The following is a 127,614-nucleotide window of genomic DNA, read 5'->3' as shown; positions in this document are numbered from 1 at the left end:
TTTTTAATTCTAATGTAAGAGCACAGTAAAGTCCAGCCACCTGCAGATCCTCCTTTAGTATTTTTCATGTAATTAATGTGTAATTACAATATAACTAATGTCCAACAGGGAAGATTGTCCTAAAACAGAAAAACAACGGGAAAAAACGATTTAGGCTCAACGCAGTAATTACTACATGTCTTATTTTCAGCTGATAAATTAAATAAAATACTTTCATTCACTGCTGTGTGAAGTTCATCCCCTTTGGGCTAAACACACAAATATTTTTCTGGGTCATGTGGTCAAAACTGATTTAGCGATTTAGGTCTCTTTTGATGTAGCAGAGCAGCAATGTTACCAAAGAAGGAAGAGGGAGTTTCAGGGGTCACATTCCTCACACCGGAAAAAAAAATGGACAGACTGCTTTACTCCTAATGCAACAGAACCAGAACGAAGGACACTGAAAATTGAGAGCAAAAGTATTTTGATGAACGAGATAGTCAATATTTGCTGACAATTCTGTCTGCAGTTCTCCCTTTTTAGGCAAACTAAAAGTAAGCACTGTTTTTTCATACACAAAACACTTTGCCCTTTTGCTACTGTTTGCATCCCCTTGTTGGTCTCTGAATGAACTTAGACATTTTGTTTGGTCGCCTAGTTTTCAAATCCCACTGCAAACTGTGCGTTGTCGTGATTGTGACTGCACACTTGTCTACCAGCACCATCATGTGTTTGGCCTGTATTAGTCTCCTCCTGTTGGCTTCTAATAAATATCCCCACCCCCCCGGTTTGATAGGATTAATCGAGCCATTACTTAATTACAGGCTTGAGAAGAAGCTGAAAATCTATGAGGAGGATTTACAGCTCTTCCCATAAATCAAGGACAGATTTTTTTCATAACTGCTTTCCACTAACAGGATCATTAGCAAGGAAATGAAGGAAAGAGCTGGTGTTGCTGCTGATTCTGCTATCCAGGTAGCATTTCCAATGCTGGTCAGGAGCATTACAGTAATTACTCACTGTTAGAATGTGAAAATGGTTTAATAAATTTATGATTAAAATGTTCAATCAGGATTAGTAGCTCTAAATTGCAAAAAAAAAAAAAAGCAGTGCAATTGTTCCATCATACTGTAGGCTTAGACTGTAGACTTTTGGCATAATGGTTCACTGCTACACTCTCATTGCTTGCTGAATTTGTAAATAATTACCTTACATTGAACTCAGAGACCAAGGATGGGGTCTCATTACAACTGCAAAAAAGCTTTGAAAAGAAATATTCAGTATTTGCTAAGTTAACACAACATCTCTACTACTGACTATTGATGGTGTAAACACTGCTTTAGAGTTGAGATCATGTCTAAGTATTTCTATACTCTGTTAGCAACCTCTTTTATTTTACCATGTAAAATAGCAGAGAGTTTGGTCCATGTTGGCCCAATAGCATCATGCTATTGCCGCACATTTGTCTGCCACACATCCACGATTGTACTGAGATCTGGTGACTGTACATTTGAGTACAGCGAGCTCACTTGCATGATCAACAGTTGATGTTTTGAGATTATACTTCTACAGAATATTATACAACGCATTTTAAAGATAAATGATCCAGTTAGCAAGCTCCTCAGAGGTCAGAGGAGAGTGGCTTGAGTTTTTCAAGCTAATGAAGGCAACAGTAGCTTGAATAAACACAAGTTACAAACAAGGTATGCAGAAGAGCATCTACAGCAGCAGAAGACCACACAGGAAACCGAGGTCATAATTTACACAGGTTCATGAAAATTGAAAAATAGAATATGGGAAAAATGGTGCCTGGGCTGATGATGATCAATTTCTGCATACACAACATAAAGACACGGATCAATCCTGCCTTGTATCAACAATTCAGGCAACTAATTGTAGTGTAATGAAGTAGGAGATATCTTCTTGGCACACTTTGGGCTCCAACTTGTTCATGAACACACCTTAAAGGAAGCAGAGGGGCGGGGGCCAAATAATCACAAGCATAATAAATGCGAGTTGTTTAAATCCCGCAGCCTACTTAAGTATTGTTGCTGACCATGTCTATCGCTTTGTGACCACAATGCACCCATTCCCTGCTGGCTGCATCGTCATGTCACTGTCATATCATCTCAAACTGGTTTGTTGATCATGCAAGTCACCAGATCTCAGTACAATTGTGGATGTGCGGCAGACAAATGTGCAGCGACAGCGTGATGCTATCGTGTCAATATGGACCAAACTCTGCTATTTTACATGGTAAAATAAAAGAGGTTGCTAAAAGAGTTTGCAAACACTTCAAATGTTTACGCCGTCAGTAGTTAGTAGTAGAGATGTTGTGTTAACTTATCAAATATTGAATATTTCTTAAATTGAACTGTAATAAGACCCCATCCTTGGCCTTTTGATTACAATGTAAGCTAATCATTTACAAAATCAACCAAAGACTCTCCAAACACTCAGGCTCTGAGCTGAGAAGGGGTGTCTATCCTCACTAAACACTTAGATGTGCGAGGAATGGCTAACTATGAGCCAGCTGGCATCCCCACTTGCCTAGCACCTCTAACTATCAGTCACTTTTCATACTTTCTACTTCTCCATACTCTCTCAGTGCACTTGCTAATAGTCCATTATCTTCTTTTTTGTCAGGGTCCCCCACCCAGCTGCACATCTATCAAGTTTGCTTTTGTATTTGTTGGTTCTCATTTCTGCATCGGCTCTGCCAACTGGCATATACACAAAGCTTGCATCAGCAACCGGCCACATTTCGCAGCACCACTTATCAATCCACTCAGCAGTCACACAGGAGAGGCCTGGCTTACCCACAGTGAAGAGTAGAGAGGTGTATTAGAAATGTGTTCCAGAGAGTCTGTCAGCAATTACGCTTAGAAGACGCACGTGGGAAACATGAAGAGGTAGCTATGTTGCGTAAGGAGCACAAGATAGTCTGCCGTCCTTTCATGCCCTGATAAGGAAAAGGAGAGAGGTGGATGCGGTTCCAAAGGTTTCAAATGTAAGATTGTGTGTTTCAGTATCAGGGTTAGATCAGATTTAATGGTGTTGCAGTCTTCATAACACTGACAAGACAACAATTACACATGCATGTGATTACTAAGTATTAAGTGTGTGTATTAATCTGACACTGATGGAATGCCATTCATTTTTGCAGGCCTATCATAAATGAAGGCACTGGACAAAACACACATAATGATTCACTTTATTGCTACCCTTTCAGGAGTGTCACCAGTGTCATTTCAGTTCATCCTCTGGACACCATGGAAAGGTCTTCCAAACCTAATGGCTCATCTGTTCAATATTTAGTCAGATATTTCAGTCTGGACCACAGCGGACCTGCTAAATAACAGACTAACACTGATTCACTCAATAGAACTGTGCTAAAGAGCCTATTCATGTATTATCATGGCTAAAAAAAGAGATAGGCCTATGAGGACTTAATGATTTCCATAATGATGGGTTAAAGGGTGAGGATAATTTGGTTATTCAAATTGGGTGAAAGCTGAACTTTAATTTGCCTTAAACGTTTATTACAATATGAGAAACTTACCAGCATTCAGAGTGAAAGAGACATAAGATCTTTAATATCTTGATGACATTGCCTAACATGTCCAATATTTGGCTATTTCCTTCTAGAAAGCATGCTATTCCCCATTTTAAAAGGTTATCTCTGTATGTCAGCTGTAAGTTTGATCCCCCTATGTAGCATCACACAAATTAGAAGAGGGAATGATATAGACAGAAGTTAGTAGTTATCTTAAACGCATCCTTGTGCCCTGCTGCGGTAATTACAGTGTTAATTATATAGCTACACCCTCTGTTGGCCTCTGATTGCTCAATAGCTGCTAAATCATAGTTTAAGGAAACACAGCTAGTACCTAACTTTGTCTCTGTGAATTGTAGTGCCGGGAAGGTAGCGTATCCAAAAAATGGCAAGTGAAAAAATAGTCCAGGATGTCAGGTGTTGTATAGAGTTTGATGGCCATAATGAACGACTTCCTGTGGCATTCTGTTTTGCATTGTGGTGGAAGGAGTCTTTTCCTGCAAATGCTGCTGTGACTGTTCAACATGCCACGGAAAGGGTGTAAAGCATCCAAAACTGTGCTTAACTTGGACAGCATCCTCCTTTCTGACACTGACATCAGAGAGTCAAGCTCTACAGCCACGATCCTACTGGGCCAGCAGCAGTTTGTTGATGCCCCCTACCCTCAGTCTGCTGCCCGTGGACACCACAGACTCAAAGCATGCTGAGCATCATCCAACAAATATTAAAAGACCTCAGCTTCTTCAGAAATAGAGATTGCTTTGGCTTCTGTGTTTTAAGTTAAGTCCAGTATTGTTTTATTCTATTCATTTATTTGAATGAAAACAGTTCCCTGTAAGATGAGTTTATGAGAGTGGAACCTGGGGACAGTACCATCAAAACAATTAGTGAAATTAGCCTAAAAAGCTCAATAGTACTGCAGAGTCAGGTCTAACAATCTGTAGCTTTGGCAATTTACACAATACACATAGTCATTTTATCCGTTGTTGTTATAGGACATATTGATTAGTGGACTTTTTGAAGACTTCACAAGCACCGCAAGCAGACCAAAGACACTGCCGGGAGCATTTCCAAACAGCTACAGATAGATTATTAAAGCCACTGAGTCAGCAAATTCATTTGTGAGCGCTATTACAATACTGAAAACACGTGCATGGGAAATCTTGCAGAAAATTAATTTAGTCCTGCCTCTTTTCTCTCTGCCTCCAGTCTGACTGTGCCAAACATCTTCAGCACTATTGGATTACTGGTAATTGCAAAATATCAAAAACCGAGTCGGCAGCGGTTTTGTAGCAGTATGCTACAAAAAGTGAGCCATGATTGATTTTATCATCCAAATGGCAATAAGAGTCTGAGAATCTGCCTCCGAGTGAGCCTAGGTGAGAATTTATGGCCGAGGAAAAAGGCTGAAATGCGTAATCTGTTTAATTAATTCAAAATATAATAAACATGACAGTGTGCATGGGTTATGCTCAGCATTTCACGTCTGCAAAATAATTTAATTCAATTACATTTCTGCATGCAGCAACATGCTATCAAGTATAATTTTGTTATTATGGCATCAACCTCTGGTTCCCCTCTCGTCCTCTGAGCTCTTCACAGTCCTTTATATTGCTATTATATTTCAATTCTCTGGTATTCCTGAACTTCTCTCATGCACCATTTTTTTTCTGCTTCATCAGCGTTTCCTTAACATCTGTCAAAGCACTGGAAGAGCAATACTTTATTCAAACTGAAGAGTCATGAGTGACACTGGCTTTCACACTGGGCAATGTTCACTCTTTCTGACTGATTACAGCACAGGAGCAGGGCAGAAGCCAAAGTGCTGGGTTCACGGTAAATTATACCATCCACTGGATGATTGATGGGAGGCGGAGAGATTTTTTTTCCCCTTTTTATTTTATCTGTTTAAGGTGGAAGCTAAAACACAGCTAGCTTGATTAAGATAGATATCTGACTAACTGCAGTCATGCTGGGTAAAATAAATGAGGGCAAATGGAAGTTAGGGGGTCAAAGATTTACTTTAATACTTGAGCTGTCTTTAATGACTCTGCTAAACAGAGAGAGGACGTAGACTTCACCATCATCGCCCTCTTACAGATCTGCTTTGGCATTTCACCTGCTCAGCTCTTAGACATCAAAGTAAGTCAGGAATAGAAGTGAAAGTAGCATGATGTCATTCCCAGACAATGTCCTCCTGTACTCATACGCCATGCACTCATTCTGTACCACTTCTTTAACACTGGCCAGACGAGTGGACCTCAGTATCAGCTGTTCCAAATGTGGATCTCTTTGGATAGCAATGGCTGAAAGATGTGACAGAGTGCCACTGTTCAGATAAAAGAGTCATTTTCTCACAAGATCAGTGTGCCACCCTGCTGTCCTTTGTCCCGTGGGCTATTCTGAGAGAGACTGCGAGAGTGCTTTTAGTATACACTGTATGTTAGGGCTATATATTTATTTATATACATTTATTTATATAAAAACATCAGTAGATTATGAGGGTGTCATTTGGGAACTTTTATGTATTTTATTTAGAATGAGTTCTACAGTATGATGTAGCTGTAATCATGAGAAAATGAAACAGTTGCAGTTGTTTAAAGGTTAGGTACAGGGATACTCTGTGTGACGTGCAGTTTGTTGTCTCCTGGCTGTGGCCAGCTTCAGTGTGTCTTGTATTTAATGTCAGTATTTGGAATGCATTTAAGACTTTACTAAATGAACGATGCACTATGAGAGCCACCTGCACTGAGGATGATTCTTGAACGTCAGTGGAGACTGGTAAGGATTCTTGCAATTATATTCATTAACCACTTTGTTTGAGTACATCTGTTCATCTCCAAATATCAAAAAAGCCAATCATATTGCAGTAATTCAGTCCATTTAAGCATGTCAACATGTTCTGTTGAAGCTCAAAGCTTTAAAGAAAGGTGATTTAAGTGACTTTAAATGTGGCGAGGTTGGTTAAGCCACTGGCTTACGTCGGAAACTGCTGATCTGCTGGGATTTTCTCACACAACCATCTCTATGGTTTATAGATAGTGGTCTGAGAAAGAGCAAAAAGAAATCCACCGAGCTGGAAAAAAAATGCTTTTGTTGATCCCAGAGGTTCAGATGAGAATGGCTACACTGTGTCAAAATAACAACTTGTTACTGCCAAGGTATGCAGAACAGCATCTCAGGGCACACAGCCCATTGAACCTAAAAGCACCAACACATGTCAGCTAAGAACAGGAAACTGAGGCTACAATTTACACAGACTCGCTGAAACTCGCTGAAACCTACCACCAGGTGGGCATTCTAGCCTAGTTATTTCATTTCTATTACTTGAATCTTTAAAGTCCATAGCCTCTTCCCTCGGTGTGTCTATACCTGTACCTCCTGTGGATCTCTGCATACCAGACACAATGTATCATCATCGTCTTCCCTGGCCCTGTAAGAATGCATGCCTGATAGTATGCCAACGGATAACATATCACCTATAAAAAGGAACCCTCTTGACCACAGTAACAGACAGTAAGGGCTGCTTTTACAGCACATGAGTGCTGGTGATAAAAGACCGAGCAGATGCCTGCATACACGCGCGCTCACAGAAACACATATGCACACATACACACTAACAGATGTGGTCTTGCTGACACCTCACAAAGGTCAGCCATCAATAATGCTCTAAATTCGTACAGCTTTCAAGCTGACAGAAGAAAGGGCTCTTTATGGATGTGCTAACGGCAACATAACACCTCAGCTTTAACGCTGCTGATGAAATGCTGTTAATGTGACTGAAGTTATAAGATGACACAAATAATAATCACTCTTACTGAAGCCTTAAACAGTGAAAATGTATCAGAAATGTGCAGTATAGTAAAGAAACTCACTTGAAAATCAAATTCAGACATAGTTTAAACATAAATTTGGCATCTAAAGATGAAAACCCTGCATATAATGTTTTCAATAATTTCCATATTACTAGAAAATTACAACAACTCAAATTTTTGGCTTTGTGTGTGATTCTGTATCAACTCGCTAGACCATGTCTAATGGCCCTCAAAAGGTTTTTAAGAATTTATGAGCAAAAGCTGCTTACTTTCACTTTAGAGTTACACCACATCTGCAGTCTATGTCTCTGTTACACTGAGACCTAAATAGATAAATAGACCAGCCACAACAAAGAGGTATTAAGATAGATAGATAGATAGATAGATAGATATAATGAAAAAAAAATTAAGTCCATTTTGTAAAGTCTGGTGTCAGAGAGGAGGATTATATTATGTGACTGACAAGTCATTAGCCAGTGAGCGTATAAAACAATTAAAACTGACCTGTTTTAATTGTTTTATGGCCTAAAGTCATGCATGAAGAGTGTAGCCACTTTGAGCATCTGTAGCTGCTGGCTTTCTGCTAGATCTCACCTTAGATAATTTATCTAAATTTCAAATGCAGGACCACACCTCGTACACTCCCCTTCTGCTTCTCTGTCTATATATGACGCCCCTGCACTACAAGCTACGAGTTTGTTCTCATTTTTGTTCCTCACCCTCCCTCTCTTTTTCAATTTATTCACTTCTCATAAGTGCATGTGTATCTGCCCATCCCAAGAGCCGACGCTAGTCCCCTCCAAGGCCTTTTCCAAACCGCAAAATAAGTAGCTAGCATTAGCTGATGACACAGAGCTCAAAACTAATATCCAAATATGATCATCAAAAAACCTAGATGGTGCATGCCAAAATGTCAAACTTATGACCAGATGATGTCATAGTGGACATGTGCATCTTTTATATACAGTTTATGGTCAGCACTCAAATAAACCCACACTATCACAGCAGAGTATTTCCTGATAATTAAAAGATTTCGCTGCCAAATAATAATAATAAAAAGTAGAAACAAATGTATCTAGAAGGAAAATACCTACAGCTCACGGTAGGGACATGGTAGCTAAAAGAACTCATTTAAACCTACAAGCATGGTGATGGACAAAATGCTACCAGGACAGCATAGATATAAATCTTAACACAGCTTCAAAGTTATTCCTAACAAACATCTATGAATCATTTCCTATTTAGGCTTCGAGCCTTAGCCTGTGTTATTGTCATGGTCTAACCATTAAAACAAACCGTCAGCACCCCGCCTCATATCTGAGGTCAGTCTATTGTGTGTTTCTGCTGCAGATAGAAGGCAAAGTGACACTTTCCTGTTGGTGAGCCGTACACAGGCCTCCCGTGTGCTGTGTGCTGTGTGTGTCCTCTGCAAACACTGATTGAACCGCGGGCGTTGCCATGGCTACACGCAGACCCAATGAGAAGCTCGCGGTAGACTGTTGCTGAATGAAAATAACAGAGGCCATTTTGCGAACGAAGCCAAGACATCATTCACTAATAACGAAAAACGGAAACGGAGGCAGAGCCGGTCCATTTCTGGACTGACGCCGCTTCTCTTCTCCAGAGTCGCTAGGGTCGGGACTGCGGCGCGGCTCGCGCATGTAGTCGAGAAAGAAAGGCAGGCGGTAACTTAATTGTGCCGCCTTCTCCTTGGAGTGTCTTAAGGAGAGGGGACAGGTTATTTTCACCGCATTGCTGTCCGAGGCCCAGTGACCCCCCGGGAGAGAGGGAGTAGCCTTCAGTCAAGGTTGGCACAACATCCATGCGCGTTGAAAACAGGTGTACAGTTTCATCACACAGTAGCTCCCGAAGCCGCCGTAGCTTCACGGTGTGTGTCACTTCTGCGCCTGTCCGAGGACTTCACTCGTTTTATATGGAAAAGACATGTTATTAGACATGTTTCGGGAATTTGTCCGGTGAGGTGGCAGCTGTGTTAAGGTAAGTACACACTACCAGTTTGTTGTTTAAAAAACACAGGGGGGCTATATATTTATCTCTCCCTCCGCGTCGCTTTTAGCAGCTGCACCAGCAGCAGCAGCAGCACTAGATCTGACCCTCGGCTTAATTTCGTGGTGTTGGAGCTGGTAAACAAGGCTATTTGGGTTGTTTTAACTGCCTTACAAGCAGTTATGACCCTGCAGTTGTAATTGACGAAACTCGAGAAAATGAATTAGCTTATCCGGGATGCGGTCGGGTCGACTCGGTTTCCATTTAAAGTGCATTCCGGTGGACTGGTGTCTCCAGTGCATTAGAGGAAGATGCGGTTGGGACTGGGAGGATGATAAATGACGAAACCACAAGCTTTTAAGCTTTACAAAGAATATTTCTAAAACCGTAAGGACCGACATTATGAGAGCAGTGTGGGAAGAACATGCAGCCTCCTGATAGTTGTAAACATGAACTGAAATATCCACGTTTAACCTAGATCTTAAACGCTTAGGATAATCTCTATTGTTAGCTTGCACTTGTGCATTGGTCAATACAGTTTCCCGTATGTGTAAGAAAAAAGGATATAAGCGTATAGCAGATATTTATTTTCTAACTGGACGAAGAACATATAACTTATTGAGTTTGGTTTTATGATGATAATAGTAACACTGTTACCCTGCAATTCTTTCATTTCATCTTGTGTGTAATATGTAGAGCAATGCTTCTGCGCAGGGCCACCCTACAGTCATCACTGAGTTGCAGTTTTTCCTTATTCCTGCTTCCTGAGTTCACATTCACCTGCCATTAAAGCTTTATCAGTCAGTCTCTATGCAGATAGGAAAACTCATCTGCTGCCTTGCTGTCTGACTTCCTCAAAGCCATTGCTGTCCCAGTTCAAAACAAGCAAACAAAAATAAAACTGATAACACAGCTTTTTCTGTCCAGTCTTCTAACTTGGTTAAACGGATGATGTAATGAGGGGCAACGGATAGTATCCGTAAGATGCATATGAATGCTGGATGAGCAGGGAAAATGGGGATGTGTCCAGGATGCACAGACTGTAACACTATCACTCCGGGAACCGCATACCACTCCCAGTGAGGCCTACCTTTCTACCTGCCTTGTGAGTGTCTTTTGCTGTGTGTGTGTGTGTGTGTGTGTGTGTGTGTGTGTGTGTGTGTGTGTGTGTGTGTGCCTGCCTTAGGCCATACTGGCCGGTGTTTCTGATGTTGTCTTTCTTGTATTTCTGTGACTACACACTTCTGTCTCTGATGAGGAAGCAGCGGGCAGGATGCAGTGTGACGAGCAACAGTTGGCTACTGACTGTTTCGCAGAGGACCAATAACAGGGACTTAAATATACACTCATAATGAGCAATCATAGCATTTTTGATTTGATTAATGGCCAGAGAGCCCAAAACTAAGTGTCTCTGTTGCTAACTCAGTTGCACCTGCTAGTTTAGAGTTACTGGGAGAGAAGCTGTGTGGTGCATGTGTGTCCGAGAGGGAGAGAGAAAGAAAGAGGATCAAGGCAGGTCGTCAGGGAATAGGCGAATGTGATACATTTTCTTCTGAAAGTACAGAATGTAGCAGAGGGGGTTACTATCACAGTGGCCTTTATTTCACTCTATCATTCTCTCACACTCATTTTTAATTTTCCCATGTCTATTCTTTGTTTTGGTGCCCTCTCTTTTTTCATTGTATCCTCTGCTCTGCTTCCTCCTTTATCTCCCCCTCACTGTGCCCTTCTCCAGAGTCTGATGTCATGGCTCAAGTGGTGTTTGAGAAGTGGTGTGCGCCTGCTCCCAGAGCCCATTAACAATGTCCTGTAGCGTGCATCATAAAGTGTCATGCTGGTGACTTTTTTTTTTTTTTTAAATCTCATCTGCTGAGCCACTTTTATCTAAAGAAATCCTCTTTTTTGCACAGTAATCAGTAATTCTTTGTTACTGAACCAGAGATACTTTATTCTGACAAATAAGCAACACATTGTAGCACAAAAAAAGACTTGATACGGTCCTGCATTGGAATCATTTTTGCTTAGTTATCTGGCTGTGCAACAGAGACGGCCCCAAAAAGCTGCTGTCGAGGCCAAATGCTGATTGTGGTGTGCAATGTAGTTGAGTTACCACAAAGACAAAGAAAAGCAAAAAACAACAGAGATGAAAGAAGCATGGATAGGAAACACAAACAATGGCTGTGATGGACAGTTCTGATTCTTTATTAGTCCTACTCCATTGTAGAGACGTTCTAGTAGATCATGACTTGACAGTGGCCAAACCAAAATGACTAACATGAGTGCAAACAAGAGCCCACATTACCGGTTGTTCCACATATTTTTTACACTGCCCCCTGGAGACAGTACACAGCGACAGCACACAGACGCAGGTCAGCCAGCCTCTGTTGCACCTGCGGATGACCATACAGGGACCTTAATCCCACCCAATATAGTTTGCTTAGTGGCAAACTTGTGCATATGTATGTGATGTGTAATAATCAAATGTGTAAAAATGGCAATATCTGATCTTATAAAATGGACTTGAACACATTTTTCTGGCTTTGTGAAAAACCTCTGCATCTATACACTGCTAGGGATGTTCAAATTATACTGTATCTGTAAAATTAAAAGTCTAAAAACTTACACTGCAAGTTGACAAGTATATCTTCACCTGTATTTCCAGCCAAGATCCTTCCCTAATTTAATCCTTGCACGTCAATCCTATTTCAGTCATGAGGCCTTTTAATCTATTTCAGTGGTTGTAAGAACAACCACAGGTTTCTAAATATAAAGGCTAAACACAGAAAGTAATACACAGCCAGCTTTGTTAAACAGCAGAAACACTAAGCCTCTGAGTACACTGAGTGGGCCTGCTATACCTCTGTTACACTTCATGTTATTCAAGTCCTGCCAGGTGCTTTCAAATTATGGTAAATCTAGAAAAGTGGACCAAAAGCCCGTGCAACACCACAGTTACTTGCTGCGGTCACATCCAGCTTGTCATACATCAGATTAAGCCCCTTGTATCCCTATATCATTAGGGGCTGAGGCCTAACCCCACTGACAAAGGGCAAAATGCAGGGCACACCCTCAGCAAGTCACTATACCGTCATAGACAGGGCTACCACATGAGGCAAACATGCACGCTCATACATATGACAATTTTAGAATTATCTACCAACCTAGTATTTGTGTCTTTGAATTGTGAGAGGAAGCTGGAGCAACCTGAACAAAACCCCAAACGGGGACAGGGAGAATGTGCAAACTCATCACGCAAATGCCCCCATCAGACCCCAGCTGGTTCAAATCTAGAATCGTCTTTGAGAGGGCCAACCAGTACAGTACTTGGCCACTCAAAAATGGGCAGATCTGAATGTATGCGTTATACTGAAGGAGCTCACGACACCAGTTATGTAATACATGTAAAAAAAAAAAGTTTGTAGAAAAACAAATATTATTAAACTATTATATCTCTATTAAAGAGCACGCTGCTTTGTGAATATGCTTTTCCTTTTTTGATCTTCAGATTTAAGTGTTTTCCAGTAAGTGACACTTACTACATGCGCAGCTCTTCTGCTTTTTATATCCTACCACTTACTTAACTGGGAATGGCAGGGCCTTGGAGAAGCTGATAATGAATTAGGTGTTGAAACTGTACGGGTGAGAGCATGTCGACACGGCTACTGTAGTCCAGAGTGGCTCATAGGTCAAAGTGTCGGTGCGTTTGAGTGTGAGTTTGTGTCAGTCACTATAAAAATAGTTTGCTTTGGTACTTTAATAAGATCATTACTAAGCTGCTGCTCTGTCCGTTTACTTTAAATTGTCTTTATAAATCATTCTTCCACATGCAGCACTCAGTAGGACACACCTAGAAGAGCCAAAATATGATCTCAAGTAAGGAATGTGGTCAAAAATCTGTTTGCTTTGATGTGTGATGCAGATCCTGCTGCTTGTGTTTGTCATGCCAGGTTACAAGATTAAGTCTATAGTTGATAGCACTTATGATAGAACTTTATTGGTCCCCTGGTGCTGCCCTGATTTTGGCCTCAAGGTTGCATCATTAGCACCTGTCAGTTGTCAGATTTTCACCATACCTCAGTGATCCTTCCCACATGATGAGATGTTTCTGGGGGGGCAACTGCTGTTTGATTATGTATGTTGACACACTGATCGCTGCTGTGGGGCTTTCAGGAACCCTAAAGTCTGAAGCCTAGGTGTTTGGGAGACATAGTTGGAGGAGCGCTACTCGTCACTGGATCCATTCGTGCCCATGTAGACAGGATTTTTACATTATCACTTCATCATCTGCATGATGACAGCAGGCACAGAGAGTGTTGATCAAGACTTAGCTCTGTCCATGTTTGATTTAAAAGATGGCAACAGGTTTGGCAGAGCCTATGAAGCTTTTTTTTTCTCTAATTTATGGCCTTATACTAAAATAGTTGCTGCTCAGCTACTGTAGAGTAAGATAAATACATTTAAAATGACAGCAAACTAAAGAGATCCCCCCACTGTTTGGTGGAAGGTTTGTAGTATGAATCTCATCTGTTTTTGTCATATCTCAGGATTTGGTTTATGGAAGCTAATTAATTTCTTTTGTAGTGGCACCTTGGCTCTGCCCGAGCCTTTACCGCACTTTAATTTGTAAGTTGCGGATTCTTGCGCCTCTTCTGTTTATTGTTGGAAACTTGTTTTAAGTGGATGCGTTGGATGTTGTCCAAATAGCATGTTACACAGTAGCTGCCTGGCTGGTTTTAGGTATCCAGGCTCTAAATATGACATGCTAATAGCAGTAGTTACATCATCATTCTAGGAATAGCAGGGAGTCTGGGGTCTAGAGGTGCTTCTGGCTGACCTCTCTCCTGTGTATATTCGGCCTCTGTGTGCATGTGTGTGGTCATTTTCCAAATATACAGTCCCATATGGATTACAGCGCGGGAAAGATTATTAATGGTACAGGTGAGTGGTCATATAATTTGTATATTTAGAGCCTGGTATGACGTTGACAGTACAAGATGTATTTACATGGATTTAAAAAGGGAAAAGAAAAAGTGCAATTGCATGTCATGTCTATGTGGCTGGATTTTCACATCTCCGAGGGAGCATTCTTGACACAAAGTCAAGCTGACCATAACAAAAAAGGAAAGAAAGAAAATCTCATGTGTGAAGGATTTAAGACTCCTGTCAGTTTCTGTGTGGATGCCGCCACTTTACATAGCCACAAACTGACAACTCTGGCCACTGTGACATAAAACCTGTTAGGAGGAGATGAGTACATTGAGGTTCTCTTACACCCTTCTCACACCTCAGGCGAGCCTAACATCTGAAAGGTGTATCTACCCGATGTAGCATACAGTAGAATCACTCTGCGACTCCTTTGGAATGTATGAATTGTGTGAACGTGTGCTTAGAAGTAGTTTGTCTTCATGGGCATGCGTGCGCTTATACTGCGTGGCATGCATGCAAACATGTGTGTGGCAAAATAGAGATACTCAGGCCTGTCACTTATCCCCCACCCATCCACACCGGGGGGTTACTTTCCAGTCTCAAAGACAAGCATGCCAGAGTCTGAAAATAACCGTATCTGATCACTGCTTCACCCAAACGGGCAACTCTCTTTCCCTGTCACTCCCACTCTTCGACTCAGTCTCTTAACTTTCTCCTCGGTCTGTTGTCTCTGTGCTTCCCAGGCATTGAACGGGGATCTTGGGACTAAAGCTTGAGCGGGAGGAGATACTTGTCCTGAGCAGAGGAGAGAAAGTGGAAGGCACGGGGGGACTTTAAGTCACAACGCCATACGTGACTCTTCTTAGCACTTCTCCAGTCTTTTGGGTTTATGACGGTAAGAGTTACATTTACTTTGCTTGATGGACCATTGCACCTGCACTCTGTTGTCTGCAGTAGGGCAGGATTGCATTTCGCTGGCGTTCACAGGAAAACCATTTTAATTAAAACAAATTTAAATCTGAGTGTGGATATTTTGGATTTAACCTGTCCTAATCCGTGCTATTCAGTATATCTTATACTGTTTTCTTCAAAGACCCTCTTCAAGGCACGCAGATATTGCAGCGCTGTCTACTCGGTTGTCATATGTCTATATTTACTTGTTATGAACACAGATGCTTTAAAAAGATTTAAATTAAAAGAGATCCGAATAGCTTTTACAGCCCAAACACCCAAAGGGAATAGTATTTATCTGTGCTGCCAAAACCAAAAATTATAGCCCAAGAGTAGAATTTTTGTCTTTTGTGACAGTGGACAGAGGAAATGGTGTCAAATAAAAACAGCGGTTTTGACCGCGGTCACCTAAGAAATAGGATCACAAAAAAAGCTTAAAAAAAAGCGTTAACTTCCTGAGCACGACTTTATCAGATTTTTGTGTATTTGTTTGTTTGTAAATATATTTATAAGAACTCCGTAACCTCTTAACTTTTGCTCCAGAATCCTTTCCCTCTTCGGGCCCTTTTACATACTTCAGTCTCTTGTTACAGCCTTTTTTCATGGTTTCTTATTTCCTATTCAACAAAAGCCATGCACCAATTCCTCCATTAGGCCAATCTCAGAGGTGTTGTGGAATGTCACCTTGACCCCTTGGGTACACAGTAAGGGGTGGTTCCCAGCCTCGGTTTGTATCACGGGCGGCTGGATTTGTTTTCTTCCGGATCTCACATACACAGTCACTTTGTGCGTTCCCTGCAAACGTCACAGGGCAACCTCTTTTTTTTTTTTTTTTTTTTTTTCCTCATTCATATGCGTCATTCCAGCCTCATTAAAACTGATTGCAGAGGTCAGCGATACTTTTGTAAAGGTTTTTTGGTTAGATAAATCTTTTTGTTGCTTTTATAAAGTCCACGCTACATTGTAATGAATAGTTTTCTTCTTCAGCTGATGGCATTTGCTTGGTTAGATGTGTGTCATGTGGAGTGACAGTTCTATGAAGCTGGTGTTATTAGAAAAATTAAATGAATCTGGCATGAAATCAGGGATTTTTTTTTTCCTGCAGTATCTGTGTTTAAAATTAAGGATAGAATATTTTGTGGTAGTTATGATTATGAGCTTACCCGGGCTGTTGTTTCAGCCCTTCTTTTCCGCATTCCTGATTACTGGTTGTTTGTTCTAAAGCTGAAATTTTTTTATTTTACTGAATCAAAGCGAATGCAAGGCTCTTATTTGAGGCTCTCATGCAAATATCTAGAATCCTGGAAATAGGAAAAACATCTTTTTCATTCTGTTTGACATTTAAAACTCTGATGTCTGTGTAGAAATACTTAATACATAAACATATAAATGGATACTTGCTGTGTGCTGTCCCTTCTTACAGTTGGCACCAGTAAGCCTCAAAGTAAGCAGTGTCCTTCATGAAGAAGGAAAATGTTTATTTACACATTGTTGAAGCCCTGAAATAATCAGGAACTTTGAGTTTGTGAATATTTTCATGGATAAACTGTCAGTTTTAAGTAGGAATGCCGAATGTTGCATTGATAATAATTTTAAAGCTGCACAAGTTTTTTCTAATGTTCTTGACCAGCTTCGAGGTTAAAAGGTCACGGCTAATGGCATTAAATATAGCGCCTCTTCTAATCAAGTTCCTCTTATCTTCATGCTCGACACTTAACACTGGTACCTGGGGAATCCAGACTATGCATGGGGAATTTAATCTTGGGCACAACAGATAGCCCTGCCGCTTCAGCGTACCTCCTGTCTCAAATCAAAAAATATATTTTTGAACTGTTTGTCTTAACAAAGTCTTAGACGTAAACACTTTGTTTTACATATTGTAATTTGGAATTTCTTTTTGTTGTCATCTCTCTGACGTGTTTGCATATTTTCAGGATACATTTCTTTACCTCGTCACACTTTGTCGCCCTCGAGATGGCCGTGTTTACTCGTAGCATGTGGAAAAACTAACTTCTGCATCCTCTGCAAACACAAAGGAAAATATTGCTTTTATGAAGTCCACACCAAGTTGTAATGAATAGTTTTCATCGGCTGATGGTATTTGTAGTTCAAACATCATATTTTAAACTCAAAACGTTTCAGATTCCAAGCTGAACAACAGTTGTTCTTCCTTCACTCAGAAAGCTGGAGCTTGACTATTACATTACGTCAAAATGACAAGTCAGGAAACGCTCAAGCTTCATCTTTGAAATTGCTTTGACATTTAGCCTAATGTCACACTGTCCTCTCATTTGCTCACTCTATTATCTTCTCGTAGCTCTGCCTATATTAGCTTGTTGTGTGGGCTGCAGTCTGAATAATAGTTTTCAAGCTTTTGTTAGATATCTTTGTGTGTGTTGTGCTTATTCTTAAGGAGCCGGCATGAAACTGTGGCAGCTCTAAATGTATTGTTGAGCGGGGCTGCTCAGATGTGTCCTCGGGCAGCTTTTGGCACAGAGCTTACATAATGCAACTAATATAATTTTCCATTTTCAGTAGGATGCCATTTATTTTGCACTTCCTTCACTAAACACAACACAATAGGAAGGTTTTCTCTTCATCTCTTGATTTTATTAGATTTCTATGCACTTTTTTTTTTTTTTTTTTTAATTGCTCTCTCCTTACACACAGAGCACATCATAAATTCTGTATAGGAAGACTGAGATAACAAACCCACCAAGTGTCACATCCAATTCATTCTTTTTCTCCCATATCCCCGACTCAAAGTACCAGGGATTGTGTTACATAATTGCATTAGTGCTCTCGGGCCAATGGCTGTGCTCGTTAGCGTCGTTGTGATGCAATCTGGAGAACACACTCTCTGTTGTTTGCCGTATGGGCAGTGAGTGGGCACGCAGGGTCAGTGTGTTGACCTCCCCTGTCCATTCTTACAGCCAGAGGGGAGGGGGGTCCGCTAATGAGTGGCAAGGTTGAGCAAACAAGGCTGATAACAGAGACTTTGTTGCAAGTGGTTGTTGTTCAACTACTGGCAGTAATGTGCTGGTAGAACAGTAACATGGCACCGACAAAACATTCCTGCATCTAACAACAAATACTTTAGTGCTTTTGTGAGAGGCTTAAACTGTGTTCTGCTTGAGGATTGAAGCTGTTCGTTTTGTACTTTAGAAAGGTTTCGTTTTTTTTAAAGGAATCATTAAAGACCATTTATTCAGATTTAGTGGTATGGACGGGTATTTAACATACTTCTAACAGGCTGGAGTGCGGGGCCTAAACTGTTTCATGGTTCGAGTAATCCGCTTTTCTAAAGTGAATTGCAGGTCAGAAGTTTCTTAAGGTATGTAGGAAAGGCAGCATGCTGAAACAATAGCACCTCAATCATATGAATGGGACATGACCGGCATATTACCAGGAATCATTGTGATGTGGCCATTAAAGGATTTTTAACACCGCTGCTCAGCAGAGATTTTGACACATGCCTCTGTGTTAAAGTGCTTAAAATCACCGTGACATGGATTACTCATCGCTTTCTGAATGTAATATTTAAATCTGACTTTGTTGCCACCATTATGGGAGGTTATATTTTTCATTACTTTGTTAGGACATTTGTGTGGCTGAATGATGCCAAGATACTTGGAGTTTTAAATTACGCATAGACAAAAACTTGTTTTTTTATGTTCTTCATTATTTGAAAAAGGAAAAGGTTACAAGCTCTTAACGCTTCCTCTGCAGCTTTATTAAAAGGCTTATAAACTATTTCAATGTTTACTTTTATTAACATTTGTTGGGCTAACGTGGCTACAGTGTCCATTTAAAGCACAGTGGGCAATTCTTTTTACTGTTTTGATTCTTTCGTTTCTTTTACCACAATCCCACACTCCCCACATTTTTACCGCAAAAATGCAACACTGAAGAAAAAAAAAAAAATTGGCTCAGTTTCAGTAATTAAGGAATGAAGCAATGCTAAATCCTGCCTTTTTTGGAGGGGTTGTTGTCCCCGTCGGTTTGGTTTCAGTCTCGTCATGTCTTGACTGAGATTTATGTTGAATCTCCCGGGACCTTCTGTTTCCCTGTTTAAAAAAGGAGTTTGTTTTCTCTGATTCCTCCTAGATAGGTTTTCCAGATTTCTCTGTTTGCTGTTGTTATATCAGCGTAAAATGCACTGGCCTGGCTGTTACTGATGCTGACTGTGTAGCATCCCTACAGGTAATACGCAGAGCACACATTCCAACTCGTGTCCATTAATATTTCTGCTGCAGTATTTTGTTTGTTTTTTGCTTCTTCTTTTTCTCACTGAAGCTTGTAACAAGCATTTTGAACATTGATAAAGCTGTTTTAACATTTTGCAATATGCTGAGTATTGCAATAACATAAACTGTGATTCATCACCTTTTTTCAACTGCGAAGTATGTTCAGAAAGTTGTACTTTATCTTATTGGATAAGAAAGATATTGACAAACTTGTCTCACATCTATTATTTTTTTGCATTAAAATCAGATCAGAGTGGTTGTGAGTGTACAACGCCCTCAAGTTCTGGGTAGTCACCACGGGTTATGTGGCAGAACGTGGGGAAAATTCAATACAATCACCAGGCTGCCTCTGACTTTTGGTGACGTACGGAGGCCGCTGTCATATTTTACTTGTGTGACTGCGCCGTTAACTTGTTCTAAATTAAAAGGGTAACTTTGTTAAGCTAAGTGTGTCCAGTGTTTGTTTTTGTTTTTTTGTTTGTTTTGTATGTTTGTTGTTGTTGCAAAATATTTCAATGCTCTGTTGTATCAAACATTTTCCCCACCCTTAGAGTGCAGTCGGGCACATCAGCTGGTCTCCCCAGAAAATAAAGAGTAACAATAAAATTGGTTTGTTTGATTTACGCAACTTATGTGCACAAATCTCAACTGTAAACAGACAAGAAGTCAAAGAAGACATTGCTGCAGTTATATTTTGTCAAAACAGAGGCCCAAAATATCAAAGTCACTTTATATGGAGAGGCATGCCCAGCCTCACCTTCAAGTAAGCAGCAACAGCCAAACCAAGCTGGACATAAAGTTGACATATAGCTGTTCTGTTTTTCTGACATCATACGGATGATGAATCCGGGCAGCTCTGAGTCTGTTGTTCTCAGTTCTGTGTAAAATACAGAGATTTAATATACTGCATATGCTACCTATTAAATGTATTGATTACTCATAGTCCAATAAAGCTATCATATACAGTGGTCTTAGTGCATTGATTTACATATTTTTTTTCCTCAAGACCAATTGATCATTTAAAGAGTAGGTACAGTTTCAGTCAGCCAGAGTTTACATTGGTTTAACTATGGCCTTTATGTTGATGTAAATGTAATTAAAGCTGCCATTGAAGCAGGCTGGCTTCGTGTTTTGCAGGACTGTGTGCACACAGAGTTTCTGGTTGTATATGAAACACAAAGGTGTGGTCAGTGCAACTGTTTGTTTTGGTCTCAGATGTTCCTCCAGTGGGACATTCAGGGTCATATGCAACACTTTTAACAGATTTGCTACAAATTTTAATCTGTGAGTGCATCTTAGTGAGTGACCACTTCAGTACCAGGACCTTTGAGGCTGATGTCCCCTCATCACTAATGACCATTCACTCTCACCTGGTGATTTTCCCCCATACACACTCTTCTGCATAATCTTGAACAGCAAAGTATTGTTTTTATAATTATTTTTTTTCAATGCAGTTATAGCTTATAAGAAAACACCATCAGTTGTAATAAGGTCCGTTTAGCAGGCACATGATATTGAAAATTGCTTCTCTCAGCTCTTTAAGTACTCCCCCTAAAAGATGGTGGCATGTTTATTCTTAAGACTCTTGTTTTGTTTATGTCAAAGCAGTCAGTGACTAATGGTATCCTGACGAACGCTTTTTGAGGGCATATCTTTATTTTTCACAGCATCCTAGCTAAGTGACTGTTGTTGTTTTGTTTTGTTTTGTTTTTGTTAATACTGGCAAAGACACTTGTTCCTTCCGGTCTTTGGTGGTCCAGCTTTGTTGTGCTGTCTCCGCTCAGATTTTATGAGATAATTAAAACAGCGCTCAGATTACACATGGAATTTCCCATACATGTACTCAAACTTATCAGTTGTTTTCAGAAGGACATTTGTGTCAACACGTGATTGATCAAGTCAACAATATTAAAAGTCTTCCTGTTTAAGCTTACCATGTGATGAAGGGAAGGAAAATTAAGAAAACGGCTCATGGTGAGAAGCTCAGATTAGCAAAAATGTTTTTCTAGTACTGACACAAAACAACGCAAACTTCCTCTTACAGTAACAGTCTCTTGTCTGTAAATAAAGTTTATAAAGTTTAAGCCCTATTAGTCCAATAATGTAAACCAGGTAGGTCTCAGAGGGCCACATGGCAGACTAACGAGACTTGATGGCCCCGATACTGGACATCACAGCTTTCTGCAGCTTCTACCTCTGAGTTGTATATTTGCTGTCCCACAGCTATTACACTCAGTAATTATATACACACTGGTCTCCAGAGTGGCCAACCGATGTCTAAATTACAGTCGGTGGAAAAACCACGGCAAAGTAAAAAAAAAAAAATGTCTCGAAAGAAACTTGACATACCAACATGCTTCGGCCTTTAAAAAGTAGTACAAGAATCCAAAACATCTTGCTGGAAAACAAAGTCCTCTTCTTTATTATTGAGTATTTATTTAAGGTTTTAAGGTTTTGAGAGCTGACAGAGTATCAGATGTTTGGTCTGTCTGCATTTATTTCCAGGCTTCCTTTTCAAGCAACACAGTAAGCATTTTAGGGGAGTATTTGCAGGATTATTTTGGAAACTTTCTTTCAAATAGAGTGAGGCACATGCTAAAAAGCTACTAATGGTCTATCCCAGGCTTTAGACGGGGTTGCTAGATTGTATTTAAAAGCTTTAAAAAGCTCTATATTGACAAGCAGGCAGAGTTGAACCGAGGTGTTGAGCCCAGAGCGTTTTACTTCCAGTGTGTAGCCTTAATATTACACCACGGCCACAGCTGCTGTGTCGCCGCTGATCTGTCCCCAAGAAACATGATGCTGTTTATAATCTGACCATCATTTGGACGCCGACAGCCTGCGACGCCAGACCCATGATTTACCCCTGGGTGCTTGTGTGTGTGTGTGTGTGTGCGTGCGTGCGTGTGTGTGTGTGTGTGTGTGTATGTGTGCGTGTTTGTTTCTGAGAGCAAGATTTATGAGGACACAGGGTATGAGGGTGAGGATTAGGTCTTGAGGGACAGAAAGTATCCCATGTTGTCTTCATGCACTCCCACAAATATTAGGATTTTATTTGCCAACCAAAATTAGCTGTGTTTGGAAGAATGAAGCAGTGAATATGGATAAACTAATCAAAGACATGGTGCTTGAAGGTTATGTCAAGAAGAATACAGATTAAAAAAGAATTTGTCAGTAAACGTTACTTCATGATGAAAAACATTCTGATCCCATCTCTTATTGGGTGATAAGCAGGATACCTCTTGTAATTTAATTTATCTATTTAATGTACTCTTGTTTCGTTCCATCTCAGGGTGAGTTTGCTTATATAACTGCTTTACTGTGGGTCTACCCTGCTCTGAAGCAGATGGACACAGGGCTGAGCAGAGGAAAGTGTAGTAAAAATAATATTGTGTAACTGTAAGTGATAAAAGATTCAGCACTCAAAATCTCAAAGCCAGGGCAAAATATCTATAAGTTATGATAATAAAGATCTGTGGCCAAAATAAAAACCCTTACCTGATTTATATTTGGCCCACCTCAACTTGTTACACACCTCTCGAGCATTTTGAGCTCACTGTGTACCTGCTACATTTTATCCCTTTGCACTTGTGCCTCTGCAGTGCATGCTGAATCTCCCCCATTGTCAAAGTGACTACCCTTCAGCTGGATTTTGAATTTTGGAAAGTGGTTGAAGTTGCAGGCAGCAAAGATTGGCAACTAGTCCAGGTGGTGAGTGAAGGTTGTGTTTGTGTGGCTAGAAAACACAGTTATAGTACAGCTGACGGTCTCAGCCTTGGGGTCGAGGAGATGATGCAGCTGAAAACTGCTTCTGCATCGCTGTTCTCATCAATGATGATGCTCCTTACAGTCAAGTGAGGAGCATTATCAGGCCAAAAGGGTGATCTAAAAGGACAACCTTATTGGGTGACTGGCCAAATCAGGTAAGGCCTCAGTCACACTGGCTTGGGCCATTTGGCAACCCCCTGGCAACCTCTGGTTGCTGTAGTCTATTCCCCCAGTGTTGGCTGGAGGCATCTGGCTGATGCCTGATAAAAATCAGTTGAAAAGAGGTTGTTGCACAGATGCCACTCATCTACAAACACTCGCCGTCTACTCTCCAAGCTGAGAAACTTTTCAAGGTCCAACACAATCTGGAAACAAAGAATGTTTGCCTTCATAGTAAAAGTTGTTCATAACTGCTGCAACCAACACGTTTCAAAACATTTACTATGAAGGAAAGTAGTCTCCATCCCCCGTTTGCATCACACTTCTTAGTTTTACTATTGCTTAGCAAGTAGTTTGTTACTATTTGTAGAAGATTCTGTGTCTTCAATTGGGAACCAAAGCAATCACAAGAAGGTTTGTCGTGCAGCACTGTATACCCCTGCAACCAAATCGACTGTCAACAGGCTCCCACGACACACTTTTCCCTAGTGACTAGTGGTTACCAGGGGTCTCCAGTCTCTACGCCTGCGTCAATTGATTTCACAGCAGATGCTAGCAACTGTCTGCTAACTGATCAGGGATTATACATTTTTCCCTCAGGCGGGTAGTTTCCTGATGGTCTTTAGCCCCGAATGAGTTTAAGCTCTGTGTGACTGGGGCCCAAGACAGTTTCATCACACCTTGTGCATTTCTTAAAACCATTACAAGCAATCAAATAGAATCTGCTGACAGGAAAATAAAGTCCCTGTGATGGTAGATGTGTTTCACTATGTTTTGTATTACAAGTTAATGGTTGTAGCTGCATGTTTTTTGTCTTTTGTTTGTTATGTGTACATAACCTACTTAGTTGTAAATGAAATGGTTCTGAGAGGCTGGTGCTGTAGTTACTTGTATAGTTAGCAGCAATAAATGTTTCTTAGTTACTTCAAACTTAGTCTGTCATTAAAACTATTTTGTATTTATCTCCTTGTTAAGACTGGAGTTGTGAGTATGGTCTAATACAGTATGTACTAAAATGCTGGGTCATCCATCTCGTGCCACTCTTTACTGGGGACAACTGCTAAGGCAGTTTACACATTTATGTCTGAATACAATTGCATACCGTCCCCCAAATAAGCACCAGTAAATGACAGCTGTAATTATCAGGACTTCACATGCGTGCAAAGAGGCCCTAAGCTGTCACAGTGTTGAAACAAATGTCTGGTGATACATGTGTCTTGTCGGTGAATATAATCTGTTTCATCCTTTTTAACAAACTGGCAACATACAGCTATGGGGCATATAGCCCAAACATCTGTGCATTTCTCTCCTCAGCTCTAAAAATAGAAAGATAAAAAAAACAGAGTTAAACAGAATTAGGCAGTGTTAGCGATGTGAGTCTTGTTTCTTTGTAAAACCGGTGTGCTGTTTGCTTGTCAGTTGTAATGATTCTTTGCCTTTGATTTGTGTCCTTTTCCTGTCACTCATATATCCAATAGTTTATTTTTTTTTTAAAATGGCTACGGTTATGTAGCTGTGTAAATATGATATATTTTTTATATAGTTTCTATAGTTTTTTAGAAATCATTTATTGCTGTTTCTCAGTGAAAAATGATCTATTCCATGTTTACAAAATACTATCATGCACCCAGCCTGCCATAATTAGTGAGCACACTAAAAACTAATCACAGTCATATGCTTGGTTGCAGTAAAGCAGGTACCTCGCTACAGTTTTGTGTTTTAACACCAGAATCTCCAAAATCTGCTTTTGAGGTTTTACCCTCAAGAAGATCTATTTGAGGTCTTGGATTTGAAACTCTATTCAAACAGTTTAAATCTCTTTCTAAAATACTTTGTATTTTGTTTTGTTTTTTAGGAAAGTGTGTGCCCCTGCTGTCGATCAGTAAGAAGTGCTCTTCAATATGAATACAGGTACAGTATATATCCAAAAACAAGTACAGAGTGCAGCGTTTACAGGATCGTTGGGAAGTCCCCCATCCACCTGTCCAATCCATGTCTTGCTTTTGTTTGGAAAAGTTAAAATAATTTTGTCATGTGGGTTTATCAGCCATGACGGTGTACTCGCTTTTACTACAAAACAGTGTCTTATATAAGACTTCAGGTTATAAGTGTAAAATTGATTCATCTATGAGAAAAATGGGAGAAATATAACAAGAAAGAGCATGTTTTACATTTCTGCCTGTCGTCATGTCATGATCATAAAATCATTAGTTTGGGATTTTTTTAAATTTATTTTTTGGTAATAACCCAATTCAGAATCACGTTGATTTAAAAACAACTAATGTCTCACTGTATCTCTTGTAAATATTTAGGTTAGTGGAAGCTAATGCAGTAAATCATATTGACTTTGATTTGTTCACTTTTGCAGTTCTCGTGTTTGCACAGCTTTTTCCTAATTTTCTATTGAGTGCCAGTAAAAATCAGCTACTTGAAATGCATGTGCTTTGCCTCCAAATCTGCCTTTGTTTGCAATATTGTTACTGTAATTATTATCTTTCCGGCTGAATGCATTTGTTTATGGCAGTATGCGCACAAGCATGTGCATGTATGCTTCAGCTTTTGCTTCTATGATCATCTGCCTGGCTGTGATTTCTCAGATAGCGGAGGATATGCTCGCAAATGTGTGGCCTTGTCACTCATGCTCTCTCCCATGAAGAGGGTCCAGAGCTCACCAAATCTAGCCACAGGTACTAACACTCACAAACATACAAATGAACATAACTATTTCCCAAAATAACCCAAATAAAAGGCCGCTGCAAGTGTTGGCTGAGCCAAACTGTCGGTCAAGGACATGAGGTACATCTAAGTGGCTTGTTGTTGTTGAAAATCCTGTTATGGCTTGAACATATTTGAAATACTTTGAAATAGGCTGTGGCTGCCTCGGTATGCTTAAGCAATGTTTGGATTGTGGATGCTATTTTTTCCTAATCGGTTCATTGTGTAATTCTTTCATTTCCTTTTGTTCATTTCCTTCTTTTGCTTCCTTCACTCATTCGTCATATTTGTATCTAAGTGCTGTTATTCTTTTGCTTCTTCTTTGTAGAAGTGATATTATGTTCTCACATCCCACAATGTCTTCTCCCTGTCTATGTGTATATTACCTTAATGTTTTTAAAGGGTTTTTTTAATATATGTTTCTTTTTTTGGTTAGGCATTACACGGTTTCCTTGACCTAAGCTAAATTATCCTCAGATCCTGTGTGTACAGAAAATGGCATCGTTAATGAAATTAATGTTACACTAGATTCACCACAGAGTACTATTGTTTGTGAGTTCAGTGTTAAATTAGATTACAGTTATTTGATTGTCTTTTTAGTCACAGGAAGCAAGTTCAGTCACTGAAGCAAATGCTGATATTTTTTTATGCCAGGAGTTTGAAATGCAGAAAAAAATCATTTTGGCATAGATTTTGATATTACAGTTTGATAACTGTCCCTATAGAGTCTCGATTTCTTTGATTTCCTTTTAGATAATTTTAAGTTCACTCAAAGACATTTTTAGGTTATCTCACATATTTTCCTAAAGCTCCAACTTGCCTTTCTTGAAGTGGCTCATAGTGGATTTTAACGTTTGCTTTAGATGATGCTCCTGTTACAGCGTGAAGCGTGAAAATTGCTTCAGGAATTAGTTTTCTGTCTCTATCCTTTAAGCTGACGGGAAAGCAACCTCAAGAGGAAACCCACAGACACGTTGTAGCATGCAGGGGGGGGGAAATCATTAGCTGTTAAAAATGCAGTAGAGTAATTAGTAATTGGTAATTAGGTGTGAATTGTATCTTGATGTTTAAGAGCTTTTTAAAAATGTTTGCACAGTAGGTGTATATTGGAGTTTGTTACAGAGATGAATGTAAGGAACACTCAGCCATGTTGCTTATTATTGCTGTGTCCTTTTTTCCCCAGGGAGTGATTCTCACTCATCGGACTTGGGTAAGTGCCTGATGCTTTTGGTGATTTCTGGTGGACAATCCTAACACTGCTGTAAAACATCCCACATGATCCCAGCAAACTTGGTCAGAAAACATTAGTAATGGTAAAATTACTAAATTTATCTTCAGATTCTTGGCGGTCACACAGCGCAACAGACGGCCTTAAAAACGGAGATGCTAGCAGCTCATCGCTTGCTGCCAAAGGCTTTCGCAGCGTCAGACCCAATCTGCAGGACAAAAAGTCCCCCTCACAGGTGAAACATCATTCACAGTACACTGACAGACACTCACGCATTTATTTCTCTGTTGTTGCTATTTAAAATTTAATTACAAGTGTAATTTCATGATGTGATGTGCTTCTGTTGGCTTTTGAGTGTCTGAGTGGGGAAAAAAGTTATTTTTAACGTCATTAGGAATTTGGATAATATACATATATTGTTGCTGTATTCTGAAACAAGTATTTTAAACTTTCTGATCTCATGCTTTGTGCTGATGATTTTTTTTTCTGCTTTGTTTTTCTTTTTTGCTGTTTGAACTTACATTGGTTGCCACTTTCTAATTGGCTAACAAGGATATCAGTCCATTGCCATTGCCACCCCCCAGAAAAGAGAGTTTTCACTTCTCGCCTGCAGGCACTAATCCTCAAAATTACAGTTCCCTTATTGGCCTGGCTAATGATTTGAGTCCTGGAATGCTAACAATCACTAAAAATGAGCAAGCAGTCTTGAAAGAGTCCTACACTGTAAGAAGCACATCATCCTACTCATACTCAGAAACCAGTGCAAACACAGTCCAGCAGCTGAATGAGTCCGTTGTCTCGAATGACACAAGCAATGCTAATACAAAAGAACGTAAGGTGTCTTCCCTTACACTAACCCCTGTCACCATCCCTGACCCTCCTGCACACCTCAATTCTTGTGTTGATCCCCAACATAAGACCCAAACCACAGGGTCCCCTCCACCCACTTCCTCACCTCCACAAAGAAGTCCCATCCTATCTCAACCCGTGACACAGACAGCTTCAATTTCTGTCCGCTTGGACAAAGAGAATAAAAAAAATCCTGCTTCATCTAAGACAAACTCCAAAGTGGAACTCAAGGTCTCAGATCAAATGGCAGCTCCATCCCAGGTGGAGATGACGAAGCCTCCTCCTGCAATTCCACCAAGGCCCTCTCCTGCAAAACTGTTGGTACATAACTGACTACAGACCGGTACAGCAGAGCAAAATACACAGTTGTGTTCATTTAAAGGTCACTTTAATCCAGACACTGGGTTTAGGTCTTGGTGACATCAAGACTGATTAAAGGGTAACACACCAACTGCATCATGTCACTTGGTTGCAGTAGGTCCCCAGAAATAACAGAAGTAGTCAAGCTACTATTACAGTGATGGCCCAAATTCTAAACTAGCTTCTTTTCTTGTATGTTGAGTCTGACTGTGGCATTCTGTTAAAGCAGATATACCGTAGGGGTTTTAATGCATGTCTTCTACTTGTGTGTGTTGCCCTTTAGTTCATTCTTGTTCTTGATAATACCTTCCACTGAACCAAACAGTGATTCTACATTTGTGTGAACTTGTACTGCATTTTAACCAAGTGTATAATATGTTGTACACCACAGTTAATTACCATGTAATCTGGTGCTTTTTCTGTAAAGTGTGAATTAACAAAACATCTTCAGTTTCCAGCATTAATGCGTTCAGAAGAGGGTGCTGCAGCTTTATGACACAGTGTGGTTTCACAACAGTAATTCACCTGTTGTCACATGTTATTTTTACACATCCCTTTTGACACCATGTCTAATAAATTATATCACTAAGCACTCTCCTCCTTTCCTCCTTTTCCAATGAATTACCTTTTATTCCAACCTCAGGGGCCTCCCTCGCCTGACCCCACAGCACGGCACTCCCCCTATCGCTACCACAGCTCAGAGTCACTTGACTACCTGTCAGGTCTAATGCCCAAGGCACTATCACCCACTCCATATGTCCCAAGTGGAGCTGGTGGCACAGCTGGTGCGGCCAGCGGGCCAAGCCACGGCGCAGTCAGCAGTGTGAGCTGTGCCTCGCCCTCGGCTTCCCCCGTTACCGTGTCAGCTCTCAGCCACTACTCGACATCCACGGTCGGTCTGCTGGACGAGCTGCAGATCTGTAGCCTGGACTCGCCTGTCGCCTCACCCACGCCATCGCCCACTCTGAGCCATGTCTCTACCTACACGCCCACTGCTGGCCGTGATGATGTGCTAACAACCTCTGTGGCCTCCTCTGCTGCAGCAGCCACTTTCACTAATGTAATTATCCAAGTCACCTCTATAACATACATCATTACCAAGAACAGTGGGTTCCCACGCTCCCTCCACTCATTTTGATGGCTGAATCAGAACTCTACAAAGTGTGTGATCACTACCAATTTTTAACTTTCACTAACTGTTATCTACACCCTACCTGTCAGATACTGAAATTAAATCCAGCCCTCTTCGTTCCCTTATTATGTTACTGTCTGTACTCATTCAAACATGTCTATGCGTGTCTATATTTCTCCTTCTTTTGTCGTTTTTGCCATCGTGTGCTATTACACTGTTTCTTAAGGCCAGTTCATATCAAAAATTCATGATGCAATGAAGTGATTTTTCTAAGGTGAAGGTGCAGTACTCTGCTGGAAGCCATTAGCTATGGGTTATTAGCGTCTAAAAAGACTGAACTCCTGCTGTTTTTCTTTTTTTTTTTTTAGCACTGCAGCATGTGTTTGGACTGTAATTATGTGCTCATTATATTACACTGCAAATAGACATATTCTACTTTATTGTTTCTCTATGTTATGCTAGGAGAACATACATGTGTATGCTGTGTTTGCAGTTATGCAAGTATGATATTGAAAGCAGTAGATTTCATTTTGGTAAACTTGTTTCTTAGTATTTTAATCCAATTTTTGCCTTTGGGGAGAGCATGCAGTGCTTTGCAAATGTATGTAACTACACTGCTAATCGCTATGTGGATAACAAGTGTTTGCAAAAGTATTCTAAATACAGAATTCTTCTAACCTTTTTTTCAATGAGATATACAGTGTTACCATGAGAAGTTAATTAGTCATTTTTGTTGTTTCTTCCTGTTAAAAGGGAGTTTTTCCTTCCCACTGTTACAAAGTTTTTGGTCATAGGGGGGTTGTCTGATATTGGGGTTTTCTCTATTATTGTAGGGTCCCTACCTTACAGTATGAAACACATTGAGGCACATTGGCGCTTTATAAATAACACTTTATCTTTCTGCTATAAGACCACTATGACTAAAATATCATATTGGCCTTTCTTTATTCAGTATATTAAAAAAATCATATTCTAATAAGTAGCTTTAATTAGTATTCTCTGTGTAAGTGGCTTAGGTTCAAGTGAGATTGCCTGCCTGTAGTACCCTATGTATAAAAATAATAATAAGTGTGTTTGTGTGTGTTTTTGTTTTTTACATAATTTTATACTATTCATATGACAACATAATAGCATTATAAGCCAAGCACGCTTAAAAAAAGCAATTCATTTTTTTAGTCAGTCTTTCTTTGGGTTAGCTGAGTCGAAGATGATGGTGCTCTGGCTCTGTAGTACCTCCCTCTTGTTTCACCATGAATCTTTGGTGTGAACAGGCAAACTTTAAAACTGAAATGCAGTGCTGTGAAAAAGTATTCGCCCTTCATGAGTTCATAGATCTTCGCTTAGTTCTCACACGTTTCATAAAATATAACTATGCCACCCACAGCAGCAAGTATAACTGTCAATGATCTGTGTCAAATCGCTATGAAGGAATGTTGTCCCACTCTTTGAAGAATTGTTTCAGTTTAGCAGCTTTGCGGGGTTTCCAGCATGAACAACCTGTATAAGGTCATGCCAGAAAGTCTCAATGAGATTAAAGTCCAGACTTTGCCTTTTGGTTTGGTTTGGTTTGGTTTGTTGGTTTTCTTTTGTATCCAAGTCTTGGGGATCATCAAGATGTTTTCTGGTAAATGTGAGACAGTCGCTCTGTTCTTTTCGGTCAGCAGTGGTTTGCTCGTTGGAACTCTCCCATGGATGCCATTTTTTTTTCTCTTAGTAAATTAAATCATCATTTAAAAACTGCATTGCTTTTACATGGGTTATCTTTTCTAATGTCAAAATTTGTTTTATGATCTGAATCGTTTAAGAGGGAGAAATTTGGGGAAAAAACAAAACTATGAAATCAGGAAGGGGGTAAATGGTTTTCACAGCACTGTACAGACTTTTTATCCTTTTTCAGTTAATGTAACTTCTTCCTGTGGCATATTGAATGGGAAGAAGCATCCCATTGTAAAGATATCATGTCCACTATCTTGTTTATGTCAGATGTTTGTTAACTAATTAATGAGATGTGTGTGAATGTGAATGGGCTTACTGTCTCTGTTTTAGTCTTTTGTTTTTTTCTTTTTTCATGTATTTTATGTACACTGTGACGTGTTTCAGTGAGTGACCCTTCCCCCCACTAACTGTCTTTATGTTTTAGTAATTTCAGATTCACAACTTACTGTGAATCCACGTTCACTGTATGTTCACATGTCCATCCACTCTTAATCAGAACTGGTTCTTTTACCCGCTCTGATTGGAACAATGTGATGACTAATGTTGGATGGTAAGACTTTGTAATAGCCATTGCTAATAAACCACAAATTGATTGTTAATTAATCTTTACTAAGCGGTTAATTTACTATAAACAAACAATGATTTGTTTTAGTGTTAATGAAGTTATAAGTTAGATTTAGTAGCTGTTACATTATGATGTCACCAACACAAGCACCATTTTATAAACTTCTGTTATGTGTTTATTGCAAAACCGCATTAGCATTTCGGTAATGATTAACCTGCCTGTTTTCACTCCCGGGGGATTAAATGCTGCTGTTTATTCAACTGTGCAGGTGTCTCACATGTATGCACAAGGTGTCCTTTAGCCTTGGTCTTATATTGGTTCCTTGAATATTTACCCAAACCACAATCTTTTCATAAACATATGCAGTATTTTGAGGGCCTGCACCAAACCAAACAACAAATGTAAACAGCAAGTGACAATAAAACTACACACCGACACAGACTTCACTGTCCAGGTTCCCAACTCTTATGATTTTTAGTCCACTAGTATCCATCCTTAGCAATGGTTATTATAAAGTGTTATCTGGCGGCTAATCCTTTTGTTTCCACATTTATAAAAAATATATATATATATATTATGTTAAGCCAATGTTATAGAGCTTTACAACCGTAAGTAGTGTAGGTTTTGTCTGCTGTTGGTGATTTTCTTACACTCCCTGTTTCTGGGTTTTGGGTCGCTCCTAGGGCCAGGTTCTTTCTCACGCAATGAATGGAAGTACTAGCCATCCACATAGGCCGCTGTCTCCCCCGTCATATCCTCCACCTCCTGTCTCACTCCACACGGGGCTTCAGAGACAGAGCAGGAGTTCAGGTGAGTCACTGATCTGTGGTGATATATGACATGCCTAAAAAGATTGAAAGACATTAGACTTAAGACTACACAAGCACATGCAGAAAATAGAACCTAAGTTCAGTCAGATAATTGAACTGAAACCTCTCACAGAGGAGCAAACGTTACATCATTGCTTACATCATTGTAAATGTAAAAGGATCTTTACAGTGTAACTGTAAACGTTAAGATGCTAAGTAAGGTGTACAGTGGGGCAAAAAAGTATTTAGTCAGCCACCGATTGTGCAAGTTCCCCCACCTAAAATGATGACAGAGGTCAGTAATTTGCAGCAGAGGTACACTTCAACTGTGAGAGACAGAATGTGAAAAAAAAATCCATGAATCCACACGGTAGGATTTGTGAAGAATTTATTCGTAAATCAGGGTGGAAAATAAGTATTTGGTCAATAACAAAAATACAACTCAATACTTTGTAACATAACCTTTGTTGGCAATAACAGAGGTCAAACGTTTACTATAGGTCTTTACCAGGTTTGCACACACAGTAGCTGGTATTTTGGCCCATTCCTCCATGCAGATCTTCTCGAGAGCAGTGATGTTTTGGGGCTGTCGCCGAGCAACACGGACTTTCAACTCCCGCCACAGATTTTCTATGGGGTTGAGGTCTGGAGACTGGCTAGGCCACTCCAGGACTTTCAAATGCTTCTTACGGAGCCACTCCTTTGTTGCCCGGGCGGTGTGTTTTGGATCATTGTCATGTTGGAAGACCCAGCCTCGTTTCATCTTCAAAGTTCTCACTGATGGAAGGAGGTTTTGGCTCAAAATCTCACGATACATGGCCCCATTCATTCTGTCCTTAACACGGATCAGTCGTCCTGTCCCCTTGGCAGAAAAACAGCCCCATAGCATGATGTTTCCACCCCCATGCTTCACAGTAGGTATGGTGTTCTTGGGATGCAACTCAGTATTCTTCTTCCTCCAAACACGACGAGTTGAGTTTATACCAAAAAGTTCTACTTTGGTTTCATCTGACCACATGACATTCTCCCAATCCTCTGCTGTATCATCCATGTGCTCTCTGGCAAACTTCAGACGGGCCTGGACATGCACTGGCTTCAGCAGCGGAACACGTCTGGCACTGCGGGATTTGATTCCCTGCCGTTGTAGTGTGTTACTGATGGTGACCTTTGTTACTTTGGTCCCAGCTCTCTGCAGGTCATTCACCAGGTCCCCCCGTGTGGTTCTGGGATCTTTGCTCACCGTTCTCATGATCATTTTGACCCCACGGGATGAGATCTTGCGTGGAGCCCCAGATCGAGGGAGATTATCAGTGGTCTTGTATGTCTTCCATTTTCTGATGATTGCTCCCACAGTTGATTTTTTCACACCAAGCTGCTTGGCTATTGTAGATTCACTCTTCCCAGTCTGGTGCAGGTCTACAATACTTTTCCTGGTGTCCTTCGAAAGCTCTTTGGTCTTGGCCATGGCGGAGTTTGGAGTCTGACTGTTTGAGGCTGTGGACAGGTGTCTTTTATACAGATGATGAGTCCAAACAGGTGCCATTCATACAGGTAACGAGTGGGGGACAGAAAAGCTTCTTACAGAAGACGTTACAGGTCTGTGAGAACCAGAGATTTTCCTTGTTTGAGGTGACCAAATACTTATTTTCCACCCTGATTTACGAATAAATTCTTTACAAATCCTACCATGTGGATTCATGGATTTTTTTTTCACATTCTGTCTCTCACAGTTGAAGTGTACCTCTGGTGCAAATTACTGACCTCTGTCATCATTTTAAGTGGGGGAACTTGCACAATCGGTGGCTGACTAAATACTTTTTTGCCCCACTGTATGTATCTATGTCTCAGGATTCATATATAATCTATATCTGTAGCAGTCTATCCATTACAAACATTTAACTGGAGCTTGTGGAGGACCTGTATTACTAACACATCTGTCTCCTCTTTCTCTGCTTCCTTCTCGGATCCAGAGGGCAGTGAAACAGTCACCAGAGAGTCTATGGTGTCAGGGCACACCAGCATCAGCAGCACTGTGCCCATTGCCCGTTTCTCAGAAGAAGAAAAGAAGGTGTCGGTCATTAAAGCCCCCCACTACGAAGGCATCGGCCCAGTTGATGAGTCAGGCATTCCTATCGCCATCCGCACGGTGAGAGAACTTGTACAGGGAGCTCAACACATTGCTTTCCAGTAGACCTCCTCTCGTAGATGCTGTAGTAATGCAGAGGAGTTTCTTTGAAGCCATTTTCTCCTGCCTTCTTGTGTGAACAGGTTTTTTTAAGCAAGGAATTACTTGAAGCTGTCAGCAGCTTTTGACCCCATGTTCAAAGACTCTCTCCCGCTCTCACTATCTCAGTTTCGCTTCCTTCTGTGTGCTAGTCATGAAGATGAGCTCAAACAAGGTCTTTACTTTGGTACTACAAGGTCCTTGCTGATTACTTGTCAAGGAGCGTGTCCCTGTGTGTTATCTCTGTTAAGGCTTTCCGTGTATTAACACTTCACTCAGTTATCGGTTGGTTGAAGAGCAGCATTTAAAGGAATGCACGCTGAGCTACAAAATGAGAGAAAGAGAAATGGGGAGAATAAGAGACGAGCAATAAACGAAAAGAGTTGAAAAGAGACGAAAGCAGGAGAGAAGAAAAACAGATGCTCCTTGTTTTAAGCGGGCAAACATTTTTGTGGCCACTCTGTTTGGTAACCGTGGAGAGTGAAGTGGTAATTGGCGTGTCTCTTGGCTGTGCTAGTGCTGCGTGCACAGTCACACACTCTTTCTCTGTGGAGCCAAATTGCCTCCTCTCTGACTGGAATCCAGGCACATTGTTTAGTGCTACTGAATAAAGAGAGGATTAAGTCTCTCTGCCATTTGATGGGTCTTTTTTTAAGTGTCTGTTAGATCTATACTGTTTACACAAAGGCACACATACCAGGGTCTCTCCTTGATTCTCCAGCCACAGCAAGCAGAGCCCCCACTTTGTACCAACAAGGATTCGACACCTTTGTGGCTCAAAACTGAACCTGCTGAGGCAGCTTGACTTGAACATACACACTGATAGTCATACCAAAACAAACTGACATAGTAGGCATTCAGGTAAGTGATAGTGTGTCATTTGTGGCTATTTAAACTATGCATTTAAATATTCTGACCTTACATAAACATCATGTTTTTTGTTTTCTCAATTGCTCATTTTAAGATCTCAAAGTCATAGTTATAAAGAAGGACCCCACAGCCCTACTAAGGGCTGCAGCAAGTGTCTGATTTTAGAATATTACAAAAGTAGTTGCCCATGCTACAGTATCGTTTGTCCTGTTGACACTTAATCACACTGAGAAAAGCACAAAAAAGGAGCGGTAGATACAGGCCATATGCTAATAACGGATCATTTTAGCCCATTGCTAAGTAATGATGTCATGTAATAATAATGTATCATGCATAATTTGAGTTTTGGGTATATCTGTTGAATGTTATTCTCACGAAATTAAACCTATAAGATGATTTTATAAGGTGTTATAGGCACAAAATGCTAAAAATGAGTAATTTTAGCCATTTTGTTTTCTTGCAAAAATGACGATATAATAGTTGATATAACCAAAAACTGTCCTAAAGGTCTCTGAAGAATATGCAGACACAAACAGAGGTTCCACATATTATCCACATATTTAAACACTATCATCGCCAAATATTCTAAAAATCTGTTTTTTCACAGCTCTTGTGTTTCTTTTCATATGAATATTCAGTGTAAGTTCTTGGTGAGACTTGTATGGTTACTGAATATTATCAAAATTTCTGTCTAAAAGCTGTCTAAACAAAAGACTATCGTAACCTTTTAACAAATGTCAAGTGAAAAACAGTTATACAAGTTACAAACACACTATATGTGAAAAGCAGCCATACAGAGCAGGAGTTGTGTGAATAAAGCAACTTTAGCCAGTGGTCAGGCACTAGCCTGATATTTGATGTAGAGATGCACCAACTAAACGTTGGCCAGGGTTTCATAATTAGTGCTTACTTAATTTAACGGGTTTGTTTGTTTAATCAACAGAAAACAACAACACACAAGTGGCCATGACAGAATAACCTTATTGGCAAATATAAATATTTCTCTTGGATAAGACGCAATCTTGGTTTTATTCTTTATATTAGTTATAGTTATATTAGTATTAGTCTGTTTATATTAGTTAAATTATTTATATATATTATCCCTGTGTGAAGTATAAATGCTTCAAAAGGCTTACTGTTATTTTTCAGCTCTAGAATGTCCAATAACATGTTGTGAGTCCGTTTAGTTTCTAAATTCAGCCTTCACATTTGTGTTACATTTAACGGCACATAACTCTGGTTATTTCTTTGTCTGCAGACGGTGGATAGGCCCAAAGACTGGTACAAAACTATGTTCAAACAGATTCACAAAGTTCACAAAGCAGGTAAGGCCTCTGCTGTAGCGTGCTGAAATGATGTGCAACGACTAGATTATTAGACATTTCATGCAGAATTGGTCATGTATGCATGCTGTTTGTATGCGTGTGCATATTTTGTGTGTGTTTGCATGCCAGTTCTCATTAAACCAAAAGACCCAGATGATCCCAGAGCCAGAGCTCGTTAGATTGCGAGCAACAGCCTGGAGAGGAGGAGGAATGGAGAGAAACCTCTAATAGACACAGAGCCATCCTGGGAAATCTGCTCTAATTTTGTGGGCTTGACAGAATCACAGAATCAGTACAAGGCTTGTTTGTTCTAAACTGCTCAGCCTTCTGCTACAAGAGCACACTCAAAAAACTCATGCACTCTCAGATACACAGACTATTTCATGGGTGTGTGCGCTGAGAACTCATCCAAAGGCTCATTATGGTCTTGATGCATTTTATTTTTTTGATATTACTGGAAGCACAGGCAGTAGTATGCTTTCCCCATCCTGCAACCTTGATTCGTTTTAGTCAGAATTTCAGTCATCTTTCATCTTTAAAGTTCAGAAAGAGTTCTGGGAAAGTGGATCATGTTGCTTTGCTTTTAATATACTTGGAGCTGAAAAGAAAATTACTTGTGTAACTGTTCATTTCCAGGCTGGTTAAAAGTGCTATCTTTGAGGACAAACCTGTACCCTGTGTACAACAAAGTGTGCTTACACGTGTTCCCAATCAACTGTTTTGTACATTTCCTCTACAGATGACGACTATTCCGACACATACAATGCTTCATATGCTCTCGTAAACAATGGTGAGACCTGCTCCTGTGTAACACAAGTTGTACAGGGAGTGCAGAATTATTAGGCAAATGAGTATTTTGTCCACATCATCCTCTTCATGCATGTTGTCTTACTCCAAGCTGTATAGGCTCAAAAGCCTACTACCAATTAAGCATATTAGGTGATGTGCAACTCTGTAATGAGAAGGGGTGTGGTCTAATGACATCAACACCCTATATCAGGTGTGCATAATTATTAGGCAACGTCCTTTCCTTTGGCAAAATGGGTCAAAAGAAGGACTGACAGGCTCAGAAAAGTCAAAAATAGTGAGATATCTTGCAGAGGGATGCAGCAGTCTCAAAACTGCAAAGCTTCTGAAGCGTGATCATCGAACAATCAAGCGTTTCATTCAAAATAGTCAACAGGGTCGCAAGAAGCGTGTGGAAAAACCAAGGCGCAAAATAACTGCCCATGAACTGAGAAAAGTCAAGCGTGCAGCTGCCAAGATGCCACTTGCCACCAGTTTGGCCATATTTCAGAGCTGCAACATCACTGGAGTGCCCAAAAGCACAAGGTGTGCAATACTCAGAGACATGGCCAAGGTAAGAAAGGCTGAAAGACGACCACCACTGAACAAGACACACAAGCTGAAACGTCAAGACTGGGCCAAGAAATATCTCAAGACTGGTTTTTCTAAGGTTTTATGGACTGATGAAATGAGAGTGAGTCTTGATGGGCCAGATGGATGGGCCCGTGGCTGGATTGGTAAAGGGCAGAGAGCTCCAGTCCGACTCAGACGCCAGCAAGGTGGAGGTGGAGTACTGGTTTGGGCTGGTATCATCAAAGATGACCTTGTGGGGCCTTTTCGGGTTGAGGATGGAGTCAAGCTCAACTCCCAGTCCTACTGCCAGTTTCTGGAAGACACCTTCTTCAAGCAGTGGTACAGGAAGAAGTCTGCATCCTTCAAGAAAAACATGATTTTCATGCAGGACAATGCTCCATCACACGCGTCCAAGTACTCCACAGCGTGGCTGGCAAGAAAGGGTATAAAAGAAGAAAAACTAATGACATGGCCTCCTTGTTCACCTGATCTGAACCCCATTGAGAACCTGTGGTCCATCATCAAATGTGAGATTTACAAGGAGGGAAAACAGTACACCTCTCTGAACAGTGTCTGGGAGGCTGTGGTTGCTGCTGCACGCAATGTTGATGGTGAACAGATCAAAACACTGACAGAATCCATGGATGGCAGGCTTTTGAGTGTCCTTGCAAAGAAAGGTGGCTATATTGGTCGCTGATTTGTTTTTGTTTTGTTCTTGAATGTCAGAAATGTATATTTGTGAATGTGGAGATGTTATATTGGTTTCACTGGTAAAAATAAATAATTGAAATGGGTATATATTTGTTTTTTGTTAAGTTGCCTAATAATTATGCACAGTAATAGTCACCTGCACACACAGATATCCCCCTAAAATAGCTAAAACTAAAAACAAACTAAAAACTACTTCCAAAAACATTCAGCTTTGATATTAATGAGTTTTTTGGGTTCATTGAGAACATGGTTGTTGTTCAATAATAAAATTATTCCTCAAAAATACAACTTGCCTAATAATTCTGCACTCCCTGTATTTCCTAAAAATCAATAACTTTTTCCCAACCTTCCTTTCTGGCTTACTGGCCTCATTGCTTCTGCCTCCACTCTCTCCTCCATCCTGTCCTTGCCAGATAACTACAGCCTGTCATCCAGCACCACCATGGCCCACCCTGCCCCTCGGACACATACGTACAGGCCTCTGTCCAAGAGCCCCTCGGATAACAATGAAGGGCATCTTGGACCTCGGGACCTTTCACCATCCCCCGTACCCCCACCACCTCCACCCATGCCATCCCTTCTCCAACTGAGGGCGAGAGACAGTGATCGCGAGAGGGACTTGACAGACGCGTAAGTGCGAACTTTCTCAATATTAACTAATATTGATGATATATTGATATGCTATAATATTTTTAATAATCTTTATTTTAATGTCAGTTATCTCAAGCGTTTTTTTCTGAAAAAGCATGTGTTTGTTTCTCTCACACCAGCAATGAATGGGGTCCTCCAGACCGAAAAGTGGACACGCGAAAGTACCGCGCAGAACCCAAGAGTATTTTTGAGTACGAGCCTGGGAAGTCCTCTATCTTGGAGCATGAAAGACCAGTGAGTAATTTTTTTTTTTTTTTTTAAATACTGAAATTCCCACCCCTCTTAAAATATGCAGAGAAATGCCTCCCTGTTTATCTTCACCCTGGCATCGTGTGAGAACATCAAGTGATTTCCTCACAGTGTTTCTTGGTATCGTTTGGTAGAAGATTAAATAATTCAGTCACTGCTCAGGCTGTTTTTAGAGTGAAAAAATAGTCACAAGCAAGAGCGCCTTTTTTTTTTTTATTTTTTTTTTTTAAACTTGCTAGTCTGGTAGACAGACATTAGTATGTCATTATATTGTTGGCTTTCACATGGCTCTTCTTCTGTCAGAGACAATGTGGGCGTTAAAAGCTTCCAGTGCTTACATCCGCTAGCGACAGTACTCAGTGTTAATGTTTGTGTGGGGTGAAGGACAAAGCAGATAGCAGGAAAAAAATGCAAAAACTGACTGTGTTGACAGGCGGGACTGAAAAAAATAGTATTTGAGATTAGGACGGAATAATGAATAATGTGTTATAAATGAGTTGTGTTTGCAAAAAAAAAATGGCTGTTTCGCAGGTGTTTTATGTGATGACTGCTGAGAGTGCTCCCAGGGCAATAATGCATGAGTCACTTCCTGATAGACAGAGGTAATAAAGGAGAAAGCTGTAGAAGGACCCACGCTGTCTAATGTGCTGCTCGGTATAATTTTTTTTCTCCATTAACCAAAGTAAAAAAGTGTCACCCCTAAAACAACCTGTATGTTGATGACGCACCCGTTTGGGTAATTATGGCCTTTAAGAGGCAAAAAATGTTTTTCTGTTACTCTTGTTCTTTAGATGTGTGTGTGCAAGTGTCCCTAATGCATTTGTGTGATTGGCAGTCTCTGCTCCAGGCTTCTGTTTTTTTTTTTTTCCAGGGTGACTCATCCATCTGAAAGCTGAATTTCCTTTTAAGCCAGAGATGTAGCACTACAACACCTACAAAACATCTCCTGGCAGTTTTTCATTTGGCATGAAAACTCAATTTTATGTGGGATTGGGGTTAGAAAGAGCAGACAGCGTGGTAAAACACACAATGCCATCTCTACAGTTCAAGTAACAGTAAATGGAAACAAATCAAACAAGCTGACCTTTTATTAAAATGTGTCTTAAAAAAGCATCAAGACATACAAGAAAACTAAGGCAACTAAAACATTAATATGGACATCATTTTAAAACATGAAAAACATCTAAATGTTGTCTTTTTTCATTCACAAACATTCACTTCTGAGTGGTTCATGGTGCTGTTTGTGCTTGATGTTTATAGACTGTATAAATGCATACAGCAGCACAAAAGCATAGTCAGTTACAGTTATTATTTACATGTTTAGCCTGAGCCCTTTTTGGATTGTGGCAGTTTGTTGCTCTAGACTGACTGACCACTGTACTGTAGGAGTGAAACTTGAGCTGTAAATGGGCTCTGCTGCAACACTTTTGTTTCCATGGGCAAGCCTTCATCCTGGTTCATCCTGTGCCCATCTCCCTTTGCCACCTGTGCCCATTCCTAACCACGAGGACCATGTCTCTCTTTGTGTGTGACTTCTTTCCACACTTCCTTTCTCCTGTCTTTCTTCTACTTCCTCTCTCTGTCACTGTCATGCTTTCCCAGACCTATGATGACATAGATTTAGAGAACGAGCCTTGGTATAAGTTCTTTTCCGAGCTGGAGTTTGGGCGGCCGGTAAGTCAGGGCCTAGCTACTCCTTTAAACACAACTCTGTCATAGGCATACACCCACTATCTCCACTCCACCCGGGACTTTTTTTTAATGTCTGTGCTATTAGACTGGGTGGGGCTAGTTGTTTGGGCATGTGATACTTGTTTGGTGCTTGTTTGGTGCCCCCTTCCTTACCCCCAAAACACCTTTGTGACAAACTGCGGTTTATCTCTCTGCTGCTGGGGTTTTTGGTTCTTTGACTAGCAGGCACTAAAATGCTCACACGTGAACCTGGACACTTTTATTTCAGTTGGTTCATTTCTGCATCTTGTTCAAAAATAAGCAGGAAATGGTTTAAAGGCAGGGGCCTCCAAACGTTTGAGATAACTTGAGGTCATGAACAGTCAAAACATTAATAAAAAAGATGCAGTAGCAGAGATTCTACTGATATTTACTTTTTGCTCTAAACTCTTTCTTAAATAATTTGTGCAATTTTGTTCAGTATCTATCATACAGTACTTTGCGAAAGTCTTTAGCCACTTCTCAATTCTTCATATTTAGCATCTAAGAAGCCAGACTTTCTTGTAATTTCTTTAGTTCTCTGGGCTTTCTGAAGTTTTTCTTTGGACATTGGCTGCTTTTTCAATCTGCTTTTTCATTCCAGTCATTCTGCCTCACCATTTTCAGAAGAATGTGTTTTTGTTAGCTAAGCCTCACAACGCTGACCTATGAATCATTCAAGCATGAAACAGGCTCCTAAGTCAAGGAATGAATCGGTGTTGTCTCTACACATATGACAACTTGGAAAAGAACCAGTTTTAAATATTACATTTAGGCACTTTGTTACTAGCAGCCTGTCACGAAAAACACATAATTTGTTCCCATTTCTTTAGCTAAATCCATGAAAATAGTTGACAGGCATAACATAACATACTATTGTTGTAAAACTTGGTGTGCAGTGTGAGTTTTAAAAATTTCTAGGAAACTGGACAAGTTGGGAACAAAACAAATGACCTAAGAAGGCATAAAAAATGGCTACAGCTAAAAGTCATGTCCTTGAGAAGTAGGAAAAAATCAGTAAAGACCTGACAAGACCTGAGAGATGCAGCTAATCCTTCAGCTGATTGGCAGCAGGCTTTATAATCATGAATCTGAATTTGAAACTTTTTGTTCACAAATTGTAATCAGTATGTACAGAGGAGGTCTAGAGAGAGGTACAACAGTGTCTGCAGCCATCTATAAAACGCAGTGGAGGCACTGTCATGGTTTGGGGCATTTCAGCCAGTGGTATTGGGAGAAAGCATCTGGTGGCTTCATTTTTCAGCATGATAATGACCTCAAAAACAATGCCAATGCTGTAAAAGCATACCTAGGAAGTAAAACACTATCAGTTATGTATTGGCCTTCCCAGAGCCGGGACATTAATATTAATGAAGCCTTGTGGTATCATCTTGACAGAGAACAAAACAAAAGGCAGAAACACTGAAAAAAGAGCTGGAGCCTGGAGAACTATTGCTGAAGTCTACTTAAAGAAATGACAAGAAAGCTGCCTGAGAGAGTTCAGACTGTGGTGAAGAACATAAAGAATAAGAATGGCTCAAGACTTCTGCGTAGTACTGTACATGGCAGTATTTATTTGTCAATCTGCCTTTACATACCCTGTTTATTCATTTGATCCTTGCAGTACTATGAGGGAACTCTCTGCATACTTTGAAGCTAAATGCTTTAGTGCCCTCTGATGGATGTAAGTGGTAATAATGTCATAGTGACTTGAGGCAGAGATCGCCTCTAGTCATAAATGTGGGATCAAATTACCCACAACCTGTCTGATTTACAAAGTGTCACATGGACATGCCTCTGTCCATGCCAGCGCATGACATCAGGTGTTGACTTGCTGGGCTTATTCGAAATGTTCAGGTGAAAATTTCACATTCAGATCTGGCATGACTTTCTGTCTTCTCACAGTCATGTTTAGCTGTTTTGTGAGATTTCTACCTGCAATGTTTTCACTGTTTCACATCACTCAATAAGCCCTTAGAGTGTAGACATTTTATCTGACTGATACGGCCACGGTCAGAACCACACACTGTGTTCAGTTTTCGATTGAGGCGATACGTCACAGCATTTGATTGTGCAAGTCCTTGCACTCTCAAATAAACACCGTGTCGCAGCTTGTGCTTCACTTTGCTTTTTGCTTACAGCTTGTTCTTACACTCTGCATGTGTGTGTGGTAAATAGGCACAGTTGCGTGTGTTGGTGTGGTTTATAGGCTGGTGTAGTAGGCCTGCGTTGTTTTAGCCTCGACAATCTGCAGTTTAAGGGAAAAAACTAATAAATAGAATACATTAGAAAGTGTATATCAAAGAACGTGTGTGATGAATAGATATATGTAGGTGTGTGTCAGTGTGTTGGAGTAAGTGCACACGTGTCTGATACAAGCAAATCACATGTGCTGTGGTTGTCTGTGGTTACTCAGGTTCTCTAACAGGTGTCACTCTCTCCACATGTTTTTTTTTTTTTTGTTTCCCCCCCATGATGTCACCACCGCTTCTCCTCCTTCACCTCCTCCATCTTCACCTTCTTATTCCTCCTCCTCTTCTCCTCCCCTTCCTGCTCACTGCTGCTGCTTGGGGCTCAAGCCTCCTAAAAAACGGCTGGATTATAATCCAGACATCTCCGCTCGCCAGCGCATTGAGGTAATCTCACATTCACAAGTGTTCCAGTAGTGTTAATTGTACTATTTCTAACACAGCAATCAGGATCTCGATTGCTAAGACATATTTAAGATACGACTGCTAAAAATGAATGTACTGTGAGTTTAAATTAAAATGCTAGCCATTTACTAAAATTTGAGTGGGTTGTTTTGTGAAGGCTGTTGAACATTTGAAGCTTTGAAGTGCTGGTTCATGTCATTCTTTTTTATCAGCCTTTGGTAACATTACAGTATGAGCTCAAAACTTGAGAAAACCAATAGATGCTTCAGACATAAGTGTCCATCCATCATTTTTCTCAATCCAATTCAGTCTAGTTCATGATCATGGGGGTTGAGGACTTGCACCTACCCAAGTCATCATAGGGTAATCACACATTTATCCCAGTATAAATGTGATTGCAATCGATGCTGTTGATTTCCCTACTTTTGTCATCAGCGTTGAACACTCTATACCACTAAGACCCATTCCAGCTGATCCATGCCAGTTTTTGCAGGGTAACATTTGCCCCCCTGAGCTGAACCTCCATAACACCCTTCAGTGCATCACCTTTTCCATCATCCTTCAGAGCAGCACGACAGAGACCAGAAATTTGTCTTCGGTATGTGTGCACCAGCAGGGCCTCTTCTTGGTCAGGTGTGCCATGTGGAACCAGCATCCATTGCGCCTTACGCTGGGGGAGTGTTTTGAGTGTGGCACAGCAACAACCGCATGCAGGCTGTGTATTGTAAGCTGCTCTGCCTCAAGTCTTTGTTCCTGCGGGGCTCACTTTTCTCTTTTGTTGTCTGCCCTATTCCAGACATCCCTCCACATCACTCCTGCTGACAAGGCTCCAGAGAGACCTGCAAGGTAACTGCTGCTTCTTTTATTTTCCTCTGCATCACCCTCATCCCCTCTTCCCCCTCCCCCATCCTTTCACCAGCAGCTGTCCTTGTTGTGATTCAGCTCAGTAGAAAAACTAAGGTCTTTCTCACATTGTCGCTCGCACAAACATCCCGTGCGTGTGCAGTAAATGACGACTTGTGAAGTCTTAATTTTGCTTTTGTCACTGATGGTAGGGCGCTTTGCCTCGTTTTTTTTTTGTTTTTTTTTTTCACGAGCTGAGCCAGAATAAATGAACCCAGCAAACCTATTGATGCTGCTCTTCACCTCCTGTCCTTCCCTCAACCCCCGTTCCTCCCCTCATCCCACTCCCTTTCATCAATGGCCTGCTTATTCAGATGCATTATACTCTGTGAAGAGAGAGGGCAGAGCGGGGATGTGATGAATAGGCCGGGTCATTTATTTAACTGTCCTGAATAGAAAGCCCCCTTGGATTTTTAACATTTAAAACTCAAGTTACTTTATTCCCTTTGTTTTGTTTTTGGATTTAAGTATAATCTGGTACTTTGTACGATGATCTTAGATATACTGGAAATGTATTCAAGGTTTTCATATTGATCATAGTGATTTTAACATTCTCTCAATATATAAAACCTATAAAGTATTCTATGTAAATTCAACATCTCCTTTTGTCAGTAGCATCATTTCTTACAAAAGAGGTTATTTCTTAAAACTACTGGGTTACTTTTAATTCATTTATTTTTTGCCTGTTGTCAATTCAACTACTCATGACTTTGGTAAATAAACAGTGCTCCCACAGGAGATTTATAGTGTCTGTATTCACCTTCTGCAAACTGGATTCACTGACTGTTTGGCCCGTTCTTTATTGTAGTGCTGCCAGTGACTACAGGAAGAGAAGGAAGTCTGAGCCGTCAAGCTCCCAAGTGAATGCTCCATCTCAGAGCCGAGCTGCAACTTCCCCTAAACCAGTGGATGCCTACAGACCCAGCAGCAGCTTAAAGAAACCCGTCATTCGTTCCTCACCATCCTCACCCTCCAGAGCCAAAGGTAGCCACGCTTTCACAGATGCAGCTTCTTTCACTTTTTCATGAAAAGAGATATTTTTTTGTATTTTGCTGTTTGGCAAAGCCAGAAGAAAGTTACCATTACTGTTTAGCCACCAAAGGCTCACCCTAGGTCAGGTTGTGTTTGTTTTCCCTTCTTTTCCCAACACGTGCATGTGAACTGTGCTTATATGATTTTGTTGGGTTTTTTGCAATATGATGCCTTTCTGGTATAAACCTTAAAGTTCACTGATTGGTGGAAGAACATCAAGTCATCTGTTTTTTCCATCCATTCGTCTCTCCTGTTTATTCTCCCTCTCCCCAGCTCTTCTACTGTTTTGCTGGGTATTATTTCTTAACTTGCTTTCCTCCTTCTTCTCTCTCACCACGCTGCTCTCTATTGGACATCTAAAAGGTGGGGACGCATGCAGCATGTATTCAAACAGTTTGACCTCTCCAGGTCCTTATCAGCAGCCCTTTGTTCCCCCAGTCCCATCTGACCCTCTCAATTCAAATGAGGATGGCAGCCAAGATGGCAGCTCTTCCTCCAAACAGTCTGTCTGTTGTAAGAACAGCTGGCAGACAAAACGCCAGAATGCTGAGACGTGGAGCAGTGCAGAGGAAGCGCCAGCTTCTCCTGCCAAGCTAAAGTCACGCAGTTGTGATGACCTACTCAACGATGGGCGTTCTAGCTCGGGTGGACGAAATGCTACCCGCTCAGAGAGTGCTGGGTCACTGGTATGCGATGGAAATCTCTCCACAGTATCATCATCTACTCGTTCATTACCCCGTCTCCATCGACGACGAGCACACGACTCGCCGGGCTTTCTCCAGCTCTATCGAAAGATGCACCAGATCGACAGAGCTCAGCTAATTCCATCTGAAGTCATCCGGTCGGTCCGTGCTCGCATACTGGATCTAGAGCGTCAGCCTCATCTGCTTCGGCATCGCCTCTCTCCTTGGACACCCTCCTGGGGTGTGGAAGTGCCACGTGATATGGTGCCAAACCGCATTTCTGAATATGAGCGTCTTATTCAGAAATCCAAATCCATGCCTAACTTGGGTGATGGCGAGGTGCCTTCAGGCACCACCACACCAGGTGGCTCATCATCTCGAGCTAGCAGTGGTGGTGGTGTCACACCCAGTTATCCAAAACGCCGTTTTTCAATAGAGTCTTTACTGGAAGAAGACAACAATGGAAACAGTGGAACAGTACCTCAAACCATGGATCACTTACACCGACCTCGTAGCCCCCCTGAGGGACAGCCTCGTGTTGGACCAGACCCCGGGCGTGGACGGTCCTTCCCCGCTCCTCCTGTTCTCCAAGGCCCCCAAGCCAACCCAGACTATTCTGACAGTGAACAAGACGCTGTTGCCTCTGACCTCAGTGACTTCATTCAGGTTGAAGGCTCGTCATTTTGCAGTGAGAGTGACTTTGACCATTGCTCACTAACCTCCTCTGAGAGCCTATACGGCTCTTCCACCCTCCACCACCATCACCACCACCTCCGTCACCACCACCACCATCACCACCATCATCCTGGTCACCAGAGTCTTGGCCAGAGCCAAGGCTACCAACACCGCCATCTCATCAGCACCTGCAAAGGCCGCTGCCCGGCTTCATATACCCGTTTCACAACCATGATACGTCATGAGCGGGAACGCGCGCGACAGGAGCACCAGAGACCTTCACAGCAGACCGGCAGCAGCCATTCCCAAAACCAGAGCTCACAATCCCAGCAATCGATGTCCAAGCTGGCCTTCCTGGTCAGTCCAGTGCCTTTCCGCAGGAAAAAGGGCTCACCACCTACCTCTAGAAGATGCAGTGGGGGCGGAGGTCGAGGTAGCAGACCCAAGTCTAAACAGGCAATTTACGAAGCGCTAGATGCAGCCTTGAGAGACATATATGAGCACATTCAAGCAGAGAGAGGCCACAGAAACCCTCGGGCACCTGATGATAGCATCCTGAGAAGAATCTTGGCAGAACTGCTGCCAAATGTGCCAGAACGCAGCTCCTCGTTGCGGGGAAGGAGGGGGTGTTGGCACGGCGGTCACTCCTCTGCATCGTTGTACCCAGACAGTAGCCCCACTGGGTATGCCTCATATAGAGGAGAGCCCTCAACACCACGGTTACAGTCACCACGGATACAGTCACCAATCAGTGCCTGTTATGGACGACAGTTGGAGACCTCAAACAACAATGATTATGGAGAGGAGCAGGGCAATGGAAATGGTCTCTGTTACTCAGGTGGAAATAACACACATGTAACACCTCAGATACACACTACACTTAGCAGTCACTTAACATGAGTGTGTTTCACAACAAATACATGCATGCATACAAGCATAAATACACGAAGGCACATATACATCCACTTACATTTATCTCAGTGTCTCTTTCAGTTTTGTCTGCACTCGTTGCCCAGTTCTCCTCATTGATCTGCCGACACTTCCATTACCATGCTTTTCTGTTTAATTGTATGGCATTGATTAAGACCCATTTACTGTAAATTCTCAAGACAAATCTGGCTATTTGTTTATTTTGTTAAGTTAATGTGAGTGAAGCTTCCTGCTATTCTTTTTAGTAAAATAAGAGGACAGTGCTTCTGCTTTAATTTGCTTTAATGCTTTAACACTGCACAGAATGTGGAGTTTTATTGGCAGATCCTCAATGAACAGATGAAGAAAACAGTGGAGAAGCTGAACTATTACAGTGAAATAGTACAAAAGTACAGTGAGGGATACAAATAACATGGTCCAAGTATAATAAGTCTGTTTTAGCACTGATGAAAAGGGTTTGAAACAGGAGAGGGATTGTTTCAAATGCTGGCTTTGTTTTCTGCAATTTTGGAAGACAGATATTTGAGAATTTACAGTATATTGCTCTGTAATCCTGTCTCAAAGATGTAATATTTCTTTACACCTTACTTTTAGGCTCCTAATGAACGAGTCATTAACTGGATTTTGGAGTTTGGCTATACAAATAATTGAATTCTCTCACCAGAAGCCGAGGTTTACGTATAGACTTGAATTTATAGTTGGGTTTAGGCAGTGATAAAGCTTGTTTTGTGTCTCAAATCACAAAACAGAACAGGATGTGTAGTTACTTCAGGTGGATATTGATCAAACACTTTTGTTTTAAATGTGTTGTCAGTGAATGTGTTCAAAAAATCTACTTTCATGTTCAGAGTAAGAAATAATAATCTGGTTACAGTTTCCTTCAAACTGTATTTGTTATTTCAGTTTATTTGTAAAGAAATATATCTTCTAAGAGACAAGGTTGATGTTTGGGGTAAATTGTTGTGAATGTTCCTTTTTTTTTAATGCATTTTGTTTTTCTTGTATCATTTGTCTGTTTTAAACATTTATTTATAGTTATCGCATTATTACCAGGTCATTTTCTTTCCCGTAATCCTTTTGATCCTACGTTTTTGTTGTTTGTCATATTTTTTTTTGCTCTGTATTCCCCGTGTTTCATTTTGTTTTCCGGGTATTTTGTAGCATCGCATGTGTCTATTTGTGCTGTTGTCCAATCACCTTGTTTTCTCCAATGAAAAACAAATAAAACACACCTGTTTATGACCCAAGCTTCCATTCCCTCATTTACCTGTTTGAGTGGCATCATCACTGTTTCCCAGATCACACTTTGTATTGTAGGTGATGTGGCATGTTCGCTTAGTAACTCCTGTGAACCTTTTCATGTGTCTCTGCTAATCACAGACCAGGACATCTCCAGGAGTTCCACACTGGATGGACGCCACACACCCCAGAACAGAAGACCCACTCCTGACAGAGAGGTACAACATTGGAACTGGTGGTGCACTTAACACATTTATACACGGTGCATTTCTCTCAAATAACATGTAATCAATGTGCTCAAAAGGGTAACGTCTTTGTCTTTAATTTCCCAGTTCTGTAGCACATTGATATTTATATTCATTCTTAAAAATTCAAAATAATTATGTTACATACGTGTTTCATATACCTGGTAATGCTTGTGGGCTTTCTTTCTCTCACTCCACTCTTTTAGGTCTCCCATAAACAGATGACACAACTTATTCTGTTCTCTCTCCTCCATCAGAAACAACCTGCAAGAGCCATTTATGATTTTAAGGCACAAACGAGCAAGTGAGTACAACAAGCTTAGAGTGCACGCGTGAGAGAGCCGAGTCTAAGAACGCAGACATCTAACTGCACGTCCGCAAACTCAATGTCCTTTATTTACATTTTGTAGTTGTAATATTGCTTTCATGTATACCAGTATAACGCCTTACCACCATAATCTGATGGAGGTTTTTTCTTTTAGATGTATGCATGAATAAAGCTGCTTTCTGCATTGCTGTCTCTTATTATTTTGCTCTTATTACTTATATTATTTTGCTTTCCTGGCTGACATTCTGTCACCGATGCTCGTGCTGCAGAAGTTGCCGTGTCTTGTTCAGCTGCTATGTTATGTCCATGCAGTAGATGAAAGATGCATGCAGAGGCCCTTCACTCATAAAACTGTGTTACAGGGAGCTGACATTTAAAAAGGGTGATGCAGTGAACATCATCAGGCAGATAGATAACAACTGGTATGAAGGAGAGCACCGTGGGCGAGTGGGAATATTCCCTATAGCATATGTAGAGGTAAGTCGGCTGCTGATTTCTGGTCTGAATATGGCTTGGTTGTATTTGAATATGCATCTCCTCCAACATGACACGCATACAGGTTTACACCATTTTTCACACATTTACAGAAGATGCCGTCTTCAGAGAAGCAGCAGCCAATCCGTCCTCCTCCTCCAGCACATGTCAGAGAGATTGGAGAGGCAGTGGCCCGCTACAACTTTAACGCTGATACTAACGTGGAGCTGTCACTGAGAAAGGTATTTCAACTTAAAGCATGTTTATAATGTTTTTGTCATTGATTTAAATATTTGAAGTGCTGGCTTTTGCAGTTATATCTAAAGGTAAAGATGTTACTAAATTGTAGTAAAAGAAAAAAATGCAGTCCTCTGAAGAACTAAATTCCCGGTATTCTCTGTTCCATAGGAAGGAACTTCTAATCTAATGCAGTTTGATAAAGCAGACATATTGTATAAATTCCTCTATTCATATCAGATTTGAGGCCTAAAGCTAGGCCAAAACTGAGCCATGCAACAGGACAATGATCTCAAGCACAGCAGCAAATTTATAACATAAAGGCTGAAAAAGAAAAGAATCGATGTGTTACAATGATTGAGTCAAAAGCAAGAAAGTGCATAATGATATGTGCATAAATTGATGACAAAGAACTGAAGCAACGCCGTTAAGAAGAGTGGGACAAAATGATGTAAAATGACATGGGGAAAAAAGCCACATTGTGGTTTAAGTAAGTGTGAGAGGACCTGCTGTGGGGTCCTGTTCATTCCACCGTTCCCGATTTGCAGCTAAGTGCCTTGTTTGTGTGTTGTTGGTGTGTCTGATGTGTGCAGGGTGAGAGAGTGATTGTGATAAGGCAGGTGGATCAGAATTGGTATGAGGGGAAGATCCCAGACACAACCAAACAGGGGATCTTTCCTGTGTCCTACGTTGACCTTGTCAAGCGATCTCCATCCAAAAGCTCCGCCCATCACATAGATCCACATGGTTACCCCAGCAACAGGACACCAAGCTCCACACCCGTCAAGGTAAGAGAGTCTAGAGCCTGCTTACTCGTCAAGCCTCGTCAAGAGCAACTTCAGATCAGATTTGTGCCTTGAAGATAGTGATTAAGTTATACTTGAACTTGGCTTTTATTATTTATTTTATCAAAGTTATAAGTAATCAGAGCCTAATTATTGTTAAATTACATTGTTACTGTTTAAAATCACGTGTTTGTGTGAAGCTGGTCTCTTTATTTCCTGTTTTATGCAGTTTTCCTCACAGTTGTATGGGATGTATGTACAGTCAAAGTTTATTACAGAGGACACTGTTTATTTTCAAATGCGCTCTATAAATAAACTTTACTTGACTGTACGGCAGTGCAATAATGTAAATAATGCATCTCTTTCAGGGGCTTCATAAATTCATTAAGATGTGATTTTGGGGGGTATTTCTTCATCTTAAAAAAAGCTGTTGGTTATCAACTTGCACCCCAAATAAAAAGAAAATAAAGATCCAAAACCTCCCTCTGGTGTAACGGTAGTCTAGTAATTAGTGAATACTTTAACTACAGTAAGTCTTCTGTTCTACCTTGAAGAGTCAAAACGTACATAAAAACACACAGCACGTCTCTGTTCTAGTTTCATAAATCACCCACTGTTCCTTCTTTTTTTGCTTTATTTTCATGGAGCCTTTCTATCATCCACCTCCACCACCCACCACCCACAAACCCCCTTCCCCTCACCCCTCTTTGAGAAGCCTTGACCTGCAAGCCATCACCACCGAGTGGCTGTCCCTCACAGTGGAGCCGTCAGCATCCACTCAAGCTCGCTCCCTCACGAACACCCCTCTGCCGCCCACACCGCCTCCTCTCCCCTCTGACCTTGCATCTCTCCTAAAGGCTCAAGAGCCCAAAGCACTCTCATCTGCACAGCCACAAAAAAGTTTCACCTTGTCATCCCTAGCAACCACAGCCTGCAAAGAATTTTCCAGAACGCCCACTTTTAAAGAGGCAAACCTCAGTTTAGGTCACACCACAGCTGTCTCACCCATCTCCCCCCCTACTCCTCCTCCTTCAGACCCCCATTTCTCATTAACCTCTCCACTGCCTGACTCTTCATTTCAATATAACTGTGGCAGAGGACTACATATCACTGAGGAAGACTCAAACTTAGGAATTACTACGCCTGAGGTTTTGTCAGAGCCGATAAAATCAGCCACACCTCCTGCACAAGAGCACAAATCCACAGTACGAGTAAACAAAAGCAGGGAAACCCCGGACACTAAACTGCAAGTCAAAGACCCTTATGATGAGCTGTTGTGCATGTTTTTGGATGGTTCCAGCAGCACAGATGATGGTGATGTTTTGAGATCATCTCCAGTAGATTCTTCAGCAGCTAAGCTGACCAAAAAGTCCCAAAGCAGGCCCTTCCCATTAAAAGCGGAAGAATCCCATCAGTCGGACGTAAAGCCCCCAGCGGTCGCTCCTGCAAGCAACTCGACAGGCAGCTTTCAGTTAGCGGTGCAGCTTCACAAGCCTGTAACAATGGAGCCCCTATGTGTTTCGTGGGGAGAGCAGTCAAAAAATGTGAATGGGCAACGTTTTGACTCACATAGACCACCGTCAGTACAAGCAAAGGAATACACTGAGTTGTTCATTGAAGAAGACGATGAAGCTAGAAGTGAGAAAGAGCAGGATGTTAGAGTTTTAAATCAGATGCACAGCCCACAGGTACAGCATGGTGTGCACTACATCTGTTGAGTTTGGAAATGCTATAGGGCCTTAGAAGGGACATTGAGGAATTAAGTTAATATACTGTATGATATCATTCCCCGCCAAAATTAGCAAGTGTGTCCCATCGTCGTTTTGTTTTGTTTTCTCCCATCTCCTGCTGCGCGACTGCAAAATGCTGAGGCGCATAGTGCGTATAAGTCGCTAGCACTATGCTGACTCATTAACTGCAGAGCTCCAAAACTCTTCTGGCATTAACATCAGCATAGAAACTGTTCACCAGGAGCTTCTTGGCATTGGTCTCCATGGCCGAGCAGCTCCTGTAGGTGCAGTACACCCAGGGTTTTTTTTTGTTTTTTTTGTTTGTTATTTTTTTGGGGGGGGGTATTTAGTGTTCAAGAGGCACTTGAGTTCTCTTTCCAGTTTTTTTTTTTTAAATTGTGTTATTTTTGGCATCTGATTTAAAAAATAATACATTATTTTTATTATTATTATCTAGTCTAGTCTAGTCTAGGGCGCATTATAGACTTGTTCTTATTTCCATTCAACACTGATCACAAGATTTTTTGGAAACATCTCATACTCAGTGGAAACTAGTGGATATATTTTTGTTAATTAGGATACTTATCACAGGATTGTTTTTGTTGTTTTTTTTAATATATTTTACTTTCCTCCATGTCCCGTCTGGGGTTTAGTAAATCACAAACAGAACAGCTCATCCCGTGATTACACTTGAGTATTCAAATGTGTGTCTTTACCCCGTAGGCTGAAGTGTCTCCATCTACTCAGTTTCCCCACACTGGTCCCTCCTCCCCCTCCATACCACCCCCTGTGACCTCCCTGCTTCCCACTTCTTTTTCCTCTGCTTGCCCTTCATCCTCTTTCTCCCACACACAACAGCAGCACAATCGTAGTATCGTCCCTTCCTGTGACCATGCCTCCCCTCGTCCTCCGTCCCTTCCTCAGCTCACAACGTCACTGCTGCCTCCAGTTTCTCCATCTGTCTCACCACCTCCCCTCCACTTCCCTCCAGACGATCCCTCTCAGCGGTCTGTCTCTCACCCCTCAAGCTCTCCTTTTCTTTCTAGTCCGGTCACGACATGTCCCATCTCAGAGCCAAATTTTCCCCTTCCTCCCGCTAACATTGCCCCTCCACCCTCCACTCAGCGCTGTCCCCCCACTGCCCCAACTGTACCACATCAAGGACGTAGGTCGCCTAAGGTGAAGGTAAAGCTGGCATGTAACGAGTATGCCGTTGATTTGTGGTGATGAGGATGATAAGAACTCTCATAATAGTGTATTTCTCTAACTACTAAGACGTGAACTGAATTGAGAAGTAACTGATTGGTTATATATATCAAAGATTAATTACAATTTATAATCAGATTTATAGATGCAATGCAAGCAGTACTGTTAGTTTCAGGCACTAATTCTCATTATATTAACATGTAAGTACCCAGCTGATGATTTTAGGGGCAGCAGAATACATGCTTGAATAACTGTTAATAGAGTTGTGAGCTGTAACTGTACTGTGTTGTGATTAGGAGGCTTTTTATTGGCATCAGCATGTTGATGATGTTTTACAGCATGTCTTTAGACTCTCTGTCTGTGTGCAGAGCTCAGAGTCGAGGTTGCTGTTGGTTACTGTTAAAGATTATAGGTGTGTTGCTTCTGGTCTTTCTGCCTGTTAAGCAGGATCCAATTGTTGGTGGTAAACCCCCTCGTAGCCCCATCTTGTCCCGGAGGTCCTATCTGTCACCCGTTAGAGGTCGAAGGGTAGGGGGGCATGTCTTCATTCAACCATGCTCATAGTGCACTCCTGTCTCTGTGCAGGAGGGAGATGTTGGGAATAACCATATCATTCATGACTGATAACGTGCTACAGTATGCTTTTTTTGGTTCATTTCTTTTTGTTCTTTTGTCATATGATGATTTATAATTTCACTTTGTGAGAAGATAAAAATCAAAAGTATCTTAGAGCAAAAAAACTTGCTAAAATCTTTTCCCCTCAAACACTAAACAAAAGCTCCACAAATGGCAAAACACAAATTTGTGTTAATCATTTGTGTTTCTCCCTTTGTCTCTAAAACTCAGCGGTCAGTACAGGATGCACTCCACGGTGGAGGAGACCCGTAAGTAGTATGATTTTTTTTTGAATTGCTTTTTCTCTGTGCTTTAAAAGGTGCGTGCGTGCGTGTGTGTGTGTGTGTGTGTGTGCGTGGTGGTGTGTGTGGCATTAACTGTAATCAAAACAACTGCACCCATCCAGTTTAAATTAGCTGTACTTAACAGTGAAGAAATACTTGCCAAAGAATAAAAATCAAATCTTTTCCAACCCAGGTACCAGGCGCTGTACAACTACATGCCTCGCAATGAGGATGAGCTGGAGCTGCGGGAGGGAGACGTCGTTGATGTGATGGAGAAGTGCGATGATGGCTGGTTTGTTGGTAAGATGAACAGACATCAGCCAACAAAAGTAATAGAGATAGAAATACAAAACGCATTGAGCCAAACACATGATGAACTAAAAGTGAGTTTATCACTATATAAGTGTATAAAGTGGTAGAATTATATTGTTACACTTGCCTGCCTCTTCTATAAATGTATAAAATCTAATCATCCAGTCACATGGCAGCATCTCAATGAATTTAGGCATGTAGTAATGATCAGGAGGACCTGATGAAAATTTACAGGATTTTCCCAAATAACCATCTCTGCAGAACAGCCTGAAAAATAGAAAATGGCCAGACTGTTTCCAACTAATAGGAGGGCAGCAGTAACTAAAATAACCACTCATTATAATCAAGTTATGCAGAAGAGCATCTCTGAATACAAAGAGCAGCAGGAGACCATACAGGGACCCACTCCTGTGAACTAAAAACAGGAAACCGATGCTACCATTTACATGGGCTCAGAAAAATTGGACATCAGAAGATTGAAAAAATGATTTCTGCTGTAGCATGCAGGTTGTTGATGTCATTGTGCCAATGTGGATTGAAATCTCTGAGGAATGTTTCCACAGCACTTTGTTCAATCTGTGGCACAAAGAATTAAGGAAGTACCAGCAAGACGTAGATAATTGTCATAATAAATGAAGCAGAAATGAGCGCACTGGCTGAATAAGCAGGAAGAATGCAGAAAATAAATACAGTCAATGTTTAACTTGATAATGACTCCAATAAAGTGCTGAACTACTTTCAGTTAAATTAGGAATTTGATAACTCTGTCCACCACTGTATATATCAAAAAAATCGATATAATTTTATAGATACTCACAAAAATCACAGAATTTACCTCAAGGAACTTTTACACTTTATACAGTGCATTTTGTGCTTTTGTTTGTTATTTTTTCCTGTTGTGTTTGTGCTGGTTTCTAGCTTTTTAACCATTACTAATGTATGAGTTAAAGGTTTAGTCAGTTACAATGGACCGAATGGTGAAATTGTAGAGAAAATCTCATTTAGTCTCACTCTGTGCTGTTGTGTCACACCATGAAATTAATGTGATTTGGGAACACCAACTTTTACCCCCTCCTTAATTTAATGTCTAAAGTCAGGGTGTAAAGACAAACACGACCTAAAACCTTCTAAAAAAATAGAGGAAAACTAAAGCGTAAAAATGTAGAAAAACTAGACACACCACTAGATGTCAGTGTGGCTTCAGCACTGACTGTGGGAGAAGACAAAACAACCATATCCCTCACAGCTGAGCACAGATTAATGGTCATTTCTTTGTTTTTCAAAAATGAAACCTGCTTAAATGTTGGTGTAGTTCTGAATCTCCACAGTTGGCAGATTTCTAGAATACAGCTGACATTTGTGCCATAGTCATGTTTCAGCCCTGACAGTTTCCTTTCATTGTTCTGTGTTTGTGAAGGGACCTCTCGAAGGAGCAAGTTGTTTGGAACCTTCCCAGGAAACTACGTGAAGCAGCTATAATGATTCCAAACTCCCGCCGACCCCGCCCCTTTCTATGACCCGTTCATCGCCCTCCTCAGCACAGCACCCGCAGGACATCAACAAAGACCTGCAGCACACGTTTGTGTTTGCGTGTATGTGTGTGGCTTGTCAGCTTCACACAGACAAAATACTTAGCTCTAACTAGCCATCTTTAATGGAAGACTTCTATAAAGTAATAACGCATTTTTTAAACTTATCTTTTTACCCTTATTTTTCTATTATGGAGAACCGAAGATTTGTGCTGCACCCAGTGACCTTTGACTTTTGACAATAACGGAAGTATATCTGCAGTGATGCTTTCCTTTCTGTTTCAGTTGTTTAAGGACATTACGATCACCGAGAATACCTTTTTTTCTCCAGTAACTCAAAATTTAAATCACTTATAGTTAACTTCAGTGTTTATTTACAGATGTCTCCACAAAGATTTAGTGCAGAGAGTGTTAAAGGAAAGCAGTATTGTGTCAGGAGGCCAGATGTGTTTTGGCAAATTAGGAGCCAACGTGTTGCATCATCATGCCAGGTAAAAGGATGGTTCAGCAAATGTTTTTTTGTTTTACTTTGGGGGATGTTATTTAATAAAATGAACAATAAGTTTAAATACTGCAGACGTGAAGAAAAACACTATCACAGACTTAGCTCCAGATTAGTAAACACGTTGTTGCTGTTCAGTTATTTTCACGTTAGAATTGAAGCACTTTTACTGAACTTGATCACAAACAATCTCTTTGGTTTCTTTTTTTAACCTCACTTCAGATTTTACACAGCAGAGGTCATTTTGACTGCGCCTGGCTTCGGGGGAGAGGAGTGTGTTGAAAGTGTATGCAGAAAGGTTACTGACCTTTTTTAGGTATTATATTTATTAGAAGACGAAGGCTGGTCTCACTGTGTTATACGATGATTTTTAGAAAGAACGGAGCACCACATTGTTTTTTTGGGATTTTTTTAAGCATATTTTAACAGTACCTAACTTACATTTGAATGATTGTTATTTTATGGTCATCATTATTCAAAGTCCAGGTTCTGAGTGATTACAGAAAAGCAAAAACACAATGGTTAATGGGCTAAAAAGAACTTACTGTTGTTTTATGATGAATTTATTTAAGTCAGATACAGGACGGGAATTTTGAAAACCTTTGGAAATCACAGAACTGCTGTTGGATCTTTTATAGCTGTTGTCAGAGTGAGTGGGTAGTGTGTCATTACTCATGTGTGTACTGTTGTGAAATGATTGGCAATTTCCATCTTAGCGTGTCGTTCTCAGTAACTGATCTCTGTTTTGTTTTCTTCACAAAGAATGGACACTGACAACAAAACGATGTAAAAGCACCTTAAAATATTTTATCATTCACTGTCCTTGACGTCACTCTCTGTCATTCACCATTTCAGCCGGCGTGAGTTCACTGTGTGCGAGTGTGAGCGTGTCGTGTTTTTGTAAGCCTTTTTTGTTTTTGTATGTGAGCTGTAAAATGGCCAACATCCACTTGCTTTATAAAGTCGGCTTTTTCTCATCCACCATCACGTTTGGTTTCCTCTTTCTTTCCATTTCGCATCATCAGTGGTGCTAACCCGCATTCTTCTGAGAACGTCTCGTGTAGCCGGGCTCGTAGGATTTTCTTTGCTCCAGTTCGTCGTTTTTACGTTGGTGGGGTATTTAAAGTGAATTTACTGTAGGTAGACCGAGTAGAGTTGGTGATCGCTGCCTTAAATCCAGCTCACTAATTTAATAGCCATGTATATGTAAACCTGTGATGCAAAAACAAAAAGAATAATTTATGCATATGTAGTTTAGAAAGTGTATGAAAGTGTGCAGAGAACATACAAAGTGTTCAGTGTTTAAACGTTAGGCCCTCTGTCTGCCTTTGATACGAGCGTAAGAACAAATTCGAAGCAAGGAGATGAATTTGCTGATATGTTTATACGTGTATGAAAGTGTAAATCTTATGTTATTCATGTTATTATTGAACTCAATGCACACTCTTGGACCTGAGTATTTCTTGTAGGACTTGTTGGATGATTTTAAGGGGCTGTATTGCTAATAAAATCCAGCTGGTAGATCAAATATTCCAACATTTTTTTTTCTTTCAGCTCAACAGAAAAAGATTATGTCATCCACCTGAAATGAAAATCTCAGGTGCCATAGGCAGGAATCTAGAAATCCCCGGCATAAATCCTCTCCTACCAGAAGGTCACAGGACACACGCGAGTCTAAAACAATGAATTAATGTTCACTTTTGACGTCAAGCAGAATTTAAAAACTGCAAAGCGGTTTGCATCGGTATTTGACTGAACAGAGCGAAAAGTTCTGGGTATACAACCTACACAGATGTTCTTAGGTGCTCACATTAAGCATAGGTTGAAAGCTGATTGATAGAAATGTGGGCTGGAATACGAAAACGAGTGACGTCAGAATTCAGCATGAAGGGTTTTTCCCCCTTCATTAAAACATAAAACATCAAAAGAGCAGCACGAAAAGCAAAGGAAGCACCTGCAGAGAACAACCGTTTAAACCGTTTTTAACACTTGGTTTCACTTCACTACTAAGAAGGTCTTTGTCTATGATTACTTCAGCCCTATTCTCAGTAGACACTAAGCTAGAGGACCAACAGACCGATTGTTATGGACACTGCCCCCTGGTGACAGTAAACTGCTACAACGTATACACGACTACTGGAAACTACCAATGTATTACTGGTGAAAAGCCCTGCGGTTGGAGAAATCTTGTGTCGGATGCTTTTTCTTTTGTTTTTTAAACCAGAAAACAGAGCCCAGAGTAGCTGGAGGCGGGTCGCTCCCTCTCAGACTTGAATTATTTTATTGTTGCCTGCCCTAGCTTTAAAGGTAGGACATATAATTTAGATGGACACGAGTACCTACTAATTAGTGCTAGCTGACTAAAAACACAAATTTTGTAGACTGGAACTCAAAGCAGGGCACGTAATTCCATTCCCTGCAACCAGGCAAGTGGTGTTAGTGCCACAAAAAGAATTCAAACATCCATTTCAGTCCAGTTGACTTCAGGTGACGTAAAATCACTGAACTGAATCCCCAACCCCAGAGGCAATCTTTTAATACAGGAGTTGACAGAGATTGACTCTCTTTTGGAGCCAGTAGAGGAAACCAATCTGCAGTAAAAGGCGGTCGTGTGCCAATAAGAAGGCAGCTGCATGTTCAAGTAAACCATCTCAGTATTTTGGCTCTCAGCTACAAGGACATTTCTTTCTTCTTACAAACAAAACTTTTGCAAAAGGTCACAAATTCTTTGCGAAGAAGCAAAGAAACAGCAGTTGGTGTCTGCGAGTGTGGAAGGTCCGCTTCAGTCCAAGTGATGTAAATTTCACCATCAGGAGGGGAACGTGTGCCCTGCAGTTTGTCACACAACTCTGGCTACAATCCACCATATGCACGGATCCTCTAGGCAGACTTGAAAACAAGAATAAATAAAGGATAAATAAGGAGAGCTGTTTCAGTGGGTCTGCAAACAAGCAGAGTCCTGGTTTCAGTCACGTTCAACAGCGCTATTGGTGGATTTTGAAGCTTCAGCACACATTGAACCAGTAGAGCATTCCAGATCTATGTTGCATTAAACTTGCATGACATATATAACTGTTCCATTCCTCAGGTAAAGCAAGGTAAACATGAAGTTCATATAATGCCTATATGCTTATGTACTTGAACGCTACACGTCTGCTAACTATGGTTTTGGTGTTACAGAGAATGGATGCCTAGATCTGTACTCTTACTGTTACGGCCTGTTAATTCTGTCCAGAGAGAAAGAAATGTGGAAACACAAGTGATTCCATGTCATGGCAACCACAGAAACAAACCATGAATCTGATCCACGCTGAAATACTGCAAGTGGGAAAGGGTTTTCAAGGCCGAAGGCGGAGTTTGTGGTGTGGATTCATAATGGCACATTTACATGATGAAGCCGCTCCCTGCTCAGGCTAAATGGCTATCACTGTTGACACAGATTAGCATGCCTTACTCACAGGCATGGACCATTTGATGTTTTTATTTTTTTTTATTTTAACTTATTAATAGTACTACACAGATATGAAAGGGGGGCAAAGAAAATTCTGTATTGGCTGAAAAATAAATTCCTGAGATCACAAAGAGCAAATTCAGATTTTGGCCTAGAAGAAGTCTTTAAAGACATGAAAAATGGCTCGGTTTAATAGAGTAGACAAAGCCCGGTTTCTGCTGTAAACACAATAAAAAAAAAAACTTCAAGTCAGAGCTGGATTGTTATCAAGCTCGGCTAGGAGTGAGAGTCCTGGGTCCCTTCCAAATCAATAGTGACTGGAATGTGCCTGTGAGACCTCCAAGGCCTCAGAGAGAAGCTTTGCCTTCAGACCAAATAAGGACAGGAGCAGCAAGACCCATCAACCAGAGCAAGACGAGGCCAGCCAGACCTCGAGCTGCCCGGGGATGAGAAGCATTAGTGGGGGCTGGCTTCTGACAGAAGCTGGTTTACATCTTCAGTCTGTGTGTGGACACGAGTTCATTTAGGTAAGCAGTGACTGAGCCAGAAGTGGTTATGAGTAAAACAAGCAATGCTTTGGTTTTACCTCATCATCATGACAAACACTGGCTTCTATTCGGAGAGGAGGAATGGTACTGTAAAAGAAGCAACGAGACACGCTCAAACAGAATTAGTACAGACAGACTTGAGAGTCAGTTCCCAAAATCTGACCAATTACCTCACTCACGGGGCGGGAGCTATCCATCCTCCTCCCCCTGACCCCCTCACTTGGTTCAAAATCTCCATCACTTTGATATTCCACTGCTCTTTAACTGTGATCCCCACAGTGTGCAGTTTACTGTCTGTGCTGCTGTCAAAACAGCAGGGAGACTTTAAAGGGTCATGCCACTTAACGTGGTGCTGGATGGGCCGGCCCCCTGGGGCTTTCGTCTGACAGGAGGAAAGGACTTCAACCAGCCCCTGACCATCTCCAGGGTGAGTGAGTGAGTGGCATAATGTCTGCATTATAAGAACAGAAGCAAAGTGATATCAGGTTGCCAGTTTTTTTTAAGTAGTTCTTTAAATCATTTTTTTTTCTTTTCCCAGTGCATTTTTCAAATAGCTTGAGGGTAAACATTGTGCTTCCAGACGATTCATTCTAGAAACATTCTGGTGTGGTATGAAGCTTGCACCTGTGCCGCAGTAAATGCAAGAGGCTTAGATACAAATAGCAGCTTGCATTGTTATCCAACATATGTGCACACACACACACACGAATACACACACAAACACGGATGTCTCATTGAGTAAATTTTGAAGCATGGAAAATATTTCCAAAATCATACTCTAATCCCGCTGCCTGTGTGAATAATCACCAACTTAAAGCCGATGATCTAAACAAATGTTTGGACAAACCTGTGTGAACCTCCTCACGTTACAGGACGAACAGACAGTGCCGACGCTGGAGTGATGAGCGCAGCATTATGAAATGTCTGTTAGAACAGTGCAGCTGTTGAGAAGAAAGTACACCAACTTTGGATCAGCTTACAGCATCAGGCAGCTCGTCATCCTCAACAGCACAGAGAGAGATAAAAGATGAGAGAAGAAACAAAAATAACTCGCAAATACAAAAAAAAAAATTCCAACTAGATTAAGTCATTTGGACATGTGAATGATTGACTGTAGGTGGACTTGGAGGATAAGAAAATGGAAAAACTCTTATCTGTATGGGGTCATCTGTGATGAAAACGATAATTTCCTGGAAGAAATTAGGTATTTCCTGTTGACACGAAGTACTAACAAAGGAATCCTCACAGATACCAATAATGATGTTGTAAATTTAGCACAAATTAAATGGGACAGTTCACATTCTCTATTTCTGAAAATATGTTAATAAATATGTTCATGTATTTTGTAGGCCAAAGCTGGATAAGAAGATAAATACTGTAAATAAGTGACTGGGTGTTGTTGTTAGTTTAGTACAAATATGATAACAGATAGTCTTTCATATCTCAAACCTCACTGACTCTTTATGTTGCTGTCCTTAAGTCACCAGGCTCTAGTCTAATTGTATAAATTTTATATTATTGTTTTTGTGGTTTGCGTGTGTGAGAGTGCAAATAGCATTCTAATAAGTAAGTTTTGGAAGTGCAGGTAAACTTAGAGAGTCCAACTATCTGTTTCTCTTCAGAACGCTAAGCTAGGCTATGCTAACCAGTGGCTCCTATTGTCTCATTTTTAAAGGAAAATTCAGGTAATTTTCAAACCTATTTATATCTTCTAATTTGGGGGACCTAAATGTTTTTTGACCTAAATAATTTTTGACAAAAATGTTTGTACTTTCTAATATAGAGCAAGAAACCAACAACCGTCAAGCACGCTAATCCCACTTAGCAATGATCTGTGTGAATGTAAAAGCTTGTTTTTGCCACCAGCAAGCTTAGACTGTTATTCTGAAGCGCCAGTCAAAGCTATCATAAAATGTTTTTTCATTCATTTATGGAATCCTGTCTACAACTTCAGAAAAGTGGTGTAGCACCTAGCTTACTAATGCTTGGGCAGGAAACCTCGCTGCCACTCTTTCACACACTAGCAAAATTTTTAACAGTACCGAGTAGTTCAATAAACTTCAATAAAACCCTCCAACATCTAAAACAGAAGCCATTAGATGTAGATGGTAGAAGTTGCTTTCCAGTATGTAATTTATATTTTAAAAAGGATTATATTAACTATTTTGTTTTTTTTTTTAGAGCTAGCTAACTTTTGCTGCCAAAACCTAACCTAATCATACAGTCAAAAGCAAAGTCTCAAAACAGATGTCCTAAACGGGATGTGAACTTATTCCTTATGGGTGAAAAATCTGTCATTTTTGCTGTAGTCTCTTTAAAATGGTGACTTCCTGTCAACTTTTAGTGTAACTTCAGATGTTTTCAGTTCCATTCTCACAGGCGTATAAAATAAAGTGTCCAGCCATGCTCAGCTCAGTGAATTTGATCATAATACAGTGACTACTTTAATGTCTTCAACTTTAAGCATTATTCCAAAGGGGAAGCATTTAGGAAACACAGCAATGCCAGCCACGTAAGTTGCTGAGCGGGGCTGAACATGGTGCTTAGGAGATGCTCTGCTAACTGCACAACTGCAGACGTTCATGTGGGTGTAACGTGTAGGTGATCCAATATATTTTGAGCATATAGCCTGTGAGTAAGAAAACCAGTCTCTGTTACTTTGATGAGGATTATTTCTAAATGAGATTACATCGTCCCTTGTAGTTGGAAGTTTTAGCGTTTTTGTTCCATATTGGTCAAAATCAAAACTTTTTTTTTTAGCTTTTTAATAATTCAGACTCCACAAGCCTAATAAACAAAACACATAAGAATTTCAAAGGATGCACACAGTTAACAGGCATTTATATTGGCTACTGCTCCAAATAACTGTTTTGATCACTGCAAAATACAAAAGTTAGGATTTTGACGATGAGCACTGCTTTCTCCATCTGTGTTACAACTTGCCTGTGGGCCAAATCCCCAGAGTCAGCCAGAGATGGAGATCAGTAATCCTGTTATGTATGATGGGGTTATGTGAATCTATATTTAGAGAGGGACCTCAGGAAATACTGACCAAAAGCAATTTTAGCTCACAAACCACCAGCTCTTTCCAGTAAACTCACACCTGTTGTGTTAGTGGACACTCAGAGGCCTGTATGAGCACAGTGATGAAAGAAGGCTGAGACTGAAGAGAGAAGGGAAGCGGAAACGATATGAGATCAGTAATATGAGAAGCTGTATCCTCAAATGCATTTGTAACAGAGACAACTGTTAAAAAAACCAAACCCCAAAACAAACTATGATAAAAAAAAATGGCTACAGGGCAGATTAAAAAGCTGCTACTTCAGTGAACCCACAAGATTTATTTGAGAGCACAAGTGATTCGACTCGCTCCGTTCAATGCCATTTTTGGTTAGGAACATCCTCCCCTTCATGAGCCGTTGGTGTTCCCAGCTGGTGAAAGTAAACACAAGTGATAATCATCTTTTTCTTCAGCGCACAGGGGCCGTAAAGTGGGCGCCGCTCTAGATTTACCCATGAAGATCTGCATCTCTGTGCGATGTCTCCATGAGGGGTGTAAAGCACATGGATTCAATTGCCTAACATGCATTACGTGTCTCTGCAGGATCTCTGTGAGAGAACTACTCCCATGATGTCATTACTTTGGCTTAATTTTTAAGACTACAACTGTATATGCTCATCAGAGTCCAGCGGTCCAAACAGGCTGAAAAAAAAAAAAGAAGATTGCAGCTGACAAGGAGGCTGAGGTACTCCTTCACAACGAGCTTCAACCTGCCACATTCCCAGTCTTGCTACTTGCATCCCCTATTTTATCTCGGACTCTTAAGAAAATAGTTTTAGAGCAAGCAAGGGAGGTAAAAAGAGAAGAGAGAGGCAGGACGGGAGAAAAGCAGAAAGAAAAGGCAGGCAGGTGGTTGTAATTTAAACAAAGACAAACGTTTGACATGACAGCTGAACTCCGAGGAAGCAAAAGAATGTAATTAAAGAAAAAAAATAAAAGCATGGCTGTGTACCTACTCGATCCAGACATGAGAGCAGCGAGACAAAGTCTGACAGCGCTCTCAAACAAATGCTCCACTGTAAATTACCACTCCCTCTTTTGGAAGCATGAGACATCCCCTCACCACTTTTATCCGCTGTTATTTATAGGCAGATGACCTAATTTAAGTTTCACCATAACATCTCAGTGTAGCTCAGTCTGCAATGTCCAGTAATGCAATATGACTGAGCACAGGTCGTGCCCTGTGTGGCGCAAGTGGACATTTTGGGTACTGTTTGATGTTGCCTCGGGAGAGGCTCTCTGTGACCCTGGTGGCTTTCTGGCAGTTCTTGCTCTCTTTTTTCAGTCACTTCCTGACCATCAGAAAACATATTACCATCTGGACGCTGTCACTCTGTGTTTACTTTGGCTCCATGACAGGAGAGTTTACACACATGCATACCAACCAGAGCAACGTCTCTCTGTTAGCAGCTACTGTGGAGAGTGCACGAGCTGCTGAATTTATAGATTTAGCTCATCAATGGTCTGAATTGTGTTTTGAATTTGTGTGTGTGTGTCTGGGGGGGAGGTTATAAAGCTTTGATCCAAGCAGGGGAACAGAAACAAGGGGCCCAGCCCCTGAGTACTGTATTAAAAGATGACGTGCCAGTGATGGAGAACAGACTTTTCACAGCACTGCAACATCTGGACGTACTGGACTGTATAAAGGCAATGTACAGAGGGAGTCCAAGTCAAGGGCAGAGTTTCTGTTTAATAAAGCTAAAGCTTCAATCATGTAAGAATCTTGACCATACCGTGGAAATCACCAGAATATGTTGGGGTTTTGTTTTGTTTTTTTTACTCAAGTCTTTGTGTGTAAGCATGTATAAGTTTAAGCATATTATATGTATTTGCTCGTTCATGAAAGGTGTTGTTGAAAAGAACTACATTTGGACTCTATTGAAGCTGGATTTAAATGCTCAAACACGCCAAGTTTTCTATGTTTTTGAGAAAAGAAAACTTTGTTATGATTGTTAGCAAACTATGATACAACAAACAGGAAATAGTTTTAATACAGACGTAAATATCGTGCTCATTTTCCACTCCCTCTATTGATAATGATACTAATTCAGGCTGTTTCAACCTTTTCTGCTGCATAACTTGGTCTTCTGGTCCCAAACTTTTCCCATGACCCCACCAGCTACAGCCGTAAATCCCTGAATTCGTCGAGGGCATGTTTTTGTTTGTCACTGAAACTGAGAGGAATAAACTGATATGAAAATTTAGTTAAATCGTAGGACGAAAAGCAAATGAAGACAGCTGCTGCTGAAGTTAAAAGTTGGACGTTGGACAGACTAATTAGGAATTAGCTAATGAATGCTGTGTCTCAGTAAAGTGTGCAACTCCCATAATTTTCAGAAATAGTTGCTTGGTGAAAAACTTGTTGTGTTTCTTAAAGATTTTCCCCCATTTAGTGTTCCCAGGGAACACTGTCTAGGAACTGAAACAGGACATAGAATATGCTTGTTAAAGTATCCTTTGTCCTACATGGAGCTATTTGCATTATTACTGACCGCCACAGTAAAATGAAAGCACACCCAGTGTAAATTCTGTGGTTTTATATATCGGGAAATTGAGAAAATTTATCTGGACTTACAATTGGATAAATACACCCTCAGATGAACTGTGTCTGTGAAGTACACCTGTATTGCTTAAGAGGATAAGTAGCAGCCATGAGCTACTGATCAAATTCACCAGATTAACTGATCATCAGCAAATTTTGGGAGTTTGCTTGCCTGGAGCATTCAGGTGCCAATCAATCCGGAGAGGGTTATAAGGCAATTTCTAAAGTCCATCATTCTACAGGGAAACGTTATTTACAAGTCAAAAACATTTAAGGCAGCTGCTAATCCTCACAGGAGTAATCTTACCCCAAGGTTGGGCCATGCATCTTCAGAGAAACACTAAAATTACCAACAACTACATCCTAGACTCTACAGGCCTCAGTTGGGAGAGCAAATATTGAAGTTCATGGCAGTACATATAGAAAAGTCCTGTATGGCTTATTTGGAAGAGTTACTAGGAGAAAGCCTCTTATCTCTACAAAGGCTAAGTGCTACTTTCAGTAAAAACCAAACAGCATAGCAGCACAAACACTTTGTACCAACAGTCAAGCACGGTGGTGGAAGGGTGAGGATTTGGGCTAACCTTCAGTAAACTGAATGGGTTCTCTCCATGTACTCTGACTTCTCGCCACAGTCCAGAGACATGCAGTCAGTGGGGTTAGGTTAATTGGTGATCTGTCACTGTGTGAACCCTGTGGCAAATTGCCGACCTGTCCATGGAGTACCCTGCCTCTCACCCTATGCCAGCTGGAATAGGCTCCAGCAACCCCACGACCCTGATAAGGACAAGCTGAAGAGAATGGATGGATATTTGTTTTTCCTTTTTTTTTGTTATCCACTTGTCTATGATGCTCGCCTTGTTTGTTGACTCCCATCCAGATCACTCCTGGCAGTAAGGCATCTGCTGCCAACCTGTGCCCTGGTGATGTCATCCTGGCTATTGAGGGAGTCCCAGCAACAAACATGCTGCATTGTGAAGCTCAGAACAAGATAAAGGAATCCACTCATCAGCTCTGTCTCACCATTGAAAGGTTAGCGGGAGTATACACATGCTCACAAACCCTTTTTTGGATCATTCAGCTTTTGATTCAAGTTAAATTTGAAGTTGGATTTTTTAGTGTTAGGTATTTCACAGGTGTTCGCTTTACTATAAAGCTATAAATCCATGACTAATGTATCCACATTCTGTAATACAGATTGTTACTGCAATTATTTTGTGTGTGGACCCCTTAATTATAATAATAATAATAATATCCACTGCTACTACAAAAAAAGCTGTGGGAAAAAATGTGGAAGAAATATGTAGCCTGTGGTACTTAAGGAAAGACATAAATCTAAGGTCAGTTTAGATGTTTTATGTGCCAGGATTAGACTCACATGTGCGCACAAGCTTCAAAAACAGGCATTTAACAGTCAGTTCATCGTGGTGAACTTCTGACCAGGATCTGCCTTTAAATTCCAGAAACGAATCAAGACTGTGGACTCCACGTGCCATGGAGGACGGGAGAGCTCACCCATTTAAAATAAACCTGGAAGCAGAGCAGCAGGTCTGTGAGACTGTATGTTTAGTAGCTATGATGCCTTAAATCTTTGTATCTTGTTACTGCTTCAGTAGTGTCCTTGCTTCCTTCTTCTCCTACCAGGAATATAAACCAATTGGCACAGCTCACAATAGAAGAGCTCAGCCATTTGTGGCAGCAGCGAACATTGATGACAAGCGCCAGGTAGTCAGCACATCCTACAACACACCTATAGGCCTCTACTCCAGTGGCAACATCCAGGATGCTATGGAGGGCCAGATCCGAGGCTTGGTCCAGCACAAGCCTGAGAGGTGATCAGTGCAAATAATCATTAGTTTGTCTAAAAGCACCACATTACACAAACTAAGTGCTAAAAACCTGTTGCTTAGAAATACTTTTCTATCAGTCATTGTGTTGGTATGTTTAGAAATATAAAGGTGTGTAAGTGTAAAGCCTAATGGTTCACACACACAGAAAAATGTTAGCACGACAGCATGCCACACTGTGCCACCAACATTACACCAACAGGAAACTTGTGCAATGAAGCTCCCAGTGCACAGTTTCAGTACTTGATGTTAATGTACAAGGAGGTTTGGAGGTCTGCAGCTATTGAGTGAACCGAGCACTGGTGACTTTTATGCATTACCTCAGCAACCCTGCTCTGTAACTTTGGGGTCTGCCACTTTGCAGTTAGGGTTACTAAATGCTCCCACTTTGCAATGATATCACTTACAGTTAATTTTGGAAGAAATACCCTGTACTAATTTGTCGCAAGTGCATAGCTGGCATCTTATTACACTATTATGCTTGAATTCAGCGAGCTCTTTAGTACAACTGATTCTTTCACAAATGTTTGTAAAGGCAGGCGGCATGGCTAGGTGCTTTATTTTATACACCTGTGGTTGAAAGCACCTGAATCCAAAGCCTAACAGGTGTTTCACAATACTTTTGTACACATTATGTACTCCACTTAACCAACTAATGTAAAGCTGTTCTGCTTCACTTGCCCTGTGTGTCTACTTTGCCACAGCAAACATAAGTGGAAATTCTTACATGAGCTTAAATGAAATGAGTACACATGCTGATTCTCTGGAGTAGTTTTTGCCTTAGTCTCACTTTACTAAGGCCTTCTTCCTCTGCGAAGGACATCATTGCATCGCTGTAATTATACACAGCTAATAGCTGTTTACTCTTCTATTAAGTATGTGGGAAGCTTTTAAGATTGTGCACGGCGTTTATGGTTGAAAATAACTGAGCTGACCTAAGAATATTTAACCAAATAACTGATTAACTAATTACTTTCCTCTGGAGCCTCTCTTATGGCAACTCTCTTTATTTGAGTGATAAGGATCCAGCAATACAACAACAGGAATGAATAATAACCACTGTAGATCCTACAGAGCTACTATTGCACCAATTGTTTTTGCCCGTTTTACATAACTCACCTCCAGAATCACCCATCCAGTGAGTCACACAGATGTGCTACAGCATGTTAGCCTTCAGCCTTCCCATGCGGTCATATGGATTTCATTAGCTTGTTTGATGTACGGTGTCTTAGGGAATATAGGAAAGAATCTCTTTGTGGCTCAACCACAACTTCTGAATAGGATACTGATCACATCCGACCAAAGCCACTCACTCATGCATTACTTCTGCACTGATTTACACGAGCACTGCAGCACATTATCAGTACACTGGAAGGGATCATTGTTTATTAAACCATAATTATGGTTAAATTACAGCTCAAATTGTACGTTAATCAAATCCATGTGATTATTTTTGTCTCGCATCCATTTTCTCCTTGTAAGGCTGACCCATCATGCTGCGTGATCGTCACCTAGTTACGCACATTTGTTGCACACACTAGACACCAACTTTAAAGCGTGATGGGTGAAACTTTCATTGGGTTTTTTTTGTCAGAATTATAAGAAAACTCCTGTATTGCAGTTAGTAGAATTTGATGGGGTTTTTCTGTGTGTGTCTCGATGCACTGCTCAGTCCCAGAGCTCTAACCAGCATTGAGGATTCTGACGTTTACCGGATGTTACAGAAAGACCAGGAGGATCCCCAGGAGCCTCGGCAGTCTGGCTCCTTCAAAGCCCTCCAGGAATTTATTGACAGTGATGGTGAGCTCTCTCCTAAATTATGCATCTCTTCCTCAAAAAATCAATTCATAAATCATTCATAATTCTTCCCACTTTTTCAGTCTTCACCTGGTTGTAGTGACACTGACAGGCAGTAGATTTGTCATCAAACACTTTTCAGTTCACGAGATGCTGTTTTTTCACATAAAGTTGCAGTTTTTAAACCTTTTTTCCCCCAGCTTTCCCCCTGTAAGAAAAATAAAGAACAAATTTGAAGGTTTCATATCTTTTTCAACCCTGGTTGGAAGAAGGGCTCAGGGATTGATCTAAAAACCCTTTGGCTTAAAGTCATAGCTGAAATTACATGTTGATGACTTACCTGTGGCATTAATACATTTTCAATAAATTACACTGTGATTTACTTGGACAAAAAGGACTGAAAGTAAGTAGATCATTTATGCAATACTGTGACAATGTCTCATATCACACCCTATTAAAGTTCCACAGTGTGTGTCATTCTCCTTATTTTTGGAGTATTATTAATACAAAAGCACTTTTCCACGTGTTTCCTTTGTTAGCAGAATACGTATAATATGCTGAAAAACAAAAAACAGAAACCCAAAATGAATGATCATTCATGCCGCTTTGTCCCCGTCTCGGTGGTTTTTCTTTTCATGTATGTGTTATGATCACACAGGGTTTTTGTGTTGAGTGGTTTCTTTCTAATGTGATCAGGCACTCGCCCCATTGTGACCAGGACAGTAAAAGCGCCCACAACCAAACCAACTACGCCCACAGGAAACCTGCAGAAACTGCCTGTCTGTGACAAGTGTGGGAATGGGATTGTGTGAGTAAAAATAGAATGACTCATCTGCGATTTACATTAAGACCATCTATGCAGAAACAGCACAGTCCAGCGCAGTACACCCAGAGGCTCTAGCATCGTTTGAAGATCGCAGAAACTGCATAAATTATATGCGCTCACCTGCTACCTCATTAGGTACACCTGTTCACCTCATTGTTAATGCAAAAATCTAATCAGCCTAATAATGCACTGAGTGGCAGTAACACAGTGCTGAAGTGAAAACTGAGCATCAGAATGGGGATGAAAGGAAAGTTAAGTGACTCTGAATGAGGCACGGTTGTTGGTGCCAAACAGGCTGGTCTCAGTAGTTCAGAAACTGCTGACATACTGGGATTTTTCCCCTCACAACCACCTCTAGGGATTACAGAGAATGGTCTAAAAAAGAGAAAATATCGAGCGAGCGGCAGTTCTCTCTGTGAAAATTCCTTGTTGACGTCAAAGGTCAGAGAAGAACGGCCAGACTGCTTTAAGCTAATACGAAGGCAACAGTAACTCAATGCAACCAAGTTATGCAGAATAGCATACGTGACCGTGCAACACGTCGAACCTTGAAGCAGATGGATTGGAGCAGCAGAGGACCACACCGGGTGCCACTTCTATTAGCTAAGAACAGGAAACTAAAGCTGCAGTTTACATGGGCTCAGCAAAACTGGACCACAGGAGATTGGAGAAATGATGCCTGGCCCGAGTCTCAATTTCTGCTTCAACATTTGGATGGCAGGATCAGAATTTGTTATAAACATGCAATTAATGGATCCATCCTTCCTTGTACAAACAGTTCAGACTCCTGGTATGGGGGATGTGTTCTTGGCACACTTTCAGCCCACCAGTACTGGCTCAGCGTCATTTAAATCGCACAGCCAAACCATCAAAAACTGGATTCTTGAATGTGTCAGTAAGTTCACTGCACTCATATAGCCTCCACCATCATCAGAGATTGTTAATATATATGTGCAGCACCTGTCTGATGGACCAAAACCTCTGAGAAATGCTTCCAAAACCTTGTTGAATCTGTACCAAAGAGAATTCAGACAGTTCTGAAGGAAAAAAGGGATCCAATCCTGTACGAGCAAGGTGTACCTAATAAAGTGGCCACTGAATGTCAGCTAGAAACACAAATGTCTTACATTTTGAAACTCAATACATTATCAAAAGATAGATATAGCTTCTGGGACTGGGGGAAAGAGAAGTCTGTTAAACCTGTGTGTTTTTAAATGGGCAGCAGAGGGCGACTTTTCTGGTTGCAAAAACACAAGTCGCATTGAGGTTGCACTGCAGGAAAACAAGTGTTCCAGTTATTTGGGTTTGTGTCCATCTATTGTCTTTACACTTGGAGCCTGTTTAGAGTACATCTGCCAGTGTTTTTAACCTATAAAAAGTTAGCACAGCAGTAACTGGGTTCTATGATTTATCGTGAAGCTGTACCACTTTTTAAGTGCCGTATATTCTTTGCTCCTGACATCAGTTTGTTTTTGATGCTTCAGTGGGACAGTGGTGAAAGCTCGGGACAAATATCGTCACCCTGGTTGCTTTGTGTGCTCTGACTGTGATGTCAACCTGAAACAGAAGGGCTATTTCTTTGTGGAGGGACAGCTGTACTGTGAGATCCACGCTCGTGCCAGAATGAGACCAGCGGAGGGACACGACCTCGTCACAACATTTCCCTCTGTATAGAACCCTGCCTCCCTTATATGAGCACAGACACATAAAATCTAGGAAGCCCTTCTATTCCTTACATACGTGTTCATGTGTTCGTCTGCACTTTGGTGCTGTGTGTAATAATATTTCAGTAAGAATACACTCTTCACTCTTACTGATATGATGTATTTTCTAGGCAATAATGTAAACACCTGGTTGCTTAGAGAGTCCAGCGAAACCACAATCTGTCTTTCCAATAAAGGCCTCTGCTCATAATGTTAAAGGTCTCTGTATGTGTAGCCTTAATAACAACAACAACATGGCTAAATTACGTCCTCAACGTGTCTTGAAGTTCTCCAGAGGCCTGGTAATGAAATAAACATTTGATTCAGGTGTGTTGGCCCAGTGTGACATCTAAAACCTGCAGGACACCGGCCCTCGAGGCCTGGAGTTCCCCACCCTTGCTCTAACAGATCCAGCTCTGTTTATATATAGTTTAAGCAAGGGGTGTCGGACTCCAGGCCTCGAGGGCCGGTGTCCTGCAGGTTTTAGATCTCACCCTGGGTCAACACACCTGAATCAAATGATTAGTTCATTACCAGGCCTCTGGAGAACTTCAAGACATGTTGAGGACGTAATTTAGCCATTTGAATCAGCAGTGTTGGATCGAGGACACATCTAAAACCTGCAGGACATCAGCCCTCGAGGCCTGGAGTTCGACACCTGTGGTTTAAGCTAACAGATGTTAGCAAATTAAAACGATGAATGTATTTGTTAAAATTCAACATGTACAAACTCATTAAATCTCTGGCATGGTTGTATGCCCGTCATTGGTGTGAAATATCCACCTGCTTCATATTTGAAAGGTGGATATTAAATGTTGGCCGTTTATAAGCTTTATGGCTATAAGCATTTGTTAGCCACGACAACATTAGCTGTTAGCAGTTCACATGCTAAGTCTGGAGTGTTTTGTAAAGCAGTGGATTGGCACGGATGCTACCACAAAAGGGGAATTCAGTGGCTCAGTCTATATGTGAGAAATTTCAAGATCCCTTTCAGACTAGCTAACAAATTTTTATGTTTGTCAAGGATGTATTTTGAAGTAAAAGCAAAGCTAAAATTAGGCAAGATGACCAAATCAAGTGGATCACCAAATACTATGTAGTATGTACCATGTATAAAGCCACGAAGATTGTAAAGTCATCAAAGTGATTTCACTTACTGTGGTTCTTTTGGGAATGTGTGTGGTTGCCTTGATTAAAACCAGCAGCCTCATCTCTCTAATCTACAATTTTTGAGGAAAACCTCATCAACACTGGCAGCAACCACCCTGTGAGATCACCTATATGCAATACGAAAGCCACTCCTTAGTTCGTTGGCCTCTTTGTATTGTTTGTTGTGCACCATATCGCACAATTCCTCTTGAGTGAATGAGTAGCTAACCTTGTTGTGCACCATTTCAAAGAACAATGGAGAGTTACACAACTGAGTCTGCAAAAGAGCAAAGCAGGCAGATGAATCTGTCATTGCAGACGCACAAAACCGCATAACTTTATTTTTATCCTCAGTCAACATCCGATTCTAATTTCCAGGATATCAGATTGAAACTGTGGTAGCACACAATTGGAGTCATAAAATAAAAATACAGCATGTGGTTAAGTGTTATAAAATCCTTGAAATTCTCCATGATCTCAACTATTGCAGTGCTGGATCTAGTCCGATGTTAAATAAACAATAATACTCAATATTACCAATACTATGATTAACTGTCTTAAAATATTGGAGAATAACTTTAGTTTATATGACATGAACCTGTTGAGACAGCAGGGGGAGCCATAGCATTATTGTTTGTTCTGTTATGACCATTCTACATGATGTTTTTGGAGTGTTTTGAGGTTGAATTAATTACCTAACTAGCAATTGTGGTGAATTTTCTCTAGGTCCGAATTCAACATTTAAGATAATTGTGAATTATTAATCAAGAGATTGTACCTAAATTAATTTCTTTAATCTGCACTCATAAAACATCTTGATTAACGGCTGCTAGTCAAACCCTCCAGCACTTTCTAAGCTTTTTAACCTGCCAGTATATTTGACCTACATCTTAATCAGGTGCTGGAAATTAGGTAGAAGTTTCACACATTAACCCGAGCAGGAGGTTAAGTCATTTAAAACATAATTGCTATCAACAACACGTTACTAATCTACAAATCTAGCACGCTGAAGATTCAGAAAACTCTTGCAGAAGCTGGACAAAATCACAGTCAAAAGCCATTTACTGTTTAGGTTTATACTCTTTCTCTGAGGAAAGAAAAACTTCTAAGGATACAAACAAACTGTGACACCTAGAGCTGAGCGATTCCAACGAGGAAACGCTCGGGAGGTTTTATAACATTTACTATTACAACATAATCAGTGATGCGCCTAGCTAACAAACCTAGCTTTATCCACTCCAAGGACCAAGTTTTTAAAAAATAAAATAAATAAGGGACCAAAATGCCAGACTTGGTATCTCACACACCAGTTGGAGGTGTCACGGTAGGTATGAGCTACTTTTTATATGATATATGAATGGACATTTTCTGTTTCTATAGCTGCTGCTAACATGTTGGTTGCTTATACAAAATAAATGTTGGTCACATTACTTAAAAGTTTATTGGAAATGGTTTGCACACAAACTTTCACTTTAGATCAACACATTAACATACATTTTAGACTTCACCTGCACCACTTTACCCTCTGATGCAAATTTCAGTCACCCAGATATAATTTATTTCAGTTGTGCAACTAACATATAGTAGAAAGAAAATACTGCTTTTCCACTCATTTTCAGTCCAGTACTTGTACCTGATCGTTTTCAGATGAATGTTGTTGTTTGTTACAACACTTAACATTGACCTACGAATGATTCAAGCATAAAAAAACGACCAAAGGATGAAAAATTGTTGTTTCTACAAGTAACTGACAGCTTAAGAGAGAACCAAGATTTAAGTTTTACTATGACGCTGTTGCAGAAACACAACATTTGTTTCCATTTCCTTTGTTGAATACATCAAAAATGTCAAAGATAATACAGTTTGACAGACATGAAATAACCATGTTGTACCAACACACTGATTCCCAAAGAACTATTAGCCAAAACCTTGGCATATCCCAACATGATGTGCAGTGTGTCCTTTGAGGAAACTGGACAAGTGTAAGACAAAAGAGTAAGTGGAAAGCTTAAAACCGATCTTTGGCAGATAACCAGTGTCTGAAAGTCATGTCCTTGAGAAATGGGGGGAACCATCCAGCAAAGACCAGACACTGGACCTAAAAGATACATCTGAAACTTTGATCCATCTACTCCTCACTGAAGCTTCATCAGAAACGCTCTCAGTGGAAGGGTGCATATCAAGAAGCAATTCTTCAGGAAAGGAAGTGAAGGGAAACGGCTGAGGTGTGCCAAATTACACAGGAACTGGACTGAAAATCAGAGGCCTTGTAGTAATTCATCTAAATTGAACATTTTAGCTCAATCTGTCGTCAGTATGTATGGAGGAGGTCAGCAGAAAGGTACAACAGTGAGTATCTACAGCCATTTGTAAAACATGGTGGAGGCTCTGTCATGGTTTGGGGCTGTGTTTCAGCCAGTAGTGTTGGACATCTTGTAAAAAAAAATCAGATTTTGATTCACCATGCAGTATGACCTGGAAAGCATGACTTAATTTTTTCGCATGACAATTATCCCAAACACACTGCTAATGCAGCAAAAGCGAAACACACTATGGGACACGGGGAGTCATGGATTGGCTTCACCAGAGCCCGGACTCAACAAGCAGTGTGGGGGGGGATCATTTTGACAGAGAGCAGAACAAAAGGCAGAAACATCCAAAGAAGAGCTTTGAATGTCCTTTAAGAAGCCTGGAGAACTATTCCTGAAGACCACTTAAAGAAACAAGACAAGAAAGCTTCCAGGCTGTCTTGAAGAATAAAGGTGGTCATACCGAACATTTACTTTCAAGCTCATTAAAATTATAAACCTTGTTTTGGCCTTATATGCTGTATTTCCATGTGTGCACATTTCAGTAAATCACTGCACTTATTTTAAATTTTCCTGGAAAACATGAAGAAATCAGGGAGGACTCAAGACTTTTACACAGTGTTGTATATATAATAACAGAAAGCCACTCAAGTGGCTGAAGAAACCTGGGAATCACCAATAACCAATAAAACTTTCTTCTCTACATGTGAACCAACTGATTAATATCCTGCCACACCATCTAATTATTTCACAATGGGAATACAATTAATTGGCAAAATCAATGCTCACGATATCTAACAAAATGTCATTAATTAAATATTAATACATATTGACAGAAAGTCGTGAGATTGACATGGCAGATGACTTAAGTGCTTTCTTGTATGAAAGCCAAAGGACATGGCGATCAGCAAAAAATAATAAAATCGAATTTGTTTTCAAGCTATTGTTCAATTTATTTGATTAGTATGTACCCTCATCCTGGACAGATGCTTTGTGACAGCAGCACCTGCTCTGCCAGACAGCCAAAGAAACAATTATTGATTTAATGCTGAATACACCATGAATAGCTTACTAAAAATGGAGACCCACAGCCAATATCCCAGTCCCTTGGGTCCTCACGTACATGTAAAGTAAATCACTAAGGACGCGGTCAACAGGAAGAACACTTTAAAACCTGAGTGCCGAGATAATCAGTGTAAGAGTGAATAGTGGTGATTACAATGCTCACTGCAAACAAAGACAATTCGGGGAGGGGTGGGAACTATTTTACTTTCCTGTTGTACTCAGAATTAAATGAAAAAACAAAAACATGCAAACATCTGCAACTACAGCTAAGACACCACTGAATATCAAATGATTCTCAAATTTAAAGCAAGGACAGAATAATTAGTGGAATTTACTTCACATGCCATTTCTTAAATTTGTTACATTTACATGTCACGAATTAAAATGTATTTCATATTCATTATCTATCAATAAAATAAGTGTGTATGAAGGTTAATTCACACAGGAAGGCAATAACGTCATCATTGTACACAGTTTTATAACTGTGATCACAGATGATCACAGTCAAAATTTCAACGTATTCACGACTCCTGTACTTCAAACCATGCATTCAAATCACGACCATTAACAAGAGCATCAAAGAAATATTTAAAACCCAGTCAGATTAAGTGTTGTTTACGATGCAGATTAGTTAGAAAAGAGCCACTCTATGTCAAAAATAAAGTTTAGGAGTTTAGCATTAACCACACGTAAAAGTTTAAGGAAAAATTAAATAGATGCAAGGATTTAACGGGAATACGATAATTCGGGTCAAAAGCCTGTTCTTGGTTTCACTTGCTTGTCTCAGCTGGGCTCTTCTGCTGAATTGTCTCTAAATGTGTTGATGCTATGAGAAGCACAAGAAAGCACATGATCAACATAATGATAGTATATCTGTACCATCACTGCAAACACTGAGCTCATAATAGCACATTTTCATTTTGCCACAGTTTGTTAACCTTGTAAACCATTACAGCTTTGCTGCTTTCTTGCACGTTGAAAGTGAATGCTTAAACAGAAGCATGGATACGTTAACTTTTCCAACTATATCTTTACAACCCTGGAAGCCTGAGCTGAACTGGCAACTTAGACTTTAAATTCACTGGATATTCAATTCTTTCAATTATATCATAATTTGTCTGTTATTTATTATTAAGTATTTATTCTTAATTGCACAATCCAAGTCAAACACTTAGCAACAGCCAGTTTAGTACGGCCTAGGTTCTTTTTATTCTTCTTATTTTATTTATTCTACATGCTCCTGTGTAAAAGACTGCTGTCGAACAAAGATTCATGGAACAAAATGAGTATTAAAGAATATCTGCAAGAGCAGAAATTCTTTAATACTTTGTAATCTGATGCAGTTGTGCAGAACACTGCTTGTTAAACACCACACGTGTTTCTTCCAACACGTTGGTGAAAAATGAAATCTCTTGCAATCATTGAGATAACACTTCTCTCCAGTCTTTGCCAAACATACCTGGAAACACCCACACATGCTTGAAATCAGTTATACAACAGGCAGTCTGAACCTTAGTAGCTCAACTCCCTTGTAAGAACTCTGCAAACTTTGAGATAAAGAGAGTGGGAGGAAGAGGAAGATAAGGGGAATAGGAGGGAGAAGATCAGAACCAAGAACATACCTTGGTCCGGTCCTCTTTTTCAAGCAATGAAAGGCATGCAAGTACATCAATGTGATTTCAGTCCACTCGACAGAAGAGCAGGGTGATATCTTCCCCGTTGCCAAGCCACGGATGGCACTGCTCGTGATGTGGACGATGTGACGTGTGGAGCATAACAAAGGACAGGATCAAACAGTACTTTTTTTGTTTACCTTACATTTTTTCATTATTCCGTATTTATTTTGTTTCAGTGAGTTTCTATATAACCCTATAAGAACAACCAATACAGCTGTTAAACTTTTCTGTTTCTGTGTTCACAAATGTGAGCAGCAGATACAGTTATTGCCCCTAAAAGGTTTAATTGTTTGAAAAGCAATTGCTAGGTTAGACTGCAAAGTTTCATTTTGACATAGAAGTTTGGTGTTTGTCTTCAAGTCTTGTGTCTTATCAGTGTGTACATTTTTAACACAACAAGACAAATTCCTTAAAAAAGTGTGGCAGGGACCAAAATAAAAAAAATAAAAGTAAAATAAAAATAAATAAATGATTACAAACATCTATTTTTTTTTAATTGCTTATGATAAAAATGCTTACAGTTTTAATTATTTATTCATATTGTGAGAAAATAATCTAATTAGCTAATTAATTAATTAAACATGTCAAGACTTTGCTACATTTCAGTAAAACGTGTCGATAAATACGCCATTAAAGTCTGTGCAGCCTGGCATCAGCGTGAGCAGGAAAATAAATGATTAGGGTGAACAATCAGAAAAACATGAGATTATGAGAGGTTTTTGCTTTTCAGCTTTTTTGTCACAATAATATATTGTTGTTTCATTCTAGTGTAGATGAAGCTTATTCTGATGTTTGAGAAGATTTTGTGGCAACTTAAGGGTGGGAGCCGAACCAAGAATTTGAAGGAAAAAATCAGAAAAGCTTAAAATCAATTCATGTTATGCAGATATTGTAAGAGAGCTGTACTGGTGGCGTTGCTGAACAGAAATCAAAATTGAGAAGAAGTTCATTATTGCAGCGGGTATTTGTCAGTTATTTTTCAGACTGCAAAAATGTAGATAACACCAGTATATTGCGGATGGCAGATTGGATCCTGCCGTATTTTAAATGATTAAGATTAAAGACGTATACATGTATGTTACGAAACCGTGAGTACAGTTTCACAGGTGTGTTAATGATACCCCCCTTTGTTGCTCTGTTTGATGTTAGAAGTTAGCTATTTTAAAGTTTAAGCCCTTTAAAACATTTAAAAAGTCATTTTAATCATCCATTATTATGTGTGGTCAAAATGCCCAAAATAAACATAAAATACACACTTCACATTTGAACAACTAATTATCAGTCCATTCCCTTAAATTGTGCAACTTTAGACATTTGTTGATTTACAATCAGTACAAACCCCATCTTCGTCTTTCTGTGTCTCTCTGGCTTTGGAGCATCTTGCGGTCACGCTGGAAAGCGGGAAACACTTAAACACAGACATAAAAGCCATCCTGTAGTTGTTGTTCATCCAGCCGTACAGGATGGGGTTGACGAATGTTGAGCACATCGCTATGATATGGAACACAGTGAAAAGCAGCTTGAAGTCCTTCATGTACGGCACGCTGCTGTCGATGTCAACGGCCAACTGGAAGGCGTGGAAAGGCAACCAGCTGACGGCAAAGACCACCACCATGGTCAGGAGCATCTTGGTGGTCTTCTTCCTTCGCTGATTACGGTCATTTCGATCGTTTCGATGAGCCATGTGATTCTTCAGTTTATTCCAGATGCGAATGTAAGCGACAGAGTTGATTATTAAAGGCAAACAGTACTGAACCAGAAGCATCGATGTACTGTAGATGGCTCCATTCATGCTGCTTCCCGGCCACTTCTCCGCACACACGTGAAGAGTATCGGCCGGCGACAGATCAAGCATCTCGTACTCCCTGAAAATGGCAAGGGGACTAGCCAACAGGGCACTGACGGCCCACGTGATGACGATAACAACAGCGCACATGTCTTTGGACATCTTAGTCTCCATGTGGTAGACAATGTTCCTGTGGCGGTCCAGAGCAATGATATTCAGAGTGATGGTGGACACGTGCACAGCCATGCCTTGAGCACAGGGTAGCATGAAGCACAACACCTGACCAAACATCCATTTGCCATAGAGGGTGTTGACAAGGGTGGAAGGTAAGCACAGCGTGTTTACGAGCAAGTCAGCAACAGCCAAGTTTACGATAAAGAAATTGGTCACGGTCCGCAGATTTTTGAACTTGTAGACGACATATATCACTAAGGAGTTCCCAGTGACTCCAAACAGGATGATTGTGCTGTAAGCAAGGATGAGGATAACTTGAACTGCAACCAGCCTTGTGCTGTCATCCTCCATGAAAAAGTTCTCACCATACACTGTGTACGCGGTTGAGCAGCAGTTAGAAGGTTGAAGCTGATAATCTTCTACTTGAGTCATGTTTAATTGTTCTGCTGTGTTCATGACTAAAAGAACCAGAGTCAATCTGTGGAACAAAAAGTAGATATGGATATTAGTTGTGGCTCATGTAATAGTCTATTAACTATTAGCCTGTAGTTTATATTGCGTGCTCTATTAGTAGTATTAGTATTAAGTCTGCATTAGTCAAAATCACAAGTAAGCTCTGTAAAATGCAAATCTACACGTGAGAAGTCACTGAGGGACAGCCCTCATTTTAATTAATTCATACATTGAAAGTTTTTTTTATGTGGTTTAACTTTGAAAAGTCCACCATTTATGTTAAATATCAGCCAGTTACCAAAAACCTCACAGTTACACCGGTGTTTTGACAGAACACTTGTTGGTGGCACATAGGTTTGCTTTGGGTGATTGCAGATATTGACTCCGAAGGCTTGGCTTCTATCCAAGAGCACAATGCGCTTCTGATGGGGTGGATTTCCTTTTAAGAGGTCTTGGAATACAATGAACGCAGGAACCAGAGCCACATACTGTAACGAGCAGTGCCGCAATTATCTTTCAGTGCGGAAAACACAAATCTGTCACTAGCTGAGAATACTAACCCCCTTCTCAGCTGCTGGATTGTGAAAATCTTAAATTAACATTTACATGCCCTAGGATGCACCGCGCTTTTGTGGGGGGCTTGTAAAAACTTGCAAATGCAACAGTTATTAAGTCATGTGGCAATTTGTGATGGCTATTTATCAAGAAAAAACACGTGACAGTTTGAGTATAAATGAGACAGCTACTCTGATCAAGATCCACTCACCTCAATCTGCAGAGTGAGATTGTTAGATTCCGCTCATTGTTTGTGCCGCTAGTAAAGTTTTGGTGCTTTTCTTCTCGTTCCTGTCATGTCCAGATGAGCAAACCCATTTAAACACCAGCGGGGGGGAAGAAAAAGTGTCCTTATTCTGAGAAACAGCAGCAGCAGCAAAGCGCGCAACAGTTTGCCAGTGCGCACTGCGGTCCGTTTGGCGTCGAGGGTTCATTAACTGCTCTGTGAGACTGAGAGATACAGAAAAACGAGGCGGGTTAAGTAACAGAGAAGAAACGAGAACGCGGTCTTTTGGGGGTCTTCATCCTGTGAGAGTACAAAATGTAATAAATGTGCGCCAACAATAGGAAAACCTAAAAGTGCAGATGCGTAGCGTGCTTTATATGGAGCATTTGAGCAATAGCAAAGTGTAAAGACTGTGAGAAGATGAGACTATAAAGTCAATTATAAAAATGTTTTATGTAGAAAATAAAAAAAATAAGCTTGGCGACAACGTGCTTGCAGCATCTGCGTATTACAGGGACTCCGCTGATGAAGTCTGGGTGTGCCTCCGCAGACTGTTACGCAGCACAGGTAGCAGCTTTTTCTTTTATCTTTTGGGGGTTTTTCATAATTAGTATTTGCAGTTTAATAACTGCGCCTAGAACATAAACACTATTGTATGGTATTAAAAACTCTAAACAGATTCCTCCAAATGCGTCAAGGTGCAGCTAGGACGTGACTCCAACATGTCCTCGAAATGCTACTTGCAACAACAAAATTTACCGTGACTTAAAATCAAGTCACAAGCTAGAGCATATTTAGCGTCTTCTCAACTTTGTAAGCAGTGAGTCAAATGTGACATAAATTTACCACCCACGCGTTAATTATCTCTGGACACTTAGGAGCTGAAGGACACGAGGGCTGGAGCCAGCTATTCCAGTACAGTCTGTCAGTCAGGTCCAATCATACAGTACAAACAAGGCACGCTTTCAAATCACCAGTCCACCTAGTGTATGTAATTAAAGTTGTATGTAATTGATGTTGTTTTCTTTTTGATTGTTTATTAGTATGTTTGCATTGTTAAATTACGTTGTTACACGAAACAATATCAGTTTCAGTTATATCAGCGTCCGTGAGTCTCTGCCGCTTTTTTTCACTGATGCCATCAATCAGCATCCTCTGAAATTTCTTTTTTCCCCACAAACTCATCATTAGAGACCTCACTTTTTATATTCTGGTGAATAACAGCGCAGGTTCCAGCTTAAGGTCTAGTTCAGTGAAGCAGGTCCATTTCAAATTGTTAAGCCTGCGGCTTATAATTGCAATCATTTGATTACCGCTGTTATAAACCAAGACACCATGTGGCCATTAGGAACTGAGTTACTGTAGAACTGTCTCCTTGGCAAACACCTACCAAACTTTGCCCATAGAGCTACAACACAGATGGTGAAATAATGAGGAAAGAAAAACAGGAAACCTGGGCAAGGCTTTCAGGAAGATTGCAGCAGGCTGAGCAGAGTGTAAATGATCTTCTTTAATATGGTAGCAAGAAATGATTCTTCATTTGTCATTGCAGATGCTTCACACTGTGATTTAAGGCTTCAGCTCCTGGTCAAGGAAAAAAAGAACATTTCTGCATTAGTAAGAGGTCCACATAGATTATATGTGTGTGTGTGTGTGTGGTGTGTGTGTGTGTGTGTACTCTATGTCCCTGGAATAAGAATAAAATGTTTTTTTCTATTATACAATTCTTAAATTGTATCTGTTTCACTAAATAGCTAGTGCAGGGATAAATATGTAAATGAATCAGAATTTATTTGCCTCTTATTTCATGTTTTATTCATCCTATTTAGCCTCTTACCCTCACAGGCTGCAGCCTCCTGTGACCCTGACTTGGAGAAGCGATTAATAGAATGGATGCATGGGTGCATGGATAACCTTTTTCTTTTTTTTACAGTACAGTTTTGTTATTCATTGTCTCAGCTCACATCTTAGAAATTAGACTTATTTGATGCACTCAACAGGCAGCGAGCAGGTAATTGAACATGACAGCATTTACATAGACATCATTGAATTGTGCACTGGAGACATCAAAAACAACTGAAGCAAACCTAAATACCTGCAGAATTTTGCTTGCTGTGTGTCTGTAGAGGATGACACGACATATATCATTCTGAACAACAAAGTGTTTGATATGATAAAATACACAGAGAAACGTCTCTGTTGCAAAGAAACCAAATGTTAACCAAATAAAGACAGTGATAAACCAAATGCTGCTTGGTCAGTGCTGCAGAACCTGATGCCATATTAAGATCCAAAGACCAGATGTCAGTTTGTACTTAAAGTGATTATGCAGGGGACTGTATGCCTTTTCCCCTGTGGAACATGGTCCTGTGCCCTGCTGGACCCTTCTGCCCCTCCTTGGGATGAGGTTGCTTGTTGGTTCTGGGGTGCATGGCTGGTGTGGACTTTGGCCTGCTCCCTTGGAGGCTGGGCGTGGCTCGGACCTCCTCTTTGTCAGCAGGCTCTGGCACGTGCGGGATAGTTCTAGGGTGCCTGGGACCCTCAACTCTTCTCTTCTCAGCTCGCACCAGGGTGGCCAGCCTCTGGCAGGATTGCCTCTGAGACTCTCACCCTTTGGTCGTGGGCACCCCATCTGAGGCCTCAATTCTTCTCCTGCTGGGATGGGTGTGCGGTTGTCGCCGAGATGTGTGACCACAGGTCTAAGGTACTCTTGGGGGCTGCAGATAGCGCAGTTGTCCATCTCTGGTTCCATCTCTGTCTGCTTCTGGCTCATGGGAGGCATTATTGTGGCTTCCCACCCTCATTAGCAATTACATTTGTGACAAAGACACAGGCATTGTAACACACTCTCTCTCTGACACACTCATTAACACTACAAGAAAATTGTTGATTTATGTATCTGTGTATTTTTCATTTTTGTGTGTGCTGCATGTTTGTGTTTTTCTTAAAGGAGCAGCAGTTGGCGATACATTCTGCATTTCCATTTGTACTCTATTCTTTTATTATATTTGCCCCATATTTCCCCACCCCCCGCTTCCTATGAGTGCTAGGCACTCATACTGTACCACATATAATGTAATAACTGAAATACTCAGAAATAGAAATAAATAAATCAACAGATAAAAGATTCACATGAACAAGAGGAGCCTGTAGAGACTCTATGTAGCTGTTCTTGGAAAAGCAAACTGAGTTTAGCACCACAGTGCGTTCAGATCACAATTCTGACTGTAAAAGCTGACAGATAGAGCAACGTCTCTTTTTCAGTGGAAGCTGACGTTAACCGATTAAAGACAGTGATAAACCAAATGTTGCTTGGTCAGTGCTGCAGAACCTGATATCATATTAAGATCCAAAGACCAGATGTCAGTTTGTAGTTAAAGTGATTATGCAGGGGACATTTTGCTGTATGCTGTTAAACGTGTTACCTTGAGTCAGTACTAATGGGGTTAAAACTGAAACATGTAGCCAAATCCACATCAGTTTTGTCTCACATGGTCAATTCTTTGTGGATGTCCAAATGAAATGTAAACCTCTGACATGATTATTATTTGTACTTTAAATATTATTTTTACTTTATTTTGAAGAGAGATGACACAAAAACAGGCAGAATGGCATGGAAAATGCTACACTAACGTTTGCAAGTGTTTTTGTTATCGGTGAAACTGAGTTCTTACTTAAAGCCAGCTTGCTTGGTGTGTTTACGTCACTGTATCTCAAAAGGTGATCATGAGTCTCTTCACTCATGGCTGCTGCACATTTTCATTGTGCACAGCAAGACACATGCAGGGCTTCCAGTGTAGTCAATTAAAATTAGCATTGCCACACTGCTCTCGCACAGCCAGGGCTAATAGCCGCGCTGCCTTCTGGTTGACTAATTTTCTGCCTCAGTATTTATCATAATTACTGCAGTTGCTGCTGTGTCATATTTACTCCTAGTAACTAATAAAGCTGTAGAAAACAACTCTTGGGCCTCTGTTCTGACCTTCAGATCAGACCAGTTCAGCGTGTAACTATCATTAGTCAATCAAATAGAATATGCAAGCAACAAAAATAAACAAATAAATAAATAAGGGAGAACAGGAACAGGAAGATATTGTGGCCAACAATAATAAATTCATAGAACTCAATCAAAAAATAGCATTTATGGACAGTGTGTTCAAAACGCTTGTTTAACATGCTGAAAACATGGTCATGTCCCTGCGGGACATGAGCTAAAAAGCTCAGTAAAAGCGATGAAATGGATCTGAGGAACATGCTGTTCAGAGCAAATAACAGTGTTGTATGCAGTGACACTATATATTTTCACATCATTGCAGGCTGATACAGTCGGTTTACTTACAAAAGCTTCCAGATTTGACATCGGAGTAGTTCTTGGACTTTATTTGCATGTAAACGTGGGCATCATTTGCATATGTGAGTAAACACTGATATCCCCATGCTCATGTTGTTGTTCCTATATCATCATAATAAAGTTGATCCAGGATCAGCATTGCAGCTGACCAATGACATGTCTGACCATTCAGTTACCATTACCAAAAATTTGGCTATTGTTATTAAAAACTAATCGCTAGAAAGATATAAATTTGGCTAACAGCAAACCTACCTTGATAATATGCTTATTATATTGTATAAATTAACTTTGAAAAACACTTGAAAGATGAGATTTTTATATAAACAAAGACAGAAATTTCAGTTTTGGCTCATTTACAGTAGCTGCGTTTGGTCTGTTTAAATCTGTAAGAAAGAGAGTTTAGGTAAACTCACTCAAGCAGTTTGTGCAGCAAATATTTTATAGCCTCACACTGGTGGAGTCACGATGTGCGTCACTGTAATTTCAAGCACATCAGCGCATCAGGATGCACTGCTGTTCAATTCCGTCCTTCAGTGCACATCCACTCTCCAGAAAAGCATATTTCTTGCCATCTTCACCCCACTTATCACTTTATTGGCTACTGTATTTTGAAGCCTTTGAAGCCTTTTTCCAGTCTTATCAAACACCTGAAGCACTTTTGCACCACAAACCACTTTTACCATTTCACGCACATTTGTATAGCGCTTTTATCCTACACATTTTTTATCCGTCCAAAAGCTAATTCCACACCACAATAATACACACGAGGCTTGAAAGAACTGCGGATCAAACCATAAACCCTCTGATAAGTAGTAGTAACTTCCTATACCACAATTACAAATCTCTGTCACAGAAATTATGTTCATAGATTAGTTATTTTCCAAATCATGTTCTGGTGGTACAGTCAGTGTCCTGAAGAGAACCACGTTAAACTTTGGTGTCATTACAAAAGGATTTTGATAGAGCAGCGGTCCCCAACCTTTTTTGCGCCATGGACCGGTTTGTGCCCGACAATATTTTCACGGACCGGCCTTTAAGGTGTCACGGATAAATACAACAAAATAAAACTAGTACCGGTACCGAAAAAAATAAGATTTATTCATAACACACGTGAAAAGACCCAGGAAAACCGAGTTAACGAAAAAAACGATAACAAAATAACGCTAAAAACCGATAAAAACCCTGAAAACCATACATTTCACACCCGAGTCTCACTCTCGCGGCCCGGTACCAAATGACTCACGGACCGGTCCGTGGCCCGGGGGTTGGGGACCGCTGTGATAGAGTTTAAATACATTTATAAACACTGTTTGTAAAATTGCACCCATTCATCCTTTCTCTTCCGCTTATCCTTATCAGGTTTGCTGGAGTTATCATAGGTGAGAGGCAGGGTACACCCTGGACAGGTCACCAGTCTGATGCAGGACTAACACAGAGAGACAGACAACCAGCAACACTCACAACTCAGTTTAGACTCACCAATTAACACAACATCATTAACTGCATGTCTGTGGACTGTTGGAGGAAGCTGGAGTACCTGGAGAGAACCCATGCAAACTCCACACAGAAACAAGGTTGGAGTCAAACTCAGGACCTTCTTGCTGTGAGGGAACAGCACTGACCACAGCACCACCATGCATTTAATATCTTTAGATTTCTGATTTACATAATTTAAAATGTTCTTAAGAAGAAAGCGAAATTCACTTTTTACCCCTCAGTTGCAAAAGGCTGATGGGTTATTGTCATCACCCCGCCAGGCAGACAGGTGGACAGCATGGACACCCAAGATTGTGAATGAATAACTGGAGAAGGAGGTGATGCAGGGGTTTTGAAATTGATACCATATGTGCATCTACTGAAAACCTTGGACAAATTCAAATATCAGTGAACCTTGATCCCGAGGTCGAAGTCAAAGGTCACATTTTCTGAATATCTTGTGAATGCAATAACTGAACATGGAAGTCACCTATGATAAAATTTATACCACGTGTGCATCCACTAAGACGCTGAGGCGTGGCACTGGCAGCTACCACTATTTTTATTTTTATTTATATAGCACCAGTTCACAACAACTGTTGCCTCGTGGCACTTTGTATTATAACGGATGTGAACAATCCCCAATCAGCAACATTTAGCCACAGTGGCAGCAATGAACACCCCTTTAACAGGAAGAGAACTCCAGCGGAAGCAGACTCTGATTTTTATGGGAAAAAAGTTGGCCAGAGCATACATAAAAATACAAAATATATTTTGTGACAGAACTAGGAAATGTTTGAGTGCCCTGGAAATATTTTAAAAGGACAATTCCAGACATTTATTTGAGTAACTATAGCCACTAATGTTAATGTTTGGACCACGTTTGACAGTTAGGGTAAGGAAAACTGGTGACAGCAATAATAAAGCTCAAGGCACCTACAGCTCAATGTCTCAACTGTAAAAAAGTCATTCAAATATTATCAGTTTGTGTGTATTATAAATATTAAAAAATGATTATAATGAAAGCCTTTGATTATATAAGTATTTACGCACAGTGTACTCCTGCTTTAGCTTTTGGGCTCTTAAAATAGATTTAGCCCACTTTCTTCTCATAGACACAGACCTTTTTTTTCTTAAAGCTGCCATGTGAAATATGTCTCGAGGTATTTAATAGAAGCTGAATAAGGGAGACATCTGACACCGTGTGAGATTATAGAAATGAAAATTAGATTTCTCTTAGTGAATCCAACTTAGCCCTGGAAATCGTCAATTTTAGAGGCGACAAAACCCAGTTACACTTCCATCTCAGCAGGGTCTGTGCACCTGCACTCCTTTTATTAGAACCTGTGGGGTTCAGCCCATTACATCAACCTATCTTAAATCAATATGTAGTGCTTCTCTGCGGGATTAGTGCTTAAGTGTAATGGTAAGGCAATTATCCTTCTTTAACTCTGGTCTTGGTCTGCCTGTGATACTCAGACGAAAGACAGACATACACTTGCACCTATAGAATGACTCCTATAAACTCATTTAATGACTTGTTAAATATTCACATTGTAGATGTCCAGATGGAAACATCAAGAGTTGGATCTTGGACTTAGTTTGACTTATGCAGAAGACTTTATATGTGGTTGTGCAGTTTTTTTCATGCCCCACATACATTTTTATGTCATTTTAAGTGTTAGTGTGCTTGTATTGCTTTTCTCTGCTCCACTGTTGTTGTTGAATGTGTTTGTATGTTAAAAAAAATGAATAAAGTTCACTTGACTTCACATATCAGTGTTTTTATCATTTATTCTTATTTTTAACAATAATAAAACAGCGACCACAATGAATTTTAATTTGATAAAGGCAGGAGAGACATACCCATTCATGCTCGCATGTGTTGGTTCCTCACCCCACCAGTGGGGACTGCCCACGATCTTAATCTTAATTCATGATCTACTTAATCCGGTCGTTAAATGATGACGTGACGAATCCTACTTCCGGGCCTAAAGTAGTCTGCGTTTAATATGGCTTTTGTGTTGTTAACATGTTTAATGTTTTGTATTTTCTTCTATTTAAACAGTCTACTAAAACAGTCAGTGATCACTGTTGATCTCCCTCGGCTTTTATTACCGCTAATCGTTTATTTAAGCTCAGTTTTTAAAACCTTAGGATGTAACTACAGCCCAGCCCATGCAGCAGTATATGAATGACTAACCTCGTATTGTGGATGGATTATCTCAGTTGTTCTCCTGGCTGAAGTTTGGTCCTTTTACAGCATCCTGCCATGCGATTACATTTGTTCCTGACCACCGAGAACACTCACGTTAACTTTTATCGAGCGGGAAAAAAAAGTTAGCTTGTTTATATTATGCTAACATAGCTGTGTCGCTAGCGGTCACGTAGCGCATCATTATATACCAGCTAGCCCAACTTCAGTAACCCTACAAACGTCACTGCTGTTTAGTTTTCTGTCTTCATTTATGTTGGAAGTGATAACAGAGCTGTACGTTTTAATTTGTTTCCAAAACCCCGCAGTCAGGACATGCTATATTGTATTTAGATAGAAGCTAGCGAGCTAACTTCCTGCTAACTTCTAACTCCGTTAAATGTCATAAATTCCGTTTTCATGGATGCCTGGATGTTAAACTCAATTGTTACACCTGGTAGAGCAGAACGCTGATCATTTTATTAAAGCTGAAAGACTTTAGACAGTTTTTCAACTCTCAGTAATGCCATAGTGATCGTTTGATATATGGACCTGCAGCAGAGTTTAGGCCCAGACACGGCTAGTGACATCAGACTTAACGACCGGATAGGTTGTCACAGAGGCGGGCTCAGTTATAGTTATTAGAGCGCTCTGGCCAGGCTGAACATTTAGAGTCTTTGCATCTGATGCTGTGAAATTCTGATAAGTGTCTCATCTTGTGTTTACGTCATGACAAATGTAAATTTATATTTTATATTTTTCCCCTCATAAGCGCTACATTACACATATATACCTGCTCAGTGTTTCACATTTCCTGTTGTTCTTTCTAGCATCTGTTTTCCTGGATTTGTTCTGACTGCTTGCCTGGCGTAAAGTCTGCTTTCATCTCACTAGTTCTGTCTATAAATCCTGGAATTAAACGCCCTCTTCTCTGAGTCAATCAGATAACAATCTCCTCTAAAAAAAAAGGATGTTTCTCTTTACTTCTTTTTGCAAAACCTTTTTCTCAGTTTTGATACTTCTGCAAAGGAACCCCTGAATGTATTAGTCAATTTAGGTCAGTTTGAAATCTGTTATTTCTGTTTCAAAGACCTGCACACATCTAAACGCTTTGCAGGCAAACACAGATGTGTAAAAAAAAATCACAATAAAGATTTGTGGGTACTGACGTTGTTGTTGTTTTTTGTTTTTTTTTATCATTGCTGTTGTTGTTGTTTTTATCATCACACCCTCTCCACATAGTCACCTTTTATGGATAGGGGTGTCCTCCTTTAAGTTCCTCGGCACCCACATATCCGAGGACCTATGCTGGTCCACAAACACATCAGCCCTAGTAAAGAAAGCCCAGCAGCGCCTCCATTTCTTGAGGGTTCTGAGATGGAACAGGCTGCAGACTGAACTCCTAGTGTCCTTCTACCGTGCCACTATCGAGAGTGTGCTGGTGCACGCCATCCCTGTGTGGTACGCTGGTTGCACAACAGCTGACAAGAAGAGACTACAGAGGGTCATCAGAACTGCAGAGAAGGTGATCGGCTGTCCACTCCCCTCCCTGAACTTAATTGCCAGCTCAAGATGTCTCTCCAGAGCCAGGGCAATTATAAAGGACCACCTCCATCCTAACCACCACCTCTTCAACATCCTGCCCTCTGGAAAAAGGCTCAGATCCATCAGGTGCAAAACCAACAGACTAAAGAACAGCTCCTCCCGTGGGCTGTCAGAACTCTTAATGCAAACTAAGAGTGTGTAAAGACTTCCCCAACACATCCACCCTGACACTGCTGTTGATCATCTATGTGCAATATCTCAGTCTTTCCATGTTCTGTGCAATATTTTTGGCTCATGTGCAATTATTTTGGTCCACACCATGTATATAGTTCCACTCACATATGTATACATATACATTGTTTTTTATTTTATTCTATTTATTTAATTATTTATTTATTTTCCGCCTTTGTTGTATATTGGTTTCTCTTCTTCTTACTTTAGCACCTTTGTGGTTCAGCTACCCAATTTCGCTGTGCAAGAAACTGCACAATGACAATAAAAAGCTCGAAGTCTAAGTCTAAGTTGAACTGTGTGTTTGCATATACTGAATATTTGCAGAGAATTTATTAAGATGATTTCACAACATTGTACTGCATATATCACTTTCCTTGTTACTGTTGAAATGGGAGAAGATTAACAACAGTCTCTGCAGTAAGCAGCAAAAACATTTAATTCTGAGCATTGTTGTCTCCGCCTATTTTTCCCAGACAAGGCGTTGTCAAAAACGATTGAAATAGCAGCAGATAATAATGTAATGATATGACCTATGAGCCATAAAAGTAATGCAACATGAAGGGAAATTCAAATTGTTTAACAGAATGACAAAAACTAATTACAATAGAAGGAATTTATTGCGCTTTTGTCCACATGGTACAAACAGTAATTTATTCTACAACATACAAAAGTAACAAGTTGTGTCATTTCTGTGAGTCTTATCACAATACAATTTGCATACACCATCACACTGACATATATTGTATTCGTCTTCTTCTTCATCATCTTTCTCCCTTTAGGCGTCGCCACAGTAGATCACCTGCCACCATCTCACCCGATCCTTAGCGGTCTTTTCTGTCATACCAACCCGCTGCGTGTCCTGCTTCAATACATGCACGAACCTCCTCTTTTTCCTTTCTCTTTTCCTGCTGCTTGGGGGGGGGGGGAAATGTCCATCATAATCACATGTCCAAACCATCTCAACTTTTCCTCTCTCACTGTGAAACCTGAGCTGTCCCTCTGATATATAATCTTCACTCCCAATTAAAATCTTAACATCTTGAACTTTGCCACCTCCTCAGCTTCCTGTCTTCTTGTCAGTGCCACCGTCTCCAAATTATACATCACAGCACGTCTCACAACCATCTTATAAACCGTCTCTTTCCCTCTTGCTGCTGTCCTTCAGTCCTATATCACCCCTGAGACTCAGCTCCACCCACTCCACCTTGCCTGCACTCTCGTCTTTACCTCTCCTGTGCACTGTCTGTCCCTTTTAATGGTTGACCCCAGGTATTTAAACTCGTCTACCTTCAACGTCTCTACTCATTACACCTTCAGTTATCCACCTGTCTCTCTCTCATTAGGATACATGTATTCTGTCTTCTACTGAATTTCATTCCTCTTCAGAGCACAACTCCATCCTTTCAGGCACTCCCTCACTGAAGATCACAATGTCATCTGAAGACATGCCTGACCTCATCTGCTAACCTGTCCATCACCACTGCAACCAAGAACGGGCTCAGAGCTGATCCCTGATGTAATTCCACCCCCACCTTGAACCCATCTATCACACTTACTGCACAGCTCATCCCTGTACTCTGTCATATATCTCGGTCATTATTTTTATTTAAATGTCTTTGAGCTTTATTCAAAGTCTTTAAAGTTTTGCGCCTGAGTCATAATACATTTGTGCTAAATAAACCTGCTAAACTACAGTAATATCACAGCATTCTTAACAGTTCAGAAAACTACAAGAAAAAAGAAAGAAATTGAAACAGCCATATATAAGAAGTTGAAACAACAACCTAGAAACCTTGTTTCCCAGTGTTTTCAGTAACACAGCAAAAACTGGGCCAGAGTCCTTTCTCTCAGCTCGGTCTCTCCAGAGGTCATTAGGCAGCCATCCAGATGGTGAATGAGACGAGCAGGACGAGTACAAACGTCAGCGACGTCACGCAGCCTACATACAGCGCAGTGCACACGCCACACAGTGCAGTCAAAAGGGCGCTTAGTCTGCTGAACACGATCTTCCGTATCGTAGTGCAGAACTGGGGGGGGAAATGTCAACATTAGGCTGTGATAAATGACAAAGTGTGTGAGATAAATTTAGAAAAGTAGAAGATGTTTGTTCTGAAAAGGAAAAGTCTTAATGACAACAATGTGGACACAAAGTAGCACTACAGGGAGTGCAGAATTATTAGGCAAGTTGTATTTTTGAGGAATAATTTTATTATTGAACAACAACCATGTTCTCAATGAACCCAAAAAACTCATTAATATCAAAGCTGAATGTTTTTGGAAGTAGTTTTTAGTTTGTTTTTAGTTTTAGCTATTTTAAGGGGATATCTGTGTGTGCAGGTGACTATTACTGTGCATAATTATTAGGCAACTTAACAAAAAACAAATATATACCCATTTCAATTATTTATTTTTACCAGTGAAACCAATATAACATCTCCACATTCACAAATATACATTTCTGACATTCAAAAAGCAAAACAAAAACAAATCAGCGACCAATATAGCCACCTTTCTTTGCAAGGACACTCAAAAGCCTGCAATCCATGGATTCTGTCAGTGTTTTGATCTGTTCACCATCAACATTGCGTGCAGCAGCAACCACAGCCTCCCAGACACTGTTCAGAGAGGTGTACTGTTTTCCCTCCTTGTAAATCTCACATTTGATGATGGACCACAGGTTCTCAATGGGGTTCAGATCAGGTGAACAAGGTGGCCATGTCATTAGTTTTTCTTCTTTTATACCCTTTCTTGCCAGCCACGCTGTGGAGTACTTGGACGCGTGTGATGGAGCATTGTCCTGCATGAAAATCATGTTTTTCTTGAAGGATGCAGACTTCTTCCTGTACCACTGCTTGAAGAAGGTGTCTTCCAGAAACCTGGCAGTAGGACTGGGAGTTGAGCTTGACGCCATCCTCAACCCGAAAAGGCCCCACAAGCTCATCTTTGATGATACCAGCCCAAACCAGTACTCCACCTCCACCTTGCTGGCGTCTGAGTCGGACTGGAGCTCTCTGCCCTTTACCAATCCAGCCACGGGCCCATCCATCTGGCCCATCAAGACTCACTCTCATTTCATCAGTCCATAAAACCTTAGAAAAACCAGTCTTGAGATATTTCTTGGCCCAGTCTTGACGTTTCAGCTTGTGTGTCTTGTTCAGTGGTGGTCGTCTTTCAGCCTTTCTTACCTTGGCCATGTCTCTGAGTATTGCACACCTTGTGCTTTTGGGCACTCCAGTGATGTTGCAGCTCTGAAATATGGCCAAACTGGTGGCAAGTGGCATCTTGGCAGCTGCACGCTTGACTTTTCTCAGTTCATGGGCAGTTATTTTGCGCCTTGGTTTTTCCACACGCTTCTTGCAACCCTGTTGACTATTTTGAATGAAACGCTTGATTGTTCGATGATCACGCTTCAGAAGCTTTGCAATTTTGAGACTGCTGCATCCCTCTGCAAGATATCTCACTATTTTTGACTTTTCTGAGCCTGTCAAGTCCTTCTTTTGACCCATTTTGCCAAAGGAAAGGAAGTTGCCGAATAATTATGCACACCTGATATAGGGTGTTGATGTCATTAGACCACACCCCTTCTCATTACAGAGATGCACATCACCTAATATGCTTAATTGGTAGTAGGCTTTCGAGCCTATACAGCTTGGAGTAAGACAACATGCATGAAGAGGATGATGTGGACAAAATACTCATTTGCCTAATAATTCTGCACTCCCTGTAGATGGAGCTGCTCACCTCAGGAAATAGTTAAGTTCAAAATAACAAATGCAGGAAAACTTAACCCCCCCCCAAAAAATAAATAAATAAATAAACATAACCTTTAAAAAGCATGTCTTTGTTTCAATATAAATCCCTAAAAAGTACTAATAAACCATTTTTACACACTGTTTAGTGAGGTAATTATAAAAAGTCCACCCTATTTGAGGAAAAGTCTAAATTAATGCTTTTCCTTTCTAAAATAACACCTATGTAAAAAATTTATACATAAAATGTCTGGTACTATATATATGGTCCTGACTGCTTTAATTATATTTCCCGTCTGCAATAGATACCAGTAGATTTCTTTCTAATATGGTTTTCAAAATAAAGTGAATAGCAAAATCTACTGTCTTCTATAGGTTTTTTATTAAAAAAAAAATACTTTGCAAAATTCAATCAAACAAATATTTTGTAGCAGTCTAACTTCCTTAAATGCATTTCTTCTGTGTGTGGCAAGGTATTCAAAAATTATGTTTCTACAACCAGAATGGACACGAGGTTTAAACGCAGTGACAAACAACCTATTTAGTCTTGTTTGAAGTCAGACTTGGAAAAAAGTGAACTTCATCCTTTAGTCTTGCTGCTGGGAGGCCTTTCTGTGTGGAGTTTACCTGGTATGTCTGGTAGCTGATGGCCATTCCATATCTGCAGTACATGACGTAGTGTTCACAGTTGTACCACAGCAGGCTGTAGGTGACTGAGCCCAGGAGTTTCTCTGCCCTCCGAGCCACCTCGTCTCCATCTAAGGGAGGCTGTGCGCACACTTTATCCATGTGGTTGATCAGGATCTCGGAGCCATAAGCAAAATCTGCCACAGAGTCCACTCTGACGCTTGCTTCTTTGGTGATGGCCCCCAGGATGAGGCGGTTATTTGTTACCATCTTTGCAATCGCAGATTTGTTTTTGGTGATTGCAGGCAGGATGTCCGGAATGAGATGAGCCACACGATCGTCCCCCAGGTAAATCCCGAAATGTGTGAATAATGTCCTGGGTACCTCAAGCAAGTCGCCGCGCTTGTACAGAGATAAATCGTATTTGGGCTTCTCTTCCTTTTTAGAAACTACAAAGAAAAAGCTGAGCAGTTGGTAGAGAAACATGATGGCAGTGTGCAGCACACAGGCTGACACCTGACCGTTTTATTTATAACAGAAATGGGAGGGCCGAGTCTTCCGAGGAGGATTAAATGTTGCTCAATGTTTTAGTGTGAATTTCACAGGAAAACAAAGGAGCTTTCTTTAATCCCTTTTCTGTGTGGTTGGATTTTGAAATTCAGGCCTATTTGTGGGGTATTAAGGTCAAGCGTCCCCATCAGGAAGGCTAATTGGGCAACAAGTTCAATTCCAATTTAAAGGTCACAGTTATTGAGCCATTACACCCAAAGAAGCACCTTTTGTTAGTTTCTTTGTTGCAGACTAGATCGGCCTCCAAGTGTTCAAACCAGTCTCATTATTATTCAGTGATTTGTTGAATATTAAGAGAAATGCATGGGTGATGCAGGCCTCTTCTTCCACTGGCATTCATGTGGCGATGTAAGAAGAGTCAGATTCACACGAGGCAAACACGTAAAAATGCATTGTTTATTAAACAACTGTCATATTCATAACCTTTATTTACATACATCAACATTATTATTGATTTAGTCCACTCTATTCTCACTTTTGTGGTGACTCAATGTTAGCAAAAATAACTCACTGTATTCTTCTAATAAAGAAATCAGTTTAGTCCCCACATTTTGAGAGTAAAATAAGAAACTAATGATGCAGTAACAACATAATACATCAAACACTGTTGGCCAGTAAAATCAAAGAACTGTGACAAAGCATGAAGCTGGAGTTCAGTGTTCAGGGAGGTTTTGCCAAGTAAAAGTTCATCTTCTTTATTGGCTTCTTGCCTTGAGCTCTTTTAACCAGCCATCCAGAGAGTGAAGGGAATCAGAATTGTGGGTAATGTAGTTAAAGGTGCCATACCAAAGTAAACAACAGAGATAATTCCAAGCAGCCCGGAAACGATAACAGTGCGCTGGTCCCTGATGATTGATTTTAGGACCTCACAGAACTGCGGAGGGAAGAAAACAGGATAAAAAAGTTATTTATCATTGTAACATTTCTTAAAAGTCTCGGCTTACTTTAGACATGGCCCCAGGCAATTCGGGATGTTTACCTGCTCTGTTTGCCGGCTCCTTGCTGCTCCGTACCTGCAGTACGTCACGAAGTGTTCACAGTTACTCCACAGTAAACTGTACGGAAAGGCTCCTATGAGTTTTTCAGCTCTCTTGGCGACGGTGTCGTCGGGCAGAGGTGGCGTCTTCATCATCTCATCAGCATGGTTCACGAGGATGCTGGCGCCATACGCGAAGTCCTCCAGCGTGTCTACGCGCACCGTGGCACACCTGTATATGCAGCCGAGGATGAGCCTCTCGTTTGTGATGACAGAGCTGATGAGCTTGTCGTTGCTCGTGAGCACGGGGAGGATGTCTGGAATCAGGTGGGCTACTTTGTTGTCGCCTAAATAGATGCCGAAGTGAGTGAAGAGGGATCTGGGAACCTCTAGCACGTCTCCCCTGCGAAGGGGTGGCGATGGAGTGCGTCGCTCAGCGCGCTCCCGCTGCCGGCTTCCTAACCAGCTGGACTCAAAGAGTTTGAACTTGAAAAGAAGGGAGACCTTCTCCACCAAGAATGTCAGCAGCTGCAGCATCGTGAACATATGCGGAGGAAGTACACCTTGAATGCGTGTGTGGAATGGCCTTTTTATCCTTCCTCGCACGAGGAGGAGAAAGACCGTCCAGAAAATCCCAAGGGCACGATTGGCCAGGAGTAACTTTGCGCACGTGCGCATTCCTCGTAGTTCGTCTCTTTAGCATCTTGCCTTTAGTTGTTTTCTGCGGTGCACAGATGCGCAATTGTTTTCCGCTAAACCGCTTTAATCTGTCTCACTGAGCGCAAAAAGAACTCGTGTGAAATATTAGTTCAACGAGGAACGGCAGAGTACGTCTGCGTTCAGACTGCAGATTTGAAATGTTAAACAAGATGACCTCATCATAATATGCATCAAAAGTTTTTGAATACACTGTAAGTTAAGGGAAGTCCGCTTTCACAGAGGCTGTATAAACTCTATAAACTCTATTCATAACAACTGTACTGCTCTGACAGCCACTTGTGCTCCAGCCTTTATTATGTTTAAAAGTGGAGGAGACAAACAAAAGCAAAGTTATAACTACAAAGGAAAATCTCTTTTTAAGTTATGTTTTTCTGTATTTTGCATCATGTCAGCAAAGCCTTTTTTTTTTATTTATTTGCTTAGTAAATGACAGATTTCTGGATATTCAGTATCAATACGTTTTTAAAAGCACAAGCTTAAGAAAAAGAACATTTGCATGAACAAAATCATTCAGTCACATACATGTGGCCAATTTAAAATCAACAGTTAACCTAATATCCATGTATTTGAACTGTGGGAGGAAGCTGTACTACGTGGAAAGAACCCATGCAGATGTGGGTTCAACCACATCTGCATGGGTTTCAAAGCCAGGGGCGTCTTGCTGTCAGGAGATGGTTCTAACCAGCTCACCACTTTGCTCCAACTGAGTTTGCTCCAACTGCTCCAACTGAGTTCGATGGTGTTAGATACCTGTACATAAAACAACTAGAATAATATAAAAGAGTATTTAAAGAAAATAAAGTTAAATGAAAACTTTGTTCTCATTGGAGCTTTTTTCTGTCAAGCTAATTATTGTCATGCAAACTATTTTTTTATTTGTGATTTCAAATTGGACAATTAAGCTGATTATCACCCAAACAGTCATTTCTGGGCCGTGGATTTTGTTGACCCACAATCCGTCCTTTTCCATCATCAATCCAGGATCAGTCTACCAAAATAAGTTGGATGGCCTACACTTTCCCAGAGGAACCATATGATGAGATTACCTTAATCCTTCAGACTTCACTTACCCAGAAAATACTTTGAGAAACACAACAGCTTGTTTCGTTTTGTGCTTGTCTTTGGATCATTTGTTGCACATTTGTCTGCTGACCTCGATTCTGCAAAATCCTTTCAGAAAAGGATAAAACGTTGCTGGTATTTGACTGTGTCTGTGAGAAAGCCGGTTTAATGAGGTGTGTGTTTGATTAATGACCATAAAAGCAATAAGCTATACAGCTCACTATAAAACTTGAGTTACACTCATAAATTATAAGCAAAGATGAGGATCAAAGTCTCATATCAATATTTGTGCTGGAGGTGTTCTAATTTAAGCTATGATTATGATTAATTAAGATTAATCACTTTAATTTCAGCGTAAATTAGTATTAGTAAGACATGTTTGTCTTTTATTATTAGTATTATTGGATAGATGAAGTCTAAAAATGCCAATATCTGCTTATGGGAAAACCTACAATAATAATAATAATAATAATGGATTGGATTTATATAGCACTTTTCAAGGCACCCAAAGCGCTTTACAATACCACTATTCATTCACTCTCACATTCACACACTGGTGGAGGCAGTGTAGGTATTGCATCTAGACCTAAAGGTAAAGTGATTCTCTGATTTATAATTCCGTGTCTAAAACAATATTTACAATGAGAGTTCATTAAAAACTCTAATTGTGATGAATGAAGGACCCAAGTAAAAAGCAATGAGTTGCAATCAGTTGAAAAACTGATATCAGTCTCTCACGGCAGCAATGGTTGTTAGCAGTAGCAAACAACGAGATATTTGGCTCTTAGCTGGGGGTTATTTCTCTGTGTAGCTGACATCTAATGTCGAAAAAACATCAACGGGCAACACGTAGCACGCACAGCTGTGAATTCACCTGTGGATGATAATGAAGAAGAAGCCACTTTCAGCTGCTCCCCACAGTGGGTGACTCCAAATTTTTGATTTTGTAGAGATTTGCACCAGAGGCTCTTTCTGACACAATCCCAAAAGGGATTTGTGTCTCCAGCTGGAACCAGCGATGTTTTGCTTGCCAAGTAAATGCTCTAGATGAAGTAATGTTTCATAAAAACTGCTTCGTGGTCCAGTTTTAAGGAAATCATGAGTAATGTTAGGCTATTCAGGACTTTGTGTCTGATGAGTGCGAGGGCCACAAACAGTGCACAGAACATTGTTATTGTTATGCATTCCACAAAGGTTCGATCTGATGTATTTCTTATTAACACATGAATGTGCATATACAGCAGACAAACACAGGTAGTTGCATTATTAACATAAAAAGTTTATTTCCACAAAAACACGCCAGCAGAACCAAATAAAGTCTGTGTGACTTACGCTGACTACAAATCTGCTACATTACATCCTGATATTAGAAGAATTACTGATGATGATAATGTACTTTTTACTCATTAGTTTGTGATATGTGGACAACAAAGTGTCAATGTCCCCGCATGTGTTACTGCAGATCACACCACCTTCAGCTGAGGCGACTTAACATGACCGCAGGTTGAACCCGAATGTGGCCAAACCGCAAACCTTTGCCCTCCATCCTGGGGAGATTTATGCCACAGTCAAACAGCTCCAGAATTATAGTTGTGACTGCTGAAGCATCCAAACAAGGCTCTTTAAATTTAATTCCTGGTCAGACGACCTGTGAACTATGCTGACTTTGTTTTTCAGCTTTGGTGCTTAAGTTGATTACTGACATAAGGACGTATTTTCCTAAGATGTGGGATGTGGATGTTTTCATTTTAAAGAAAACTGCATTTATTCTGCATAATATTCTTGTGACCTAGTTCCAGAGTATACACAGTCTTTATAAAGAAAACTAAAAACTTGCTTTTTTGGTTGCTTTGCATCCTGATAACGCGCGAACAGTGTAAGAATGTCAGTCGGGCATGAGCATGTGAACACATCGACAATGGCCCAAAACACATCTAAACATCCTGAACCCGGTGTTTAGAGAGCGTGCCTGTGTCTTCATGGCACTTAGAGAAAGAAAGAGGCACTTTCCATCTGGTGTCTCTAGAAAGTTCAGCAAAAGTTCAACACTGTTTAGGTTCATGGGCCTGGCAGTTCATTCTCAGGTCAGCGAGGCTTTATATCCATGTAGTCAAGGTAGTCAAGGTTTATCATTTAATGTCAACATGGGGCCCACAGATCAACCATTATTAAGCTATATTAAGTCACATGTATCTTTACTGTTTGTTCTGTTGTAATAACAAGAGGTGTGTTTGCTCACAGCACCTTGCAGAGATGGCCACAGAAAAAACTATTTTCAGCAGCTACACCTTTTTAAAACTACACACCATCTTTGGAAGGATCTGTTTACTTAGTTGTGTTTTTAAAAAAATTTAATGGCACAAGACTATTCAGTAAAATGAGGCACAGAAGAGAGTTTGAACTTTGACCCGGGGATGAAGCAATCCTTCAAGGAGCCAAATCCGGATTGGACGTAATGTCAGCTGCTGTTAAGACTAGTGTCTCCTTTATCTCTTTAAATTGAAAAAAACATATTAAAAATATGAATGTACAGAAATATTTTTTAAAAAATAATAAAGTATTTAAAGAAGTAAGACACACTTTGATTTAATTGTATGTCATTTCCTACAACATTATGCAGTTGCATTACAATATAAATGGCCTGTATTTGTATAGCACTTTTCTAGTCCCTAAGGACCCCAAAGCGCTTTACAGGCAAGCTACATTGTAGCCACAGCCACCCTGGGGCGCACAGACAGAGGCGAGGCTGCCGGACACTGGCGCCACCAGGCCCTCTGACCACCACCAGTAGGAAACGGGTGAAGTGTCTTGCCCAAGGACACAACGATCGAGACTGTCCAAGCCGGGCCTCGAACCGGCAACCTTCCGATTACAAGGCGAACTCCCAACTTTTGAGCCACAATCGCCCCAATAATGTTTGGTTTCTAAACTCTGGTCCTTGAAACTGCTTGTTTTAGGTTTTTAGGTGCTTCTCTGCCCCCACAGCACTTGATGTAAGTGATTTAATACCAACCTGATCATTTGACGTGTATGAGCAGGGATTACAGTCACGTTCCCAGAGCATTGTGTGATGGCATATATTATCTGATTTGTTGATTGATTTGTCAACAGGGAACCCCAAGGGTGAAATTCATGTGATAGAGTAGTATAAAGGCTAGTATAAAATTCCTCATGATGTATGCATGTATCAGTATGTGTATTTTTATGTAGCAAGAAGGCTCAGGGCTCAAATGCACTGGGTTCATTAACTCAGTTAGCTGTTATTTCCCAACACCATAATAAAGGTCAAAAGCCATCTGGGTCTGTGGACACTGTGGAGTAAATCTGACTATGTGTTCATGTATTGTCTTATGGGTATTAAACAACTAAGTACTATTGATAAATGCAATAAAAATGTAAGTTCCCTCAGAAACACAGTATTGTCTAAAAAATGTAATCTGCTAACACTCACCCTGCCATCCATCCATCCATCTTCATCCGCTTATCCGAGGTCGGGTCGCGGGGGTAGCAGCCTAAGCAAAGAGGTCCAGACCTCCCTCTCCCCAGCCACCTCCTCCAGCTTGTCCGGGGGAATACCAAGGCGTTCCCAGGCCAGCCGAGAGATATAATCTCTCCAGCGTGTCCTGGGTCTGCCCCGGGGCCTCCTCCCGGTGGGACATGCCTGGAACACCTCGCCCAGGAGGCGCCCAGGGGGCATCCTTGCCAGATGCCCGAACCACCTCAGCTGGCTCCTTTCGATGTGGAGCAGCAGCTGCTCTACTCTGAGCCCCTCCCGGATGGCCGAACTTCTCACCCTATCTCTAAGGGAGAGGCCAGCCACCCTTCGGAGGAAGCTCATTTCCGCCGCTTGTATCCGCGATCTCGTTCTTTCGGTCACTACTCCCACTCACCCTGCATGCAGATTAAATGCACATTGATGATGAGATTACTTCAGATGGCCTGAATGGGACTATATGTCCCTCTAAAATAAAGCAACTTTATAAAATGTTTTAAAATGGATTCATCCACAACAAAGCTGTTGTTAGTTACACTGATGTGTCCATGAAATTGAAATTAGCCACTGACAAAGAGTGCTGCAGTTACTCATTAATCATATCTGAGCTTTCTTTGACCACACGCCACAGTTTGAGGTTTTTCTTTGCTCTTTCACATTGGTCTGTATTTGCTTCAGTTTGGATCCAGCTCAGTCAACAATAACGCAGCAGCACATGTGCTCCTTATAAATTAAGCCTGTAACTTAGCTGCTTTGTTTTCCTAGAAAAGTAGATTTTTCCTGCAGAATTAAGGAAGAGGATCGTTAGTGTTCCCCTGCATACATACAGACTGCAAAGTCCACAGGGATTATTCCACTATGATTATTTCCAGTAGCATTTTGTTCACACTTTGTAACAGAAACTTGTTTTCATGAAACTTCAGTAAGGCAAAGCTTACTTTGGTGCACTTCAGTGCTGTCTAATGTAGCTTATTTTCAAAGATTTAGATAGTTCTGAAAATGGTGTTAGAGTTGTCTGTTCTCGCTCAACAACAACCAAAAAATAACCGTTTAAAAGTCAGTTCACTGCATCAGTTTGGTGGTGTGTTTGGTGTCCTGTGTATACAGTATGTGTCTTGTGGGGTCTATTGTGATTCCACAGCCACTAGTGGTTGGTTTTACATGCCCGTGCAGTCAACTTTCAAAATAAAAGTTTCAAAGTATCACAGCCTGCCCTGTTATTGTAAAACAGTTTATCTAGTAAACATATTTTAGCGACATTATAAGGCTTGGTGGATTCACTACAGAAAGGTTTTAAAGGCTTTACAAGTAGGCTGCCTGTTGTAGTTATGATGAAGGCCTTTCCTGATTTATACCATGACCATATCATCACATGTCAGAAACCACAGATAACTACTTTGCTAGGGTTGGGGGACTCTTGTTAGGATAGTAAAGAATAGTAATAATTTTAACCGGCTGACTGAGAATCAAAGTGATCATTAAATAAAATTACTGTTGTAGGGAGAAAAGTCTCATTCATGCAAGTGTAAATTAAGCAAGCCAGAATAATTTATTAATGTGTAATTTTGGTTATTGTCAGTATGGACACTTAACACTATCTTTTGTGTTGTTAATAATTGTAATTTTTAATCAGTCTAAAATATAAAATCCAGTTTTTGTTCACAGGAACATATTATGGCATTTTTACAAGGATTGCTTGTTGTTTGTTTTATCAAGCAAAGATTAAGAAAGGTAAATAAACTATGTTACAATCTGAACTCTTGGCTAGAACGAGCTCAATTACGCTGGTTTCCATATTCAATAATACTGTCAGGTCTTAAAGTGCAAGATGAGTCACAATTTCTTCAAACTTGCTGACAGCCTTACCATCACCAGAGTTTACAAAGACGTACAGTACATGGCGATCTCATACAAGTGTCCTTTACCACAGCTATGAGTTTCAGACTGCGTCAGCTCCTGGCAATGATGGCTGTTGGACATTTGAGTCACAGGATTTTCACAACAAAGTGAGTGGGATTGTTTACCTATGAACCCCTTATCAAAGTCTGGACTGAGGACCTTGTTCAGATAAATAACCAACAGAGTCGAGCTGCTCTTCATTCTCCAACGAGACGAAACCACAACTGGCGGCCAAAGAAACATGGCTCCATCACTTCTTACAACAGCAGGGGGACTTTTATTACTTTTCTCTTTCTCGTCAGCAGTAAGTCACTGAGCACTGTTGCACTTTTGCTGATGTAGTTTTATTGAGCATAAAAATTGTATTGATTGTTCCTTTTTTGTGCAGCAAATCCGAGGAGACAGCATACAAGAATGCAGGCTCAATGATGGCTTTGTAAGTGCGCAGCTTTAAGTCAAAGCTTTAAATGTTCTTTCGGGATGGATTATATTTCTATAAAAGCACACTATCATAAAGAGTTTTGTTTGTTTTGTTGACCTGCTCCATCTGTGTTTAGGGAAAATACTGTCCAACCACATGTGGAGTTGCTGATTACATGCAAACATATACAGAAACGGTGGACCGGGATTTGGACAACTTGCTAAGGCAACTGGAAACAATTGCCAATTTGACTCGAGGGGCTGAAGAAACAATTACCTACATGAAAGATACAGCTGTGGCACATCAAAAGAGCTCTGACCCAGGTAACGCAGTTATTTTGTGACATTTAATCATCTTAACACTTACATTGATGCGATCAGGTTGAGCAGCATATTGATGCGAAATCGAAAATACGGTCAAACCGGCTCATTTTTTCCATTTCAGACGTGCATTTCAAAAAGTCAACAAGTATCCTGGATGATGTTGTTCGGTTTCAGAAGACCATAACTGCTCAAGAACGGCAAATATTGTAAGTTACCTTACCAAAAGTTCAATTTATACTCTTATAACAGTTAGTTACTCCACTGCATTTGGTTACAATGCTCATTTGTTGATTGATTTTTTTTAAAATCAACAACATATAAATGATTCTTTTTTTTTTTTTTTAATATAATGTGTTGTTGCTGAATAAACATGAACTTCTGTCAGGTTCTCAATGTGCAAAACACAAAACTCTAAAGGAAGGTTGAAACTGAATCTCTATACATCAGCATCAGTGTCCACCTATTCCCACAGTTCAATGCACTCAGGAGACATTTGTTACCCACCCTATGTCCCTAAAAATCTTTGATCTTATACGTTATATTAGATCTTTGTATAAGTTCGCGTTCATACTCAGGATTCATCTCAGCTTTTTATCTATGTATAAAACCAAGGTACATGTCATAGACTGTAATCCTCCCTTCCAGTGAACTTCAGAACGTAATCTCCACCAATGACAGAAGAATGGCAGACTTGAAACAGCTCTCGAATCAGCTGCAGCAGAAATGCAATGAGCCCTGCAGAGACACAGTCGAGATCCAACCCACCACAGGAACAGGTAAAAAAAAAGAAGAAGAAACAGACCTCTAGGACCGTTTCACAACAAGTTTCTCAATCTTGTCTCATCCAAACAACATTTGTTCTCTTTCAGCGTTTAGTCACAGGCTAAATCAATATGCTGCTTCAGAGCAAAGCAAACATTTATCCTAGATGTAATGTCCTGTGACCTTTTCTAGTGGATGTGATTACACAATTATTTACCCAACTTAGAAAATATTCAGGTTTTTGTGTTTCATAATAGGCTGCTCATTTTTTAAAATATGTTTTTCTAATCAGACTGCCAGGACGTTGCAAACAAGGGCGCCACCACCAGCGGCCTTTACTATGTGAAGCCAATAAAATCAACAGAGCAGTTCCTGGTCTATTGTGAGATTGACAGCTTTGGACGTGGCTTCACAGTAATTCAAAGGGTACGTATCATCTGAGGCCATAATTATCTTGATCTTACACTAAGTGATTCCTGTGTATTTATTTTGGGATGGAAATGAATAATAAGAGTCAGACAAAAGTCACATACACGTGAAACCTAAGAGTAACCAAAAATCGAGGCTTTGGCTTTAAAAACAAGTCCTCTTCGGTGTCATTAGCATTTCTTTGGACCGTCCCTTTGACTTGAGAAATCACGACAGTGATTTAATAACAGAAATCATAAAATGAAACGTTTGTGATCTATTTTAATTAATCTCTAAATTTATGTAAAATTAAATATTCACTACAATTTTCATTAAGCCATGAAGGCATTAAATCATTAATGTTTTGTTAACTAAATGGAGAAACCACCCAATAAACTGATGAATCTGATCACGCCTTCCTGCCTACAGAGACGTGATGGCAGTCTGGACTTCCACAAGAACTGGGTCCAGTACAAGGAGGGCTTCGGTTATCTCTCACCAGATGACACCACAGAGTTCTGGTTAGGTAACGAGAAGATTCACGCGCTCACTACCAGCACCAGTTTCCCCACTGTGCTCAGGATAGAGCTTGTTGACTGGGACGGCAACAAAAGGTACACACACACGATAACAGATTATGTAAGAAAGGGACTTGTGGACAAGGCAAACATGACCGCTCTAGTAGGGAGGTTAGCTTAGAAGAAGAAAAGAGATGATTCAACAATTGTTACCAAAAACTAACTTTAGATCCACGATTCTCTGTGTGTTTCTCCAGGTATGCCGACTATAACATGTTCAGAGTGGGACCAGAGATCGACATGTACCGGATGACCTACGGTTTCTACTTTGGTGGAGATGCAGGAGATGCATTTGATGGTTTTGACTTTGGAGAGGACCCCAGCGACAAGTTCTACACAGCACACAATGGCATGCAGTTCAGCACCTTTGACAAGGACAACGACAAGTACGACGGCAACTGTGCTCAGCAGGATGGCTCTGGCTGGTGGATGAACAGATGTCATGCTGCACATTTGAATGGAAAATACTACCAGGGTAAAACCCTCCTGGCTAAGAGCAGCCATAGTTAGCATAAACAGAGACAAATGTACTAATTAATGTGAGGTCTAAACTGTTTGCATTATCTTTATGCAGGTGGCAGGTACACTGAAAAGGATGCTGGTGAATATGGCTTCGACAATGGCATCATTTGGGTCACGTGGCACAGCCGCTGGTACTCCCTGAAAGAGACCACCATGAAGCTCATTCCCCTCAGCCGCATCACAACAGGAGGACAGCAGGCTGGGGTCAAACAGTTTGGTGGACTTGGAGATGCTTAAAAAAAGGGACCAGGTTTTTGTTATGCTCTCACTAACAGCCCTGAAAACTCCTTAGACTAAATAAAATGCCTCCATGGAAACTTACTGACTTTTTGTTTTTCTGTAATGTCTCCAGAATATCTGAGTTCCTTTTTCCTCTTCACTGTTTTTCACATCTTTAAATAAAGCTCTTTGCTTCTCTAGAAATGGGTGGTCAATATTTATATGGATCAAGTTGTTGTCAGCTCAGATATACATTAATGTAAAGTCAGTTTGGCTAGCTGCTGAATTATAAAACCAACAAAAAATATGTTACAATGAAACAAAAATCTGTCTTAAGGTATAATGAACAGTCAGTTATATACATCTGTGTGTGAAGACATGCCCACCTTAAATACTTATGTTGTGTCCACTTTATTTGCTGTAATAAACCCCACAGACTGGTCAAACTGAATGCCACATCAAAGCCCTCTTACAGAACTTATTGCCAACTGAGTTTACTCTAAAAGCAACAAAACACGGAAACTAGGCCATGATTTTTTCTCTTTCATAAAATGAGCAGTTGTAAAATATCAGCATTGCCAGCGACCATCAAAGCACAACACCAAAAAGCTGGAAACAGTTCAGTACGAGTACATAAAGGGTTCTTCAGAGAATATCTTCATTACAGTAATGAAATGTAAGGTAGGAGTTTAATAAGCATGCCCCTTATTCCTTCAACCTTTTTATTATCGAAGAATTCAGTCAATTTGCTGTCAGCGTTAATGTCGTTAGAATAACATTAACGCCATAACCGCATTAACACGTCAAATCTCCATATTTGCCCCCTGCCCCCCTCCAGATCTCCATCTCCATCTTTGCCCCCCTGGACACAATCAACGAGTTAACGCCATTTTAATGAGATTAACGCTGACAGCACGAATATATGTATATATACATATATTGATACAGTTTTTCACAAATTAATTAGATCCCCACCCAATGCAAGGGAGGTTTATGCCATAGCTGTGTAAAAGCAAGTAAAAGTACTAAAAATACTGACTAGCAATTCTTTATTATTTTTTATGTGCAAGCTCTTTAAACATAATATTTTTAATGCCACAATATAGTTATTTTTGTTATTCATGAATTTTCACATTTACTGTTTTTCAAAAAGCAGAAAAAAATGCAGCTTTAAAAAATAGTTATTCATTTACTTAAATAATAAATACATTTACTAAAAGAATTATTCCATTAATTTGTGAGAAGTTCAGTGTGCCAGATCAAATTTGTCTATTAGAAATTGAATTTTAAAAAATAGCAACATAATTTTGTTATCATCATTAACAATATAATTTTGGTTTAAAACAATTTCTTGAGAGATTTACAAAGTATTTGTGTTTTCCTGTTTTTATGGCAGGTGGTCTAATGAATTAGTTACGTACTGTGTGATCTCAGCATGTTGCTAACTGAACAAACCGTGTTGTGTGCTTGTCTGACCTAAAGCCATTTGTCGTATTGTTGCAGAGTTATTGGAAAATCACTGCCGTGTTTCTTTTGAACCACACCAACACCATTTATTTATTTTGTATTGTACTGGTTGTTCTTGTCCAGACGCATCATCAGACTCACATCAATATCTCATGGAGTTCAAATTCCACCGGATCCTTTGTACATAATTATGCCAAATGACACATGAACTGCTATGAACACTGGCCAAAGACAGTCGGTGATATTTTTGTTCTGTTTTAGGGTTTTTTTTTAATTGTTTTTATTAGTTTTTTTAACTAATCTCACAATAATGTCAGTAAAATATTCATCTTAAACTAGATTGTTTGAATTTGCCATCCCACGGCACAGGCATCGCCCACACACAGCTAGGTTAAAGTTTAGACTGGATAACCTTTGATAGATGTTCTCTTCTGGGCAAACATAGTCAGGTACAAGAGGAGGGATAACCAAACTATGGCCCGTGACCCCACCAAAGTAACAAATAACATTCTCATTTTATAAAAAAAAAAAAAATTAAATTCAGACATTTCTGTGATGAATACTGTGTAAAAGTATAAATCATTTGGTGTTTTCTGCAGTAAGAGAGTCAGACTTATAATAATATGTATTGATATTTTGTATTTTACTCCTCGATTGAAATTATGTTCCCATGTAATGATTTTTTTGGTTATGTTTACATCGTAGTCGAATGCTGTAGTTTGTAGTCAACTTTTACTTTTGTTTGAGTTATTTCGAACAATTATCGAGGTAAATAAAGTATGTTACAAAAGAGACTCGGTTTTTAGTTGCAATCCAAATCTAACAATTTCATCATCTCCTCAATGCAAAAAATGAGTAATTGTTATTGGGAACTTGCTTTGTTGTCATTAAGTGTTAGGGGCTGGGTCTGTGACCCAGCGTTTTGAGTTTATTTTGTATTTTTGTCTTTCTTCTGTTAAATTGCATCAATGTTAAGTTCTCATGTTATTTGGTTCAGGGTTCATTTGTGAGTTTCTTGCCCTCTTAATGGGGTTGGGACCATCAGTTGTGTTGTGCAGAAGTCATGTTGGTACACAGCTGACAGCCCTATATGACAACTGTTAGACTTCATATTATGACAAGAAACAATCAGCTAAGTAAAGAGAAATGACAGTCCATCATTACTTTAAGAACTGAACTGAAGGTCAGTCAGTACAGAAAATTGCTAAAACAAATGTGTCCTCAAGTGAAGTCGCAAAAACCATCAAGAACTACGACGAAACTGGCTCACATGAGGACCTCCCCACAAAAGGAAGACCAAGAGTCCCCTCTACTGCTGAAGATAACAGCACCTCAGATTAGAGCCCAGATAAATGCCACAGTTTATTTTAGTTCCAGTAACAGACACATCTCTACATCAACTGTTCAGAGGACACTATGCGAATCAGGTCTTTATGGTCAAATAGCTGCTAAGAAACCACGACTAAGGAAAAGCAACAAACACAAGAGATTTGTTTGGGCCAAGAAACACAAGGACATTAGATGAGTGGAGATCTGCGCTTTGGTCTGATGAGTCCAAATCTGAGATCTTTGGTTCCACACGCTGTGTCTTTCCACGACGCAGAAAATGTGAACAGATGGTCTCTACATGCATGGTTCCCACTGTGAAGCATGGAGGAGGAGGTGTGATGGTGTGGGGGTGCTTTGCTGGTGACACTGTTGGGGATTTATTCAAAATTGAAGGCACACTGAACCAGTATGACTACCACAGCATCCTGCAGCAACATGCCATCCGTTTTATGTTTAGTTGGACTTCCAGGCTGTGTAAGGGCTGTTTGACCAAGAAGGGGAACAATGTCCTGGCCTCCACAATCACCTGACCTAAATCCCATCGAGATGGTTTGGGATGAGATGGAGGTGACGACCTCATGAAGCTCATCGAGAGAACACCAAGAGTGTGCAAAGCAGTAATCAAAGCAAAGGTTGTCTATGTTGAAGAATCTAAAACATAAAACATGTTTTACAACATACTTTTAGAATATTTCTGCTTATCTGAAAGTCTTTACACTGTTTACTCTTGTAGGATCTATTTCTCTTCTTACATCTTACATTTCCCTCTCCTGAATTTTTTCCTTCTTTTTGGCTATTATAAAAAAAATTATAAAAAAATTCTGCCCTCCTTGTAAGTGTCCCAGGAACCACATGGCCCGTCCATGTAAAGTTTATTTTCTTCCCACATCTTTGCAGATTTGAAAGTTAGCTGTAGCACTATAAACTAAAATCTTCTTGTCTGCCTGATATGTGTCAACCAGCAGGGGGCGGAAGTGAGTAAATGTTAGGAAGCACTAAAGTCTAGGGTTAAAGTGTGCCATTCCACTACCTTCAGTTATGCAAAATCATGCAAAATACCACACATTGCTGTCAGAATCAAAACTAAACAAAACCACATGAAAAGTGGTTGAAGTTATATCCTGATGATTTTAATGGATCTGCCTCTAAAAATATGCACTTGGAGAGTAATTTACCCATATTGTAATAATACAACACCACTGTTTCTCTACAGAAAAGGGAAGCTAATTGTCCTCCTGAGTTGCAGTAGCATAGGTCAATTGATCATAATGAACCTACTGGAGCACACAAGGCAAATTATTACGTGACTTACATCTAATGCCTTAATTTCTGCATGGTTTTTACTTGATTTTTTTATTTTGGTTTTCCTTACACTGCCAAGACAGAGCAAATAAGGGAGCCACTAAAAGTGGTCTTTACTATGTAAAACCATTAAAAGAAACAGAGCAATTCCTGACCCATTGTGAGACTGGAGCCTGTCCCAGGTGTAAAAACATTTGTTTTCTGATCGGCGATAATAATTTTTCATAAATTCCCTCTGTCGTCAGTTTTTGATGAAAAATCTATCAGAATTTAACAAATGGTTCTTGTCTCTGCTCATTTCTTAATGCCTGACCTGATGGCAGTCTGTACTTCCACAAGAACTGGGTCCAGTACAAGGAGGGCTTCGGTTATCTCTCACCACAGAGTTCTGGTTAAGCAATGAGAGGGTTTACCTGCTCACTACTAGCTCTAACTTCCAAGTTGTGCTCAGGATACAGCTTGTTGACTGAGAGGGCAACAAAAGGCACACACACACAAACTCACACACACGATAACAGATTATGTAAGACAGGAATTGTGGACAAGACAAACACGACCGCTCTAGTAGCGAGGTTAACTTATAAGAAGAAAAAAAATGACTCAACAGTTGTTACCAAAAACTAACTTTAGATCCACAATTCTGTGACAGAGACAAAAGTACTAATTAATGTGAGGTCTAAACTGTTTGCATTATCTTTATGCAGGTGGCAGGTACACTGAAAAGGATGCTGGTGAATATGGCTTCGACAATGGCATCATTTGGGTCACGTGGCACAACCGCTGGTACTCCCTGAAAGAAACCACCATGAAGCTCATTCCCCTCAGCCGCATCACAGCAGGAGGACAGCAGGCTGGAGTTAAACAGTTTGGTGGACTTGGAGATGCTTAAAAGAGAGACATTTTTAATGCTCTCACTAACAGCTCTGAAAACTCCTTAGATTAAATAAAATGCCTCCATAGAAAAGTTATAACTTTCTTCATTTTTTTTGTTGTTGTATTTTTCTGTTTGCAGAATACCTGAGTTCCTTTTTCCTCTTCAGTGGTTTTCAGATCTTTAAATAAACACTGTTCCTTGCTATATTCTCAATTCTAAAAAAACAACAAAAAACAATAGTGTGCAAATTTCATAACCTATAAGATTTTCACAGCAGAACATAGAAAACATATCAAATCTTGAAACTGACACATTGTATACCTTCAATGAAACACTAGCTTATTGTTGTGGGGGGTTTGTGTATCCCTGGAATCCCAGGGGATGTCAGGGCTCTGTGTGCGGGCAGGCGGAGGTGAGGATCCAAACGCAGGACTCGTGAAGCCAAGTTTCAACAGAAAACCACAGTTTTATTGCTGGCAATGAACAGAACAATGAACTAGAACCGGGAACACACAGGTAGACTCTGAAGGTACGACATGACACTGAGCAAGGGCAAACACAGGGCTAATATACACAAGGAAGTAATCAGGGAATGGAAAACAGGAGGGAGACACAGCTGGGAGAGATTGGGGCTAACGAGACAGGAGGAGCAAAGCTGGACACACTGACATAAGACACAATCCTTCAAAATAAAACAGGAAACAATACACACTAACCTAAGACACGGACTGGATAGAGGGAGACAGACTAGACACTGAACTAAACCTGCAATAAACATGAGAACACAAAACCTAAGAACTAATCCCTAAACAAGAATAACTGAAACATAGAATAGAATAGAATAGAATAGAATTGTGGTATGCGGAATAGAACCTGGTGGCCGGGCTTTAGTGCATGGGGCCTGGCCGAGCACAGCCCATATAAGGGACGTGGGCCCACCTTCCTGTAGGCCCACCACCCTCAGGATTTGCCGTTGGGGGTCAGGTGCAATGTGTGCTGGCTGCGCTCAGGGGCAGAGACCCTGGCAGACCGATCCCCGACAACCAAGACTATCAACTGGAACATGGAACATGACCTCTCTGGTGGGGAAGTAGCCTGAGCTAGTGCATAAGGTCGAGAGGTACTGGCTAGATATAATTGGGCTCACCTCAATGCACATCTTGGGCTCTAGAACTAGTTTCCTGGAGAGGGGGTGGAGTTTTCCAACATAGATGGCAGGATTTGGGTCAGGAAACAGGTCCTTACTGTCATTTGCATCTTTGCGCCAAACGACAGTTCAGAGTACCAGGTTTCTTTGATTCCCTGGGTGGGGTGCTTGAGGGTGCTCCACCTAGGGACTCTGTCATCTTACTGGGAAACTGTAACGCTCATGTGGGCAATAACAGTGAGACCTGGAGGGGTTTGATTGGGCCAGATCTGAATCCAAGTGGTGTTTTGTTACTAGACTTGTTACTGAAGCAAACCACAGTTTGTCCATAACAAGCACCTGCGGGTGTCCATAACTGCATGTGGCAACAGGAGACCCTAGGCCTCAGGTCGATGATCAATTTTGTAATCGTATAATTAGATCTGTGGCCATATGTTCTGGGCACTCGGGTGAAGAGAGGTGCTGAGCTGTCAACTGATGGAACTGGAACCGATGGAGAATCTGAATGGAGGCGCCCAGAGCTCCGAACAGAAAGGAGAATCTGACCGTTAGTTGAACCTCTGATACAGATGGAACAATGTGGTTTTCATTTCAGTCATGCAACACTGGACCAGACCTTTTTCCTCTCAATGATCAATCTCACTGTTCACAATGGAGCAGTTCGCAGTCACGTGTGAAGTGGCGGGAATAAGAATCAGAACCTCCAAATCAGAGGACATGATCCTTGACCGGAAAAGGATGGAGAGCTCACTACTGGTCCGGGACAAGTTTAAGTGGAGTAGTTTAAGTATCTTGGGGTCTTGTTTGCAAGTGAGGAGAGAGTGGAGCGGGAGATCAACAGATGGATTTGTGCTGCAGCGATGCGGACACTGTACCAATCCATCATGGTGAAGAGAGAGCTGAGTGTAAAAGCGAAGCTCTTGATTTACCGGTTGATCTACATCCCCACCCTCAGCTATGGTCACAAGCTTTGGGTAGAGACCGAAAGAATGAGATCTCGGATACAAGCGGCTGAAATGAGCTCCGAAGGGTAGCTGGCCCCTCCCTCTGTTCGTAAGGGACAAGGCAGTGTAAGGAGTTCGGCCATCCGGAAGTGGCTCACAGTAAAGTCACAACTCCTCCATATCTATAGGATCCAGTTGAGCTGGTTCGGGCATCTGACAAGGCTACCTGCTGATGCCTCCTCTGTGAGGTGTTTCAGGCACTTACCACTGAGAGGAGGCTCCAGGGCAGAACCAGGATACGCTGGAGGGATTATATCTTTCGGCTGGCCTGGGATTACCTTTGTGTTTCCCCGGACAAGCTGGAGGAGGTGGCCACGGACATGGAGCTCTGGGCGCCTCTGCTTAAGCTGCTGCCCTTGCAACCCGGCTCCTCTTGAAAGATGTTAACTCTGTATGAATTTGAATTTAAACACTGGGACCAGGATAACAAAAGGTTGAACATAAGTGGTGCTGGTACTGAAGTAAGTGGTACTGACAAGAAACAACCGAAGGAGCATTTTCAACTAATTAGGTTAGCTGACAGCAGGTCAGTATAAAAAATCAGCATCTCAGAGAGGCAGAGTTATCAGAAGTAAAGATGGGCAGCGGTTCATCAATCTGCAAAAAACTTAGGCTACAAATTGTGGAACAATTTCAGAATAATGTTCCTCAGTGTAAAATATGGAAAACTTTTAATATTTCATCATCATCTGCAGTGCACAGGGAATCTAGAGAAATCTCTGTTTGTAAGACACAAAGCCGAAAATCAGCATTGTATGCTGGTGATCTTCAGGCCCTCAGGTAGCACTGCATTAAAAACAGGCATGATTCAGCCATGGAATCACTGCATGGGCTCAGGAACATTTCCAGAAATCATTAAAACACTCTCTTTAGAGAGAGCAGTTGTCAACTGTCATGCCAACGTTCAGCATGCCTTCCTTAGAAACATACTTCATCAATACTTTCTTTTTCATAAAATTAATTGTAATTAATTAGCATTGCCAGTGACCCTCAAAGCACTGTGATATGAATGACACACTAGAAACAGTCCTGTATGGATACAAGAGATGTAACTAGATCACTCTCCAGTTACAGTGACTCAGCGTTGTTGTACCGGATTCTGGATGTAGCAGCTTAGTAAGGATATTCTTGATGCCATCCATGGCCCCTGACTTTGTTTTATTAAATGATTATAATAATTTGCTTTGGATAATCAGTCTTTTAATCATTTTATTACTTTTTACTTATATTACTTGTGACTTTTAGATTTTAGTTTGCAGAAATTTTGACTTTTAATAAATATTATCTTCTTTTCCTGTGGTCGCCCAGATAAAACTATCTTTAAAAAAAAAAGCCTAACTGAACAAACTGTGAAATTAAATCTTTGAGGACAGAAAACCATTTTGTCACATTGTTGCAGAGCTTTCAGAGCATCTCAGTTGAATTGTTTATTTTGAGCCACAGTTTATTTACTTTGCATTGAACTTGTAGTACATGTCCCCGTGCATCACCAGACTCACATCGATAATCCAAATTCTGCCCAGCTATTGGCATGTGATTTTGCCGAACAATGCGCAGATTTCTAAAGCTTCTTAACAGGACAACATTATGTTAGTACAGCCAGTGACTCTTTCAAAAGCCAGTTTGTTTGTTTTTTTATTAAATTGGCCTCAGAAATTTTTGAAAAACACTGATATAAACATGACTGTTTAAATTTACTCTGCCACAATAACGCAACACACACACACTGCACCATTTAGGTTCAAATTCGAAATGGATAACCATTAATAGATGTACTCTGCTGGGCAAACATGATCTGGCACAGAAGGAAGCAAAACCAAATTTGGCCCTGTCCTCCCACCAAATCTCAAGCACACCAAATCAGGAAATCAAGAAAATGATGAAGAAAAGTGTCGTTGAAATATACATACAGCCCTGAACTCAGTAAGCTTTATGACTGTGTGGCATAGAAACAATCAATCAATCAATCAATCAAGGCTTTATTCGCCACGTGCAGGTTGCCCTGCAGTGAAATAGGACCCCCCCACCCCCACCTTACACACACAACACAGACATTACATGGGGATAAGGGTCGGAGATCTGTAGCATTACAGAAAAAAAAAACACTGAAATATACACTACAATGGGAAAGTACAAGAGGAAAAAAAGAGACCTCTACTCATGCTGGGGTCCTGGGAGGAAAGCATGAGAACAGGAAACAAAAATCTCCTCTGCACAAAAAAGCACATAAATGTCCACAGCACAACATTATGGAACACGTGACAAGCCACAGGGTCGGTGGGGGGTGAGGAGTAATCCGAAGCAAACACAGCAGCCATCCTGCCCAGCGCTACCATTCCAGTGCGGGCTCAGACCCGCCGTGTTCCCAGGAGGGAACAAGCATCGAAGGCGTTTGGAAAGGGAGGGGGGATGAGTGTGTGCATATCAGTGTATATGTATAAATGGTAAATGGCCTGTATTTATATAGCGCTTTACTAGTCCCTAAGGACCCCAAAGCGCTTTACATATCCAGTCATCCACCCATTCACACACACATTCACACACTGGTGATGGCAAGCTACATTGTAGCCACAGCCACCCTGGGGCGCACTGACAGAGTATGTGTGTGCGTGTCCAGAGTTCAGCTGAGACAGTGTCCTTCGCCCTGCTAGGCTAAGTAAACAGTCTTCCAGCCAACCCAATGTTGCCAATGTGGATTTGTTCAGGCTCTTATATTGAGGATTTCATTAGGGACAGTGAAAACAGTTCCAGCTTACACATTCTGAGTGGAAGCTGAAGAAATGCCACTTTGACTCCATAAGAAACAGTTCACTGCTAACTAGGCGAGGACTAGAGCAAATGAAAGTTTGTGTAATATGGTTATGTCCCAACAGTTCTTTGTTCATCTACTGAACATTAAACATGACAATAATTTGACTGTCGCCATCCATTAAAATAGGACCCTCTGGGAATCACCAAGACCTGGTATATTATGAGCTACTATTCATCAGTTAGAGGTTAGTCAGTCCAGAAATAAGCAGTCAAGGTGATCAGAAGTAAACAGACAGAACCATTTGTCCAGTTCAGAGTCACACAGGTAGCTGTAGCCTGTGCTGTGGGGCGAGAGGCAGTACACTGAACAGACAGACAATCATTCTCGCAATTTAGAAGCACTGATAAACCCATGCATTTTTTTTTTCTTTTGGACTATGTCAGGAAATGGCTGGACACCACTAGATTTGATCCCTGGACCTTGTGGATGTAAAGAAACAATGCTAATCCAGAACAAGCAGCTATTAATGATAAACCTTTTAAGTGCAAAAAACAAAAAAATCGTGGCCACAGCAATGGAAATAGGGCATTATTTCTACAGTTAGCAGGAGTGGTAAGAAAGAAAGGAGCAGTAGAGCGCAGACTGAACTGGTTAAAGCAACTTGGAGAGCACAAATTATTATTATTATTATTAGTGTCAAGAAAAGAAGGACGTGCTGTGTTCTCGCTTCACGCAGGAAATATAACGAGATTCGGAAGAGTAGAGGTCAAAGATTTGGCTTTTTTCCATTTCAATTTACCTCCCGGCCTATAGGTGGCGCTAATAAGCTGCTAGCTGTCCTTTTACCTCTTTACTTCCGGGGTATTCGGTCGTTGGAGCGTCGCGGTAGTCATGTTTTTGCGTCCGTGATACTTTTCGGGGAGCGTGCTTTGTTTACTGAAAAAAGGGATATTTTCCGCTTCTTTATAATACTGCTTTATTTTTACCGCCACAATGACTGAGGTAAGAAGATATTTGAAGTCCGTTTTTTTGTCTTTTTTGTGCTTCCGCCCGCCCGGCAGACACATAGCCCCGCTCGGCTAATAACTGCAACCACACGCTTATGGTTTTGTTTGCATTACACATAGTAAAAAGTAATTACTCCCAAAGTTTGCCGTGGTTGCACTCGTTTAAAACACACGTTTTACTATTTGTTATCATCTACAGGATGTTCAGAAGCACTCAGTCCACACTCTGGTCTTCAGATCTCTTAAAAGGACTCATGATATGTTTGTGTCTGATCACGCCAAGTCCATCGCGCTGGATGATGAAAGGTAAACGTCACAGTGTTACCTTCTAATGATTTGAAGTTGTGTTTTGGGGTAAATTAAATTCACATAGCAAGCTCTAATATCATGTGAAATTGTTGTAGAGGTTTTATTGAACAATTTTGTACTAGCGCTTTGTATTAATATTGCTCGCTAGTCCAGATAAATGAGGAGGGTTGCCTCAGGAAGGGCATCTCATGTAAATAAAAAAATCTTTGCCAGTAGTGAGACCTACTATCATTTATGGTTTGGAGAGATTGGCAATGACAAAAAACAGGAGCTGATGCTGGTGGTGGCAGAGCTGAAGAATCTTTTCATTGGGCGTGACTGGGGTGGATAAAAATGAGTATATTGCAGGGAGATCTCAGGTCGAGTACTTTGAAGACAGAGAGCTAGATGTAGAGAAACAAGGCGGAGATGTTTTGGACATGTGCAGAGGAGGGTTTGGACAAAGGGTGTTTAAGATTGACCTCCCAAGCAGGAGAGAAAGACAAAGGAGGACATGCAGAGTGTTTGACACGGGACGATGTTCAGGATAGGGTGAGAAGGAGACATATGTTCTGCTGTTGTTGGGGAACAGTCAAAAAAGAAGGATTTGTAGCTGCAACACTGAAGAGCATCAATTTGTCAGGAGTTTATTTTCAGTTTACCAACAACTCCTTTTTTTCTGTAAATTTATACTGACATTATGGTAATAAGTAGGAAGTTAAAGCTCTATCAATTTCCTGCTCCAAGAAACAGAAATCTCTGCTGCTGAACCCCAGAATGTAAATTATATCTACTTTAATACGCCAGTAAAAACTTCAGGATATTTACTGTGTGTTGTTCATGTGTTTCAATATCATTATGCTATTTTAATCAAATATATTAGATGTTTTAAGGGGAAATGCGTCATTATGTCATCTGCTTGCAGCCACAAGTTGAAGATGGAGGTTAAACTGAAAGCAGACTACGGTGCAGTGTTACACCTGCCCATCCTGAGGGAAGGGAAAGACAGAGCCTCACACCTTTCTGGCAGCATGGAAGGCCACCAGAACTACGCTCAGCCAGGTGAGGATGAAAGTGTCACTGCATGTCAGAGTCACTCTTAAGTGTGCCAACAATTTATTGTTAACAAATATGTGGAAATGTAGATTTTTATTATGTTTTTCTGTCAAAAAGCTCAGTTTGTCTTTAAATTTAGCTTTTCTTTGTTATTCTGAAACCTTTTATTTCAAAGCTACGTGATTTAAAGACATTTTGGGAATATTATTTATGTTTTAGGTGAGGACCCAGAATACCTGATCACTGGGACACATGCCTACCCGTCTGGACCAGGTAAATACTCTCAATTTGTGACTTTTTAATTTAATTTAATCATCCCAATTGGAGTGTTTATAACCATTATTTTTTATTCGCCAGGGGTGGCATTGACCGCTGACACAAAGATGCACAGGAATCCCAGTGACACTGGAGTACACTCCATGGCGTTAGTTTTACCCCCATCGCAAGCTAGGTAAACTTTGGCCCTCACACACACAATAAACTCACAGTAAAAAGGGAGTCAGTCACTAGTAGTAATTTAGCATAAAAGCACTAATAACAAAATGATGCTTACTCACACATAAACCATCATTTACTCTGTGGGTCATTTGTAGGCAGGACGCGAGTCGCACAGCAGCCAGTATTGCTGACATCCACCGGCATGCAGGAGGAGCAGAGCGATCTCACCCTCCGTCATCTGCAGTGGTAGGTCACAGTTTATTCCTACTTTTACTCAGCCTTATCGGTTTGAAAGAAAGAAGTGCAAAACTGATCATCCGTGTGTTTTCAGTCGCTCCTGGAGGGAGGTGGGACCAGAAATTCTGCCCTCATGAGGAGAGCGCCCACAATGCCCAAACCTCAGTGGCATCCGCCATGGAAACTGTTTCGGGTAACTATAAATCATTTCAACTTTTCTAAGTTTAAGCTTTACTCGACACGATACAGTGGGCAAGGTCTGGGTTCTGTGTTTTGTTTACTGTAGTTTGTTTTGTCTGGTAGGTCATCAGCGGCCACCTTGGCTGGGTGAGGTCCATCGCTGTAGAGCCTGGGAATCAGTGGTTTGTCACAGGTTCTGCTGATAGGACTATAAAGGTGAGTCAAGCAGGAAATAACAGTAAGCGACAAACTAAAAATGGCTCATCTGACATGGACTGACTAAATTAGCTCTCCTCCGAGTCATCTCTCCTCGGGATCGTTACCTGTGTTTGTTTCATAGATTGTTTTCTGTAGGCTCCAACATGCCACAGTGCCTGCTTGCAACTTTAATACCCTGCTCTTCACAGATGATTAAGTTATACTAAAAGCCCAATTTTTACCTATTAAACTGACTATGTTTGTAAATTAATCTCAGATTATCTTAATTTGACTTGAAGGCTGCCTGTCTTGACAGATCTGGGACCTGGCCAGTGGAAAACTGAAACTCTCTCTGACTGGACACATCAGCACAGTGCGTGGGGTGGCGGTCAGCAGCCGCAGTCCTTACCTTTTCTCTTGCGGGGAGGACAAGCAGGTCAAATGTTGGGATCTGGAGTACAACAAGGTATACTTTCAAACAAGGGAGCTATTGGTTTGTGTCATTCAAAACAGTTTATTTAGCGGCTTTATGCTGTAATGATTTACACATTCACCTGTGAAAGTTCCTTTGGGAGATGACACAAATGTTTTTTGGGGACTGCATCTGGCATAAAAGCTTTTCCCAATAAAACAGGCACAGCCCTGGTGAATAAAGGTGCAAGTGAAACTAGCTAACTTGCTTCTGTTGTGGCTCATTTTCTTCTTTTTCTCTCCTTGTAATGTTGTGGATGTTTCTTGACTGTATTGGTTTATATTTTAGGTAATTAGGCACTATCACGGACACCTCAGCGCAGTGTATGATCTGGATCTGCATCCAACCATCGACGTGCTCGTGACGTGCAGCAGAGATGCCACAGCGAGGGTAAGCTCTTACTTTGTGTTGAATCAGCGAATGACATTGATGGAATGACCTAAATGGATCAGGTTTAAGCAGTACAGTGCAGAAGACTGTGTGAAAAACAGCCACAGACTGAGCAGCAGGCATACCGTCATCTAAATGTTCTCCGTTGATGTTTCATCGTGGGACTTTCAACTGCGTTGGTATAACGACCCCTCACATATTGAGGTGGTTGTTAATCATAATGGAAAATGACCGAAACAGAGTAGAGTCAAGGCACATAGGTACTAGTGAAAAGAAACTTACCAGTCATGGATCGGCCCCCTCCAGCGCTCAGACCTCAACATTATTATAGCAGTGTGGGATCATCTTCACAGAGGAGAGAACCAAAGACAGCCAACATCCAAAGAAGAGCTTTGATTGTCCACCACAAAGCCCAAACACTTAAAATTACAAGGAAGCTTGTCTCAAAGAGAGAAGAGAAAATACAAAGAAATGAGGGGTGGCTCAACCCTTTTGCACAGTACTATATTATAATAATAATAATGGATTGCATTTATATAGAGCTTTTCGAGACCCTCAAAGCTCTTTACAGTTCCACTATTCACTCTCACATTCACACACTGGTGGAGGCAAGCTACAGTTGTAGCCACAGCTGCCCTGGGGCAGACTCTTCCACTAAAGGGCTGTGTTCAGATGTGATGTGGGTTATGAGATGACACTAACTGCTTGTCCTCCCGGTCCATGCAGGTGTGGGACATCAGGACGAAGGCAAATGTGCACACACTGACCGGTCACACAAACACTGTGGCCACGGTGAGATGTCAAGCAGCAGAACCACAAATTATCACAGGTACAATTATGTGTTTTCAAATCGCTCACAACAGCAGTATAAACCCCTCAGTAAGACAGGCTTTAAAGTGGTTTCTCTTCACTCTTGTCCCTAATGTGTGCTTGGTTTGTGCAGGGAGCCACGATTCAACCATCAGGCTGTGGGATCTGATTGCTGGGAAAACCAGAGCAACTCTTACAAACCACAAGAAGTCTGTGCGAACTCTGGTCCTGCACCCCAGACAGTAAGTGGTGTTTTATAAGGGGGCGTTGGTTGGAGTGGGGGAAACGCAGCATGCAGACTCCTCAAACAATGCATATTCAAAATTGGTTTGTAAAACTTTGCAGTTGTTATAAATATAATGGTTTTACAGAAGCTCTTTCGACATGAGGCAGGTAAATGCAGGTGTTACTAATTGCATCAGTTAGTTGTAAGCCTAATTAATGTGATTAGTAACACCTTTGTTTACCTGTTTGATGCCAAAGTGAATCCTGTAATTTAAAAGAAATAAAGTTTTGATTGATAATGAAGATAAATTAATACTTGAGTCATGATTTAGGATTACAGGAGCACATTTGTTCATAACTTTAATTGCAAGAACTCATTAAGAGTTGTTGTTCTTCAGATATCGATGTCATATTTGTTGTTTTGCAGATATACTTTTGCCTCTGGATCTGCCGATAACATCAAGCAGTGGATGTTCCCAGATGGAAACTTCATCCAGAACCTGTCGGGCCACAACGCCATCATCAACACTCTGGCTGTTAACTCTGATGGCGTGTTGGTGTCTGGAGGTAATAAAGAGCTGCAGTGCTGTCTTTAACTGTCCACCTTTTTTGTTTGCTTGTTTTAAATCATTTTATTGAGGCTAATGTTGACCTCATTACACACAGCCGACAATGGAACTATCCACATGTGGGACTGGAGGACCGGATACAATTTCCAGCGTATCCACGCAGCCGTGCAGCCCGGATCTCTGGACAGCGAGTCGGGAATCTTCGCTTGCGTGTTCGACCACTCTGAAAGCCGACTGATCACGGCAGAGGCTGACAAGACCATTAAAGTTTACAAGGAGGATGACACCGCTGTACGCTACACTGTTACACTCAACTTGTATTTCTGTGCCGATTCTTATGCAGCAGGAAATAAAATAAATAATAACCATGTTTTCTTTCCTGCAGACAGAAGAAAGCCACCCAGTCAACTGGAAACCAGAAATCCTCAAGAGAAAAAGATTCTAGAGATTTTTTTATTTGTTTTTCTTGCCGCAGTAACAGCAGTGAATTTTATTTCCACCAACTTTTGTTTGCTCGTGCTTTTTCTGTCAGGCAAACTCTCAGCTTTCACAGAAGCATCCCTCTTTATTCTAAAAACCATTTGCAGTCCTCGTTGTATGATGTTAGTCCGATAAAGCAGCCGTTACGGACTGCCAGGAACCTCCCCGAGCGTTTGTTCTTGATGATAACGGCTCTCTGATAGCTCTGATCCGACTCGTCCACCAACAGAAGCCACTCTTCACCTTCAGAAGGACAGACTTCAGAGTGGACCTGCTCAAGTCAAACCCTTCAAAGGAAATGTGTTTGGAAGTTTTAGCCAAGAAAGAAAAAACTTGTATTGTTTCAGCAGAATTGGTGTTTGTACAGACGTGGAAAGTTTATTATGCTCCATTTGAATAAAGACCACATTTTTCACATGCCTGCGTTTGTTCAGTTGAGGTGGGTTTTGTGTACTCACCGAGGTATCCGTGGGTGAAGGCGTTCCTGTAGTACTTACAGCCGTCACCCTTGATCTCCTCCCAGTAGCACTGATCTTCACAGCACTCGCTGAGCTCCACTGTGGTTCTGCTTTCAGCAGCTCTCCGCATTATCTGCTCACCTGTGAGGTCAAGTTGGAACAGCAGAAATGCTAGATGAATCTAAAGTGGCTGCCACTTGTAATTAAGTGGCTGACTATCAGTAGACTTGGGAAATGAAAGGCCTGGTAATGCTTAATATGTATTCATGCTGTGTACAACGGGATTATTCTATGAATAATTTTCCATATTTTTCTCCCAGTTAACAGTAATTGAATTGCTTTCATTAAAGCGAGTTTTTACCAGACAACCTTTCTATTGAGGGGGATTTATTATTCCTGTTGTGTAACGATGTTCAACTAAGTTTTTTATGAAAATGTGGCTCAGCTACGAAACAGTCTGGCAAATTTCCTCTGACCTCTGAAAATATTTTCACTTAGAGAACTGCTCATTGGTTATTTTCTCTTTTTGAGACCATCCTTTGGCACAGGGTGTTGTTTGTTAATGTTTCCATGGCTACCTGAGTCCTGCATGTAGAGCTTGGAGAGAGAATGACAGAAGGCTCGGCCAGGTTTCTTCTTCAGACGGGCTTTTCTGGGCTCTGGCTGCTCCTCCACCTCCTTCGGAGGTTCTTCAACCGTCAGTAGGTGGCCCACATTATACATGATCTCCTCTTCTAGAGACCTGAGACACATGTCAAAGTGCTCTTCATCCTCCTCTGCATTTCTGGGAGACGACAGCATTGATGGTTGAGAGTTCAGATGCTACAGTTAGGTGCACTTGTGATCTCTATGATCTCTAAAATATATTTTATTTAGCTAAGATATTTTTTTCCAAGACAACATGAAATGGTGACATTGTTCCAGGAAATTCAAGGACACGTGTGACTGAAAGACTACACTTTCTAACAAATGCAGTTTCCATCCTGCTAAAATTTCAGGTTTTAAAACGTGTGCTCCTCACCTGAAGTCCACCCAGAGCAGGCCTGCAGTGATCAGTCCCAGCCACTCACTGGCCTCCCAGTTGTTTGTCAGCATCACCGGCACAATGATGACCTGCTGTTTTTCGGCATAGTTGAGTTCCTTCTTACAGCACTGTGATGCCTGGTAAGCCGGAGTCATAAACGGACAGATCACAGCAGCTTCTTCCACTCCTGCAGCCATGCTGAAAACGCACACAGATTTAGTATGCACAACACAGCAGTGATGAAGCCCATCAGAGATTAGAACAGATGAAACCTGTTATCCACGTCACTTTGCACTCACGCGTCGTTGATGTTGCCCGTCACCCCTCCTTCGATGTCCCTGTGTCCATCCACACAGGGAGCCCGTC

The 127,614-nt window shown here is 40.8% G+C and overlaps 7 protein-coding genes across 11 annotated transcripts; 4 read left to right on the top strand and 3 right to left on the bottom strand.

The window, feature by feature from the left end:
* Positions 1-8,103: 8,103 nt before the first annotated feature.
* Positions 8,104-59,228, top strand: LOC120728693 (sorbin and SH3 domain-containing protein 2-like). 3 transcript variants are annotated; one of them, XM_040023755.1, is made up of 28 exons: positions 8,104-9,348; positions 15,027-15,178; positions 25,264-25,319; positions 26,006-26,095; positions 27,307-27,333; positions 27,462-27,586; positions 29,204-29,620; positions 32,657-32,783; positions 34,753-34,928; positions 37,135-37,201; positions 37,941-37,991; positions 39,685-39,901; positions 40,042-40,156; positions 41,774-41,845; positions 44,461-44,517; positions 45,332-45,381; positions 46,247-46,422; positions 50,139-50,215; positions 50,449-50,546; positions 50,933-51,047; positions 51,158-51,286; positions 51,875-52,069; positions 52,714-53,754; positions 54,520-54,981; positions 55,447-55,530; positions 55,849-55,886; positions 56,095-56,201; positions 57,631-59,228. In XM_040023755.1, exons 3-28 carry the CDS (start codon positions 25,310-25,312, stop codon positions 57,690-57,692), a joined length of 4,185 nt encoding a protein of 1,394 aa, XP_039879689.1. In that variant the 5' UTR covers positions 8,104-9,348; positions 15,027-15,178; positions 25,264-25,309; the 3' UTR covers positions 57,693-59,228. The 3 variants fall into 3 exon arrangements, with proteins under 3 accessions (XP_039879689.1, XP_039879690.1, XP_039879691.1); XM_040023756.1 differs by lacking the exon at positions 29,204-29,620 and having other exon boundaries at positions 8,106-9,348; XM_040023757.1 differs by lacking the exons at positions 52,714-53,754; positions 54,520-54,981; positions 55,447-55,530 and adding an exon at positions 27,904-28,521 and having other exon boundaries at positions 8,111-9,348.
* Positions 59,229-61,840: 2,612 nt separating this feature from the next.
* LOC120728695 (PDZ and LIM domain protein 3-like) lies at positions 61,841-74,237 on the top strand. Its single transcript, XM_040023761.1, has 7 exons — positions 61,841-62,670; positions 68,727-68,878; positions 69,310-69,394; positions 69,491-69,678; positions 71,366-71,493; positions 72,187-72,298; positions 73,801-74,237. The coding sequence occupies exons 1-7, from the start codon at positions 62,578-62,580 to the stop codon at positions 73,988-73,990; spliced, it is 948 nt and encodes a 315-aa protein (XP_039879695.1). The 5' UTR covers positions 61,841-62,577; the 3' UTR covers positions 73,991-74,237.
* Positions 74,238-80,787: 6,550 nt separating this feature from the next.
* LOC120728690 (neuropeptide Y receptor type 2-like) lies at positions 80,788-83,644 on the bottom strand. Its single transcript, XM_040023751.1, has 2 exons — positions 83,398-83,644; positions 80,788-82,656 (listed from the first exon to the last, which is right to left on the bottom strand). The coding sequence occupies exon 2, from the start codon at positions 82,632-82,634 to the stop codon at positions 81,525-81,527; it is 1,110 nt and encodes a 369-aa protein (XP_039879685.1). The 5' UTR covers positions 82,635-82,656; positions 83,398-83,644; the 3' UTR covers positions 80,788-81,524.
* Positions 83,645-94,249: 10,605 nt separating this feature from the next.
* Positions 94,250-98,297, bottom strand: LOC120728692 (lecithin retinol acyltransferase-like). The gene is made up of 2 exons (XM_040023753.1): positions 97,589-98,297; positions 94,250-95,239 (listed from the first exon to the last, which is right to left on the bottom strand). The coding sequence occupies exons 1-2, from the start codon at positions 98,072-98,074 to the stop codon at positions 95,084-95,086; spliced, it is 642 nt and encodes a 213-aa protein (XP_039879687.1). The 5' UTR covers positions 98,075-98,297; the 3' UTR covers positions 94,250-95,083.
* A 250-nt stretch (positions 98,298-98,547) lies between these two features.
* Positions 98,548-99,791, bottom strand: LOC120728691 (lecithin retinol acyltransferase-like). The gene is made up of 2 exons (XM_040023752.1): positions 99,138-99,791; positions 98,548-99,032 (listed from the first exon to the last, which is right to left on the bottom strand). The coding sequence occupies exons 1-2, from the start codon at positions 99,678-99,680 to the stop codon at positions 98,880-98,882; spliced, it is 696 nt and encodes a 231-aa protein (XP_039879686.1). The 5' UTR covers positions 99,681-99,791; the 3' UTR covers positions 98,548-98,879.
* LOC120728688 (fibrinogen gamma chain-like) lies at positions 99,342-114,470 on the top strand. Of its 3 annotated transcripts, none has more exons than XM_040023750.1 (10): positions 99,342-99,344; positions 106,499-106,612; positions 106,697-106,744; positions 106,866-107,052; positions 107,174-107,258; positions 107,698-107,828; positions 108,107-108,240; positions 108,652-108,836; positions 108,998-109,325; positions 114,295-114,470. In XM_040023750.1, the coding sequence occupies exons 2-9, from the start codon at positions 106,550-106,552 to the stop codon at positions 109,308-109,310; spliced, it is 1,146 nt and encodes a 381-aa protein (XP_039879684.1). In that variant the 5' UTR covers positions 99,342-99,344; positions 106,499-106,549; the 3' UTR covers positions 109,311-109,325; positions 114,295-114,470. The 3 variants fall into 3 exon arrangements, with proteins under 3 accessions (XP_039879684.1, XP_039879682.1, XP_039879683.1); XM_040023748.1 differs by lacking the exon at positions 114,295-114,470 and adding an exon at positions 109,375-109,737 and having other exon boundaries at positions 108,998-109,275; XM_040023749.1 differs by lacking the exons at positions 99,342-99,344; positions 114,295-114,470 and adding an exon at positions 109,375-109,737 and having other exon boundaries at positions 106,480-106,612; positions 108,998-109,275.
* A 5,792-nt stretch (positions 114,471-120,262) lies between these two features.
* plrg1 (pleiotropic regulator 1) lies at positions 120,263-126,183 on the top strand. The gene is made up of 15 exons (XM_040023747.1): positions 120,263-120,418; positions 120,623-120,729; positions 121,637-121,773; positions 121,987-122,040; positions 122,125-122,218; positions 122,361-122,451; positions 122,537-122,635; positions 122,746-122,838; positions 123,137-123,286; positions 123,581-123,682; positions 124,409-124,511; positions 124,626-124,734; positions 125,145-125,284; positions 125,384-125,577; positions 125,672-126,183. The coding sequence occupies exons 1-15, from the start codon at positions 120,410-120,412 to the stop codon at positions 125,729-125,731; spliced, it is 1,542 nt and encodes a 513-aa protein (XP_039879681.1). The 5' UTR covers positions 120,263-120,409; the 3' UTR covers positions 125,732-126,183.
* The last annotated feature ends 1,431 nt before the right edge of the window (positions 126,184-127,614 follow it).

The sequence above is a fragment of the Simochromis diagramma genome, unplaced genomic scaffold (genome assembly GCF_900408965.1).
Source record: "Simochromis diagramma unplaced genomic scaffold, fSimDia1.1 OVJJ01000302.1, whole genome shotgun sequence".
Taxonomy (NCBI): Eukaryota; Metazoa; Chordata; class Actinopteri; order Cichliformes; family Cichlidae; genus Simochromis; species Simochromis diagramma.
Note: the sequence above shows the minus strand (reverse complement) of the source record. Positions and strands in the feature narration are given on the sequence as shown.

Bases quoted from the DNA above. Each gene is read 5' to 3' on its own strand.
- LOC120728691 (XM_040023752.1), bottom strand. From the start codon at position 99,680: ATGTTCACGATGCTGCAGCTGCTGACATTCTTGGTGGAGAAGGTCTCC. The intron at 99,033-99,137 runs GTAAACATCCCG...TTCCCTCCGCAG, and splicing joins GGAGCCGGCAAACAGAGCAG to TTCTGTGAGGTCCTAAAATC.
- LOC120728692 (XM_040023753.1), bottom strand. From the start codon at position 98,074: ATGTTTCTCTACCAACTGCTCAGCTTTTTCTTTGTAGTTTCTAAAAAG. The intron at 95,240-97,588 runs GTAAACTCCACA...TTCCCCCCCCAG, and splicing joins TCAGCTACCAGACATACCAG to TTCTGCACTACGATACGGAA.
- LOC120728690 (XM_040023751.1), bottom strand. From the start codon at position 82,634: ATGAACACAGCAGAACAATTAAACATGACTCAAGTAGAAGATTATCAG.
- LOC120728688 (XM_040023748.1), top strand. From the start codon at position 106,550: ATGGCTCCATCACTTCTTACAACAGCAGGGGGACTTTTATTACTTTTC. The intron at 106,613-106,696 runs GTAAGTCACTGA...TTTTTTGTGCAG, and splicing joins TTTTCTCTTTCTCGTCAGCA to CAAATCCGAGGAGACAGCAT. The intron at 109,276-109,374 runs GTAAAACCCTCC...ATCTTTATGCAG, and splicing joins GAATGGAAAATACTACCAGG to GTGGCAGGTACACTGAAAAG.
- LOC120728695 (XM_040023761.1), top strand. From the start codon at position 62,578: ATGCCACTTAACGTGGTGCTGGATGGGCCGGCCCCCTGGGGCTTTCGT. The intron at 69,679-71,365 runs GTGATCAGTGCA...TGCACTGCTCAG, and splicing joins GTCCAGCACAAGCCTGAGAG to TCCCAGAGCTCTAACCAGCA. The intron at 72,299-73,800 runs GTGAGTAAAAAT...TTGATGCTTCAG, and splicing joins AAGTGTGGGAATGGGATTGT to TGGGACAGTGGTGAAAGCTC.
- plrg1 (XM_040023747.1), top strand. The intron at 122,636-122,745 runs GTAACTATAAAT...TTTGTCTGGTAG, and splicing joins CGCCATGGAAACTGTTTCGG to GTCATCAGCGGCCACCTTGG. The intron at 123,287-123,580 runs GTATACTTTCAA...TTTATATTTTAG, and splicing joins GGGATCTGGAGTACAACAAG to GTAATTAGGCACTATCACGG.
- LOC120728693 (XM_040023755.1), top strand. The intron at 46,423-50,138 runs GTAGCCACGCTT...TGCTAATCACAG, and splicing joins CTCACCCTCCAGAGCCAAAG to ACCAGGACATCTCCAGGAGT. The intron at 50,216-50,448 runs GTACAACATTGG...CCACTCTTTTAG, and splicing joins GACCCACTCCTGACAGAGAG to GTCTCCCATAAACAGATGAC.